Source organism: Chlorocebus sabaeus, chromosome 6, assembly GCF_047675955.1.
Source record: "Chlorocebus sabaeus isolate Y175 chromosome 6, mChlSab1.0.hap1, whole genome shotgun sequence".
NCBI classification, from domain to species: domain Eukaryota; kingdom Metazoa; phylum Chordata; class Mammalia; order Primates; family Cercopithecidae; genus Chlorocebus; species Chlorocebus sabaeus.
In genome coordinates this window covers 3,377,795-3,493,061 of record NC_132909.1, presented here as the reverse complement: position 1 = coordinate 3,493,061, position 115,267 = coordinate 3,377,795, and the positions used below count along the sequence as shown (strand labels likewise).

The following is a 115,267-nucleotide window of genomic DNA, read 5'->3' as shown; positions in this document are numbered from 1 at the left end:
CTTATGCAACTATGGAGACTGACAGGTCCCATGATCTGCCATCTGCAAGCTGGAGACCCAGGAAAGTCCATATGTCGTTCCAGTCTACATGCAGAAGTCTGAGAACCAGGAGAGTCAGCAGTGTACATAACAGTCCAAAAGCCGGCAGGCTCATTCCAGGCACGGTGGCTCATGTCTGTAATCCCAACACTTTGGAAGGCCAAGGCAGCAGGCACATCACCTGAGGTCAGAGCTCAAGACCAGCCTGGCCAACATGGCGAAATTCCATCTTTACTGAAAATACAAAAATTAGCCGGGTGTAGTGGCGCTCACTCGTAATCCCAGCTACTCAGAGGCTGAGGTACGAGAATTGCTTGAACCCAGGAGGTGAAGCTTACAGTGAGCCGAGATAGCGCCACAGCACTCCAGCCTGGGTGACAGAGTGAGACTCTATCTCAAAAAAAAAAAAAAAAGCTAGCAGGCGCAACATCTAAAGAGTCAATGCTTCAGTGAGAGTTCAAGGGCCAGAAAAGACTGATGTCCAGGCAAAAGGAACTTCATTTTACATTACCAGTTCAATTTTTTGTTCTGTTCAGGCCCCACCTGATTGAATGAGGCCAACTCACATTAGGGATTGCAATCTGCTTTATAAATTACACTAACTCCAATGATAATCTCATTCAGAAACACCCCCACAGACACACACAGAATAATGTTTAACCAAATATCTCGGCACCCCATGGCTACGTTACCATTCCTGTTCCACAGAAAGAGGAAACCACAGCAAACGTGGTGGTAAGTTGACGCAATCTGTTCCGGCCCACTAGTAAATGATGGCCACTGAGGTTCCTGAACTTCAACCAATTAGTATCTCTCTCCCAATAGAAAGCCGTATCATTTGTAAACCATAACAACCGTTTTCTTGTTTTTTTGCTTTTTTGAGACACAGTCTCGCTCTGTGTTGCCCAGGCTGGAGTGCAGTGATCTTGGCTCACTGCAACTTCTGCCTTCTGGGTTCAAGTGACTCTCCTGCCTCAGCCTTCCGAGTAGCTAGAATTACAGGCTCCCACCACCACACCCAGCTAATTTTTTGTATTTTTAGTAGGGACTGGGTTTCACCATATTGACCAGGCTGGTCTTAAATTCCTGACCTCAAGTGATTCACCCGCCTTGGCCTCCCAAAGTGCTGGGATTATAGGCGTGAGCTACCGCACCTAATCAACAATAGTATTTTTAATCAGGTCATCCTGCCTTTACAATCTATGAATTTTCCACTACTCCTCTCTGCATTTTAAATACTCAACTAAGAGTACAGCCATTACTTGTCTTTCACCCAAAGTCCCATTCATGTGAGAACAAAGGAATAAATAAACAAGGCATAAGTAACAACAACAACAATGACAAAAGAAAATTAGAATGTGGTCAATTTCATGCAATCATCAACACCAAATTTCCAGAATATAACATTTCCAAATTTCCTGAACGTAAATACGTATGTGGAAATTAACAAAATGTGGTGAAACAAAAGGTCACTTAAATTTGCACAAATGAAACAGCCAACGTGGAAGCGGATCTGTTTTCTGAAATATGGGACAAGCTCAGGACTTCAAACTACTTCGCGCGTTGGAAGGCCTAAGTGATGATGTATTAAAATGAAAATAAGATAGTAGAAGGTTTAATCTCGAATATTTCACTTTCCACACTTGAAGAGTTCATGCTAGCCAGGAGTCTACAATCAAAACAACATAAATAATAAGATTAAAAATAAAATTAATTTGAAGCCATATAAAAGAATGAGTTCATATCTTTTGTGGGAACATGGATGGAGCTGGAGGCCATTATCCTTAGCAAAGTATACAAGAACAGAAAACCAAATGTTCTCACCTATGAGTGGAAGCTAAATAATAGAACTCATGAACACGAAGAAGGGAACAACAGACAATGGGGTCTCCTTTAGGGTGGAGGATGGGAGGCGGGATAGGAGCAGGAAAAGCAACACTTCTTTACTAGGCTTGGTGCCTAGGTAATGAAATAATCTGTACAACAGACCCCCATGACACAAGTGTACCTGTATAACAAACCTTCACATGTACCCTTGAACCTAAAAGTTAAAAAAAAACTTAATGAGCGACAATGTACATTATTTGAGGATAATTACATTAAAAGCCCAGACTTCACCACCACACAAAATATCCATGTAACAAAATTTCACTTGTGCTCCTTAAATTTATACAAATAAAAAGAACAGTATAATAAAATAGTAGATTATTTCTTTAGAGATGACAAATAGCGCCAGAGAAAATGCCTCCACATTCTGGCATTGAGATCATCCCCAGCGTAAGGGTATACTGTATGCCCGATCAAGCCCAAGTAAATATACTCAGAACATGAATCCCAGAGATGAAACATAGGTTCAGAACAGACAAAGCCACAGAGCTTCTGACTGATGGCCCAGTGAAGACAATCTCTGCCTGAATGGTCTCCACCACCTTATATTCTGTCCCAAGCCCTTCCATTTGGATGTAGGATCTGGTTCAAAGATGGATTTGAACACCATTAGACACTGGCTTGATGAAAATTCACTTCTCATTCACTTCTCATCTGAAACATACATAGAAATATAGGTCTTCGGCAGGAGGATTTCCTGAGGCCAGGAGTTAGAGAGTACCCTGGCCAACATAGCAAGACCCCATCTCTATTAAAAAAAAATATATATATATATATGTCTTCTCTTGAGCTCCACCCAAGAGCAACCTGGAACTAAGTTCTTCAGGAACAAACTGTTCCACTTTGCTGTGAGGCAACAGATGTGGAAATTCGCTGACCAGGGGCTCTGTCCTCATACTTCCTCGTACTTCCTGTGGAGCTTATTGTCATAAGAGTATCTGTCATCCTGCTAATGTGAATCAAAAGGAGGCCAACAGGGCTGAGGCCGTGTCAGCGTGATGGACCCCAAAGAGACCACCCTCCTGTGTCTTGGTGAGTTTCAGAGTAAAAGTGGGTTAAAGGGGAAAATAGGGAAATCCCAAAATAATCCAGGTGTCTCTTGACAGTATGACTAGGAGATTTTAGTGGCTGCCGAGGAGATTCTGACCTCCTTAGTGGAAAGGTAGTCTTTATCAATATGTCTATAACTTTGTCTCTGCCCAAGTCCGAGCTAGCTTGTGGGACTCAAGGGTTAATATTTTTATTAAACCTATAGTGTGTTATCTGGGATTAATGATGGTTCCAAGGTTCCCATCAAAGGGAGACTTAGAGGCTGGAATCTGAAAGGTAAAAATAAAGAATGAGCCTCAAAACTGCGATTGTTGTGGAAGGAAAAAATATGATTGAACCCCATATAGAAATATGGTTACTAGTATTTTGTTGAAGATTTTTGCATTTATGTTCAACAAAGACATTATCCCGAAGTTTTCTGGTTTTGTTGTGTCTCTGCCACGTTTTGTTATCAGGATGATGCTGGCCTCATAGAATGAGTTGGGGAGGAGTCCCTCCTCCTGGATTTTTCCAATAGTTTCAGTAGGAATAATACTAGTTCTTCTTGGCCAGGCACGGTGGCTCACACCTGTAATCCCAGCACTTTGGGAGGCCAAGGCGGGAGGAACACACGGTCAGGAGATCACATCCTGCCTAACACGGTGAAACCCTGTCTCTACTAAAAATACAAAAAAAATTAGCCAGGTGTGGTGGCGGGCACCTGTAGTCCCAGCTACTTGGGAGGCTGAGGCAGGAGAATGGCATGAACCTGGGAGGCAGAGCTTGCAGTGAGCCGAGATCGCACCACTGCACTTCAGCCTGGGCAACAGAGCGAGACTCTGCCTCAAAAAAAAAAAAAAAATACTAGCTCTTCTTTATATATCTGGTGGGACTGAGCTGTGTCTCCATCTGGTACTGGTCTTTTCCTGGTCTATCATTACAGAGGGTGATTTGTCATTAAGGTTGGAAAGGGAAGCTTGATTTTTCATAAATCTCTCTCTTCCAGTGCTCTGTCTGGGCCAGAGGATTCAGGCACAGGAAGGTAAGTGTCCTGTAAATCTCTCCCAGCCCCTTTAGATCCTCTTGGAAGCTCTAGGATAAAGAAATTGAGGAAGAGCCTGAGGCACAGAGTCTTATTTTAGTCCCCATTCTAGTTGTTTCTGCTGTGCTTCTCTTGCATAATTTCTATCACACTTTGTTATAGCCAAATCCTCCGGACTCATTAATGCTCAGGCCTGGATTTATAGTTAGTCCCTGCCTGTGTTAGACTGCCCAGGAAGGATCTGTAACCTACTGAATGCTCAAAACTGCAAGATGAGGAAGTCAGGAGTCATTTGACCAACATCTTTCCTTATGCTTTGTTTAGCAACCTACTTCCTCCTGTCCCTTCATTTAAAGGGATGCTGCCATAGTCTAACCCTACTGAACATTCTAGTATTCTATAGTACTACTGCAGTACTAAGCATGCAGTAGTCTTAGAGTACTACTGAATATTCTGCCACCCCAACTACTACTGCCTTAGCCTCCTAATGGGTGTAAGCCCCATGTCCATCCATGTCTTCCAGCTCCTTCTAAAGCCTGAATTATTTGTGTGTTGAACAATACTCATTCTTCCTATCCACGAGCATGGAATGTTTTTCCATCTGTTTGTGTCATCTATGATTTCTTTGAGCAGCGTTTTGTAGTTCTCCTTGCAGATATCTTCCACCTCCCTGGTTAGCTGTATTCCTAGATATTTTATTCTTTTTGTGGTCATTGTGAATGGATTCTGTTCTTGATTTGGCTCTTAGCTGAGATGTTTTTGGTGCCTAGGAATGCTACAGATTTTTGTATATTGATTTTGTATCCTGGAACTTTGTCCGAGTTGTTTATCAGATTAAGAAGTGTTTGGGCAGAGACTGTGGTTTTTTAGGTATAGAATCATATCATCTGCAAACAGGGATAGTTTGACTTCCTTTCTTCCTATTTGGATGCCTTTCATTTCTTTTTTTTTTTTTTTTTTTTTTTTTTTTTTTTTTTTTTTTTGTTGTTGAGACAGAGTCTCGCTTTGTCGCCCAGACTGGAGTGCAGTGGCCGGATCTCAGCTCACTGCAAGCTCCGCCTCCCGGGTTCACGCCATTCTCCTGCCTCAGCCTCCCGAGTAGCTGGGACTACAGACGCCCGCCACCTCGCCCGACTAGGTTTTTGTATTTTTTTAGTAGAGACGGGGTTTCACCGTGTTAGCCAGGATGGTCTCAATCTCCCAACCTTGTGATCCGCCCGTCTCGGCCTCCCAAAGTGCTGGGATTACAGGCTTGAGCCACCGCGCCCGGCTGGATGCCTTTCATTTCTTTCTCGCCTGATTGCTCTGGCTAGGGCTTTCAGTACTATGTTGAATAGAAGTAGTGAGAGAGGGCATCCATGTCTTGCGCCAGTTTTCAAGGGGAATACTCCCAGCTTTTGCCCATTCAATATTATGTAGGCTGTGAGTTTGTCATAGATCTTTCTTATTATTTTGAAGTATGTTTCTTCAATGCCTAGTTTGTCGAGGTTTTTTAGCATAAAGGGATGTTGGATTTTATCAAAAGCTCTATTGAGATGATTATATGTGTGTGGCCGGGGGATTGTTCTATGAATCACATTTAAGATTTGTGTATATTGAATCAACCTTGCATCCCAGAAGTAAAGCCTACCTGATGGTGGTGGACTGGCTTTCTGATGTGCTGCTGGATTGTTTGCTAGTATTTTCTTGAGGATTTTTGCATTTATGTTCAACAAGGATATTGTCCTGAAGTTTTCTGGTTTTGTTGTGTCTCTGCCATGTTTTTGCATCAGGATGATGCTGGTCTCATAGAATGACTTGGGGAGGCATTCCTCCTCCTGAATTTTCTGGAAAGTTTCAGTAGATATAGTACCAGCTCTTCTCTATGTATCTGATGGGATTCAGCAGTGAGTTTGTCTGGTACTGGCCTTTTTCTGCTCCGTAGGCTTTTTATTACTGATTCAATTTTGGAGTTCATTATTGGTCTGTTCATGGATTCAATTTGTTCTTGGTTCAATCTCAGAAGGATGTACGTGTCCAGGAATTTCTCCATTTATTCTGGATTTTCTAGTTTGTGTGCACAGAGGTGTTCATAATATTCTCTGATGATTGTATTTCTGTGGGGTCAGTGGTAATATCCCCTTTGTTGTTTCTAATTGTGTTTATCTGGATCATCTCTCTTTTCTTCTTAATTAGTCTAACTAGTCACCTGTCTTACTAATTTTTTCAAAAATCCAACTCCTGGATTTGCTGATCTTCTGAATGGTTTTTTGCGTCTCAATCGCCTTCCGTTCAGTTCTGGTTTTGGTTATTTCTTGTTTTCTAAACAAGATGATAAAGTTTAATTTTTATATACATATATGAGACACAATTAAATTAGAGATGAACAACAATAACTAATCATAAAACAGGACAATGCTAACATTAAACGGTAATGAAACTGATAAGCATTGCTTGCTAGCTCGGCCTCCTTCTCTGCGGCTGCGCGGGAAGGCGCGGCCTCCTCTGCGACTGCGCGGGAAGGCGCGGGAAACCGGGCGGCTTCCCCTCTACGTGCTCCGCGGCGTCGCCATCGCGCGCTTTCCTCAGCCTCTGTTAACCCCGGGGTCTGAAGAAGCACTGGGAGGACCCCTCGGCCTGGTGAGTGGCCTGCAGAGAACAGCGCTCGCCCGGGGTGCCGGGCTTTGGGGTTGATTTCCTCTTGGTTCTCTCAGTTCCTCTCGTTGTGATGTTAGGTTGTTAATTTGAACTTTTTCTAACTTTTTGACGTGGGAGTTTAGTACTATAAACTTCCCCCTTAACACTGCCTTAGCTGTGTCCCGGAGATTCTGCTGCATTTACCCACAAATTCCAGAACAGACTGTTTAATTTCCATGCATTGTACAGTTTTGAGTGGTTTTCTTAGTATCTATTCCTATTTTTATTCCACTGTGCTCTGAGAATGTGCCTGGTATGATTTCACTATTCTGGATTTATTAAGGATTGTTGTATGTCTGATTGCATGATTGACTTTAGAGTATGTGCCACGGGGCAATGAAAACAATGTCGATTCTGTTGTTTTGGGGGTGGAGAGTTCTGTAGATGTCCATCAGGTCCCTTTGGTCCAGTGCTGAGTTCAGGTCCTGAATATCTTGTTTGCCTCAGTGATCTAACACTGTTGACGGGATGTTAAAGTCCCCCCCTATTATTGTGTGGTTGTCTAAGTCTCTTTGTTGGTCTCTCAGAACACGCTTTATGAATCTGGGTGCTTCTGTGTTAGATGCATAATATTTAGGATAGTTAGGTCTTCATGTTCTGTCTTTATTTTTTTCTTTTTCTTTTCCTTTTTTTTTTTTTTTTTTTGAGATGGAGTCTCACTCTGTTGCCCAGGCTAGAGTGCAGTGGTGCGATCTCGGCTCACTGCAAGCTTCACCTCCCGGGTTCACGCCATTCTCCTGCTTCAGCCTCCCGAGTAGCTGGGACTACAGGTGCCGCCACCTCGCCTGGCTAATTTTCCAACATGGAAAACTATGTTTCCATGTTGCTTGCTTTCTCCCCATCTCTTTCGGGGACCCCAATGGGTTGCCTATTTGGTCTCTTTACATAATCCCATGTTTCTTAGAGGTTTCAAATTTCATTCATTCTTTTGTATTCTTTTGTCTTCATTTTTGTCTGACTGAATTAGTTCAGAGAGCCGGTATTCATGCTCTGAGATTCCTTCCTCGTTTTGCTTTATTCTGCCATTAATACTTGTGATTGCATTATGAAATCTTGCAGTGTGTTTTTCAGCTCTATCAGATCCGTTCGGTTCTTTCAAAATGACCATTTCATAGATTAGCCCCTGTGTCATTTTATCGTAATCTTTCGATTCCTCGCATTGGGTTTCAACTTTCTCCTGAATTTGATGACCTTAATTTCTACTCATATTCTGAATTCTATTTCTGTCCTTTCAGCCACTTCCGCCTGGTAAAGAGCCCTTGCTGGGAAGCTCGTGTGAGAATTTGGAGAAAGGAAGACACTTGCTTTTTGAGTCTTGTGCTAATTCTTTCTCATCTGTGTGGGCTAATGTTCTTTTAAGTGTGGTGCAATTGGAGTGTTTTTCTTTTTTCTTTTAACTGTGATGTAATTTGAGTACAGTCAGTAGACTTCTTTTCTGGGTGGTTTCAGAGGGCTGGGGCTTCGCACAGGGTCTTTACTGATAGCTAAATTCTTGTCCTTTGTATAATGGGGGGTATATTAGCAAGTATTTTTGGTGTTGAAGTTTGGGCTGCAATCCAGTAAGTGATGCTTAAGCATAATGGCCAGCAGGTCATTCCTCATGACGGCCGCTGTGCTCCCTCTCATACTCTGAAAGTGTGGGCTCCTCTCCCACTCAAGCGCTGGCTGCAGATCTGGGCTCGGCACTCCCAGGCTGCCCATCACAGCGCCAGGGTGAGCTCAGGTTTTATGTTCCATCCGTGGCTTGGGGGCAGCAGGGGAAGGGACCTCAGCAGTGGCTGTGGCAGATGGCCTTTCACTTGTCCCTTGGGACTCCACCCCAGAGAGATGTGGAGCCACTATCAGTCAGTGCGATGAGCCAAGAGTGGGGCGACTGCGCTGTGGGCCCAAGCTAGGGGCCCTGCCTAGTGATGAGCAGCGGGGACAGGTGGGTCACAGGGGTGACAGACTGGCCTCTTCTCCTTAGGGCAGCTTGCAGGAGGTGTGGTTAAGGCACTCAGAGTCTTTGCTCCATCCCCAGTCTGAGGGCAGCAAGGCCAGAACCACCGCAGTGGCAGCCGCAGAGGGGCTGTGAGTTGCCTCTGGGAGCTCCGCCACCGAGAAATGCAGACCCACAGCTCCCAGGCACGCTCCGCAGAGGGTGGGGCTGCTGTGCTGCGGGCTCAGGCTGGGGCTTGGAGAAGAGCAGGGGGCTGAGGGCTCATAGGGAGAGGAGACTGAGCTCCTCTCTTACGGTGACTGTGGTGTGCTAGAGGCATGAATGAAGGCCGGGCGCGGCGGCTCACGCCTGTCATCCCAGCACTTTAGGAGGCCAAGGCGGGCGGATCACGAGGTCAGGAGATCGAGGCCATCCTGGCTAACATGGTGAAACCCCGTCTCTATTGAAAATACCAAAAATTAGGCCGGGCGCGGTGGCTCAAGCCTGTAATCCAGCACTTTGGGAGGCCGAAACGGGTGGATCACGAGGTCAGGAGATCGAGACCATCCTGGCTAACACGGTGAAACCCCGTCTCTACTAAAAAAATACAAAAAACTAGCCGGGTGAGGTGGCGGCGCCTGTAGTCCCAGCTCCTCGGGAGGCTGAGGCAGGAGAATGGCGGGAACCCAGGAGGCAGAGCTTGCAGTGAGCTGAGATCGCGCCACTGCACTCCAGCCTGGGGGACAGAGAGAGACTCCGTCTCAAAAAAAAAAAAAGATATATATATGTGTGTGTGTATATATATATGTGTGTGTGTGTATATATATGTGTATGTGTATATATATCACTTCTACAAATGCTCAGTAAAAAAACTACTACTAATAATAAAATAAAATAAAGCATGAATGAAGCTCCTAGGCTGCTTGTTCTTCCCCAGACCACAGGCAGCAGAGGCAGAATCCTTGCCATGGCGGTGGCAGAGGGGCCGTCAGTTGCCTCTGGGAGCCATTCCCCAGGGAAACACAGAGCCACCACCAGTGAGGATGCTGAGGGTAGGGCAGCTGCTCTGCAGTCCCAAGCCGGGGGCTCTGCCTGGTAAAGTGGGGGTGGGGGCTCACAGGGAAGAGAGACTAGACTCCTCTCTGTCTGATGGCTGTGGCATAATGACCAGTCCCCGACACATGAAAAAGAATTCTGGGAACTCAAAAACCCAGTTTGTCCCCACCATGGACTCCTTGCACTGCGTTTCAAATTTCTCCTCAATCTCGATGAGCTTCCCAGCCATCCAGATTCTGAATTCTACATCCCTCGTTTCATTCATCTCAATCTAGCTAAGAACCAGATTTCCAGGGGACTATCGAGTTGCCAGAGTTCTTGTGTTCCTTTTATTTTTTCCTTTTGTGTGACAAGAGTCTTACTCTGTTGCCCAGGCTGGGGTGCAGTGGTGGGATCTCGGCTCACGGCTACAACCTTCACCTTCTGGGTTCAAGCTATTCTCCTGTCTCAGCCTCCCGAGTAGCTGGGATTACAGGTGCGTGCCACCACACACAGCTGATTTTTGTATGTTTAGTAGAACCCAGGTTTTGTCAGGTTAGTCAGGCTGGTCTTGAACTCCTGACCTCTGGTGATCCGCCTGCCTCAGCCTCCCAAAGTGCTGGGATTACAGGTGTGAGCCACCGTGTCCAGCCTTGGTGTTGATTCTTTCTCTTGTGTGAGGGCTGGTGTTCCTTTAACTGTGATGTCAGTTGAGTACAGTCACTTAGCTTCATTTCTGGGTGTTTTCAGATGCCAAGACTCTGCACGGAATCTTTATTCGTGGCTGGATTTTTCACTTCGTTGTATACTGGCACAATATTTCAGTCTTGTATTTTGACATGTGATCCAGTAGGTGGCACTTAAAAGGGTTGGCCAGCATACAGGATCTTAGCCACAAGGCTGTTTTGTAGTTTTGTTTCGTTTTTCGTTTTGTTTTTTGACACTGGGTCTTGCTGTATCGCCCAGGCTGGAGCGCAGTGGCACAGTCTCGGCTCACTGCAGCCTCCATCTATCAGGCTAAGTGATCCTCCTGCCTCAGCCTCCTAAGTAGCTGGGACTACAAGCACACACCACCATACCAAGAAAATGTTTGTAATTTTTTTTTCTTTTTTTTTTTTTTTTTTGTAGAGATGGGGTTTCACCATGTTTGCCAGGCTGGTCTCAAACTCCTGGGTTTAAGTGATCTGTCTGCCTTGGCCCCCCAACTCTTGTATTTTGACAAAGTTAGCAGTAGTGCTCTGTGGTTGTGGGGAGGGGTGACTCCCTCACCTGGTCCATTCTTGGGCCTTGGAGGAGCCTCCTACAATCACTGGCTCTGCACCCACCGTTTCCTCTGTTAGGACTGTTCTGCCCACGGGGCTCCCTCAGGCAGTGCATGGTGGGAAGATAGGCTGTATCCTTTCCCGGCCAGCCCTATGGAGGGAGGAACACCCCACTCCTCACTCCTCTGCAGGCTGATGAGATCAGGCGTTTCACCCTTCTGAGTGTTCTGAGAATGAGGGCTCCTCACCGCTCAGTCGCCACCCAAGCTGGTGAGTCCTTCTCAGCAAGGGCGGTTGGAACCACCTGATCTGCCATCTCAGTGCTTCCCAGGGGAACCCAGAGCTGCTGGGGCCCGGCGGCTCATGCCTGTAATCCCAGTACTTTGGGAGACCAAGGCGGGCAGATCACGAAGTCAGGAGATCGGGACCATCCTGGATAACATGGTGAAACCCCATTTCTACTAAAAATACAAAAATTATCCAGGCGTGGTGGCGGGCACCTGTAATCCCAGCTACTCGGGAGGCTGAGGCAGGAGAATTGCTTGAACCCGAGAGGCAAAGGTTGCAGTGGGCCGAGATTGTGCCACTGCACTGCAGCCTGGGCGACAGAGCGAGATTCTGTCTCGAAAAATAATAACAATAAAAAGTAAAGATGGCAACCATAGACACTGGAGACAACTAGACGGGGAGGAAGAGAGGGGCTTGAAAAACTGCCTACTGGGTACTATGCTCAGTACCTAGGCGACAGGATCCATAGTACCCCAAACCTCAGCATCATAAATTATTTACATGTTTATTTTTATTTATTTATTTATTTATTTATTTATTTATTTTAATTGAGACAGAGTCTCACTCTGTGGCCCGGGCTGGAGTGCCATGGCAGGATCTCAGCTCACTGCAAGCTCCGCCTCCTGGGTTCACACCATTCTCCTGACTCATCCTCCCAAGTAGCTGGGACTACAGTCGCCCACCCCCACGCCTGGCTAATTTTTTGTATTTTTAGTAGAGACGGGGTTTCACCGTGTTAGCCAAGATGGTCTCGATCTCCTGACCTCGTGATCTGCCCGCCTTAGCCTCCCAAAGTGCTGGGATTACAGGCGTGAGCCACCGCACCTGGCCTAAATTTTTCTTTAAATAAAGAATGACAGGTTCTTCACACCCTAATGTATTTTTACTTTCCCCACAAAGAAGGAAAGGAATGGCTTCCCCACAGCGGACCACCTCAGTCTGGGCTTTATTTTCTTCCAGGGGACTTCCCCACGCCTTTCATATCTACCAGTTCAAGTCCTGTGGTTCCCTTGGGTGGGTCTGTGAGAATCCAGTGCCAGGCCATTCCTGACGCTTACCTGATCTGGCTGATGATGCTAAAAAACTCCACGTACGAGAAGAGAGACGAAAAACTGGGGTTTTGGAATGATACTACGCCGGAGTTCGTCATTGACCACATGGACGCAAACAAAGCAGGGCGCTATCGGTGCCGATATAGGATAGGGCACTCCAGGTTCTGGTACAGTGACACCCTGGAGCTGGTGGTGACAGGTAAGGAAACATCCAGGGTCCACAGCCCTGGTGTGATTTTTTTTCTTATTTTTAATAGAGTATTTTTCGATAAGTTTTAGATTTACAAAAAAAAAAAAATTGAGATGACTACTTCACAGAGTTCTCAGCTATCTGGCACCCACTTCACCCAGAGTTAACATCTGACATCACTGTGGCACATTTCTTACCATTAATGAACAAATAGTGACAGATTCTCAGCTAAAGTCTATCGTTTATTTACATTTTCTTAGTTTTTACCTGATAGTCTTTCTCTGTTCCAGGATCCCATTCAAGATTTCACATTGCGGCCGGGCGCAGTGGCTCAGGCCTGTAATCCCAGCACTTAGGGAGGCTGAGGTGGGTGGATCACCTGAGGTCAGGAGTTCGAGACCAGCCTGGCCAACACAGTGAAACCCCGTCTCTACTAAAAATGGAAAAAATTGCCGGGCGCGGTGGCTCACGCCTGTAATCCCAGCACTTTGGGAGGCCGAGGCGGGCGGATCACAAGGTCAGGAGATCGAGACCACGGTGAAACCCTGTCTCTACTAAAAATACAAAAAATTAGTTGGGCGCGGTGGCAGTCGCCTGTAGTCCCAGCTACTCAGGAGGCTGAGGCAGGAGAATGGTGTGAACCCAGGAGGCGGAGCTTGCAGTGAGCCGAGATCGCACCACTGCACTTCAGCCTGGGCTACAGAGCAAGACTCCGTCTCAAAAAAAAAAAAAAAAAAAGGAAAAAATTGGCCGGGCCTGGTGGCACGTGCCTGTAATCCCTGCTACTTGGGAGGCTGAAGCAGGAGAATTGCTTGAACCCGGGAGGCGGAGGTTGCAGTGAGCCGAGATCACGCCACTGCACTCCAGCCTGGGTGACAAAGCGAGACTCTGTCTCTCACACACACACACACACACACACATACACACACACACACGTATACACACACACACACATACACGCGCACACACACACACACACACATATACACACGTATACACACACACATATACAGACACACATACAGGTTTCACATTGCATTCAGGTGTCATGTATCTTTAGCTTTCTCCTGGCTGTCACAGCTTCTCAGATATTACTGGTTTGCCATGGCCTTGTCAGTTTTGAGAGTAGTGGTCCATTCTTTTCAAGGGTACTCCCACGATTGGAAATTGTCCAATGTGTTGCTCATGACTAGACTGAGTTATGGGTTATTGCAGGGAAGACCACAGAAGCAAAGTGCCATTTCATCTCTTCATAGCAAAAGTTTAAACTGTCCATGGGAATATGACTGTTGATGCTGAACTGGCTGTTGTTGAAAGCCTGGCTGAAGTACCGACTGTGGCCAGGCACTGAGGCTCATGCCTGTAATCCCAGCGCTTTGGGAGGCCGGGCGCCGTAGCTCACGCCTGTAATCCCAGCGCCTTGGGAGGCTGGGCGCCGTGGCTCATGCCTGTAATCCCAGTGCTTTGGGAGGCCAAGACAGGCGGATCACTTAAGCCCAGGAGACCAGCCGAGGCAACATAGTAAGACCCCATCTGTACAAAAAAATCAAAAAATTAGCTGGGCATGGTGGCATCCACCTGTAGTCTCAGCTACTTGAGAGGCTGAGATGGTAGGATCACTTGAGCCTGGGAGGTCGAGGCTGCAGTGAGCTGTGATTATGACACTGCCTTCAGCCTGGGCGACAGAGTGAGACCCTCTCTAAAATAAATAAATAAATAAATTTTTTAAAAGAATAAAGAGGCCGGGCATTGTGGTTCAGTCCTGTAATCCCAGCACTTTGGGAGGCTGAGGTGGGTGGGTCACCTGAGGTCAGGGATTCAAGACCAGCTTGACTAACACGGTGAAACCTCGTCTCTACTAAAAATACAAAAATTAGCTGGGCGTGGTGGCAGGTGCCTGTAATCCCAGCTACTCGGGAGGCTGAGGCAGGAGAATCACTTGAACCTCGGAGGTGGAGGTTGCGGTGAGCCAAGATTGTGCCACTGCACTGCAGCCTCGGTGACAGATCGAGACTCCATCTCAAAATACAATAATAGGCCGGGCGCGGTGGCTCACGCCTGTAATCCCAGCACTTTGGGAGGCCAAGGTGGGCAGATCACCTGAGGTCAGGAGTTCGAGACCAGCCTGACCAACATGGAGAAACCCCATCTCTACTAAAAATACAAAATTTGGCTGGGCGTGGTGGTGCGCACCTGTAATCCCAGCTTCTCAGGAGGCTGAGGCAGGAGAATCACTTGAACCCAGGAGGCGGAGGTTGCAGTGAGCCGAGATCACACAATTGCTCTCCAACTTGGGCAACAAGAGCAAAACTCCGTCTCAAAAAATATATATAATAATAGCAATAATCAGAAGAAGAAGAAAATAAAGGAGAAAAGGTCTTGCTAATAGCTCACTCTTTTCTCTCTTAGGCTTGTATGGCAAACCCTCCCTCTCTGCGGATCGGGGTCCGGTGTTGATGCCGGGAGAGAATATTTCCGTCACGTGCAGCTCAGCACACATCCCATTTGATAGATTTTCACTGGCCAAGGAGGGAGAACTTTCTCTGCCACAGCACCAAAGTGCGGAACACCCGGCCAACTTCACTCTGGGTCCTGTGGACCTCAATGTCTCAGGGAGCTACAGGTGCTACGGTTGGTACAACAGGAGCCCCTACCTGTGGTCCTTCCCCAGTAATGCCCTGGAGCTTGTGGTCACAGGTAGGTACCTCCCCATCCAGCCCTGTGTCCGGGTTGGCTGTCCAGGGCCTTGTCACTGGGCAGGAATAGGAATATGAAGAAGTGCACTGAGAATAATGCGAAGAGAGGCAAAGACTCACCCACTCCAGGAGAGTGGAGAGAGAAAGGCTTCCCCATCACACTTTCCACCTTCACTTCCTCGCTAGAGTTCTCCAGACAGTGTTCATTGAAAACTTGTGGTCTATGGAGAAAAGGACTAACTCATTTTATTTTATTTTATTTCCTGTGATGGAGTCTTGCTCTGTCGCCAAGGCTGGAGTGCAGTGGCACGATCTCGGCTCACTGCAACCTTCGCCTCCCGGGTTCAAGCAGTTCTCCTGCCTCAGCCTACTGAGTAGCTGGGACCATGCAGGCAGGGTTTCACCATGTTGGTCAGGCTGGTCTCGATCTCATGACCTTGTGATCCACCCACCTCAGCTTCCCAAAGTGCTGGAATTACAGGCGTGAGCCACCGTGCCCAGTCAAGAAGGGCTAACTTAGAGTCACATGTTTATGGACTGTGTTGAGACAGTAGATACCAGGCTCAACCTTGTCTAGCACACCTCTCCTTTCCAGGTGCAGCTGGAAATCCTCGAACTCGCCAACCGTACTAGAATCCACCATGAGTGATCAAATGGTCACTCATGGTGACCATTTAGTGACCAAATAGTGAGAGGTCAAATAGTGACCACATTTGGTGACCAAATAGTGAGTGAGAGGTCATAGGAAAGACTTTTAAAACCTCTATCATGAGCCCCATTTTTATTTTATTCATTTATTTATTTTGAGACAGAATCTCATTCTGTCGCCCAGGCTGGAGTGCAGTGGCGCAGTCTCTGTTCACACTACAACCTCCACCTCCCAGGTTGAAGCAATTCTCGTGCGTCGGCCTCCTAAGTAACTGGGACCACAGGCGTGCACCACCGCACCAGGCTACTTTTTGTATTTTTAGTACAGACGGGGTTTTGCCATGTCGCCCAGGCTAGTCTCAAACTCCTGGCCTCAAGTGATCTGTCTGCCTCGGCCTTGCAACGTGCTGGGATTACAGGTGTCAACCACCTCGCCCAGTGGTGAAGACTCTAAAGGCTCTTCTCAGACCAGCCTTTGTCCTGAGGGTCACATACCCGTGTCCAGTGACTTCCCCAGCATCTTTTCAGGAGTTCCACGGACTCGCCCCTTCATTATCCAGGGTTGAGCTACAGATATTCTGATTAGGATTCCACCTTGTTCTGGTGGTGGTGTAGAGATATGATTACATATTTAGTGAAATCACCAAGTGAGGAGAGAATGAAAAGAAAACATAACCTGGCCAGGCGAGGTGGCGTGAGCCTGTGGTCCCAGCTACTCAGGAGGCTGAGGCAGGAGAATCACTTGAACCCAGGAGGTGTTGGTTGCACTGAGCCAAGATCACGCCATTGCACTCCAGCCTGGGTGACAGAACGAGACTCCATCTCAAGAAAAAAAAAAAAACATGGCTGGGCACAGTGGCTCACGCCTGTAATCCCAGCACATTGGGAGGCCGAGGTGGGTGGATCACCTGAGGTCGGGAGTTCGAGACCAGCCTGGCCAACATGGTGAAACCCCATCTCTACTAAAAATACAAAAATTAGCCAGGCGTGGTGGCGGGCGCCTGTAATCCCAGCTGCTTGGGAGGCTGAGGCAGGAGAATTGTTTGACCGGGGAGGTGGAGGTAGTTGTGAGCTGAGATCGCGCCACTGCACTCCAGCCTGGGCGACAGAACAAGACTCCGTCTCAAAAAAAAAAAAAAAAAAAAAACCACAACCTGCCCGTAATCACCTCCTTCCCAGTTTATGGAACTTCCCTGCCCGTGGACACAGTCTTGCTGACTGATCAATGTGGTGCTTACAAAGTGTGAGCCCATCAAGGAGATGCCTGAGGGAGTCACATTTTGGCAAGCGAATAGGGAAATGGGCTCCCGTTTCAGGGCTCTGGGGTTGGGATGGAATGAAACACACCCGCCAACCATTCATCTCCCCGAATTGTGTCTCCAGACTCCATAAACCGAGACTACACGACGCAGAACTTGATCCGCATGGCCGTGGCAGGACTGGTCCTGGTGGCTCTCTTGGCCATACTGGTTGAAAATTGGCACAGCCATAAGGCGCTGAACAAGGAAGCCTCGGCAGATGTGGCTGAACCGAGCTGGAGCCAGCAGATGTGTCAGCCAGGATGGACCTTTGCACGAACACCAAGTGTCTGCAAGTAAACATCTGGAAGTGAAGGCAGAGATGAGCCAGGACTGTGAGTCCGACAAAGCTACCTGAAGGACACAAGAGAGAAAAGCGCGCTAACAAGCTTGAATCCATTTTCTTTTTCTTTTTTTTTTTTTTTTTGAGACAGAGTCTCGCTCTATCACCCAGGCTGGAGTGCAGTGGCATGATCTCGGCTCACTGCAAGCTCTGCCTCCTGGATTCAAGTGATTCTCGTGCCTCAGCCTCCCAAGTAGCTGGAACTGCAGGCACACACCAACGCACCCGGCTAATTTTTGTATTTTTAGTAGAGACAAGGTTTCACCGTGTTGACCAGGCTGGTCTCAAACTCCTGACCTCAAGTGATCTGCCCACCTCAGTCTCCCAAAGTGCTGGGATTACAGGCGTGAGACACCGCGCCTGGCCAGATGCATTTTCAAACCAATCAAATGGTGTTTTCTTATGCAGGACTGATCGATTTGCCCCCTACCTTTCTGAACATCAGTTATGGTTTTCCACCTTTATCTGTCTTCTGATTTTTTATATCCTGTTTAATTTCTTCCTTCATTGTTCTTTTTTTTAATTTATTTTATTTATTTTTATTTTTATTTTTATTTTTGAGACAGAGTCTCACTCTGTTGCCCAGGCCAGAGTGCAGTGGCACGATCTCAGCTCACTGCAACCTCTGCCTCCTGGGTTCAAGCAATTCTCCTGCCTCGGCTTCCCAAGTAGCTGGAATTACAGGCTCCCACCATCATGCCCAGCTAATTTTTGTGTATTTTTAGTAGAGACGGGCTTCATCATGTTGGCCAAGCTGATCTCAAACTCCTGACCTCATGATCCGCCCACCTCGGGCTCCCAAAGTGCTGGGATTACAGACGTGAGCCACTGCACCCGGCCTTCTTTTTATATTTTTAAATGTGTCTTCCCCAAATATAAATGGTTGGTAAGCACGCCAAATATATTCGGTAACCCCCCTCCTTTATTTTTTATTGTTGAGGTGAGGCTCTCCCTATATGTTGCCCGAGCTGGTCTTGAACTCCTGGTCTCAAGCAATCCTCCTACCTCAGCCTCCTGTTGTGTTTGTTCATCTACAAATTGATAAGGGTGAAAGTCATAATCCTACAGGGGGATTACCCTATTTATTTCCCAAACCCTATTTCTATGGGATTTTCTTTTTTTTTTTTTTTTTTTTTTTTTGAGACGGAGTCTCGCTCTGTCGCCCAGACTGGAGTGCAGTGGCCGGATCTCAGCTCACTGCAAGCTCCGCCTCCCAGGTTCACGCCATTCTCCTGCCTCAGCCTCCCGAGTAGCTGGGACTACAGGCGCCCGCCACCTTGCCCGGCTAGTTTTTTGTATTTTTTAGTAGAGACGGGGTTTCACTGTGTTAGCCAGGATGGTCTTGATCTCCTGACCTCGTGATCCGCCCATCTTGGCCTCCCAAAGTGCTGGGATTACAGGCTTGAGCCACCGCGCCCGGCCTCTATGGGATTTTCATACAGGGAACACAGGCATGTGTTTTGCCTCAACTCATTAATTTATTTTTTCACTTAGTTTTCATAATATTCATATATATTACCAAGTGTACAAACATTAAATTCTTGTGTACAAAACTCAAATAGTCTTCCATTCTTTTTTCTTATAAACTTTCACAGCTTTACCCTTGACAGACTTTACTCAAAGGAAATCGAAGCTGGTCATATGTAGCTCTTTCACTGATTACTATTTACTCCATCGTCCAGTAGTTTGTGTATGAAAATATAATTATAAAAATGTAAGGTCCTACTTCCAGTGAAACTGGAGGGCTTATGCCCACTTTTATCCTTTACTGAGAGCTTATCTCTACCTGATAAAATTTCTACTGTATTCTTGGCTTAACTCACGTCCTGTGATTAAAAAAAAAAAAAAAAAAAAAAAAAAGCTTTGCTTTTTTCTAATTCTCTTTATTGACTGCTTTTCATACCTTATACAAGTTCTGGCCCATATCTTCAGTTTGTTCTGATTTTTTTTTTGAGACGGAGTCTTGCTCTGTCACCCAGGCTGGAGTGCAGTGGCGCGATCTCAGCTCACTGCAACCTCCGCCTCCCAGGTTCAAGCGATTCTCCTGCCTCCGCCTCCTGAGTATCTGGGACTACAGGCGTGCACTGCCATGCCCAGCTAAGTTTTTGTATTTTAGTAGAGATGGGGTTTTGCCTTGTTAGCCAGGCTGGTCTCAAACTCCTGACCTTAAGTGATCCGCCCGTCTCGGCCTCCCAAAGTGCTGGGATTACAGGAGTGAGCCACCGCAACTAGCCTTAGAAAACTTTTTTTTTTTTGAGACAGAGTCTCTGTCACTAGGCTGGTGCGATCTCGGCTCACTGCAATCTCCGTCTCCCAGGTTCGAGTGATTCCCCTGCCTCAGCTTCCTGGGTAGCTGGGACTACAGGGGCCCTCCACCACGCCCAGCTAATTTCTTGTGTTTTAATGGAGACGGGGTTTCACCATGTTGGCCAGGCTGGTCTCTATCTCCTGACCTCGTGATCCGCCCACCTCAGCCTCCCAAAGTGCAGGGATTACAGGCGTGAGCCACCGCACCTGAACTTAGAAAACTTTATAAATATTAAAATTGATGTTATGTATATTTTGCCACAATTTTTGAGAAGTACCTTGTGGTCTTTAGAGAGAGTAGATGAGTGGTTGCCTAGGGCCGGGAAAGTGAGGGGATCATGGTGATGGGCAGCTGATGGGCCTGGGGTTCTGAAGGGCAGTGATGACAACATTCTAAAATTAGACTGTGTTGATGGTTGCACCAACTCTTTGAATACCACCAAATCTAAGTCATTCAATTATGCATTTTTAATGGGTAATTTTATGGCATGTAAATTATATCTCAATAAAGTTATATTTTTAAATACCAAAAAAAGGCCAGGTGCGGTGGCTCATGCCTGTAATCCCAGCACTTTGGGAGGCCAAGACGGGCGGATCACGAGGTCAGGAGATCAAGACCATCCTGGCTAACATGGTGAAATTCCATCTCTACTAAAGAAAAAATTACAAAAAAAAAAAAAAATTACCTGAGTGTGGTGGTGGATTCCTGTGGTCCCAGCTACTCAGGAGGCTGAGGCAGGAGAATGGTGTGAACCTGGGAGGCGGAGCTTGCAGCGAGCCGAGATCACGCCACTGCACTCCGGCCTGGGTGACAGAGCGAGACTCGTTCTCAAAAAAAAAAAAAAAAAAAAAAAGATTAGTAATATCCTCTGTGTCACTTACCGCTTAAGTGGTTGAGTCATGGCTTGAAATTCATCATCTCAAACATGGCTTAGAGTCTGTAGATAGGGACAGTACCAGGAATGTAGGTGTGGGCTTAAGGCTGAATTAAATAGATCCAGATGGCTCACACCTGTAATCCCAATACCTAGGGAGGCCGAGGCAGGTGGATCACTTGAGCTCCTGGAGCGAAGAAAGGATGTTAGTGGAAAAACCGGTGAAATCAGAATAAAGTCTATAGTTTTATTTTTTAAAAGAGGCCAGGTACAGTGACTCATGCCTGTAATCTCAGCACTTTGGGAGGCCGAGGTGGGTGGATAAACTGAGGTCAGGAGTTCAAAACCAGCCTGGCCAACATGATGAAACCCCATCTCTATTAGAAATACAAAAATCAGCTGGGCGCGGTTGTGGGCGCCTATAATCCCAGCTACTCAGGAAGCTGAGGCAGGAGAATCGCTTGAACGCAGGAGGCAGGTTGCAGTGAGCTGAGATTGCACCACTGCACTCCAGCCTGGGTGTGCAGAGCAAGACTCCATCTCACAAAAAAAAAAGAAAAAAAAAACATGACAATTAAATAAATTGTGTAATCTTGAATTAAATCCTAAACCAAATACATGTCACTGGTAAAACAAGTGGTGACATTTGAATAAAGTGGATAGATCAGACAATAGTGCCATATCAGTGATATTTCTTGACCTTGAACATCAGTAACAGAGCAGAATGTCCTTGGTTTTAGGAACTATAACCTGAAGTGATTAGAGGTTTAGGGCATCACATGCAAATCAGACACACTTTTTTGGGGGAGAGAGAGGGAGAAAGGCTGAATGATGCAGCAAATGGAGTAAAATGCTAACTTTGGGGAAATCTGGATGAAGAAATCACAGAATTTTTTTTTTTTTTTTTACAGACAGGGTCTCACTCTGTCACCCAGGCTAGAGTGCAGTGGCACGATCATGGCTGACTGCAGCTTCTACTTCCCTGGGCTCCGATGACCCTCTCACCTCAGCCTCCCAAGTAGCTGGGACTACAGGCACGCAGCACCACACCTGACTAATTTTTTGCATTTTTTTTTTCCCAGACTGGTCCCAAGCAATTCACCCACCTCAGCCTCCCAAAGTGCTAGGACTACAGGTGTGAGCCACTGTGCCTCGCCAGAAATTCTTTGAACTATTTTTGCCAGTTTTTTTGTAAGTCTGGAATTATGTCACAATTAAAAGCTCAAAATAATAATAAAAAAAGTATTCTTATATTTATTTGGTGAAGGTAACTATGTTATGGCCAAGAGGGGGGCCCAGGTGTGAGGACCTGGCTCACGCCTGTAATCCCAACACTTTGGGAGGCCAAGGTGAGCCGATCACTTGAGGTCAGGAGTTCAAGACAAGCCTGGCCAACATGGTGAAACCCTGTCTCTATTAAAAATACAAAAATTAGTCGGGTGTGGTGGCGGGTGCCTGTAATCCCAGCTACTCAGGAGGCTACGACAGGAGAATTCCTTAAACCCAGGAGGTAGAGGTTGCAGTGAGCCGAGATCACACCATTGCACCCCAGTTTGAGGGACAGAGCGAGACGCCATCTTAAAGAAAAAAAAAAAAGAATTAGCACATTTGTTTGCCCCAAGAAGATAAAACTAGTCTTGTACAGTAGCTACCTGTATCCACCAGGATACATTCCAAGGCCCCAGTGAATGCTGAAAACTATGCATAGTGTGTGTGTATATATATAATATATATAATATATATAAAACTATATATATCTAAAACGCATGGATTTCTTTTTTCTTCTTCACAATGTCACAGATAGAACATTTGTTCTTACTGTAGATCTTAACAACTTCTGCATAGAATTTTTTTTATTAAGTGGAGAGTTAGTTACTTACTTATTTAAAAGATATGTTTCTTGGCCGGGCATGGTGATTCACACCTGTAATCCCAGCACTTTGGGAGGCCAAGGCGGGAAGATTCACTTGAGGTCAGGAAATCAAGACCAGCCTGGCCAACGTGGTGAAACCCCGTCTCTACTAAAAGTACAAAAATGAGCCGGGCGTGGTGTTGGTTGTCTGTAGTCCCAGCTACTCGGGAGGCTGAGGCAAGAGAATCGCTTGAACCTGGGAGACGGAGGTTGCAGTGAACAAAGATCGCATCACTGCACTACAGCCTGGGGGACAGAGCAAGACTCTTGTCTCAAAAAAAAAAAAAAGAAAAAGAAAAAGAAACGAAGTGTTTCTTTTCTTACGAAGTTCTTTGAATGAAAAGCTTTTCGGGCCGGGCGCGGTGGCTCACGCCTGTAATCCCAGCACTTTGGGAGGCCGAGGCGGGCGGATTACAAGGTCAGGAGATCGAGACCACGGTGAAACCCCGTCTCTACTAAAAAAATAGAAAAAATTAGCCGGGCGCAGTGGCGGGCGCCTGTAGTCCCAGCTACTCGGGAGGCTGAGGCAGGAGAATGGCGTGAACCCGGGAGGCGGAGCTTGCAGTGAGCTGAGATTGCGCCACTGCACTCCAGCCTGGGCGACAGAGCGAGACTCCGTCTCAAAAAAAAAAAAAAAAAAAAGAAAAGCTTTTCTTTTCACATTTATTTTATTGAAACATTATAGCACTATCTTTGAAGAAGACTGTTATCATTCCATTCTGATTAAACCAATTAACTTATCCAAGCATATGTATGCTGTACACGGAGGAGCCAGCGTTAAAACCCCTATTTTTATCTTTTTAGATTCAGCAGATCCATGTGCAGTTTTTTAATGAGTATGTTGCATGATGTTGAGGCTTGCACTAGTGATCCAGCCACCCAAGCAGTGAGCATATTACCAAATAGGTAAATTTTCAAGCCTCGCTCCCCTCCTTACCCAACGTTTAGCTCTCACTTATAAGTGAGAACATGTGGATGTGGTTTTCTTTTTTAGATAGAGTTTCACTCTTGTTGCCCGGGTTGGAGTGCAATGGCGCCATCTCGGCTCACTGCAACCTCCACCTCCCAGATTCAAGACATTCTCCTACCTCAGCCTCCTGAGTAGCTGTGATTACAGGAATGCGCCACCACGCCCAGCTAATTTTGTATTTTTAGTAGAGACAGGGTTTCCACATGTTAGTCAGGCTGGTCTCAAGCTCCCGACCTCAGGCAATCCACCTGCCTCAGCCTCCCAAAGTACTGGAATGACAGGCGTGAGCCACTGTGTCTGGCCAGTATTTGGTTTTCTGTTTCTGTGTTAACTCATTTAGGATAATGGCCTCCAGCTGCATCCATGTTGCTGCAAAGGACATAACCTTGTGATTTTTCAAGGCCGTATAGCTTTCTGTGGTGTATACATAACGCATTGTCTTTATCCAATCCACCTCTGATGGGCACCGAGTTGATTCCATGTCTTTCCTATTGTGACTCCTGCTGTAACAAGCATACAAGTGCATATGTCTTTTTGGTAGAATGATTTATTTTCTTTTGGATATATACCCAGTAATGGGATGGCTGGGCTGAACGGTAACTCTGTTTATAGTGCTCTGAAACATCTCTTAACTGCTTTCCACAGTGGCTGAACTAATTTACACGCCCACCAACAGTGTATCAGTGTCCCCTTTGGGGCCGGGTGCAGTGGCTCACGCCTGTAATCCCAGCACTTTGGGAGGCCGAGGCGGGCAGATTACCTGAGGTCAGGAGTTTGAGACCAGCCTGACCAACATGGAGAAACCCCATCTCTACTAAAAATACAAAATTAGCCAGGCGTGGTGGGGCATGCCTGTAATCCCAGCTACTAGGGAGGCTGAGGCAGGAGAATCGCTTGAACCTGGGAGGCGGAGGTTGCGGTGAGCCGAGATTGTGCCACTGCACTCCAGCCTGGGCAACAAGAGCAAGACACGGTCTCAGAAAACAAAAAAATAAAAAAATAAAAAGTAAGTGTCCCCTTTGCTCCACAATCTCACCAGCATCTGTTAATTTCTGACTTTTCAGTAATGGTCATTCTGACTGGTGTGAGATGGTATCGTTGCGGGATAATTTAGGAATCAGAGAGACCGAGGGGTTGAGGAGGATGTATTATTATTATCATTTAGGTGTGTAGCGGGACGAGCGGCAGACAAAACTCCTCAGACACCGAGTTAAAGAAGGAAGGGGTTTATTCGGCTGGGGGGCATTGGCAAGACTCCTGTCTCAAGAGCCGAGCTCCCCGAGTGAGCAATTCCTGTCCTTTTAAGGGCTCACAACCCTAAGGGGGTGCATATGAGAGGGTCCTGATCGATTGAGCAAGCAGGGGGTACGTGACCGGGTATCTACCCACCAGTATGTAGGCCCCACCATGCCTGGCTAATTTTGTATTTTTAGTAGAGACGGGTTTCTCCATGTTGGTCAGGCTGGTCTCAAACTCCTGCACCAGTAATTAGATCAATTAGATTGGAACAAAACAAGATAGGGATTTTCTTTTTTTTTTCTTTTTTTTTTTTTTGAGACAGAGTCTTGCTCTGTCGCCCAGGCTGGAGTGCAGTAGCGCAATCTCGGCTCACTGCAAGCTCCGCCTCCCGGGTTCACGCCATTCTCCTGCCTCAGCCTCCCGTGTAACTGGGACTACAGGCTCCCGCCACCGCATCCGGCTAATTTTTTGTATTTTTTTTTAGTAGAGATGGGGTTTCATCGTGTTAGCCAGGATGGTCTCGATCTCCTGACCTCGTGATCTGCCTGTCTCAGCCTCCCAAAGTGCTGGGATTACAGGCGTGAGTCACCGCACCCAGCCCAAGATAGGGATTTTCACAGTGCATTTCTCTACAATGTCTGTAATCTACAGATAACAGAATCAATTAGGTCAGGGGTCGATCTTTAACTACCAGGCCCAGGGTGCGGCGCTGGGCTGGCTGCCTGTGGATTTCATTTCTGCCTTTTAGTTTTTACTTCTTTCTTTGGAAGCAGAAATTGGTCATAAGACAATGTGAGGGGTGGTCTCCTCCCTTAGGTGCACCAGCCCAGTCAGATCAACATCCGAAAAGACTGAGCCCCAAAGAGTCTGGTTACCTTTTAAGCATTTAATGGGGCCGGGGGAGATCCGTGCAGGGGGAAGCATATTACAGAAGCGAGAAACAAAGACAGTTATTCCATTGAGACATGCGTTACATTCTTTCGTACTTTTCAAGGAAAAACATGTTTTGCGACTTGAGTTTATCTGCCTAGTGACCTTGTGGCTGCACAGCTGGAGAAACAGGGCCTTCACAATGCCTTGGAAAGGAGGAGAGATAAGGCTCACTTGCCACAGAAAAACAGGCAGATAATTTTTAAAGGATTCCACCTCTTTCTCTTCCTCAGGGGGAATTGGGTTTCTTACATACAACTGAACTTTTGCTATTAAGGGAGGAGGCCACTACTCCTCCTGCTGCCCTCCTCCCCCAACCTTGCCTAGTTCACAAGACAGGAGGAGACAGAAAGCAAAAAGTTAGAAAGAAGCAAAAGTAAGATAAATAGCCAGACAACCTTGGCACCACCATCCGGCCCTAGGAGTTAAAAAAAGGAATAATAACAACATCAATCCCTGACCTAAACTACTTGTGTTATCTGTAAACTCCAGACACTGTATGAAAAAAGCATTGTAAAACTTTTTGTTCTGTTACCTGATGCATGTAGTCCCCAGTCACGTTTCCCACGCTCGCTCGATTTATCACGACCCTTTCACGTGGACCCCTTAAAGTTGTAAGCCTTTAAAAAGGCCAAGAATTTATTTTTTTGAGGAGCTCGGCTCTTAAGACGCGAGTCTGCCGACGCTCCTGGCCGAATAAAAAACTTCTTCCTTCTTTAATCCGGTGTCTGAGGAGATTTGTCTGCGGTTCGTCCTGCGACACTTCTTTAATTTCTTTTCATTCCTGTTCCAGTATCTCACTGTGAAATTCCCTGTGTTTTTATATGATTCTCAGGGGGTTTCCTCTGAGCGTCATTAGGCCTGACTTCTCACGGTCAGCTCTGGGTACCACCTTCACATTGCAGAATTGAGAAGCTGACCCACAAATGCATTTCGGGCTGAGCAGACAAGTGTCAGAGGAGCTGGCTAGACCGCAGACGTGTCAGAGGGACCATGGCCTTTCCGTAGGCTCATGGTCAGAGGTGGAGGGGGAGTGGTGAACGTTCTAATGAAAAAAGTCAACATGAAAGCTTCCTGGTGATGGGCGCTGGGGCTCACCCACCACTTCCTGTGCATCTCCCTGGCCCGCTGGGCTCAGTCCCCACCCCGCTGCTCAGCACTCGGCCGGTAGAATCTGAGCGATGCCTTCCACGCTCTGTGCCCTGCTCTGCCTCGGTGAGTTCTTGCATGGAAGGGGAATGGGATCAGGGTGTGCCTGGGAGGCAACAGGTCTCATTATTCCCGTCTTCCAGGGCTGTGTTTGAGCCAGAGAATCAGCACCCCGAAGCGTGAGTCCTTCCTTCAAAGCCCAGGGTCACTCTTTCGGGTTCAGGCCAAGCACCCTCCACCCAAGCACGGCTGGGGAGAGGGGGCGGGGTGCTGGCTTTCCAGGAAGGCCTGGGGCCAGCAGCAGGGTGGAGCCTACGGTTGGGGGGACGGGGCTCAGCTGGAACTCCAGCCTCTGATTCCCTTCCAGAGACTCTCCCAAAACCGATCATCAGGGCCGAATCCACTTACATGGTTCCAAAGGAAAAGCAAGCAACCCTCTGTTGCCAGGGAAGTTATGGAGCTGTTGAATACCAGCTGCATTTTGAAGGAAGCCTTTTTGCCGTGGAGAGGCCAAAACCGCCTGAACGGATTAATGGAGTCAAATTCCACATCCCGGACATGAACTCCCGCAAGGCAGGGCGATACAGCTGCATCTATCGGGTTGGGGAGCTCTGGTCAGAGCGCAGCGACTTGCTGGATCTGGTGGTAACAGGTAACTAACTGTCCGGTTCTCTAACTGGAGAGTGAGCTCAGTCTGCATCTGGGATGGAGCATCACCTATGAACTCTTCCAAGCCCCACTCAGACACTGCTTGTCTCAGTAGGAGGTTGGAGGAGGGGTGATCCCATCACAATCTCAGCCTACAAGGCGTTGTCTGCAAACAGTGTCTCTGTGTCCTACGAGCAGATGTGTCCTCGGTCAAGTTCTCCAAGACACAGATTCTGAGATAGATATTTGTGTGCAGGGGTGTGACTGAGGAACGTCCTCAAAAACGCCTGTGGGCCAGGCGCAGTGGCTGACACTTTGCTTCCCTCACCCATCACAGGTGGTGGGGGTTTTTGTGTTTGTTTTGAGAGGAGTTTCACTCTTGTCACCCAGGTTGGAGTGCAGTGGTGCAGTCTCCCGTCACTGCAACCTCCACCTCCTGGGTTCAAGTGATTCTCCAGCCTCAGCTTCCCAAGTGGCTGGGATGACAGGCGCCCACCACCACGCCAATTTTTGTATTTTTGGTAGAGACAGGGTTTCACTATGTTGACCAGGGTGGTCTCAAACTCCTGACCTCAGGTGATCCGCCCGCCTCAGCCTCCCAAAGTGCTGGGATTACAGGTGTGAGTCATCGCGCCTGGCCAGGTGGTGTTTTTCTAAAAAACAAAATTTAGCTTTTTTTTTTTTTAAGACAGTCTCGCTGCAGTGCAGTGGTACAATCTCAGCTCACTGCAACCTCTGCCTCCCGGATTCAAGCAATTCTCCTGCCTCAGCCTCCCAAGCAGTTGGGTTTACAGGCATAGGCCACCACGCCTGGCTAATTTTTGCATTTTTAGTAGAGATGGGGTTTCACCATGTTGGCCAGGCTGGTCTCAAACTCCTGACCCAGGAGGTCGAGGCTTCAGTGAGCCAAGATAGTGCCATGGCACTCCAGCCTGGGGAACAGAGCGAGGCCCTGTACCATTTTAAAAAATGGTTTAGATGGTAAGTATTCTATTGTGTGTATTTGACCAAAATAATAATAATTTTAAAAAATTTTTTAAAAAGCTGGCTGCCAGGCATGGTGGCGGGCCGCTGCAGTTCCAGCTACTTGGGAGGCTGAGGCAGGAGACCCGCTTGAACCCGGGAGGTGGAGGTTGCAGTGAGCCAAGATCGCGTCTCTGCACTTCAGCTTGGGTGACAGAGCGAGACTCCTTCTCAAAAAAAAAAAAAAAAAAAAAAAAAAAAAAAAAAAAAAAAAAACAAGAAAAGAAAAGAAAGGAGAAAATATACAAATAGCTGGCTGCCCATCTCTGAGTTTCTGGTGCGGTGGCCCCACCTTCTCTCATAGAAATGTATGACACACCCACCCTCTCGGTTCATCCTGGACCCGAAGTGACCTCGGGTGAGAAGGTGACCTTCTACTGCCGTCTAGACACAGCAACAAGCATGTTCCTACTGCTCAAGGAGGGAAGATCCAGAGACGTGCAGCGCAGCTATGGGAAGGTCCAGGCGGAGTTCCCCATGGGCCCTGTGACCACAGCCCACAGAGGGACATACCGATGTTTTGGCTCCTATAACAACTATGCCTGGTCTTTCCCCAGTGAGCCAGTGAAGCTCCTGGTCACAGGTGAGGAAATGCTCAATTCCCCACAGCCCCCGCCGCCGCCATGTCCTACCCGGAGCCCTAAGGGATGCCCAGAGAGTGATGGGGAGGGTGTCCAAGGGACGTCCACTTCCCGGGAGCCCAGTTGGTCATGTGAGGAAGAACACCAGAAGCAGGAAGGAGGAGGGAGCAGAGAAAGGAATGGTAAGGCGGGCGGATCACGAGGTCAGGAGTTCGAGACCAGCCTGGCCAAGACGGTGAAACCCTGTCTCTACTAAAAATACAAAAATTAACCAGACGGAGTGGCGGACACCTGTAGTCCCAGCTACTCAGGAGGCTGAGGCAGGAGAATCGCTTGAACCCAGGAGGTAGAGGTTGCAGTGAGCCGAGATCATACCACTGCACTACAACCTGGGCAACACAGCAAGATTCCATCTCAAAAAAAAAAAAAAAAGAATGGCAAGACTGGAGGAAACCCAAAATCCTTACTTTTTTTCTTTATCTCCTTTTCCAGACGACATTGAGAACACCAGCCTTGCACCTACAGACCCCACCTTTCCCGGTGAGTAACTAGTCCTTCTAAGCTCAGAGGAGAGATCAGAGCCTCCCAGGGACACTAAAAACATGGCATTCATTCAAAATATTCATCGAGGCCAGGCGCGGTGGCTCACGCCTGTAATCCCAACACTTTGGGAGGCCGGGATGGTGCATCACTTGAGGTCAGGAGTTCAAGACCAGCCTGGCCAGCATGGCAAAAACCCATCTCTACTAAAAATACAAAAATTAGGCTGGGCACCATGGCTCACTCCTGTAATCCCAGCACTTTGGGAGGCTGAGGCAGGCAGATCACAAGGTCAGGAATTCGAGACCAGCCTGGCCAACATGGTGAAACCCCATCTCTACTAAAAATACAAAAATTAGCCAGGCGTGGTGGTACTCACCTGTAATCCCAGCTACTTAGGAGGCTGAGGCAGAAGAATCGTTTGAACCAGGGAGGCAGAGGTTGCAGTGAGCTGAGATTGCGCCATTGCACTCCAGCCTGGGCAGTAGAGACAGATTCTGTCTCCAAAAAAAAAAAAAAGAAAGAAAACTAAAACGAAGAACAGCCGGGCGTGGTGGTGGTGTGCACCTATAATCCCAGCTACTCAGGAGAATCACTTGATCCTGGGAGGCGGAGGTTGCAGTGAGCCGAGATCGGGCCACTGCACTCCAGCCTGGGTGACAGAGCGAGACTCCATCTCACAAAAAAACAAAAAAAAAACAAAACAAAATATAAAATATACACTGTATATTATATATATTATATATAATACAGTGTATATTATATATATTATATATAATACAGTGTATATTATGTATATAATAATTATATATATATAGTGCATAGTATATACGGTGAACTACACTGTAACAGTCAGCCAGGCAAATATCTTGACTTTGTGGCACTTAGATTCTAGCAGGAGACAGACCATGGATCAGTGTCAGGATAGCACATAGGAGGAAATGACGCTACGGAAGGAAAAGACAAGGTAGAACAGACTTACAGGGATTGAAATGGCAGGTAACAGTATTAAATAGGGTTGTCCAGATGGACCTCATAGAGAAGAAGGCATCTGAACAAATGCGTTCAGACTTGAGTTAGTCACGTGGCTCTCAGGAGAAAGGAGGCTCCAGAGCGAGGAAACGGCCTCTGCCTGTGCCCTGGGGCAGGATGATGACTGGGGTAATAAAATAATAACTATGAGGCCAGGAGGGTTGAAAATGATGTTTGGAAATGACAGTGGGGATGGGATGGGGCTGGGGCTGCACGATTAGGACATTGAAAAAAAATTGTGAGACTTTGAATTTGACTACGTGTGAGGGGAAAGAGGTAATGATGACTTAATGAGGAAAATGAGGCTTACACAGAAGACAGGGGCTGCGTGTGGTTCCCGCGTGTAATCCCAGCACTTAGGAAGGCAGAGGCGGGTGGATCACTTGAGGTCAGGAGATCGAGACCAGCCTGGCCAACACAGTGAAACCCCATCTCTACTAAACATACAAACATTAGGTGGGCGTGGTGGCACACGCTGTAATTACAGCTACTCGGGGCTGAGGCAAGAGGATCGCTTAAACTCGGCAGGCTGAGGTTGCAGCAAGCTGAGATCGCACCACTGCGCTCCGGCCTGGAAGGCCTGTAATCCCAGCCCTTTGGGAGGCCGAAGCAGGCAGGTCATCTGAGATTGGGAGTTCGAGACCAGCCTGGCTGGCAAAACGCCGTCTCTACTAAAAATATGAAAAAAATTAGCCAGGTGTGGTGGCGTGTGCCTGTAGTCCCAGCTATTCGGGAGGCTGGAACAGAGCGAGACTCTATCTCAAAAAAAAAACCAAACAAACAAAAATAGAAGACATGATTGGTGCAAAGATACATGCTTATGAGTTCTAGACTGGAATTCCTCCTCAGGTTTGTCCATCTGTGGACCCTTCCGCTTTACCTGCTGGATGAAGCTCCTGGGACCTGCAGGGTAGGGTAGGACCTTGCAAAGCTGCAGAACGTCATGGGGTGGATCCAAGGGAAGGAGCATGGGGGCAGAAGACGTCAACATCATTCTCTTTTCTTCACTTCCCTTATTATCAGCAGACTCTTGGGACACCTGCCTTTTAACCACAGAGACGGGACTCCAGAAAAGTAAGTAGACACCTGGGGCCATAGGCTCTGAAGGAAGGAGCTGGGCATAGAGTAATGACCTGGGAAAGAGATCGGGATGAACGGAACAAGAGGGTGTCCTTGGCCAGGTGCAGTGGCTCACGCTTGTAATCCCAGCCCTTTGGGAGGCCAAGGCGGGCAGATTATCTGAGGTCAGGAGTTCGAGACTGGTCTGGCCAATATGGTGAAACCCCATCTCTACTAAAAATAGAAAAAAATTATCCGGGCATGGTGGTGCATGCCTGTAGTCCCAGCTACTTGGGTGGCTGAGGCAGGAGAATCACTTGAACCCGGGAAGTGGAGGTTGCAGTGAGCCGAGATCGTGCCACTGTACTCCAGCCTGGGCAACAAGACTGAGGCTCTGTGTACGAAAAAAAAAAAAGAGCGTGTCCTTACATCCCTGTCAGCGATCACCCTGTTCTCCTGCTGCCCACAGACCTTGCCCTCTGGGACCACACTGCCCAGAATCTCCTTCGGATGGGCCTGGCCTTCCTGGTCCTGGTGGCTCTAGTGTGTCTCCTGGTTGAAGACTGGCTCAGCAGGAAGAGGACTAGAGAGCAAGCCAGCAGAGCTTCCACTTGGGAAGGCAGGAGAAGGTTGAACACAAAGACTCTTTGAAGAATGACCACGAGACGCAGTGGCCATGGGTGGAACTGAAAGCTGGTGTTGAGCCTGGGTGGCATGAGCTCTGTGTCAGACCCACGGAGGAGGGAGTCACTGCAGGGAACAGGGGACACTGGCATTCCGTTTGTCAGAGCATCCTGGACGATGCAGAGGGTGGGAGAACTACATGCTAAATTTCTGTTTGTTTTTTTTTTTGAGACAGAGTTTTGCTCTTGTTGCCCAGGCTGGAGTGCAGTGATTTTGGCTCACTGCAACCTCTACCTCTCCATCCCTTGGGCTCAAGCGATTCTCCTGCCTCAGCCTCCCGAGTAGCTGGGATTACAGGCATGCGCCACCATGCCTGGCTAATTTTGTATTTTTAGTAGAGACGAGGTTTCTCCCTGTTGGTCAGGTTGGTCTTGAACTCCTGATCTCAAGAGATCCCCCCCGCCTCGGCCTCCCAAAGGGCTGGGATTACAGGCATGAGCTGCCGCGCCCAGCCGCTGAATTTCTTTTGTAGACAAGTCCTATGGTCTCTTCTAGGTTCTAAGTATTTTTGTGCCACTTACTGCAAACCATACTTTTAACCACTCTGGTCTTTTCTGAAAAGATCTCTTCTTTAACAGGATGGCCATGGAAATATTTTTTTTTCTACTTTGGTCTTTCTTTCCTTTCTCTGCAGGAAGCCATTCAAAATAGTTAATGACCAATATAGAATAGGTCTGTATCGAATGGTTCAGGAGGCATTGTGGCAACAACCAGTCGTAGAGAAATAGCTTTGTAAGTGAATCCTGCCGGGGGCGGTGGCTCATGCCCATAATCCCAACACTTTGGGAGACTGAGGTGGGCAGATCACCTGAGGTCAGGAGTTCGAGACCAGCCTGGCCAACACGATGAACCCTTATCTCTACTAAAAATACAAAAATTAGCCAGGTATGGTGGCATGTGCCTGTAATCCCAGCTACTCGTGAGACTGAGGCAGGAGAATCACTTGAACCCAGAAAGCAGACACTGCAGTGAGCCGAGATCACACCACTGCACTCCATCCTGGGTGATAGAGCAAGACTCTGTCTCAAAAAAAAGAAAAGAAAAAAGTAATAATAATGAGTCCTGGCTGCATCCCAACCACGCCCCAATTCCTCCTACCCCAAAGCACCACAGAATTCCATCTTCTATTTTTTGTTTTTGTTTTGTTGGGATGGAGTTTCACTGTTGTTGCCCAGGATGGAGTGCAGTGGCGCGATCTCAGCTCACTGCCACCTCCACCTCCAGGGTTCAAGGGATTCGCCTGCCTCAGCCTCCTGAATAGCTGGGACTACAGGCATGCACCACCACGCCTGGTTAATTTTTGTATTTTTAGTAGAAATGGGGTTTCGTCATGTTGGCCAGGCTGGTCTTGAACTCCTGACTTCAGGTGATCCACCAGCCTCGGCCTCCCAAAGTGCGGGAATTACAGGTGTGAGCCACCGCGCCTGGCCACCGTTCTCTCTCCTTTATCCATACCTTGCCCTGTTCTTCAGGGCTCTGCATAGATACCATTTCCTCCAAGGGAGATACCATTTCCTCCATAACTCTGACTTCACACAAAGACAGCACTTTTTTTTGTTTTGTTTTTTTTTTGAGACAGAGTCTCACTGTGTAGCCCAAGCTGGAGTGCAGTGGTTCAATCTCAGCTCACTGCAACCTTCGCCTCTGGGGCTCAAGCGATTCTCTTTCCTCAGCCTCCCAAGTAGCTGGGACTAGAGGCACGCGCCACCACACTCAGTTAATTTTTTGTGTGTTTTTAGAAGAGATTGGGTTTCATCATGTTGCCCTGGGTGGTCTTGAACTCCTGAGGTCAGGTGATCGCCCTGCCTTGGCCTCCCAAAGTGCTGGGATTACAGGTGTAAGCCACCATGCCTGGCCAAGACACTTTCCTCATCCCAGAGCACCTGCTAATTCCTTGTAACAGCACCTGAACCCTGATTCGGCATGCATGTCCATTTTCCTGTCCCCGCTGTGAACTCATGTGAATTGATCTATGTCAGATTTAGTGGCTGCGTTCACAGCTCTGGCAACTCTAAAGGGGTTCTCAGGAAATATATGTCAAATGAAGGAATGTATATACGGGGGCTGTGGCACAGCCTGCAACTTGAGACTTCTCACTAGGGGCCTTTAAATGCTGTCTGGACACCACCATCACTTTCCTCCCTGAGAACTTCTACTTATCAACCCATTTACATACTCATCACATGGGCCCCACACCCTCCCACTATTCTGGTGCCTCATGCCAGTCAAATTTATTCTCTAAATCTGATTTTTCCGTTAAATATCAACCTGGCAACACAATGAAACCCCGTCTCTACTAAAAATACAACATATTAGCCGGGCGCAGTGTCTCGCACCCATAATCTCAGCAACTAAGGAGGCTGAGGCAGGAGAACCGCTTGAACCCGGGAGGTGGAGGTTGCGGTGAGCCAAGATCACGCCACTGCACTCCAGCCTGGTAACAGAGCGAGACTCCGTCTCTAAATAAACAGACAAACTGCTGACTTGCATATTTTTTCTTTACCCCAACTCATTCCTTACATGTAGACACCTGTCATCCCAGCTACTCAGAAGGCTGAGGCAGGAGAATCACTTGCACCTGGGAGGCGGAGGTCGCAGTAAGCTGAGATCGCGCCACTGCACTCCGGCCTGGTGACAAAGCGAGACTCTATCTCAAAAAAAAAAAAAAAGTATAGGCTCAATCTTTTCAGTATTTGCTTTACTGGTTCAGCAAAAGCCAGGAAACACAACTTTGTGGTAATTGTGTTTTTCAACCGTGAGTGTTGTAAGTGGTAAGTGTTATTCAACTGTATATTGTTTACTTTATTGTAAATACTGGTGAACAGTGGTCAATAAATGGTTGTATATCCCTAATTAGAAAAAAAAGACCCGAAGTATAGCAAACTGACGCCGATCTCATTTTGCAGAGGTCCACCTGCTCTCCCCTCTCTGAGAGTGTAATCCTGTGCTTAATAAACTTCTGCTGCTTTGCTAGGTGTGTGTATCACGACCCATGCTTTGTTCACACCACCAAGGACCCAGGACTTCACAGCTTCAGCTGGTAACAGGGGAAGCAGGGGTAAGGACATTTAAAACCTGCTTGTGTGTTAACCGTAATCGCCATTGTGTAACATTGGGTCCCCAGAAGTAACTCATCTTATAACTGAATACTTTTTTTTTTGAGACGATGTCTCTCTCACTCAGGCTGGAGCTCTGTGGCGCGATCTCAGCTCACTGCAACCTCTGCCTCCTGGGTTCCAGCAGTTCTCCTGCCTCGGCCTCCTCAGTAGCTGGGATTACAAGTGCAAGCCACCACGCCCAGCTAATTTTTGTATTTTTAGTAGAGACAGGGTTTCTCCATGTTGGTCTCGAACTCCCGACCTCAGGTGATCCACCCACCTCGGCCTCCTAAAGTGCCGGGATGACAGACAGGAGCCACCACGCCCAGCTACTTGTGCCTTTTGACCAACATCTTCCTCTCCTGCCACGCCCAGCCCCTGGTAACCGCCACCTAGTCTTGCTTCTAGATCAACCATTCTTTTTTTTTTTTGAGATGGAGTCTCGCTCTGCACGCCCAGGCTGGAGTGCAGTGCTGCAATCTCAGATCACTGCAACCTCTGCTTCCCGGGTTCAAGCAATTCTCCTGCCTCAGCCTCCAGAGTAGCTGGGATTACTGAGCCACCGTGCCCAGCCAGGAGACCCACTCCCACTGACCCTCACTAGTCACGTTCTGGGTCCACGTTCCCTAAGACATAACCCACACTGGCAGCCTTTGTTCTGACCTCTCACATGTGGTCCCCACCCGATGGAAACCGGCTTCTCTGCCCACACTTCCTCTGAAGCTGTGTGTGTGACCAACCCTGATGAGCTTCCTGGAACACAGTGACCCTGCTCAGTCCTTCTCATTATTGCTTCTCCATTGTCGTATTTCACACGTTGACCACTTCCTCCTCAAAGGTGTCACCTCGCTGGCCTTCTCGGACACTTCTTGCGACTCGTTTTCTGACAGTTTTACCAGCACCAACAGGTTTACCGGCACCCCCACCGCCAGAGCCAGTCCCAGCTACACGGGAGGCTGAGGCAAGAGAATCGCTGGAACCCGGGAGGCAGAGGTTGCAATGAACCGAGATCGTGCCACTACTCTCCAGACTGGGTGACAGACTGAGAGTCCTCCTCAAAAATAAAAAACTAAATAAATTACAGTCTCGCTGTGTCGCCCAGGGTGGAATGCATGCAGCGGTGAGAACTTACGGATTTTGGTTTTCTACTCCTGGGTGACTTCACTTAGAATAATGGCCTCCAGCTCCATCCCAGTTGCTGCAAATGACATTATTTCCTTCCTTCTAATGGCCGAATAGTATTCCACGATGTATAGATACCACATTTTACCTGCTTGTCAACGGGCACTTTCGTTGGTTCCACATCTTTGCAATCGTGAATTGTTGAGTCAGCCTTTTTTTTTTTTTTTTTTTTTTTGAGATGGAGTCTCGCTCTGTTGCCCAGGCTGGAGTGCAGTGGTGCCATCTCGGCTCACTGCAAGCTCCGCCTCCCAAGTAGCTGGGACCACAGGCGCCCACCACCGCACCCGGCTAATTTTTTGTATTTTTAGTAGAGACGGGGTTTCACCGTGTTAGCCAGGATGGTCTCGATCTCCTGACCTCTTGACCCTCCCGCCTCAGCCTCCCAAAGGAGCCAGCCATTCTTAACTTGGGGTGATTTTATCCCCATGGGGACATCTGGCCACATCCCAAGAGCTTTTCAGTTGTCACGAGTTGCAGTGGGGGCAGGCTCAGGCTCACGGTGTCTGCTGGGCAAAGTCCAGGTGTGCTGCTCTGCACCATGTGGCACACAGGACAGTCCTTGTCACGGTCTCAATTGGTCCCGCCAAACTTCACGTACAAGCCCTAGCCCCAGGTGTGACTATTTGGACACAGGGCTTTTCAGAGGTAATTAATGCTGGCCAGGCACCGTGGCTCACGCCTGTAATCACAGCACTTTAGGAGTTCTGTGTTTATTACTTATAAGTGGGTAAGAGCCCAGTGTGGCAGCTCACACGTGTAATCCCAGCACTTTGGGAGGCTGAGGCAAGGGGATAACTTGAGATCAGGAGTTCAAGACCAGCCTGGTCAATACAGCAAAGCCCCATCTCTATTATAAACATTTTAAAGTTAGCCAGGCATGTTTGGCACGCACCTGTAATCCCAGCTACTTACTCAGGAGTCTCAGGTGGGAGGATCGCTTGACCCGGGAGTTCAAGGCTGCCATGAGCTAAGATTGCACCATTGCACTCCAACCTGGCTGTGAGCAACAGAGCAACACCACTATCTTGACTGGGCACAGTGGCTCACGCCTGTAATCCCAACACTTTGGGAGGCCGAGGCAGGTGGGTCACCTGAGGTCAGGAGTTTGAGACCAACCTGGCCAACATGGTGAAACCCCATCTCTACCAAAAACATAAAAATTAACCGGCAGTGGTGGCAGGCACCCGTAATCCCAGATACTTGGGAGGCTGAGGCATGAGAATCGCTTGAACTTGGGAGATGGAGGTTGCAGTGAGCTGAGATCACACCATTGCACTCCAGCCTGGGCAACTGAGTGAGACCCTGTCCACCCCACCACCCCACCAAAAAAAAAAAACCTACTATCTTAAATAAAATCAAAATTTTAAGTAGATAAAATATTTAGGGGAAAAAAACTTCAATATGCAGCAATCTGACCCAGATGTTTTCACTCCCAGCCTCTACCTACTATCTTTATGTCTTTATTTTTAGCAAATTCTACACAGGAACCTCATGCCCATGTAGAACTGTAAATGTTGACTCAGCCCCACCTGTCATGACCGGACCACTTCCTTTATTCACGCTCAGTGTCTCCACCACACTTCCCACTGATGTGAACTGTATCCCACTAAACAGTTACCCAAAGTCGGCATCACTACCAGCTGACTGTAGCCCTAAACACCATGGCGATCTCGAGCGTTTGAGAAGATCTATCTTGACAAGGGCTCACGAAAGACAGCAATGCTCAACAGCAAGATAAATGACAGCCTTCATGGTGCCATTCAGTGCTGAAGCCACTCAACCTCCAGGCTTGGGTTAGTAAAAAGAACCGTCAGCCCAGACACAGTGGCTCACGGCTGTCGTCCCAGCACTTTGGGAGGCCAAGGCAGGCAGGTCACCTGAGGTCAGCAGTTCAAAACCAGCCTGGTTGACACGGGGAAACCCTGTCTCTACTAAAAATACAAAAAATTAGCCAGGCATGGTGGCATACACCTCTAGTCCCAGCTACTCAGGAGGCTGGGACAGAAGACTCACTTGAACCCAGGAGGTGGAGGTTGCAGTGAGCCAAGATCACACCACTGCGCTCCAGCCTAGGAAACAGCGAGACAAAACTGTCATCTTAGCTTTCAACCTAAAGCATTAGCCATATGCCCTTGTTTTTGTGCCTGGAACCATGGCAACTTCCCCCATATCCAATTTTTTTTTTTTTTTTTTTGAGACAGAGTTTTGCTCTTGTTGCCCAGGCTAGAGTGCAATGGTGTGATCTCAGCTCACCACAACCTCCACCTCCCGGATTCTCCTGCCTCAGCCTCGAGTACCTGGGATTACAGGCATGCACCACCACGCCCAGCTAATTTTGTATTGTTAGTAGAGACGGGGTTTCTTCATGTTCAGGCTGGTCTCGAACTCCCAACCTCAGGTGATCCACCCGCCTCGGCCTGCCAAAGTGCTGGGATCACAGGCGTGAGCCACCGCGCCCGGCCTGACAACTTTTCATTCTTAAGGAAAATTGTGGAGTGGCTTCTATGCATTTTATATGAACGACCAAATACAGGGTGTGGAAAAGCTATGTTTGCCATGGCAATGGGAAGCAGAGAGAACTGGGGAGGCGAGAGACAGAGACATACACAGAGACTCCCAGAGACAGCCACACAGACTCACACAGAAACAGACAGGCTGGGCGCGGCGACTCACACCTGTAATCCCAGCGCTCTGGGAGGCCGAGGCGGGTGGATCACCTGAGGTCAGGAGTCTGAGAACAGCCTGCCCAACGTGAAACCCTCTAGAAAGAATACAAAAAATTAGCCCGGCATGGTCACGCCATTGCACTCCAGCCTGGGCAACAGAGAGAAACTCCGTCTCAAAAAAAAAAGAGAAACAGAGACAGCCAGAGAGACACAAAGACAGAGACAGAGATACAGAAACGCCCAGAGACAGATACACAGAGACACACAAAGAGACAGAGACACACACACAGAAACAGCGATAGAGACACAGAGACAGAGAAAGAGAGACAAAAAGAGATACAGAGGAACAGAGAGACACACACAGAAAGTAGGAGCCGGCCCGTAGGAGCCAGGCAGAGCCAGTGTGAGGCAAGGCCATCTTCTGAATTAAAGGCAACAGTGCCTGTAAGCTTGTTTCGTGGGTAACAGGATGGATGAGAACAGGGTTGGCTGTCCGTGGCCCTCAAGCTGTTTCTGGGAAGCCTCCACAGGTGCGAGCCAGGCCCTTGGCACAGATCATCTGCACTGCTTCCGTGTACAAAGGCACAGCTCAGAGCTGATGAGAGACCACGGGGCCCACAGTGCCAAGCATATTAACTATCTGGCCCGTTTGTCAACACGGGGGTTAGGATACGATCAAATAAGTCACAAAGACACACCAATCACATAGATGCACCAGGCAGTTAGTAAACTAGACCAAGGGGTGCCTGAGTTAGAGAAGAAAATAGAAGAATCAACAGAATCGTGCCTGAACTTCTCAGCAATACTTCTTCCTAGACTAAGCACAGAGTAGCATGTTTATGGCAGGTTTACCCTTGAGCATGTCAATAAACGCAGCTGCAACGAGAGTGCTCACTTTATTATCCCCGTGAGAAGGTGCATAGTATGATGTGAAGGGGGTGTGTGACTTGTGCAGAATCTCCCACAAACAGCGAGAAAACCAGTGTCGAATTCGACATCTTGACACAGACTCTAGTGTTAACACGTGACCCTCTGACCTTCATTCACAAAATATCTTAGGGACCAGATTCCCGCTTCCTGTGTAATTCGTAGAGCGATCCCAGGCTGCTCAGCAAAAAAAGTCACAGCACGCAGGTGCCGTTGCCCCGGAAGCACTGCAATCAATTGTCAGCTTAGGATTCTTTTCTTTCACTTCCTCCAACAGCTTCTTGATTTCCAAATTAGTTTCATAGGTCTTCAACCTGCAGGGATCAGAGAACACAAATGTTCCCAGGGTGCCTGTAGTTTCATTGTCCCAAGAAATTCACTCTCAACTACCCAGGATGCCTGAACACCTGTTTTCAAACACTCAAAGCAGGAAACGTTTTTGGGATTTTGGGGAGGACAGGGTCTGGCTCTGCTCTGTTGCCCAGGCTGGGGTGCAGTGGTGCCATCTTGGCTCTCTGCAACCTCCAGGTCCCAGGTTCAAGCGATTCTCATGTCTTAGCCTCCTGAGTAACAGGGATTACAGGTGTGCGCCACCACGCTTGGCTAAGTTTTGTATTTATAGTAGAGGCGGCGTTTCGACATGTTAGCCAGGCTGGTCTCGAACTTCTGGCCTCGAGTGATCCGTCCACCTCGGCCTCCCAAAGCCATGGGATTACAGATGTGAGCCACAGCACCCAGCCAGAAACGTTTTCTAAAAAGAAATTTAGACACACACAATGGGGATCCTTATAAGTCTAAGAAAAAACAGCTTATGGCCAGGCACGGTGTCTCACACCTGTAGTCCCAGCACTTTGGGAGGCCAAGGCCGGCAGATTGCTTGAGCTCAGCAGTTCAAGACAAGCCTGGGCAACACAGCGAAACCCTGTCTCTAAAAATACAAAAAGTTAGCCAGGAATGGTGGTGCATGCCTATAGTCCCAGCTACTCGGGAGGCTGAGGCAGGAGGATCACTTGAGCCCAGGAGGTGGAGGTTGCAACAAGATGGAGATTGCCCTACTGCACTCCAGCCTGGGTAACACAGTAAAACATGTCTTTAAAAAATAAATTCGAAAACTAGATAATCAGGCCGGGGCATGGTGGCTCATGCCTATAATCCCAGCACTTTGGGAGACTGAGGCGGGCAGATCACCTGAGGTCAGGAGTTCAAGACCAGCCTGGCCAACATTGTGAAAACCTGTCTCTACTAAAAATACAAAAATTAGCTGGTTGTGGTGGCAGACACCTGAAATACCAGCTACTCAGGAGGCTGAGACATGAGAATCACTTTGAACCTGGGAGGCAGACGTTACAGTGAGCCAATATCGTGCCACTGTACTGCAACCTGGGTGACAGAGCAAGACTCTGTCTCCTTGGCCGGGCGCAGTGGCTCATGCCTGTAATCCTAGCACTTTGGGATGCCAAGGCAGGCAGATCACGAGGTCAGGAGTTTGAGACCAGCCTGGCCAACATGGCAAAACCCTATCTCTACTAAAAAATACAAAAACTGGCCAAGCATGATGGCTCACGCCTGTAATCCCAGCACTTTGGGAGGCCAAGGCGGGCAGATCACCTGAGATTGGGAGTTCAAGACCAGCCTGACCAACATGGAGAAATACCATCTCTACTAACAATACAAAAAAATTAGCCAGGCATGGCGGCCCATGCTTGCAATCCCAGCTACTCAGGAGGCTGAGGCAGAAGAATCGCTTGAACCTGGGAGGCTGAGGTTGCAGTGAGCAGGGATCGCACCGTTGCCCTCCAGCCTGGGCAACAAGAGTGAAACTCCGTCTCAAAAAAGTAAAATAAAATAAATACAAAAATTAGCCAGGCATGCTGGCACGCGCCTGTAATCCCAGCTACTCAGGAGGCTGAGGCAGGAGAATTGCTTGAACCCGGGAGGCAGAGGTTGCAGTGAGCTGAGATTGCACCACTGCACTCCAGCCTGGGCAACAGAGCGAGACTCTGTCTCAAACAAACAAACAAGAAAAAGACTCTGTCTCCAAATAGATAAATAAAAACTAGTGGCAAATCAAACCTTCAGTAGAACTAAGAGATTGCCAGAGTGAACCCCAGGGTTAATCATAGCAAACATGGCTCTAACATGACAGCAGCATGCAACCCTGTGCATGTGAACATGAGGGGTGGTCATTGTAGAGGCACTGGCTTGCTATGTTGCCCAGGCTGGTCTCAAACTCCTGGCCTCAAACGATCCTCCCACCTTGGCCTCCCAGAGGAGGAACTGAGGAATGATAACAGAAATACGTCCAAAACATATGACACAAGAGACCTCAGGGTTGGAGATTTGTCACCAATAGTCCTTGGTGGCATTATAGACCATAGTCCCACTAGCAAGAGAAGCATGACACTGTATAGCTCAACTTTCATGATATACCCCTAAAATCTTAACCCATTTATGCCAGAGGTTACAATTATTTGAACTGCAGACATGTGTGAAAAATCGTACCTTGTTAATGACCTTGAGCAGGATATAAATAACTCCCACATGCTTAGCGTTCCAATAACGGAACACTAGACATCGTTAAGCAGTTTAAATGTGTATCATCTCTATAAACTCTTGAACAAGACAAGTGGGCTGTGCACAGTGGCTCACGCCTATAATCCTAGTACTTTGCGAGGCCAACGCAGGAGGATCGCTTGAAGCCAGGAGTTTGAGAACAGCCTTGGCAACATAGCTACATAGTACAGCAGAGCAAAACATTGTCTCAGGAAAAGGAAAGGAGAGGGAAAAGGGTAAGGGGAAAGGGGAAAGGGAAAAAGAAAAAAGGCAAGAAGAAACTGAGGTGGACTATGTTAAAATAAGTTATTGATGCAGTGGCTCAAGCCTGTAATTCCAGCACTCTGGGAGGCCGAGACGGGCAGATCGCGAGGTCAGGAGATCAAGACCATCCTGGCTAACACGGTGAAACCCCGTCTCTACTAAAAAATACAAAAAACTAGCTGGGCGAGGTGGCGGGCGCCTGTAGTCCCAGCTACTCGGGAGTAGTCCCAGCTACTCAGGAGGCTGAGGCAGGAGAATGGCGTGAACCCGGGAGGCGGAGCTTGCAGTGAGCTGAGATGCGGCCACTGCACTCCAGCGCGGGCGACAGAGCAAGACTCCATCTCAAAAAAAATAATAATTAAATTAAATTAAATTAAAATAAGTCATTTAAAAGATATACATGGTTCACAATTACGGGAACATCTGTGGGATGATCTTCTGAAAAGCTAAGACCCAGGACAACTCTGGGAACTACCTATTTTTGGATGTAGTGATGAGGGGGCTGTGTGTGCATGTGTGCGTGTGTACGCTCATGCACACACATACACACAAGCTTCCAGTCTATACTCCAGGATGATCTAAACTGTCAGTAAGCCAAGTACTAAGTGTTGGGGGGAACGTTGGACAATATTCAATTCACAGAGCATTTTAGAGAAATATCTAATTTTTAAATTATCTCCTAAGCTAGGAGTGTGCTACAGAAAGATGCCTTGATTCCTACAAACAGTGCACCCACTCCCAAAAAAAATACTCTTCTCTGCATGAGAAATTCACCATGTGGAACAGCCATCCCAGGGCCGGGTGTGTTGGCTCACACCTGTAATCCCAGCACTTTGAGGGGCTGAGGCAGGTGGATCACCTGAGGTTGGGAGTTTGAGACCAACCTGACCAACATAGTGAAACCCTGTCTCTACTAAAAACTACAAAAATTGACCAGGTGCAGTGGCTCATGCCTGTAATCCCAGCACTTTAGAAGGCCAAGGCAGGCAGATCACCTGAGGTCAGGAGCTCAAGACCAGCCTGGCCAATATGGTGAAATCCCGTCTCTACTAAAAATACAAAAATTAGCCAGGCGTGGTGGCAAGCGACTGTAATCCCAGCTACTCAGGAGGCTGAGGCAAGAAAATCGCTTGAACCCAGGGGGTGGAGCTTGCAGTGAGCCGAGATCGTACCACTGCACTACAGCCTGGGCTACAAGAGCGAAACTCCATCTCAAAAAAAAAAAAAAAGAAAGAAAAAAATACAAAAATTAGCTGGACATGCTGGCATGCCTGTAGGCCCAGCTACTCAGGAGGCTGAGGCAGGAGAATTGCTTGAACTTGGGAGGCGGAGGTTGCGGTGAGCCAAGATCGCGCCACTGCACTCCGGCCTGGGTGACAGAGCAAGACTCCATGTCAAAAAAAAAAAAAGCCATACCTGAGTGTCTTCAAGGATCCAGTTCTTTGTCTTAGAACCCTAAAGAGCTGAATTATGCCACTCTTCCACAAATGATTCTGGCCCAGGTCCAGAGTTTCAAGCTTCTGATTGCTGATGAGAGCAGATCCAAGATGCTGACAATAGAAAGGCATGAGGGAGCAGCTCCAGAGGCTGTTGAGGAAGAACATGGAAACCCATGCATTCACTGAGCAGGTAGTGGCCAGATGCCATGGCTCATGTCTGTAATCCCAACACTTCAAGAGGCCAAGGCAGGTGGATCACTTGAGGCCAGGAGCTCGAAACCAGCCTTGCCAACATGGTCAAACCCCATCTTTATTAAAAATGCAAAGATGAGGCAGGGTGTGGAGGCAGGCACCTGTAATCCCAGCACCTTGGGAGGCTAAGGAAGGTGGATCACCTGAGTTCAGGAGTTTGAGACCAGCCAGGCCAACATAGTGAAACCCCATCTCTACAAAAAATTAGCCACGCATGGTGGTGAGTGCCTTTAATGCCAGCTACTTGGGAAGGTGAGGCACAAGAATCGCTTGAGCCTGGGAGGCAGAGGTTGCAGTGAGCCAGGATCGTGCCACTGCACTCCAGCCTGGGCAACAGAGTGAAACTCCATCTCATAAATAAATCCATAAAATGAAAATACAAAAATTAGCCAGGTATGGTGTTGCCACCTGTCATTCCAACTACTCGAGAGGCTGAGGCAGGAGAATTGCTTGAACCCAGGAGGCAGAGGTTGTAGTCAGCCAACATATCACCACTGCACTGCAGCTTGGGTGGAAGAGTGAGACTCGGTCTCAAAAAAAAAAAAAAAAGAACATTTGTGCTGGGGATCCAGTACTGAGGAAATGCAGAGAGGAGTGAGATGAAGAAATCCTCACAGAGTTTATTTTAGTGACAGCAGACATCCGGATGTGTTCTATTGAAGACAATGGATGATGGTATTAAAATAAACAGGGTAGAGGTAAGTCAACCAGAGAGGCACTGGCTAGATTTATGCCGCTGATTTAAGTTCTCTCTGGGAAAGTGATATGAGGGAAAAAACTGAAGGATGTTAGATCGTGAACCAGCTTGCTAATTGGGGGAAGGAATCTTGTAAATAAAATACTGAGCTAGTGAGAAAGTAGAATGATTTTGGCTCATAACTGATAAGACAAGACCACTGTAGGCCACTGTAAAAGCCTTTGATTTTTTTTTTTTTTTTTTTAAGACAGTTTCGCTCTTGTTGCCCAGGCTGGAGTGCAATGACGTGATCTCGGCTCACTGCAACTTCCGCCTCCCAGGTTCAAGTGATTCTCCTGCCCCAGCCTCCGGAAAATCTAGGATTACAGGCACAAGCCACCAGGTGATCCACTCCTTTATTTGCACTGAGCTTTTGAGTCTTTGGAAATAGTAAGGTGTCACGGTCTGGCTTGCAGCTTGAAATGTTCCTCAGGGCGATGAGTTAAGAAACTTCAGGAGGACAGGAACAGTGGCTCTTGCCTGTAATCCCAGCACTTTGGGAGGCTGAGGCAGGTGGATCACTTGAGGTCAGGAGTTGGAGACCAGCCCAGCCAACATGGTGAAACCTGGTCTCTACTAAAAATACAAAAATTAGCTGGGCATGGTGGTGCACCCCTGTAATCCTAGCTACTTAGCTGAGGCAGGAGAATCGCTTGAACCTTGGAGGCTGAGGTTGCAGTGAGCCAAGATGGCACCACTGCACTCCAGTCTGGGTGACAGAGTGAGACTCCGTCTCAAAAAAGAAAACAAGTACCCTGTGTTCTCGTGTTTTTTTCTTATCTCTACAGCAAAGCTAAGTAGTAATGTCATGATGCAGATTCTCTTCTCATTAGGATTGCAGATTGTAGTTGGAAAATAGGTTGCATCCAAGGATGCAACTTACAAACTTCGGAGAGAGAAGTCATAAACAGCTCATTATTCCATTTGTGGAGGCTTTGCATTTCCTGGGGTGGTATCCTATCTCCAGTTCCCTGGGTTTATGAGCTGGGGCAGGCTCACAGCTTCCTGATTACTGGATCCCAGGAGAAGCAGCAATGTTCCTGAAGTCCAGGTCACTGGGGGCCATTCTCACCTATATTTCACTTCTCCAGGCCCTCTACATGACTTTGGAAGTGCCCACCCACCTATATTCAGTTTCTGGAGGGGTTTGCTCTTAAAACTGGATCCAAAGTGATGCAGTCTGAGATAGTGAAAACATAGAAATTGACCGGGCGCGGTGGCTCACGCCTGTAATCCCAGCACTTTGGGAGGCTGAGACAGGTGGATCATGAGGTCAGGAGATCGAGACCATCCTGGCTAACACAGTGAAACCCCATCTCTACTAAAAATACAAAAAATTAACTGGGTGTGGTGGCGGGCATCTATAGTCCCAGCTACCCAGGAGGCTGAGGCAGGAGAATCACTTGAACCTGGGAGGTGGAGGTTGCAGTGAGCCAAGATCACGCCATTGCACTCCAGCCTGGGCAACTAGAGCGAGACTCTGTGTCAAAAAAAAAAAAGAAAACAAAAATTAAGGATTTCCAGATTTCAAAAAACTTTAAAAACGAGGCCAGGCATGATGGCTCATGCCTGTAATCCTAGCACATTGGGAGGCCGAAGTGGGAGGATTCCTTGAGTCTCCGAGTTCAAAACCAGCCTGGAAAAGATTAGCTGGCCATGGTAATACATGCCTGTAGTCCCAGCTACTCAGGAGGCTGAGGTGGGAGGACCGATCAAGCCTGGAAGACTGAAGCCACAGTGAGCCGTGATCACACCACTGCACCACTGCACTCCAGCCTGGGGGACAGAGCAAGATCCTGTCTCAAAAAAAAAAAAAAAAAAAAAAAGAAAGAAAAAAGAAAAAGAAAATCACCTACCGTAGGTGTTTTAGGTTACAGTTTGGATTCTCTAACGCCTGACAGAGAATCCACAATCCACGAGCTATCTGGTTGAGACTCAAGTCCAGGTTTGTGAGGCTGCACGCTTCTTGGAGTGCCTCTGAGAGATATCTACAGCCACGCTTGGTTATGCTGCATTGCTGTAACCTGCAGGATAATCAAAGGAAGAGAAGCCTGTTATCCGTCTGCCTAATGCCCTGTGACGTTATTTCCAGCACTGTATACCTTCCACCTTGAGCTATCTACTTCCAGGTGGGCTTGTACATAAAAGCATGCAAATGGGCCCAGCACAGTGGCTCATGCCTATAATCCCAGCAGTGGGAGGCCGAGGTCAGATCACTTGAGGTCAGGAGTTCAAGACCAGCCTGGCCAACATGGTGAAATCCCATTTCTACTTAAAAAAAAAAAAAAAATACAAACATTGGTCCAGACACAGTGGCTCAAGCCTGTAATCCCAGCACTTTGGGAGGCTGAGGCAGGCAGATCACCTGAGGTCGGGAGTTCGAGACCAGCCTGACCGACATGGAGAAATTCCGTCTCTACTAAAAATACAAAATTAGCTGGGTGTGGTGGCACGTTCCTGTAATCCCAGCTACTCGGGGGTCTGAGGCAGGAGAATTGCTTGAACTTGGGAGACGAAGGTTGCGGTAAGCAGAGATCACGGCATTGCACTCCAGCCTGGGCAACAAGAGTGAAACTCTGTCTCAAAAAAATATATAGATACACACACACACACACACACACAGAGACACACATATACATATACACAAAAATTAGCCGGGTGTGGTGGTGCACGCCTGTAATCCTAGCTACTCAGGAGGCTGAGGTAGGAGAATTACTTGAACCCAGGAACCAGAGGTTGCAGTGAGCCAAGATCACACCACTGCATTCCAGCCTGGGTGACAGAGTGAGACTCCACGCAAAAAAAAAAAAAAAAATCTCAGAAATGAACACTAGCTAGAATTTCCAAACAGGAATAGGTCTTCAACCCTATGCAATCTCTTGAATATTGTTCTAACCACGATCTTAATGTGAACAGGTACCTCAGGCTGGGCTTCTTCCCACGTAACAAGATTCAGCCAACTACAGTTCGTGGGTCAATTCCAACCTGCCACCTAGGTTTTTATAAATAAGGTTTTTTGGTTGCGTTTTTTTTATTTTTTTCTTGAGACAGAGTCTCGCTCTATTGCCCAGGTTGGAGTGCGGTGGCGCGATCTCAGCTCACTGCAGCCTCTGCCTCCGGATTCAAGCGATTCTCCTACCTCAGCCTTCTGAGTAGCTGGTACTACAGGCACGCACCACCAAGCCTGGTTAATTTTTGTATTTTTTAGTAGAGACGGGTTTTCACCATGTTGGCTGGGTTGGTCTCGAACCCTAGGTGATTTACCAGCCATTCACCACCTGTTTCCCAATAACCTATGGAAATAAAAATTTTACAAAAGGTGTCACTAGCCCCACCCTATAACTCAATCTACCTCCAATAGCAGGCAGTGCTATGTCATATGAATTTGAAAGAACACACACAAAGCATCAGATCCAAGAACCAATTGCCCATTTCAAATCTTCCTTCATAACAGGAAGAGGTTCTGCAGACATGCAAATATTAGCATGCTTCTACCTGTATCTGCCTGTTTTTGTTGTTGTTTTTGAGACGGAGTCTCGCTCTGTCACCCAGGCTGGAGTGCAGTGGTGAGATCTTGGCTCACTGCACCCTCCGCCTTCTGGGTTCACGCCATTCTCCTGCCTCAGCCTCTCAAGTAGCTGGGACTACAGGTACCCACCACCATGCCCAGGTAATTTTTGGTATTTTTAGTGGATACGGGGTTTCACCATGTTAGCCAGGATGGTCTCGATCTCCTGACCTCATGATCCACCCGCCTCGGCCTCCCAAAGTGCTGGGATTACAGGCATGAGCCACCGTGCCCGGCCTCTGCCTATTCTTCAATTCTTATCAAGTTCTTAAAAGTTACATTTGAAATGAATTAACCAGTACTTTCTTCTCTCTCCTCCTTGAATTCACTTGCATGCACACGTGCGCGCACACGCACACACACACACGCACACACAGAGCCAGCAGAGACTTACACCAAGGCCTGCAGTTTACACTCAGGGTAACTCAAGCCCTCACACAGAAACTTCACCCCTGTATCCCCGATGGGGTTCTTGGCCAAGCACAGGTGTGTCAGCTGCTGGCTGACAACCAAGACAGCAGCAAGGTCCTTGCAACTGGCTTCTGTAAGACGACAGTTTTCTAACCTGCGAAAGTATGAAACAAATGGTAAAAGGATGAGAACATTTCCACAACTCCAACCTGCTTGGCGATGTCTACATGCCAGGGTCCTCAGCTTCAGCCCTCCCTGTTCATCCCCTGTCCTCTGTCCTGTGCAAGTCATCATGGCCACAAAAGACCAGAAATGCGAGAAGGCCAAGATGTAGCGGTCCACCTGGAGCCGTCACAGGACACAGGTGTTCTTTTGTTTGTTTTTGAGATGGAGTCTCTCGCTCTGTCACCCAGGCTGGAGTGCAATGGCACGATCTCAACTCACTCCAACTTCCACCTCCCAGTTTCAGGCAATTCTCCTGGCTCAGTCTCCTGAGTAGCTGGGATTACAGATGTGCACCATCACGCCTGGCTGGTTTTTGTTGTTTTGTTTTGTTTTGAGACGGGAGTCTCGCTCTGTCGCCCAGGCTGGAATGCATTGGCGCTATCTCGGCTCACTGCCAAGCTCCGCCTCCTGGGTTCACGCCATTCTCCTGCCTTAGTCTCCCGAGTAGCTGGGACTACAGGCGCCCACCACCGCACCCGGCTAATTTTCTGTATTTTTTAGTAGAGACGGGGTTTCACTGTGTTAGCCAGCATGGTCTCGATCTCTTGACCTTGTGATCCGCCCGCCTTCTGCTGGGATTACAGGCGTGAGCCACCGCACCCACCCTGTTTTTTTATATTTTTAATAGAGACAGGGTTTCACCATGTTGGCCAGGTTGGTCTCGAACTCCTGAACTCAGATGATCCGCCCACCTCAGCCTCCCAAAGTGCTGAGATTACAGGCAGAGCCACCATGCCCAGCCTGAAGCAGGTGTTTATGTCAGCGAGAGGTGCCATGTGGGTGGCCCAGCAAGTCAGGTGTTACCCTTTCTCTTCTATGGCCCCAGAGCTAAACCGGAACTGCCCGTGGGAAGAGGAGACTTACGACAACATCTGTAGGAAGTGTTTTGGGTGTGTCATGGTCTTGTACAGCAACTTGGCACCCTCGTCCAGGAGCACACTGGCTGAGAGGTGCAGGTGCCTCAGGGACTGGTTGGCTTTGAGGACATAAGAGAAATCAGCCCACTGCTCCGAGGTGGCACAGTGACCTCCCAACCTGTGAAAAGCATAGGAAAAGTCATTCTTCTGGGAGGACAGAGTATAACCTATCAGTTTTTTTGTTTTTTTGTTTTTTTGTTTTTTTTTGAGACGGAGTCTCGCTTTGTCGCCCAGGCTGGAGTGCAGTGGCGCGATCTCGGCTCACTGCAAGCTCCACCTCCCGGGTTCACGCCATTCTCCTGCCTCAGCCTCCGAGTAGCTGGGACTACAGGCGCCCGCCACCTCGCCCGGCTAATTTTTTGTATTTTTAGTAGAGACGGGGTTTCACTGTGTTAGCCAGGTTGGTCTCGATCTCCCGACCTCGTGATCCACCCGCCTCGGCCTCCCAAAGTGCTGGGATTACAGGCATGAGCCACCGCGCCCGGCCTTTTTTTTTTTTTTTTTTTGAGACAGTTTCACTCTGTCACCCAGGCTGGAGTGCAATGGCGTGATCTCACCTCACTGCAGCCTCCGCCTCCCGGGTTCAAGCGATTCTCCTGCCTCAGCCTCCCAAGCAGCTGGGATTACAGGCACACGCCAATTTTTATATTTTTAGTAGAGATGGGATTTCACCATGTTGACCATGCTGGTCTTGAACTCCCGACCTCAGGTAATCCACCCACCTCAGCCTCCCAAAGTGCTGGGATTACAGGTGTGAGCCACCACGCCTGGCTCAGATCAGCTTCTTCTGCTTCACTTCCCAAAACGTTACGTCTTTGGTTTATCTCATTCTACTCATGTCTCCAACCCTGGCCTGAATTATTGGAGAGATCTAATCTTTCCTCTGCTCCTTCAAGTATCCCCATGGCCATTAGAGTAACATCCAGCCACATCTCCAAGAGACTGTAATACAATTCTGTGCAATGTTTCGCCAAAATGGCCTGTGTGGATGATTTTGTAGGGGGGAAAACATTTTTTTTTTGAGACAGGATTTCGCTCTGTTGCCCAAGCTGGAGTGCAGTGGCATGATCACAGCTCACCACAACCTCTGTCTCCTGAGCTCAAATGATCCTCACACCTCAGCCTCCAGTGTAGCTGGGACTAGAAGGGGCAAATTGATGCTTAATACTCAAAATAAAAATTTTATCCTGGCCAGGTGCAGTGGTCCATGCCTACAATCCTAGCACTTTGGGAGGCCGAGGCAGGTGGATCACTTGAGGTCAGAAGTTCAAGACCAGCCTGGCCAGCGTGGTGAAACCCCGTCTCTACTAAAAATACAAACATTTGCCGGGCATAGTGGTGCATGCCTGTAATCCCAGCTACTCGAGAGGCTGAGGCAGGAGAATCGCTTGAACCCAGGAGGCATAGGTTGCTGTGAGCCGAGATCGCAACACTGCACTCCAGCAAGAGTAAAACTCTCTCCCCTCTCAAAAAAAAGAAAAAAAAAAACAAGATTCTCATAGGAGTGCAGAGAAGGTTGCACGCTCCATGTGAGTACCTAACTCCTGATGATCTGAGATTGATGATCCGTTTACCTCAGACTCCCAAAGTGCTGGGATCATAGCACTGCATAGGGATCAGGCAGCAACAATTAGCTTCAGTGCCCGATGATCTGAGATTGAACAGTTTCATCCCAAAACTACCCCCGAACCTCTGTCTATGGAATAATTCTCTTGCACAAAATCGGCCCCCATTGCAGAAAAGGCTGGGGACCGCTGCTCTCCATCCCAACATGTAGGCAAGCTGCAGTCAGGAATAGCACGTCCCTAAAGCCGGAACACAGTACAGAATTCGGGGTGTTTCTTTGCATCGAGAGCTGGTTATGCGACCCAGAAGTCAAGCTGGCGGGGGAAAGAGGAGAGGCTGACTCCCCACACAGGCCTGTTTGAGGAATACATTCCCTGTCTGGGACAGCATCCAAAGTGGTTACCCTTTTCCCTAGATCCCCTGGCAACGTGGTGCAGCGGACTCTGGGTACTGGGGAGAGCGGAGACCGTGAGACCCACCTCAGGTACTGCAGGTTGCATTTGTGATTTCTGACCAGATCACACAGCAGCAGCAGCATCGTGCGTTCCCACTCGATGTGCCCTTCCAGGGTCAGGTGCGTGAGGGTCTTCTTCCCAATGAAAGCAAGACAGAAGTCCCGGTAAGCAGTGTCAGGGGTGACATTTTTAATCCTAGGGAAAAGCAGAAGAGATTCCACTTTGAGCGAACAATCCTCACATTGTGTAGAGACATGTATAAACAAAAAGCTGTTCCACATTTAGAAACTATTAGAAGTTCTTGGCCAGGCACGGCGGCTCGTGTCTGTAATCCCAGCACTTTGGGAGGCCGAGGCAGGAGGATCACCCGAGGTCAGGAGTTCGAGACCAGCCTGGGCAACATGGTGAAACCCCATCTCTACAAAAATACAAAAATGAAGGCCAGGCGCAGTGGCTCATGTCTGTAATCCCGGCACTTTGGGAGTCCGAGGCAAGAGAATCACCTGAGGTCAGGAGTTCGAGACCAGCCTGGGCAACATGGTGAAATCCCAACTCTACAAAAAATACAAAAATTAAGGCCAGGTGCATTGGCTCACGTCTGTAAATCCAAGCACTTTGGGAGGCTGAGGTGGGCGGATCACAAGGTCAGGAGATCGAGACCATCCTGGCTAACACATTGAAATCCCATCTCTACTAAAAATACAAAAAATTAGCCTGGCAAGGTGGCGGGCGCCTGTAGTCCCAGCTACTCGGGAGGCTGAGGTGGGAGAATGGCGTGAACCTGGGAGGCAGAGGTTGCAGCGAGCCTGAGATTGCGCCACTGCACTCCAGCCTGGGCGACAAAGCGAGACTCCGTCTCAACAACAACAACAACAACAAAAAAAATGCAAAAATTAGCTGGGGCCGAGGCGGGCAGATCGCCTGAGGTCAGGAGTTTGAGGCCAGTCTGACCAACATGGTGAAGCTCTGTCTCTACTAAAAATACAAAAAATTAGCCAGGTGTGATGGCGGGCGCTTGTAGTCCCAGCTACTCGGGAGGCTGAAGCAGGAGAACGGTGGGAACCCAGAAGGCGGAGCTTGCAGTGAGCTGAGATCGCGCCACTGCCCTCCAGCCTGGGTGACAGAGCACGACTCTGTTTAAAAAGGAAAAAAACATTCAAGAAGCAGAGGATCAGGATAAACAACTAATGGGTACTAGGCTCAATACCTGAGTGATAAAATCTGTACAACAAACTTCCATGACACACGTTTACCTGTGTAACTAACCTGCACTTGTACCTACTTTTTGGTTTGCTTTGGTAACAAACGAAAAAAAAAAAAAAAAAGATAGCTGGGCCAGCCACAGTGGCTAATGCCTGTAATCCCAGCACTTTTGAAAGCCAAGGCGGGTGCATCACCTTAGGTCAGAAGTTTGAGACCAGCCTGGTCAACATGGAGAAACTCCAGCTCTACTAAAAACACAAGATTGCACCACTGTACTCCAGCCTGGGTGACAGAGTGAAATTCTGTCTCAAAAAAAAAAAAAGAAAGAAAAGAAGAAAAGATAGCTGGAAAATCCCCAAATCCATGGAGATGAAACAACACATTTCTAAATTTAAAAAAAAAAAAAAAAAAAAGTGCAAGAAGCTGAGTCATGGTTCAGGGTCTCCCTTGCAAGATGAGTTTCTGCTTACTCCACTTTCTGCAGATGACAGGTGCTACGGGTTATGTGGTCACAAAGAATCCGCACAGAAGAGTCACTCAGGAAGCTTTGTTTCACTTCTAGAAACTTCAGATTGCTGTTTGAGCTGAAGAGAGAGCAGAAATCCGTCCAGAGGCGAAGAGAGCGAAGATCCTGCTGAGCCCAGCTGGGAAGGGTTACGTAGGTGCACCTGCGGGAGAACACACGTTCGTCTCCTATGCCTAGTACCTGCGTCAGGGGACGGGTGTCTGCAAACCACATTTCAATGGCAAAAACCACAATTACTTTTGCACCAACCTAAAACAGTGTCTATAGTAAACAATATGGAATCACATACTTTGCTAGGAGTATAGATCTTAAGTTTTACAAAAAAAATAAAATAGCCAGGTGTGGTGGCTCACGCCCTCCTCGGCCTCCCAGCACTTTGGGAGGCCAAGGTGGGCAGATCACGAGGTCAGGAGATCGAGACCATCCTGGCTAACACAGTGAAACCATCTCTACTAAAAATACAAGAAAATTAGCCGGGCGTGGTGGCAGGCGCCTGTAGTCCCAGCTACTCGCGAGAGAGCTTGCAGTGAGCAGAGATTGCGCCACCGCACTCCAGCCTGGGTGACAGAGTGAGACTCCGTCTCAAAAAAAAAAAAAAAATTACCTCCCTGCCATTGTTATATACGTAACGGCTCAAGTGTTTGGGGGTATTCAGCACCATTCCCACCTGAAAACTAAACACTTAAAAGTCTGTCTTTTAAGCCTCAATTCCTGGCCGGGCTGAGTGAGTGAAGACAGGTGAGGGGGAAGGAGGTGGTGCAGCAGACCAAACAGTGCAGACAGGCCGGGTGCAGTGGCTCAGGTCTGTAATTCCAGCACTTTGGGAAGCCGAGGCGGGCAGATCATCTGAGGTCAGGGTTTCAAGACCAGCCTGGCCAATGTGATGAAACCCCGTCTCTACTAAAACTACAAAAATTAGCTGGGCATGGTGGCAGGCGGCTGTAGTCCAAGCTACTGGAGAGGCTGAGGCAGGAGAATCGCCTGAACCTACGAGGCAGAGGTTGCAGTGAGCCATTGCACTCCAGCCTGGGTAACAAGAGCAAAACTCTGTCTTTAAAAAAAAAAAAAAAAAAAAAAGCCCCAATTCCTAATTGTCAAATCGCGTCTCCGTGTTGAACTGTGAAGCTGGAAGAAAGTCCAGCCAGAGGGAAATTCTGACCGTCAGCCACAGGAGACGCTGGCCTCTTCCTAGTGGAGCGTGGGATGGGAAAACAGTTCTTACCTCTCAAATTCAATGTCTGGTTCGATATCCACGTAATTCTCCAGGAACACCCCCTTTGCTACCTGCAGTGAGACTTTCTCCAAGTCTGGACACTGCTTCAGGCTGAAGGAACAGTGCATGATTTCAGAAGTATTTGCCAACTTAATAGAAATTTTCTTGAGCGGGGCCACCACCACCTTCGCCAGCTCCTCCTCCTGAGACTCGTACAGGCAGCACAAGACCTCCTTCAGGTCTGTCATGGATAAGGGCTTATTGGCATGAAGATTGGCTTTGCATCGCAGTAATTCCTGTTTGATCTCCGGTGACATCCGGCAGCCAAAGGTGGCCTCCAACTCCTTCACTCTCTTCTCATTAGCCAGGCCGAATAAGAAGTGCCCTACTTGGATCAGGTCGGGGTTCTTGAGTCTTTCTTCTTCGGAAAGCAGCTTCTGCACGTCCCCAATGTCCCAGGCATGGCCGTCCCTGTCCTCCTCCTCCTCCTTCTCCAGGGCGTAGAACAGCGCAGTGAGAAACTGCTGGAAGCTGAGGTGGATGAAGGAGTAGCAGCTTTTGGAGACTCTGTCCTGGTGGAGGATGTCTCTGTCCAGGAACGGACGGAGGTCGGACTCCTGCACCCCAGCGCTTTCCAGGTCCTCTCTGTGGAGCACGGACATCTGCGCCCACAAACTCTGCGCGGCCAGGAGGCTCAGCGCCCGCAGAGCGCCCCGGAGCTGTGCGCCCTGCGGGAACTGGCTGCAGAGGAAACGCAGGAACAGCTCCGTGCTGGTGAGGCAGGTGGGGGCCGGGTCCTCCCCATTCTCCATCTGCAGCTTCAGAGTCGTGCACACGATCCAGCATACCGCGGGCGCCGAGCCCAGCTGGAACAGGGCCGCGTTGCTCCTCATCAACTCAAAGGCACGCATGGCTTGGTCCTCCTCTCCAAAGTGTCTCAGGAAATAGGCCCTCCTGTCCTCCTCCAGGAACCCTTCCACCCTTATGTAGATGGGCTGCTGCACCAGGAGCTGGAGGTCCCTCAGGGCCCTGGGCCGCGTGGTGACCAGCAGGGTTGCCTTGGGTAACATCTTCCTCTTCAGCAAACTCCCCAAGAGGACCGGCACCGGCTTCTGCTGCTTCCAGTCCCCGCATATGTCCTGGATCAGCGCCCCAGGTGGGACTTTCAGCTCATCAAGGCCGTCGACCACGAACAAGATTCTCTGTGCTTGGGCTAGGATGCTTGGAATGTCATCCTGCAATTCAGGCCAGTCTTTGGAGATCAGCTCTGCAAAACTGCACGGGCGCATGCGGCTGAGCTCCTTGCAGCTGAGGTAGAAAGCGTATCTGACCGTCGGGCTGAGGTTGCAGTCTGACCAGTCCAGCATACACTTTTTGGCCAGTGTGGTTTTCCCCACGCCCGCGGGGCCGTGCAGCACCACGGTGTAAGGTGTTAGCTTCCCGGGTGTTCTGGCATTCAAGAATGGAATGAACCGTTGGTTTCTCCGAATGACGTCGTCATGGAAACTGTCAGTGTCTCCTTGCCAAAAGGTGTTCTTCCAGACCAAAGATTGTTTCTGCATTGAGTTTCTCCGTCCCTCCTTTTCACCTGCAGTGACAGCCCATAGGACAGTTGAGGTTGATGATTACACTCTTCTGAAAATTACTTTGCCAAGTACCAGAAATGAGGGCCGGGTACGGTGGCTCACGCCTGTAATCCCAGCACTTTGGGAGGCCCAGGTGGGTGGATCACTTGAGGTCAGGAGTTCAAGACCAACCTGGCCAAGATAGTGAAACCCCGTCTCTACTAAAAATACAAAACATTAGCTGGGGGTAGTGGCGGGCGCCTGTAATGCCAGCTACTCAAGAGGCTGAGGCAGAGAATTGCTTGAACCCGGGAGGCAGAGGTTGCAATAAGCAGAGATGGAACCACTGCACTCCAGCCTGGGGGACACAGCAAGATTCTGTCTCAAAAAAAGAAAAAAAAAAAAAGGTACCAGAAATGAAGAAAACCAGGAAGAAGTGATGCACCTTGCACGCTCTCAAACACCACACTCATGACCACACGACCGTATTTACCCACCTGGCTTCGCTAACTCTGAGTCGTCTTCTGCATCTCCCAGCTGAGGGTTATCTATTTCTTGCACCTGTCCGGCCTCTGTAAAATACTTAGATGTAAGCCTGACACAGCAATTTGCACTGCGTAAATCAGACATTATTATACATAAAGTGTCAGCCGGGCACGGCGGCTCACGCCTGTAATCCCAGCACTTCGGGAGGCCCAGGTGGGTGGATCACTTGAGGTCAGGAGTTCAAGACCAACCTGGCCAAGATAGTGAAACCCCGTCTCTACTAAAAATACAAAACATTAGCTGGGGGTAGTGGCGGGCACCTGTAATGCCAGCTACTCAAGAGGCTGAGGCAGAGAATTGCTTGAAGCCGGGAGGTAGAGGTTGCAATAAGCAGAGATGGAACCACTGCACTCCAGCCTGGGAGACAGAGCAAGATTCTGTCTCAAAAAAAGAAAAAAAAAAAAAAAAAAGTACCAGAAATGAAGAAAACCAGGAAGAAGTGATGCACCTTGCACGCTCTCAAACACCACACTCATGACCACACGACCATATTTACCCACCTGGCTTCACTAACTCTGAGTAGTCTTCTGCATCTCCCAGCTGAGGGTTATCTATTTCTTGCACCTGTCCGGCCTCTGTAAAATACTTAGATGTAAGCCTGACACAGCAATTTGCACTGCGTAAATCAGACATTATTATACATAAAGTGTCAGCCAGGCGCGGCGGCTCATGCCTGTAATCCCAGCACTTTGGGAGGCTGAGGTGGGCAAATCACAAGGTCAGGAGCTCAAGACCAGCCTGGCCAATGTGGCAAAACCCCATCTCTACTAAAAATACCAAAAAAAAAAAAATTAGCCAGGTATGATGGCACAGGCCTGTAATCCCAGCTACTCGGGAGGCTGAGATAGAAGAATCACTTGAACCTGGAGGCGGAGGTTGCAGTGAGCCAAGATCTCACCACTGCACTCCAGCCTGAGCAGCAGAGTGAGACTCTGTCTCAAAAAAAAAAAAAAAAGTGTCAAATATATACACATATATTTACAGATGGGGTCTTGATATGTTCCCCAGACTGGATTCAAACTCCTGGATTCAAGCAATCCTCCCACCTCAAGACTCCTGAGTAGCTGGGACTACAGGAACACATCACTGCCTTTGGCTCAAATATTCTTTTTTTTTTTTTTTTGTCCTATTGGCCCCACCCTTATAACCTCATTTCATCTTTACTCCTGAAGCCCTATCTCCAAATACATAGTCACATGGCAGGTGGGGAGGCGGTTAGAGCTTCAGTATAAGTTTTCTGGACACAATTCAGTACCTGGTTTAGAGATTGTCTGGTTTTTTTTTTCTCTCTAGAATAACTAGCATGTTATTTCCTGACAAATAGAAACTCGAATCTTTCCCACATTTAAAAATAGAACAACTTGCTTCTTCAAAAACACAGAATTACCATATGACCTAGCAATTTTGCCCCCACAGAACAGAGTCAATAGGTATCCTTCCAGACCAAAGATCGTTTCTCCATAATGTTTCCGGAGGAGGCAGAGGTTGCAGTGAGATTGCGTCACTGCACTCCAGCCTGGCGACAAAGCAAAACTCCATCTCAAAAAAGCATAAAATAATAAAAAATTATTCTAGAACAGTGTTTAAAAGCATGCTGCCAGACATGGTGGCTCACACCTGTAATCTCAGCCTCTTGGGAGACTGAGGCAAGAGGCCCAGAAGTTCGAAACCAGACTCATCAACATTGCAAGACCCCCTCTCTACAAAAGAGAAGAAAAAATGAGCTTAGAAGGCTGAGATGGGATGATAGCATGAGCACAGGAGTTGGAGGCTGCAGTGAACCATGATCACACCACTGCACTCCAGCCTGGGCAACAGATTGAAATCCTGTCTCGAAGGAAAAAGAAAAAAATGCTGAGCCAAGCACAGGACAGGTACCTGTATCTCCAGCTACTCAACAGGCTGAGGCAGAAGATTGCTTAAGGCAAGGTGTTTGAGGTTGTAGTGTACTGTGATTATGGCTGTGAAGAGCCTGGGCAATGTAGCAAGACCACATCTCTTAAAATATGCTAAAAATGCAAAACAGGTAATAGAAAAGTTAAGAAAATGAGTATATGTACAAATCTATCTAATTTTTTTGAGATAGAGTCTCACTCCGTTGTCCAGGCTGGAGTGCAATGGCACTATCTCGGCTCACAGCAACCTCCACCTCCCAGGTTCAAAGGATTCTCCTGCCTCTGCCTCCTGAATCGCAGGGATTACACACACCCACTACCCTACCACACCCAGCTAATTTTTGTATTTTTAGTAGAGACGGGTTTTACCATGTTGGTCAGGCAGGTCTCAAACTCCTGACCTCAGGTGATTCCCACCCCCCACTCAGCTTCCCAAATCGCTACGGTTACAGGCATGAGCCACCGCACCCGGCCAGGGTTCCTTCTTTGTTACAAATGACCAGGACACCCCAGGTTCTACTTACCCAGCATCTCAGACTTTGCCATCTTACACAATTCCATGAGGTTCATCTCTTCCAAGACAGTCACAGTTGCACTCCTTATCCAATTTTCTGAGGATGTGTTGATTAGAATTTCTGCCAGCTTCTTGCCATCAGCCTCTTCCACCTCAGACCACGGGGTCTTCTGCAGCACGTCTTCGAGGGGAAGAGCCCTTAAGAGCGATTTGAAACTCTTTAATTCATCCTCGTTCAGCTGCTCCAGAAGGGTCTGCAGCGTCCACTCGAGCTGTGGCGATGTCATAGTGCTCCACGTATGAGACCTTAGGTTAAGGCTGAAGAACTGGGAGAAAAAAGAAACAACAGTTCATGGCCGGGCGCGGTGGCTCACGTCTGTCATCCCAGCACTTTGGGAGGCCGAGGCGGGCAGATCATGAGGTCAGGAGATGGAGACCATCCTGGCTAACATGGTGAAACCCCATCTCTACTAAAAATACAAAAAAAAAAATTAGCCGGGAATGGTGGCGGGCGCCTGTAGTCCCAGCTACTCAGGAGACTGAGGCAGGAGAATGGCATGAAACCTGGGAGGCGGAGCTTGCAGTGAGCTGAGATCGCGCCACTGCACTCCAGCCTGGGTGACAGAGCGAGACTCCGTCTCAAAACAAAAAAAAAAGAAAAAACAGTTCATGAGTTACCATCATTAAATGAAACAACAGCTGCCTGTGTGCCGAGAATGAGACTGTTACCGCTGCACCAGAAGTGCTAAAATATTACATAGACTGAATTAAGAGACGGAAAATCTGGCCCAGCACAGTGGCTCATGCCTGCAATCTCAGCACTCTGGGAGGCCGAGGTGGGCGGATCGCCTGAGGTCAGGAGTTCGAGACCAGCCTGGCTAACGTGGTAAAAAGAATGAACCAAAAAAGAAAAAAAAATAATACAAAGAAAGAAGAGTCAGTGGCATGCTAGGGCCAGCCTGTGCTGGCTAATGGGGGCTTCCTACATGTACCTATACCAAGTCTGTGGGTCGTGATTTCACACTGATAGTACAAAATCACAAGGGGAGTGTTTATGCCACAGAAATCAGCAACATAGCTGGGCACAGTGGCTCACGCCTGTAATCCCAGCACTTTGGGAGGCCAAGGCAGGCAGATCACCTGAGGTCGGGAGCATTAGACCAGCCTGACCAACATGGTGAAACCCCATCTCTACTGAAAATACAAAAATTAGCCAGGCGTGGAGGCCGGTGCCTGTAATTCCAGCTACTCGGGAGGCTGAGACAGGAGAATCACTTGAACCTGGGAGGTGGAGGCTGCATAATCTGAGATCTCACCATTGCACTCGAGCCTGGGCAACAAGAACAAAACTCTGTCTCAAACAAACAAAAAAAGAAATCAGCAAACACTACAAACCAAGACTTCCTCGCCACCAATCGCCGGGGCCACGTGTTTAACATTTCAGCCCTCCACTGAATGAGACACATTGAAAACAAATAGCAAGAGGTCAGATGTAAATGTAACTGTACTGGCCAGTGCGGTGGCTCAGGCCTGGAATCCCAGCACTTTGGGAGGCAGGTGGATCACCTGATGTCAGCCCTTTGAGACCAGCCTGGCCCACGTGGAGAAACGCCCATCTCTACTAAAAATATAGAAGCCAGCCAGGCGTAGTGGCAGGAACCTGTAATCCCAGTGGGAGGCTGAGGCAAGAGAATCGCTTGAACCCAGGAGGCAGAGGTTTCAGTGAGCCGAGATGGTGCCATTGTACTCCAGCCTGGGCAACAAGAGCGAAACTCCGTTTAAAAACATAAATAAATAAATAAATAAATAAATAAATAAGGCCAGGTGCAGTGGCTCACGCCTGTAATCCCAGTACTTTGGGAGACGGAGGCAGCAGGATCACCTGATGTCAGACGTTTGAGACCAGCCTGGCCCACGTGGAGAAACCCCCGTCTCTGCTAAAAATATAGAAGCCAGCCAGGTGTAGTGGCAGGAACCTGTAATCCCAGGTACTTGGGAGGCTGAGGCAGGAGAATCGCTTGAACCCAGGAGGTGGAGGTTGCAGTGAGCCAAGATGGCGTCATTGTACTCCAGCATGGGCAGCAAGAGCGAAACTCGGCCTCAAAAAAAAAAAAAAAATCTTAGCCAGGCCTGGTGGTGGTACATGCCTGTAGTCGCAGATACTTGGGAGGCTGACTCAGGAGGATCGTCTGAGCCTCCGATTTGGAGGTTGCAGTGAGCCACTGCACTCCTGCCTAGGTGACAGAGTGAGGCCCTGTCTCAAAAGTAACTAACTAATGGCTGGGCGCGGTAGTTCACACCTGTAATCCCAACACTTTGGGAGGCTGAGGCAGCAGGATCGCTTGAGTCTGGGGAGTTGGAGACCAGCCTGAGCAGCAAGGCCAAAACCTATCTCTACTCTAGCTACTTGGGGGGCTGAGGCAGGAGAATTTCTTAAGCCCGGAAAAAGTTGAGGCTGCAGTGAGTCAAGATCGCACTACTGCATTCTAGCCTGGGTGACAAAGTGAGACCTTGCCTCAAAAAAAAAAAAAAAAAAGAAAAGGGAGGCAGCCTGGAAAATAACAGAAAATGACCTGCCAAGCCCAGGTGGTGATAGAGGTGGACAGCTTTACCCTTGGAGGGAACAGCAACTTTTTCCCCAGCTGTGAAGTATAATTACATATATACAATTTTAGGACAGAGTGGGAACAGCATGTGAGCCCAGGAGTTCCCAGCCAGCCTGGGCAATGCAACAATGGAGGCCTTGTCTCTATTTTTTAAGTATTTTTAAAGTCATATATACAATGTTTACTTGTGTACAGCATGGAGCGATGTTACATATACAGTGACATGATTACCACAATCAAGCTAATTAACATATCCACTGCCTCATATAGTTGCCTTTCCTTTTTGCAGAGAGAACATTTGATCTGCTTAGAAAAATTCAGGGCTTTTTTTTTCCCCCCCAAAAAGTCTTGCTCTGTTGCCCAGGCTGGAGTGCAATGGCGCAAGGCTCACTGCAATCTCCGCCTCCAGGGTTCAAGTGATTCTCCTGCCTCAGCCTCCCAAGTAGCTGGGATCACAAGCATGTGCCACCGCACCCTGCTAATTTTTTTTGTATTTTTAGTAGAGATGGGGTTTCACCATGTTGGCCAGGCTGGTCTTGAACTCCTGACCTCAGGTGATCCATCCACCTCGGCCTCCCAAAGTGCAGGGTATGAGCCACTGGGCCTGGCCAAGTACTTTTTTTTTAAGATGGAGTCTCACTCTGTTACCCAGGCTGGAGCACAGTGGCATGATCTTGACTCACAGCAACCTCTGACTCCCAGGTTCAAGCAATTCTCATACCTCAGCCTCCCGAGAAGCTGGGATTACAGGCGCAATAAAAATACAATTTTTGTATTTTTAGTACAGATGGGTTTCTCCATGTTGGCCAGGTTGGTCTTGAACTACTGACCTCAGGTGATCCACCCGCCGCGGCCTCCCAAAGTGCTGGGATTACAGGTGTGAGCCATGGCATCCAGAAATCTTTTTTGAGACAATTTCACTCTCATTGCCCAGGCTGGAGTGCAACGGCGTGATCTCAGCTCACTGCAACCTCCGCCTCCTGGGTTCAAGTGATTCTCTTGCCTCAGCCTTCCAAGTAGCTGGGATTACAGGCGCGCACCACCACACCTGGCTGATTTTGTATTTTTAGTAGAGACAGGGTTTCTCCATGTTGGTCAGGCTGGTCTCAGACTTCCAACCTCAGGTGATCTGAAAGTGCTGGGATTACAGGAGTGAGTCGCCACGCCCGGCTTACTTTTTTTTTTTTTTTTAAAAAAAAAACAGGGTCACAGGCCGGGCGCAGTGGCTCAAGCCTGTAATCCCAGCACTTTGGGAGGCCGAGACGGGTGGATCACGAGGTCAGGAGATCGCATCCCGGCTAACCCGGTGAAACCCCGTCTCTACTAAAAAATACAAAAAACTAGCCGGGCGAGGTGGCGGGCGCCTGTAGTCCCAGCTATTCGGGAGGCTGAGGCAGGAGAATGGCATAAACCTGGGAGGCGGAGCTTGCAGTGAGCTGAGATCTGGCCACTGCACTCCAGCCTGGGCAACAGAGTGAGACTCCGTCTCAAAAAAAAAAAAAAAGCAGGGTCACCATCTCATCAGGCTGGAGTGCAGTGGCACAATCACACCTCATTGCAGCCCCCACCTCCCGGCTCAGGTGATCCTCCTACCTCACCCCACAAGTAGCCTGGACACAGCATGAGGTCCGGCCTTCTTTGTTTTGAGACGGAGTCTCCCTCTGTGTCCCAGACTGGAGTGCAGTGGCGCGATCTCAGTTCACTGCAACCTCCCCCTCCCAGGTTTAAGCCATTCTCCTGCCTCAACCTTCCAACTAACTGGGATTATAGGCATGCACCACCACACCTGGCTGATTTTTGTGTTTTTAGTAGAGACGGGGTTTCACCATTTTGGGCAAGCTGGTCTCGAACTCCTGGCCTCAAATGATTTGCCCACCTCGGCCTCCCAAAGTGTTGGGATAACAGGCATGAGCCACTGTGACTGGCCTTGTCTTTTTTGGAGAGACAGCTTTACCATGTTACCCAGACTAGTCTCAAACTCCTGAGCTCCTCTAAACTATATTTGAATAGAAGTCCTTAAGACAACATTAGGCCAGGCGCGGTGGCTCACGCCTGGAATCCCAGCACTTTGGGAGGCCGAGGCAGACGGATAGCCTAAAGTCAGGAGTTCAAGACCAGCCTGGCCAACATGGTGAAACCCTGTGTCTACTAAAAATACAAAAATTAGCTGGGCGTGGTGGCGGGTGCCTGTAATCCCAGCTACTCAGGAGACTGAGGCAAGAAAAATCACTTGATCCCAGGAGGCGGAGGTTGCAGTGAGCAGAGATCATGCCACTGCACTCCAGCCTGGGCAAGAGTAAGACTCTGTCTTAAAAAAAAAAAAAAAGAAAAGAAAAGAAAAGAAAAGAAAAGAAAGAAAAAGATCCTTCCAGCATCCTCACACCAACCATTAAGGCTTGGGAAGGGCTATGGTGGAAACTCAACCAATAGTGTCTTCTCCCTTAAACGAGGAGAAAAATCAATGTAAGAACCAGCACTCACCTCCCTTAGGTCAGGTCTTGGTTCCAGCCTGTATTTTCTGCAAAGGAACTGGATATAAAACTCAACCACTAATTACTTCTCCCTTGAAGAGACAAATGAATTGATTCAAGAACCAGCACTCACCTCCCTTAGGTCTGGAGTTGCTTCCAGCCTGTATTTTCTGCAAAGGAACTGGATAAAAAGGGGAGGTCTCTGATTGGCCCTCAGTACGCAGGGTGGAGACCTTTCCTGCCCAGGGTGGAGCCACCCCACTGAGATTAACATTGGGCGATTCCCAACCGCTGACCTCAGACTCACCTTGACATCACCTGGGCCCCATCCTCAGGGATTCAGCTGTAATTGGGCTGCAGTGCGCTTTGGGGAAGCACGGCTTGTTGAATCTCCCCAGGTGAGGTTAATGTGCAATTCCCTTCCTAGACCACCAGGGTCAGGTGTGATAGGTGACGGAACAGGAAATACACATTGTGGATTTTGCAGGGTACCTGGCTCCCAGCTCTAAAAACGCTTGCAGAGAAAAAAAATTAAACAAAAATAAATAAATTAAAATTTTTAAAAAAAGAGGATAAAAACTTTTGTGACTTCCTAAGTTACAAATAAAGTAAGTCTACTTTGTGGCCAACTGTGGTGGCTCCTGCCTATAGATCCCAGGAGGCCGAGAGGCCTAGGCCAGCGGATCCCTAGGGGCCAGGAGTTTGAGACCAGCCTAGGCAACATAGCAAGATGCATTCTCTACAAAAATATTTAATAATTAGCCATGCATAGGCTGGGCGTGGTAGCTCATGCCTGTATTCCCAGCACTTTGGGAGGCCGAGGTGGGTGGATCACCTGAGATCAGGAGTTCAAGACCAGCCTGGCCAACATGGTGAAACCCTGTCTCTACTAAAAATACAAAAATTAGCCAGGCGTGGTAGCGGGTGCCTCTAATCCCGGCTACTCGGGAGGCTGAGACAGGAGAATCACTTGAACCCAGGAGGCAGAGGTTGCAGTGAGATGAGATCACGCCATTGCACTCCAGTCTGGGTGACAAGAGCAAGACTGTCTCAAACAAAAACAAAAACAAAAAAATTATCCATACATGATGGCCTGCACCTGTAATCCCAGCTATTCAAGAGGCTGAGGTGGGAGGATGACCTGAGCCCAGGAGTTTGAGGCTGCAGTGAGCTGTGATTGTGCCACCTCACTTCAGCCTGGGCCACAAAGGAGACCCTGTCTCAAAAAAATAAATAACTGATATTTAATTTTTTTTTTTTTGAGATGGAGTCTCGCTCTGTGGTCTAGGCTGGAGTGCAGTAGTGCAGTCTCAGTTCACTGCAACCTCCGCTTCCCAGGTTCAAGCAATTCTCATGCCTCAGCCTCCCGAGTAGCTGGGACTGCAGGCACATGCCACCATGCCTGACTAATTTTTTGTATTTTTAGTAGAGACGGGGTTTCACCATATTGGCCAGGCTGGTCTCAAACTCCTGATGTCAGGCGATCCACCCACCTCGGCCTCCCGAAGTGCTGGGATTACAGGCATGAGCCACCACACCTGGCCTAAAATTGTTTTTAAATAAAACAGTGTATGTTGTGGAAAGCATTCAGCACAGAATTTTGGTAAACTGTTAATTTAATGGAAGCAAATGGTCCCACAAATGGAGACGGATATATCAGCGGCAGCATGCCAGCTGTAGAGACAGGCACTGTGGAGGCCGGGCACGGCCTGAGCATCTGAGGTCAGGAGTTCGAGACCAACCTGGGCAACATGACAAAACACCCCCTCCTCGCTACTAAAAATGAAAAAATTAGCCAGGCATGGTGCTATGCACCTGTAATCCCAGCTACTCAGGAGGCTGAGGCATGAGAATTGATTGAACCTGGAAGGCGGAGGTTGCAGTGAGCCCAGATTGCACCACTGCACTCCAGCCTGGGCGACAGAGACTCCATCTTAAAAAAAAAAAAAAAAAAAAAGAGAGAGAGAGAGAGATGGCCAGTCGCAGTGATTCACAAATGTAATCCCAGCATTTTGGGAAGCTGAGGCACGAGGATGGCCTGAGTCCAGGAGTTCAAGACCAGCCTGAGCAACATGGTGAGACTCCCTCTCTGAAAAAAAAGAAAATAAAAACAATGATAATAAATTCTATTCTAGCTGACCAAAAAAAAAGAGAGAGAGAGAGTATATCTTGTTAAAGCATTTGACCTTTAGTCCTAGAGCAGCTATGGAGAGAGAAAAGTGAAAGAGGTATCTCTTGTTATGCATGGCCAGGCCCTACAACCACACCTGAGTTTATGTTAACGAGGTGATTTTTGGAAAGCCCCTAGATAACCCCACAATCGCGGGGGACTGGCTGCCGATGACAGCGATTAGACATTAGGAACTTTCAGCCCCAGGCTCCAAGTGGCCTCCAGGAAGGGGAGAGGCGCTGAAGGTTGAATTGATTATGAACCGCCAGCTATGTGATCATCAGCATAGCCCACCTAAGGAATCCTCCATAAACTCCAAAAGGAAAAGGTTTGGGCCGGGCGTCATGTGGCTCATGCCTGTAATCCCAACACTTTGGGAGGCCTAGATGGGAGGATTGCTTGAGCCCAAGAATTCTAGACCAGTCTGGACAAAATAGCAAGACCCTGGCTCTACAAAAAAAAATGAAAAATTAGCCAGGCGTGGTGGAGTGCACCTGTGGACCCAGCTACTCAGGAGGCTGAGGCGTGAGAATCACTTGAATGCAGGAGGCACAGGCTGCAGTGAGTTGAGATCACGCCACTGCACTCCAGCCTGGGTGACGGAGTGAGACTGTCTCAAAAAAAAAAAAAAAAAAAAAAAACATGAAAGAGTTCAGAAGAGCTTCCTGGTTGGTGAACCGGGGTGCACCCATGTGCCAGGACTGTGGTGCACCCCAGGTCCACAGGGACAGAAACTCCTGCACTCGGGACTCCTCTAAACCTCCCCCAATGCATCTCCTCCTTCGCTGTTCATTTATTTACTTTAAAACATCCTTTGTAGGCCAGGCACAGTGGCTCAGGCCTGTAATCCCAGCACCAGCCCCGGCCAACACGGTGAAACTGCGTCTCTATAAAAATATAAAAATCAGCTGGACATGGTAGCTCACGCCTGTAATCCCAGCTACTCGAGAGGCTGAGGCAAGAGAATTGTTTGAACCCGGGAGGCAGAGGTTGCAGTGAGCCGAGATCGCACCACGGCACTCCAGCCTGGATGCGACAGAGTGAGACTCTATCTCACCAAAAAAAAAAAAAAAAAAAAAAAAAAAAAAAAAGAAGAAGAAGAAGAAGAAAAAAGAAAACCCTCTTTTATTAAACAAAAAAAAACAAAAATGAAAAAGTGTGAATCAGCCTGCACTCTGGCCCGCGTCCAGGCTGCAGAGTGTCACGTGGCTCTAGACAAGGCACGTTTGCCTCCTCATTGTTCCTGTAGATAGAATTTCTGACAGGAGGGTCATCAAACGAATTTGCATCTGCATGATTCCTATAGATAAAACTCTGAGACATTAGAATTACAAGGCTTTTGTTTAAGGATGGTTTCAGATGTTTTTCAGACCCTGAATTCCAGCCAAACTAACCAGCGTGAAGACCCCACTGAGGAACGGGGTCAGCACGAGAACACTGCGTCTTCAGGTCCCCGTCTCCACCAGCACTCAGCATGGCCACACTCTGGCCCAGACCAAAACACTTAAAAACCCTAGCCACGGCCTGGCGCGGACGCTCACACCTGTAACTCCAGCACTTTGGGAGGCCACGGCAGGTGAATCACCTGAGGTCAAGAGTTCAAGACCAGCCTGGCCAACATAGTGAAACCCCCGTCTCTACTAAAAATACGAAAATTAGTCGGGTGTGGTGGCGGGCGCCTGTAGTCCCAGCTCCTCAGGAGACTGAGGCACGAGAATCGCTTGAACCCAGGAGGTGTAGGTTGCAGTGAGCTGACATCGTACTACTGCACTCCAGTCTGAGTGACAGAGTGGGACTCCATCTCAAAAAAAAAAAGAAAAAAAAAAAAAACTCCAGCCCTGGCCAGGCACAGTGGCTCACATCTGTAACCCCAGGACTTTGGGAGGCCAAGGCAGATGAATCACCTGAGGTTAAGAGTTCAAGACCGGCCTGGCCAACATAGTGAAATCCCGTCTCTCCTGAAATCACAAAAAATTAGTCGGGCATGGTAGCGGATGCCCGTAACTCCAACTACTCAGAAGGCTGAGGCAAGAGAATTACTTGAACCTGGGAGGCGGAGGTTGCAGTGAGCAAAGATCCTGCCACTGCACTCCAGCCTGGGTGACAGAGCAAAACTCCATCTAAAAAAAAAAAACCCCAGACCCAAACTTCTGGGGGAGATGGATTGGAGGTTTCCTCCCATCTCCTCATTCCTCAGCCCTACGATTAAACTTCCTTCTCTTCTGCAACCCAGTGAGGCGGAAAATGGACTCACAGCGTGCTCTGGGCAGCGCACCTACTGTCAAAGGCGTGTGAACCAGGGCAACTCCATCTTGAATAGGAGCTGAGTAAAATAAGGCTGAGACTACCGGGCTGCTTTCCCAGACAGTTAAGGCATTCTCCAAAAAAAAAGAGAAAAAATGCCAGGCACGGTGGCCCAGCACTTTGTGAGGCCAGGGCGAGTGGAGGTCGAGTGTTCGAGACCAGCCTGGCCAACATGGTGAAACCCCGTCTCTACTGAAAACACAAAAATTAATCGGGCGTGATGGTGCGTGCCTGTAATCCCAGCTACTTGCGAGGCTGAGGCAGGAGAATCGCTTGAGCCGGGGAGGCGGAGGTTGCAGTAAAAAGAAGGGAAAAACAAAAGCATTCTAAGTCACAGGATGAGATGGGAAGTCAGCACAAGATAACAGGTGGTAAGGACCTTGCTGGTAAGACAGGTTGCAAAGTAGCAGGACAAGCCGCAGACGAAACTCCTCAGACACCGAGTTAAAGAAGGAAGGGCTTTATTCAGCCAGGGACATGGGCAAGGCTCCTGTCTCAAGAGCCGAGCTCCCCAAGTGAACAATTCCTGTCCTTTTAAGGGCTCACACCTCTAAGGGGGTGCGTATGAGAGGGTCGTGATCGATTGAGCAAGCAGGGGGTACGTGACTGAGGCCTGCATGCACCGGTAATCAGATCGGAACAAAACAAGATAGGGATTTTCCCAGTGCATTCCTATAGAATGCCTGTAATCTACAGATAACTGAACCGATTAGGTCAGGGGTCGATCTTTAACTACCAGGCCCAGGGTGTGGCGCCGGGCTGTCTGCCTGTGGATTTCATTTCTGCCTTTTAGTTTTTACTTCTTCTTTCTTTGGAAGTGGAAATTGGGCATAAGACAATGTGAGGGGTGGTCTCCTCCCTTAGCAATAAAGAAGCCAACCAAACTCCACCAAAACCAAGATTGTGACGAGAGTGACCTCTGGTTGCCCGGGTGCAGTGGCTCACGCCCGTAATCCCAGCACTTTGGGAGGCCCAGGCGGGCGGATCACGAGGTCAGGAGATCGAGACCATCCTGGCTAACACGGTGAAACTCCATCTCTACTAAAAACACAAAAAATTAGCCGGGCGTGGTGGCGGGCACCTGTAGTCCCAGCTACTCAGGAGGCTGAGGCAGGAGAATGGCAGGAACCCGGGAGGCGGAGCTTGCAGTGAGCCGAGATCACGCCACTGCACTCCAGCCTGGGCAACAAAGGGAGACTCCGTCTCAAAAAACAAAACAAAAAAAAGAGTGACCTCTGGTTGTCCTCACTGCTACACTCTCCACCAGCCCCAGGATAGTTTACAAATATCATGGCAAAGTCAGGAAGTTACCTAATCTAAAAAGGGGAAGCATGAATAATCCACCCCTTGTTTAGCATATCCACAGAAATTACCATCAAAATGGGCAACCAAGACCGGGTGTGGTGGCTCATGCCTGGAATCCCAACACTTTCAGAGGCCTATGCAGGCAGATCACCTGAGGTCAGGAGGTGGACATCAGCCTGGCCAACATGGTGAAACCTCATCTCTTACTAAAAATACAAAAATTAGTGATGGCAGGCGCCTGTAATCCCAGCTACTCGGGAGGCTGAGGCAGGAGAATCGCTTGAACCCAGGAGGCGGAGGTTGCAGTGATCTGAGATCACGCCATTGCACTCCAGCCTGGGCAACAAAAGCAAAACTCCATCTCCAAAAAAAAATAAAGGCAACTAGCAGCCCGTCTGTGGAGTAGCTATTCTTTTATTCCTTCACTTTCCTAATAAGCTTGCTTTCACTATACTCCATGGACCTGCCCCGAATTCTTTCCGGCGTGAGATTCAAGAACCCACTATGCCCAGCCCATCCTTACTTACTTTTAAAAAGTATCATTGGTGGCCGGACACAGTGGCTCACGCCTGTAATCCCAGCACTTTCGGAGGCCAAGGCGGGCGGATCACCTGAGGTCAGACGTTCGAGACCAGCCTGACCAACATGGAGAAACCCCATCTGTACTAAAATACAAAAAAAATTAGCTGGGTGTGGTGGTGGATGCCTGTAATTCCAGCTACTCGGGAGGCTGAGGCAGGAGAATCACTTGAACCTGGGAGGCGGAGGTGGCAGTGAGCCGAGAGCGCACCACTGCACTCCAGCCTGGGCAACAAGAGTTAACTCCATCTCAAAAATAAATAAATAAATAAATAAATAAAATCAGTGGAATAATTTTCTTTAGGAAGAGCAGAACTTTGGGAAGCCCAGACTGAGCCTGGTGGCTGTAATCCCAGCATGTTGGGAAGCCGAGGTGGGCGAATCATTTGAAGTCAGACCAGCCTAACATGGTGAAACCCCATGTCTACTAAAAATACAAAAATTAGCCAGGCATGGGGGTGAACGTCCATAATCTCAGCTACTCGGGAGGCTGAGGCATGACAATCACTTGAACCCCGGAGACTGAGGTTGCGGTGAACTGTGATCCTCAACACAATTGCAAAAATTGCAATACAAAAATGCACTCCAGCCTAGATGACAGGACTGCACTCCAGCCTGGATGACAGAGCAAGACTGTGTCTCAAAAAATAAATAAATAAATAGCCAACTGTGATGGTGCATGCCTGTAGTACCAGCTACTCAGGAGGCCAAAGCAGAAGGATCATTTGAGACTGGGAGGTAAAGGCTGCAGTGAGCCGTGATCTCACAACTGCACTCCAGCCTGGGCAACAGAAGGAGAGAAAGAAAAGAAGAGAAGAGAAGAGAAAAGAGAAGAGAAGAGAAGAGAAGAGAAAAGAGAGGAGAGGAGAGGAGAGGAGAGGAGAGAGGAGAGAAGAGAGGAGAGAAGAGAGGAGAGAAGAGAGAGAAAGAGAGAGGAAGGAAGGAAGGAAGGAAGGAAGGAAGGAAGGAAGGAAGGAAGGAAGGAAGGAAGGAAGGAAGGAAGGAGAGAGAGGGCAGTCTTGTGGGACTCAGCCCTGAACCTGTGTGATCTGATGCTGTCCCCAGGTAGAGAGTGTCAGAACTGAACCAAAGGAGAGGACACCCAGCTGGTCTCTGCTGGAGAACTGGTTGTTGGTGGGGAGAAACAAACATTTTTGGTGAAGTATTCTGTGTTGAGTGTGAAAGTAGGAAAAACAGGGCCGGGTGCCGTGGCTCATGCCTGTCATCCCAGGATTATGGGTAGCCAGGGCAGGCGGATCACTTGAGGTCAGGACTTTGAGACTACCCTGATGAACATGGCGAAATCCCATCTCTACTAAAAAAAATACAAAAATTAGCTGGGCGCAGTGGCGCGCGTCTGTAATACCAGCTACTCCGGAGGCTGAGGCAGGAGAATCACTTGAATCTGGGAGGCGGAGGTTACAGTGAGCCAAGATTGTGCCACTGCACTCCAGCCTGGGAGACAGAGCAAGACTCCATCTCAAAAACAAACAGGTCGGGCGCGGTGGCTCAAACCTGTAATCCCAGCACTTTGGGAGGCTGAGACGGGCGGATCACGAGGTCAGGAGATCGAGGCCATCCTGGCTAACACGGTGAAACCCCGTCTCTACTAAAAAATACTAAAAACTAGCTGGGCGAGGTGGCGGGCGCCTGTAGTCCCAGCTACTCAGGAGGCTGAGGCAGGAGAATGGCGTAATCCCGGGAGGGAGAGCTTGCAGTGAACTGAGATCCGGCCACTGCACTCCAGCCCAAGGGACAGAGCGAGACTCAGTCTCAAATAATAATAATAGTGGCCAGACGCAGTGGCCCATGCCTGTAATCCCAGCACTTTATGAGGCTGAGGCGGGCAGATTACGAGGTCGGATCAACACTTCTGGAGGTTGAAGTGGGAGGATCCCTTGAGCCTAGGAGCTCAAGTCCAACCTGGGCAACATAGCAAGACCCCCATTTCCGATTTTAGTGTATGTGCTGCCAAAGCAAGTACTGTGAGACCCTGTTTCTACAAAAAAAGTAAAAAATAAAAATTAGTGTGTCTGTAGAAAATAAATGGAGACAGCTTCATTTTACCCAACTGCTGCGTTTTAGGTCTTCCCTTGAGCTTCTGTTGTTCCCAGCCATGCAACCCTGAGAGCCGACTCCTGGCTGCAGAGCCTTGTAAGAAGCGGGCAATGTACACAGAGACCCAAGGCCTGGTTTAGACAGGCTTTCACAGACCGGGGCATTTTGTTGAATTGTTTTTGAATTGTGGTTTCTTATCAGTTCATCCAATACTCTGTTCTGGCCACGTAGTTCCTCTTTTGGATCTCCAAACCCCTTTGCAGGCTCCATCTACCCGAACCAAACTCACTTATTCCAACAGAAGTCTGGGTTTTGTTTTGTTTTGTTTTGAGACCTTGTCTCCCTCTGTTGCCCAGGCTGGAGTGCAGTGGCGAGATCTCGGTTTATTGTGACCTCCCCTTCCTGGGTTCAAGCAATTCTCCTCCCTCAGCCTCCTGAATAGCTGGGATTACAGGCACCTGCCGCCACACCCAGCTAACTTTTGTATTTTTAGTACAGACGGGATTTCACCATGTTGACCAGGCTGATCTTGAGCTCCTGACCTCAAGTGATCCACCCACCTCGGCCCCCCAAAGTGCTGGGATTATAGCCGTGAGCCACCACGCTCAGCCAGAAGTCTGTTTAAATCCATCCTTCTCCCTAGCCACCCATGAGTTATGTGATCTTGGGGTTGCTACTTACCATTTCAGTCTCAATTTCCTCAATAGAACATAAGTTAGCAAGAATAACAAAAGATAATTTCTTAGTCCCATGTGTTTGAGTCTTAAAAAGAATTCTATATAATTCATAGGTCAAAGAAGAAATAACAAAGGGTATTTTTTAAAATGTTAGAACTGAGTGGTGGTGAAATGGCTGTTGAAATGTGTGTGTTGCACTGATGGAAACTTATAAATGTAAATATTTATATTAAAATATAAAAAATGGGCCAGGCATAGTGGTTCACACCTGTAATCTCAGTACTTTGGGAGGTCAAGGCAGGAGGGCCATGGAGCCCAGGAGTTCAAGACCAGCCTGGTGTACAAACGGAGACCCAGTCTCTATTTAAAAAAGAGGGGGCGGGGGCCGGGCACGGTGTCTCACGCCTGTAATTCCATCACTTTGGGACGCCCAGGTGGGTGGATCATCTGAGGTCAGGAGTCCGAGACCAGCCTGGCCAAGGTGGTGAAACACTGTCTCTACTAAAAGTACAAAATTAGCTTGGTATGGTGGCGGGAGCCTGTAATCCCACCTGCTTGGAAGGCTAGGGCGGGAGAATCACTTGAACCTGGGAGGCAGAGGTTGCAGTGAGCCAAGATCATGCCACTGCACTCCAGCCTATGCAACAACAGTGAGACTCTGTCTCAAAATAAATAAATAAAAGAAAATACAAAATTTTTTTTAAAAGGCATTGTGACTGGGCATGGTGGTTCACACCTGTAATCCCAGCACTTTGGGAAGCCGAGGCAGGTGGATCTGAGATCAGGAGTTCAAGAAGAGCCTGGCCAACATGGTGAAATACCGTCTCTGCTAAAAATTAGCCTGGCATGGTGGCAGGCACCTGTAATCCCAGCTACCCAGGAGGCTGAGGCCGGAGAATTGCTTGAACCCAGGAGGCAGAGATTGCAGTGAGCCGAGATCACGCCACTGCACTCCAGCCTGGGCAACAGAGCTAGACTCTGTCTCAAAAAGGAAAAAAAAAAGGTATCTCCAAATTATGGTAGGGTGTCCATATTAAGAAGGTAGAAAAAGGTAGGGGGAAGTGGCTCATGCCTGTAATCCCAGCACTTTGGGAGGCTAAGGCAGGTGGATCACCTGAGGTCAGGAGTTCAAGAACAGCGTGGCCAATACGGTATGGTGAAACCCTGTCTCTACTAAAAATACAAAATTAGCCGGCTGTGGTGATGCCTGCCTGTAATCCCAGCTACACAGGAGTCTGAGGCAGGAGAATTACAAGAACCTGGCAGGCAGAGGTTGCAGTGAGCCGAGATCACGCCATTGCACTCCAGCCTGGGTGACAGGAGCGAAACTCCATCTCAAAAAAAAAAAAAAAGAAAAATAATTCACTGAAATGTGGTCTGAAAACTGCTCCTGGCACATTTTCATTCATCCTTCCTATTCCCTCCATCCCTTCCTTTTTTTTTTTTTTTGAGACAGTTTTGCTCTTGTTGTCCAGGCTGGAATGCAATGGCGCAATCTCAGCTCACGGCGCAATCTCAGCTCACAGCAACCTCTGCCTCCCAGGTTCAAGCGATTTTCCTGCTTCAGCCTCCAGAATAGCTGGAATTACAGGCACCTGCCACCACGCCCAGTCAATGTTTTGTGTATTTTTAGTACACACGGGGTTTCACCATGTTGGTCAGGCTGGTCTCAAACTGCCCGACCTCAGGTGATCCACCTGCCTCGGCTTCCCAATGTGCTGGGATTACAGGCATGAACCACCACACCTGGCCCCTCACTTTCTTATTCTTCCTAGGATTGGCAACTGAGCGCAGTAGTGAAGAGCTGGGCTTCCAGAAGCTGACAGCTGTTCGTGATCTTCAAGATCTCAGGCAGGTTTTCTAAATATAGCTTGCCTTCATTTTCTCAAAGAATGTGAAAAATGGGTAGGGTCATGGCAATCACTACTGTGTAGCGAAGTTTAGAGGACCTAATAAGTAAATACAGGGTCAAGCATGGTGGTTCACGCTGGAAATCCCAGCACTTCGGGAGGCCGTGGTAGGAAGATTGCTTAAGCCCATGGGGTTGAGACCAGCCTGGGCAACATAGTGAGACCCCCGTCTCTACAAAAAATACAAAAATCTAGTAAGACATGATGCCGTATGCCTGTAGCCTTCAGTGAGCTATGATTGTGCCACTGCACACCAGCCTAGGTGACAGTGAGACCCTATCTCAAAAAGAAAAAAACAAAAAGGAAAGAAATATAGATGTACATATACATATATTGGTTCTAAAACATGAAAAAGGCCGGGCGCGGTGGCTCCTGCCTGCAATCCAAACACTTCGGGAGGCTGAGGCGGGCGGATCACGAGGTCAGGAGTTTGAGACCAGCCCGGCCAACATAGTGAAACCTCGTCTCTACAAAAAATACAAAAAATAAAAATAAAAAGGCTAGGCACAGTGGCTCATGCCTGTAATCCTAGCACTTTGGGAAGCCGAGGTGGGCAGATTACCTGAGGTTGGGAGTTCCAGACCAACCTGGCCAAACATGGTCAAACCCCATCTCTACTAAAAATACAAAAATTAGCCCGGTGCAGTGGCACGTGCCTGTAATCCCAGCTACTCAGGAGGCTGAGGCAGGAGAATCGCTTGAACTCTGAAGGAGGAGGTTGCAGTGAGCTGAGATGGTGCCACTGCACTCCAGCCCGGGCGACAGTGAGACTCTGTCTCCAAAAAAACAAAGCAAAACAAAAAAAACATGAAAAAAAGCTATAAAATTCAACTTTTTAGTCTTATTTATATGTTTACAAAATTAATACTGCCAGCCAGGCACGGTGGGTCACACCTGTAATCCCAGCACTTTAAGAGGCTGAGACTGGTGGATCACCTGAGGTCAGGAGTTTGAGATCAGCCTGGGCAGCATGGCAAAACTCCGTCTCTACTAAAAAAAAATTCGGCCCGGCGCGGTGGCTCACGCCTGTAATCCCAGCACTTTGGGAAGCCGAGGAGGGTGGATCACGAGGTCAGGAGATCGAGACCATCCTGGCTAACACGGTGAAACCCCGTCTCTACAAAAAATAGAAAAAAAGAAATTAGCCGGGCGTGGTGGGGGCGCCTGTAGTCCCAGCTACTGGGGAGGCTGAGGCAGGAGAATGGCGGGAACCCGGGAGGCGGAGCTTGCAGTGAGCCGAGATCGCGCCATTGCACTCCAGCCTGGATGACAGAGCGAGACTCCGTTTAAAAAAACAAAAAATTCAAAAATTAGCCAGGTGTTGCGGCGCATGCCTGTAATCCCAGCTACTCGGGTGGCTGAGGCAGGAGAATCGCTCGAACCCGGGAGGCGGAGGCTGCAAGCAGCCGAGATCACGCCATTGCACTCCAGCCTGGACAACTAAACAAGACTCCATTAAAAATAATAATAATACTGTGAGTGTAAAACCGATGAACTTGGTGCTTTTCATGTGTCTCGTAGTTGACATGTCATTGATATTTCACTTGAAATGCGGTTGGATTGTTATTAATAATATACTTAGGGTGGTGGGAGAAGGTAGCCAGTCACAGCTGAGGCTTCTAAGCAGTGATTCTCAGCGGCAATCACAATTATCTGTGACTCTTTAAAGAACTCCAGGGTCTGGGCAGCCGCAGTTTAACTCATCAACCGGCATCTCTGGGCGTTCGTGCTTTGAAATGAGGCCCCAGATGGGTGAGTTTAACAGGCAGCCTAGATTGGGAACCACAGGTGCAGATCCGGAAGCTCAGGTCAGGCATTGACCCCCGCCCCCCGACCTTTCAGTAATTCCGGCGGATACAGGAAGTGCTCAGCAGGAATTACGCCCCGAGGGCCAATCACAGGGCTGCGGCCGAGAGAAGCCTTTTTATTAGAACTTTCTCGGCCTACGTCGCTCAGTGCCGCCGGGGAGTGGGGCCAGGTGTTAGGAGGTGAGTAGCTCTCCGGCAGCTCTGCAATTTCATTTCTTTATTTCTGCATTCCACAGTTGGTAAAATTTCTCCTTTTTTTTTTTTTTTTTTTTTAAATTGAGACAGAGTCTCGCTGTGTCGCCCAGGCTGGAGTGCAGTGGGGAGATTTCAGCTCACTGCAAGCTCCGCCTCCCGGGTTCCCGCCATTCTCCTGCCTCAGCCTCCCGAGTAGCTGGGACTACAGGCGCCGCCACCACGCCCGGCTAATTTTTTGCATTTTTTAGTAGAGACTGGGTTTCACCGCGTTAGCCAGGATGGTCTCGATCTCCTGACCTTGTGAGCCGCCCGCCTCGACCTCCCAAAGTGCTGGGATTTCAGGCGTGAGCCACCGCGCCCGGTCCTTTTTTTTTTTCTTTCTTTCTTTTTTATTTTGGCGGGGAGAGGGTCTTGCTCTGTCGGCCAGACTGGAGCGCAGTGGTGCAATCAGGTTGAAGCTTGAACACTTCCCAGGTTCAAGCGATTTTTTCATGCCTTAACCTCCTGAGTAGCTGGGACTACAGGCGTGAGCCACCATGCCTGGAAAACATTGAATAGCTTTTCTTCTCTTGCTGGAACCTGGAGTTGTCTTTTTTCGGGTTTTTTTTTTTTTGGTTTGTTTTTTGTTTTTCTTTTTTGAGGGTCTTACTCTGTTTCCCAGGCTGGAGCATTGTGGCAGGATCTCAGCTCACCGGAGCCTTGACCTCTTGGGCGCAAGCAATCCTCGCACCTGAGCCTCTGAAGTAGCTGGGACCGTGGGAGGGTGCCACCACATCTCTCATGGCTAAATAATATTATCACTCTTTGTAGGGACTCACTAGATGTAGGGTGTTAGTATGTTGCCCAAGCTGGTCTCTAACTCCCGGGCTCCAGAGATCTTACTGCCTCAGACTCCCAAAATGGCTAGAATTACAGGCAAGAGCCACCGTTCCCGGCCTAAATCTTGTCTTCTGTTAGAAGTTCAGTGGTTCTGCCGGTCTCGGTGGCTCACACCTGTAATACCAGCGCTGTGGGAGGGCAAGGCGGGCAGATCACCTGAGGTGATGACCAACATGTAGAAACCCCGTCTCCACTAAAAGTATAAAATGAGGTGGGCATGGTGGAGCATGCCTGTAATCCCAGCTCCTGGGGAGGCTTATAGCAGGACGAACCACAGACCAAACCTCTCAGACACCGAGTTGTAAAAGGAAGGGATTTACTCAGCTGGGAGCATTGGCCAGCTACTGCCTTAAAATCCGAGCTCTCCGAGTGCACAATTTCTGTCCCTTTGAAGGGCTCACAACACTGAAGATTTCATATGACAGGGTTGTGGTTAAGCAATCTGGGGGATACGGGACGGGGGTTTCATGCACTGGTAGTCAGAGAAACAACAGGGCAGGGAGGAGTATCACAATGTTCTTCTATACAACGTCAGGAACATCGGTTTCTAAGTCATGAGTTGATTTTTAACTACTGGGTTTAGGCCAGGCAGACCCAGGCCTGGTTCTGGGCTTGGTGCGGGGCTGCCTGTCTTTGGTTTTACCTCCCGATTTTTTTTCTTAAAACAAGTACTGAGTATAAAACAATGAGAGGTTCTCTCTCTTTCCTCAGGCTGAGGCAGGAGAATCCCTTGAACCCGGGAGGCGGAGGTTGCGGGGATCCGAGGTCGTGCCACTGCACTCCAGCCTGGGCAGCAAGCGAGAAACTGTCTCAAAAAAAAAAAATTCAGCGGTTCTGACTTGGGAAAGAGTAGCAGATGCTTAGATCTAGAGTGTCTCTAGTTTACATTGGTTCATAAGAGGATAAGTTTGTGTGCTTTTATTTCTGTTCTCTTGGGGGATTTAGAATAGAGCTCAAAAAAAAAAAAAATGGAACAGGTCAGATGCTGTGGTTGCTGTGTGTGGAGTCCTGGGCGGTGCTGAGGTTGTGTCTAATGAGTCCTCTTAAGAGAAGGTATTGTCTTTTATTCATTGAGGTGGTGGAGCCTCTTATCCTCATTCTATTCCAGCTTCTGGACCTGAGTCTTATGCAAATACCTATGCTAGTTGTCATTCTCAGCAGCTAGCATATAGAGAAGTGTTACACCCTTTCTGTAAAGTTTTTGTTGCTACTGGTATATATATATATAATTTTGTTGTTGTTGAGACAAAGTAGCTCTGTTTCCCAGGCTGGAGTGCAATGGCGCTACCTCAGCTCACTGCAACCTCCACCTCCCAGGTTCAAGCAATTCTCGTACCTCAGCCTCCTAAGTAGCTGGGCCTACAGCCGCCTGTCACCATGTCCAGCTAGTTTTCATATTTTTAGTCGATAGAGGGTTTCACTATGTTGGCCAGGCTGGTCTCAAGCTCCAGACCTCAGGTGATCCTCCTGCTTCGGCCTCCCTAAGTGCTGGTATTACAGGCATGAGCCACCCCAGCTTCCCAAAGTGCGGGGATTACAAGCCTCAGCCACCACCCCCAGTGTTGTGTTTTTGTTTTACCAGGCTGGAGTGCAGTGGTGCGATCACAGCTCACTGCAGCCTTAACTTCCCTAGCTCAGTTGATCCTCCCACCTCAGCGTCCTGAGTAGCTGGGACTACAGGTGAATGCCACTATGCCCAGCACTTTTTTGTTTGCTTTTTTTGTAGAGACAGAGTTTTGCCATGTTGGCCAGGCTGGTCTGAAACTCCAAGCAATCCTTCCGCCTTGGCTTCCCAAAGTGCTGGGGTTACAGGTGTGAGCCATGGCCCCCAGCCAGCTTCAGTAAAGTAAAAGCCACACACCTGTGTCCTGAGACCAGGCTCCACCTCTAACTCATCCTCAAGCCTTTTTTTTTTTTTTTTTTTTTTTTTTTTGGAGACAGTTTCACTCTTGTTGCCCCAGGCTGGAGTTCAATGGCTCACCACAGCCCTCAGCGTCCCAGGTAGCCGGACTACAGGCATGCGTCACCACACACGACTAATTTTTGTACTTTTAGTAGAGATGGGGTTTCATCATATTGGCCAGGCTGGCCTCCATGTGAAGAGAACACCAGACAGGCTTTGTGTGAGCAATAAAGCTTTTTAATCACCTGGGTGCAGGCGGGCTGAGTCTGAAAAGAGTCTGTCAGTGAAGGGAGATAGGGGTGGGGCCGTTTTCTAGGATTTGGGTGGGTAAAGGAAAATTCCAGTCAAAGGCGGGTTGTTCTCTGGTGGGCAGGAGTAGGAGTCATAAGGTGCTCAGTGGGGGAGCTTTCTGAGCCAGGATGAGCCAGGAGAAGGAATTTCACAAGGTAATGTCATCAGTTAAGGCAGGGACTGGCCATTTTCACTTCTTTTGTGGTGGAATGTCATCAGTTAAGGCAAGGACTGGCTATTTACACTTCTTTTGTGGTGGAATGTCATCAGTTAAGGCAAGGACTGGCTATTTGCACTTCTTTTGTGGTGGAATGTCATCAGTTAAGGCAGGGACAGGGCATTTTCACTTTAGTGATTGTTCAGTTACTTCAGGCCATCCCGGTGGGCGTATATATGCACAAGTCACAGGGGATGTGATGGCTCGGCTTGGACTCAGAGGCAGAGGCCTGACAGTCTCGAGCTCCTGACCTCTGGCGATCTACCCACCTCAGCCTCCCAAAGTGCTGGGATTACAGGCATGAGCCACCAGGCCCAGCCTCAAGACTGTTTTAATTAAACTTGCCATTTTACTTCCATTTAAGTAACCTCCATTCACTAGCTCTTTGTTTTCCATTTATTCTGTGTGAATCCAACCCACCTGGGGAGTGGCCAGAGCCAAAAAGAGTGGTTAAGTAATAAACAGTGTTGGCCAGATGCGGTGGCTCATGCCTGTGATCCCAACACCTTGCGGGGCTGCGGTGGTTCAGATCTCTTGAGGTCAGGAGTTCGAGACCAGCCTGGCCAACATGGCAAAACCCCATCTCTACTAAAATTACAGAAATTAGCCTAGTGTGGTGGCCGATACCTGCAATCCTAGCTATTCAAGAGGCTGAGGCAGGAGAGTCACTTGAACCTGGGACACGGAGGTTACAGAGAGCCAAGACTGCACCATTATACTCGAGCCTGGGGAGTTTATTGAATTCCGTCTCAAAAAAGCAAACCTTAGCACACTGGCACAGTGAATTGCTGAGACCTCTCTGCCCCAGCTTCGCTGCCCTGCCCTAGCCTGGGGCTGCTGCTCCACAAATGCTTGACAATCCATTGTCTTTGCCATTGCAAGACCAGAGGGCGAAGTGAAGTCCTGGGTCACTCCTGAGAGGTCTCCATGTGTATGCATTTTCTTTTTTTTTTTTTTTTTTTTTTTTGTTTTGAGACAAAGTCTCACTCTGTGGCTCAGGCTGGAGTGCAGTGGCGCCATCTCAGCTCACTGCAAGCTCTGCCTCCCGGGTTCATGCCATTCTGCCTCAGCCTCCCGAGTAGCTGGGACTACAGGTGCCCACCACCACGCCCGGCTAATGTTTTGTATTTTTAGTAGAGACGGGGTTTCACTGTTTTAGCCAGAATGGTCTTGATCTCCTGACCTCGTGATCCACCTGCCTCAGCTCCCAAAGTGCTGGGATTATAGGCGTGAGCCACCGTGCCTGGCTGTGTGTTTGCATTTTCACATTCACCCCAGTTTTCATGAAGTGTCTTATCTCCTGGGTGATCCACATAGCTTTCCACTTCCTCATCCGATCTATGCTTGTCCTTTCATTGTTGTGTTACTACTTGGTTGTAATGAGAGAGAGTTTTTACTTCATAGGCTAACTTTTAGAGCCTGAGCAGTCCCTCAGGGAAAACCCTAACAGTAGCTGGTTATTTTGCAATTAGAAAAACTAGCTGGGCATCGAGAGGGGCGAATCAGGAGGTCAGGAGTTCGAGACCAACCTGGCCAACTTGGTGAAACCCCATCTCTACTAAAAATACAAAAATTAGCTGGGCATAGTGGTGAACACCTGTGATCCCAGCTACACGGGCAGCTGAGGCAGGAGAATTGCTTGAATCCGGGAGGTGGAGGTCGCAGCGAGCTGAGATTGTAGCAGTGCACTCCAGCCAGGGTGACAGTGACACTCCGTCTCAAAAAAAAAATAAATAAAGTAGCTGAGTGTGGTGGTGGGTGCCCATAATCCCAGCTACTCGGAAGACTGAGGTAGGAGAATTGTTTGAACCTGGGAGGCGGAGGTTGCAGTGAGCTGAGATCATACCACTGTACTCCAGCCAGGGCAGCAGAGTGAAACTATCTCAAAAATAAGTAAATAAAAGTAAAACGAGATGAGGTTTCACTCTGTTGCCCAGATGGGAGTGCAGTGGCACCACCAGGCCTCACTGCAGTTTCAGTCTCCCAGGCTCAAGCGATCCTCCCACCTCGGCCTCCTGAGTTGCTGGGGCTACAGGCACGTACCACCACCCACTGCTAACTTATTTTTTGTGGAGATGGGGGTCTCACTGTGTTGCCCAGGCTGGGAGTTTGTTCTTGAAGAAGCAGGGTAATGTGAGAGTGCCCTTGTTCATGGCACTGAGGGGACTGGCATTGAGACAGGAGTGCTGATCACCATCCCTCTCCATTCCTCCCTTAATTCTCATCAGAACTCCCACGTGGGACAAGATGGTGTCTTCGACCCAGGTGAACTTCAACCTGCAGGCTCTCCTGGAGCAGCTCAGCCAGGATGAGCTGAGCAAGTTCAAGTCTCTGCTCAGGACAGTCTCCCTGGGAAATGAGGTCCAGAAGATCCCCCAGAAGGAGGTAGACGAGGCGGATGGGAAGCAACTGGCGGAAATCCTCATCAGCCATTGTCACAGCTACTGGACGGAGTTGGCGACCATCCAGGTCTTTGAAAAGATGCACCGAGTGGATCTGTCTGAGAGAGCAAAGGATGAACTCAGAGGTGAGCAGAAATCGGTCCACACTGTGTCCTAGGAGGAAGCAGACGACCTCTCCAGGACTTTCAGAAGGCCAGGCGCACTGGCTCACGCCTGTCATCCCAGCACTTTGGGAGGCCGACTTGGGTGGATCACCTGAGGTCAGGAGTTTGAAACCAGCCTGACCAACATGGTGAAACCGCATCTCTACTAAAAATATAAAAATTAGCCGGGCGTGGTGGCAGACACCTGTAATCCCAGCTACTCAGGAGGCTGAGGCAGGAGAATCCCTTGAACCCAGGAGATGGAGGTTGCTGTGAGCTGAGATCACGCCACTGTACTCTAGCCTGGGCAACGAGCAAAACTTGGTCTCAAAAAAGAAATGGCATTGAGGCTTAGAGAGGGACTGCTTGTTCGTAACACAGGTGCTAGATCTTCATCAACTCTGGTGTCTGTCCTGGTCCTTATTTTCGATCTGTTTCTGTCCCTTTCAGGGATCATACCATTGGCCTGATATATCTGGATTTCACCAATCCCAGATCAAAAATAATGGGGGCAAAGACAGTTAAAAATTACAATAAAATGCACATGAACTGTGGTTATTTCTCTCTTGAGAGAGGATCTCGCTCTGTCACCCAGTGCAACCTCTGCCTCCTGGGTTCAAGCGATTCTCCTGCCTTAGCCTCCCGAGTAGCCAGAATTACAGGCACGTCCCACCATGCCTGGCTGATTTTATTTGTGTTTTTTGTTTTTTGTTTTTGTTTTTTTTTTTTTTTTTTTTTTGAGACAGAGTCTCGCGCTGTCGCCCAGGCTGGAGTGGAGTGCAGTGGCCGGATCTCAGCTCACTGCAATCTCTGCCTCCCGGGTTTGCGCCATTCTCCTGGCTCAGCCTCCCGAGTCGCAGGGACTACAGGCGCCTGCCACTTCGCCCAGCTATTTTTTGTATTTTTTTAGTAGAGACGGGGTTTCACTGTGTTAGCCAGGATGGTCTCGATCTCCTGACCTCGTGATCCGCCCGTCTCGGCCTCCCAAAGTGCTGGGATTACAGGCTTGAGCCACCGCGCCCGGCCTTATTTGTGTTTTAAATAGAGATTGAGTTTCACCATGTTAGCCAGGATAGTCTCTATCCTGACCTCGTGATCTGCCCGCTTTGGCCTCCCAAAATGTTGAGATGACAGGCGTGAGCCACCGCGCCCAGCCAGCTAGTGCGTTTAAAACAACTCTACTTTGTACCCCACAACTTTATTTCACACTTTGGTTTGTTGGAGACGAGTCTCACTCTGTCAAGCAGGATGGAGTGCAGTGGCGCAATCTCAGTTCGTTGCATCCTCCGCCCCCCGGGTTCAAGTGATTCTCCTGCATCAGCCTCCTGAGTAGCTGGGATTATACAGGCACCTGCCACTGTGCCTGGCTAAGTTTTGTATTTTAATAGAGACGGGATTTCACTATGTTGGACAGGCTGGTCTTGAACTCCTGATTGCGTGATCAAACCGCCTCAGTCTCCCAGTGTGTTGGAATTACAGGCGTGAGCCACCACCTGGCTATACTGTTTTTTGAAACGGGGTCTCGCTTTGTGGCTCAGGCTGGAGTACAGTGGGGCAATCACAGCTCACTGCAGCCTCGACCTCCCAGACTCGAGCAATCCTGCCACTATAGCCTCCCACCACACCTCGCTGATCTTTGTATTTTTTTTGTAGAGACAGGGTTTCACCATGTTGCCGAGGCTGGTCTGAAACTCCTGTGGGCTCAGCTGATCCTCCTGACTTGGCTTCCCAAAGTCCTGGGATCAGAAACATGAGCCACAGTGCCTGGCCAGTGCAGCTTTATTTACAGTTACCAAGATACAGAGTCAGTCTAAGTAACCATCACTGGATGAATGGAAAATGTGGTGCCTGTTGGGTACACTGCCTACTGCCTGGGTTATGAGATTATTGGGACCCACCCCAAGCCTCAAAAAGGAAACATGGTAGGCTGGCCACGGTGGCTCAAGCCTGCAATCCCATCACTTCAGGAGACCAAGGCGGGTGGATCACTTGAGGCCAGGAGTTTGAGACCAGCCTGGCCAACGTGGGGAAACCCTGTCTCTACTAAAAATACAAAAAAATTAGCCAGGCATGGTGGTGGGCACCTGTAGTCCCAGCTACTTGGGAGGCTGAGGCAGGAGGATCGCTGGAACCAGGGAGTTGGAGGTTGCAGTGAGCTGAGATTGCACCGTTTCACTCCAGCCTGGGAGACAGAGCGAGACTCCCTCTCAAAAAAAAAAAAAAAAAAATTGGTATTAATTACACAATGGGAATACTCTTCAACCTTAAGGAAATCCTGTCTTCTGTAAAAATTGACAGTTTTATTTCAGTTGGAGATCACCTCTTAGCATAGTATTTTCTATCTTTAATGGATGGGTGAGGGTTTTTGGTTTTTTTTTTTGAGACGAAGTTTCACTCTTGTCACCCAGGCTAGAGTAGAATGGCATGGTCTCGGCTCACTGCAACCTCTGCCTCCCGGGAGGGAGTGATTCTCTTGCCTCAGCCTCCCAAGCAGCTGGGATTACAGGCGCCTACCACCATGCTCGCTAATTTTTGTATTTTAGTAGAGATGGGGCTTCACCATGTGGGCCAGACTGATCTCAAACTCCCAATCTCGGGTGATCTGCTCACCTCGATCTGCCCACCTCAGCCTCCCAGTGTTGGGATTACAGGCGTGAGCAACCATGCCCAGCCGAGGGTTTTTACCTCTAGCTGGCCTCCAGAGGTTACAAGTTTGAAAATAGGAGGAGGAAACCCAGAGAGTTGGAAACTTACGAGGGTCTGGGCTCTGAAAAAGATGCAGAGTTTCTTTCTGTGCCGATCGCGCTCACACAAACGTGGTGAATGTTCCTAAACCCCGCCGGACTTTCTGTAAGAAGTGTGGCAAGCGCCATCCCCACAGAGTGACACAGGGCAAGGATTTTGGTATGCCCAGGGGAAGCAGTGTTAGGGCAGGAAGCAGAGTGACTACGGTGGGCAGACTAAGCCAGTTTTCTGGAAAAAGGCTAAAACTACAAAGATTGTGCTAAGGCTCGTGCGTTGAGCCTATCTGCAGATCTAAGGATGCTGGCTAAAAGATACAAGCGGCCAGGCGCAGTGGCTCACGCCTGTAATCCTAGCACTTTGGGAGGCCGAGGTGGACGGATCACGAGGTCAGGAGTTTGAGACCAGCCTGGCCAAAACGGTGAAACCCCATCTGTACTAAAAATACAAAACTTAGCCACGCATGGTGGTGCATGCCTGTAGTCCCAGCTACTCAGGAGGCTGAGGCAGCAGAATCGCTTGAACCTGGGAGACGGAGGTTGCAGTGAGCCAAGATCTTGCCACTCTAGCCTGGGTGACAGAGACTGTCTCAAAAAAAAAAAAAAAAGATGCAAGCATTTTAAAATGGGAGGAGATAAAAGACCAAGTGATCCAGTTCTAAGTGTTGTCTTTTATGAAGGCAATAAAATCTTGAGTTTATATTAAAATGCAAATCCCCCCCCCCCCATTTTCCTTTTTCAGAAGCAGCTTTGAAATCATTTAATAAAAACAAGCCTTTATCATTAGGTAAGTTACTCATTTACGACTTTTATTCTTCATGTGAGATTTGGGGAGTTGGGGCTTTGTTTTAAGAAGAGACAGTGCTGTCTACTAAGAATGTAAAGAAATGCCGGACTTCTCATCCCTGCTCCCAGGATGGAGCCGGTCACACAGGTGGGTAGCAGTAAGCCCTGGGAAGCTGAAACACGATAGTATTTGTTGGAAATCTATAAATACATACAAAGTGGGGAAGGGTAAGCTTGGCCTTTGAAACTGGATAAGCTAGAGACTTTTCTTTTTTGAGATGGAGTCTTGCTCTGTCACCTAGGCTAAAGTGCAGTGGCACAATCTCGGCTCACTGCAACCTCCGCCTCCCGGGTTCAAGCAGTTCTCCTGCCTCAGCCTCTGGAGTAGCTGGGATTACAGGCACCCACCACCAGGCCTGGCTAGATTTTTGTGGTTTTTATAGAGATGAGGTTTCACTATGTTGGCCAGGCTGGTCTTGAACTCCTAACCTCAAGTGATCTGCCCACCTCAGCCTCCCAAAATGTTGGAATTGCAGGGATGAGTCACCACACCTGGTTGTTTTTTTTTTGTTTTTTTTTTTTTTTTTTTGAAACAGGACTTCGCTCTGTCACTTAGGCTGGAGTGCAGTGGTGCAATCATGGCTCACTGCAGCCTTGACCACCCAGGCTTAAGCGATCCTCCTGCCTCAGCCTCCTGAGTAGCTGGGACCACAGGCACTTGCCACCTGGCCTGGCTAATTTTTTTCACTTTTTGTAGAGACAGGGTCTTGCTATGTTGCCCAGGCTGGTCTCGAATTACTAAACTTAATCAGTCCTCCCACCTCATCCTCCCAAAGTGCTGGGGTACAGGTGTGAGCCATGACCCCTGGCTCTTACCAGCTATTTACATCCTGAAGATTTTTTTTTTGAGATGGGATCTTGCTCTGTTGCCCTGGCTTGATTGCGGTGGCACAATCATAGTTCATTGCAGCCTCAACCTTCCAGGCTCCAGAGATCCTCTTACCTCAGACTCCTGAGTAGCTGGAACTACAGGTGTGCTCTGCCACACCCGACTAATACGTGTATTTTTGGTGGGGACAGTTTCACTCTGTTGCCAGATACAGTGTCAAACTCTTGGTCTCAAGTGATCCTCCCACCTTGGCCTCCCAGAGTGCTGGGGTTACAGACATGATTCACCACACCTGGCCATGAAGACTTTTTATTTTATTATTATTATTATTTTTATTTTTATTTTTTTTGACAAAGTCTCTTTTGCCCAGGATGGAATGCAGTGGCATGATCTTGGCTCACTGTAACCTCTGACCTCCGCCTCCTGGGTTCAAGCGATTCTCTTGCCGCAGCCTCCGGAGTAGCTGGGATTACAGGCACCCACCACCACACCCGGCTAATTTTTGTAATTTTAGTAGAGACAGGAGTTCACCATGTTCGTCAGGCTGGTCTTGAACTCCTGACCTCATGATCCACCTGCCTCAGCCTCCCAAAGTGCTGGGATTATAGGTGTGAGCCACTGTGCCCAGCCTCATGAAGACCTTTTTTGAGACAGTCTTGCTCTGTCACCCAGGCTAGAGTACAGTGGTACAATCTCACTGCAGCCTCCGCCTCCCAGGTTCAAGAGATTTCTCCTGCCTCATCTCCCTAGTAGCTGGGATTACAGGTGCCTACCACCACGCCTGGCTAATTTTTGTATTTTTAGTAGAGACAGGGTTTCACCATGTTGGCCAGGCTGGTCTCAAACTCCTGACCTCAAGTGATCTGTCTGCCTCAGCCTCACAAAGTGCTGGGATTACAGGCATGAGCCACCTCGCCTGGTGGTGAAGACTCTAAAGGCTCTTCTCAGACCAGCCTTTGTCCTGAGGTTCACATGCCCGTGTCCAGTTACCTCCCCAGCATCTTTTCAGGAGTTCCATGGACTCGCCCCTTCATTATCCAGGGTTAAACTGCAAATGTTAGGATTCCACCTTGTTTTTTTTTTGTTTTTTTTTTTTTTGAGATGGAGTCTCGCTTTGTTGCCAGGCTGGAGCTCAGTGGCGCAATCTTGGCTCACTGCAGTCTCCGCCTCCTGGGTTCAAGCAATTCCCCTGCCTCAGCCTCCCAAGTACCTGGGACTACAGTTGCTCACCACCATGCCCGGCTAATTTTTTGTGTTTTAGTAGAGATAGGGCATCACCCTATTGGCCAGGATGGTCTCAATCTCCTGACACTAATGATCCACCTGCCTCGGCCTCCCAAAGTGTTGGGATTACAGGCGTGAGCCACCCCACCCAACCGATTCCACCTTGTACTTATATTCTTTCCCAGTTCATTTTAAATGTATCTACCTCATCAGAAACTAGGGAGTTAGGCCCCGCAGGCAGATAACCTGAGGTTGGGAGCTCGAGACCAGCCTGACAAACATGGAGAAACCCTGTCTGTACTAAAAATACAAAATTAGCCGGACATGGTGGCGCATGCCCGTCGTCCCAGCTACTCAGGAGACTGAGGCAGGAGAATCACTTGAACCCAGGAGGCAGAGGTTGCAGTGAGCCGAGATTGCGCCACTGCACTCCAGCCCGGGCAACAAGAGCGAAACTCTGTCTCAAGAAAAATTAGGCAGTTAATCCTCAAAGCCTTTCCAGTGACCTTATGCGTGAGTACTGTGTGTGTGTCTGTGTGTCTGTTTTTCACACCTTGAGTTCTGAACTTTTAGAATTCGTACCAGAAAGGCACCTAAACCTGGGATCATGGCCTAATGTACTTGCACTTTTACATCCAGTACCTCGTCAACATCCTTTTTAGTAATCTAGTAAATTACCTAATCTAGGCTTAACTACTGAGACTCAGTGGTCGCACTTGAGCCATCTTGGAGGCCCACTGCCAGCACAGCAACAGGCCAGTAACGCCCCTCCTTTTTCTTCAGGGATAACACGGAAAGAAAGACAACCTATAGACGTGGAGGAAATGCTGGAGCGTTTCAAAGCAGGAACACTAGGTGGGTGACAGGACCTCCGATGCTGGAGTCAGCTGAGGGAAGCTGCCCCTTCTTGCTGCTTTCTCCTGTTCCTTTTAAGAACCCCGTCTCTTTCCAATCTTTTTCTCCACTATTCTTAATCTGCCTACTGTCTCCTGGAGAATTCCAACCTCCCTTCCGTAAGAATGGCGGGAAGAACAAATGTTGTGGAGAATTAGAACCAGTCTGTAGAAAGTTAGGAGCATGGTGCAGTTTTGTTTTTGTTTTGAGATGGAGTTTCTCTGTTGCCCAGGCTGGAATACAGTGGTGCGATCTCTGCTCACTGCAACCTCCACCTCCCAGGTTCAAGCGATTCTCCTGACTCTCCTGCCTCAGCCTCCTGAGTAGCTGGGATTGCAGGTGCCTGCCACCACACCCAGCTAATTTTTTTTTTTTTTGAGATGAAGTCTTGTTCTTGTCATCCAGGCTGGAGTTCAGTGGTATCATCCCTCTTCACTGCAGCCTCCGCCTCCCAGGTTCAAGTGATTCTCCTACCTCAACCTCCCAAGTAGCTGGGATTACAGGTGCATGCCACCAAGCCCAGCTAATTTTTTCTTTTTTTGTATTTTTAGTAGAGACAGGTTTCACCATCTCAGTCAGGCTGGTCTCGAACTCCTGACCTCAAGAGATCTGCCCCCTTCAGCCTCCCAAAGTGCTGGGATCACAGGCATGAGCCACAGCACGCGGCCTTCTTTAAATTCTTTACAAGTTGACAGGTGGCCAGGCACGGTAGCTCACGCCTGTAATCTCCCAGCACTTTGGGAGGCTGAGGCGGGTGGATCGTGAGTTCGAGATTGAGACTATCCTGGCCAACATGGTGAAACCCTGTCTCTACTAAAAATACAAAAATTAGCTGGGTGTGGTGGCGCGTACCGGTAGTCCCAGCTACTCAGAAGGCTGAGGCAGGAGAATCCCCTGAACCTGGGAGGCAGAGGTTGTAGTGAGCTGAGATCGTGCCGCTGTACTCCAGCCTGGCAATAGAGCGAGACTCTGTCTCAAAAAAAATTGACAGGTGTAAATGTATTTATGGTACATTGTTCAGACAACTTTAAACAACTCAGAGAAAATTGAGTCTTATGGGTAGGTGACTTGTCTGAGCTGACTTTGTGATCAGGTTTTTTCTGTTTTTTTTTTTTTTTTTTTTCTCAAAACGGAGTCTCACTGTGTCACGCAGGCTGGAGTCCAGTAGCTTGATCTCGGCTCACTGCAATCTCTGCCTGCTAGGTTCTAAGGGATGTTTCTGCCGCAGCCTCCCCAGGTACGGGAACTACTAGGTGCCCACCACTATGCCTGGCTAACTTTTGTGTTTTTAGTACAGATAGTCTCCCCAGGGTAGCCAGGTTGGTCTGGAACTCCTAACCTCAAGTAATCTGCCTACCTGGGTCTCCCAAAGTGCTAGGATTACAGGTGTGAGCTACCACACCCAGCCTGTGATCAGTTTAAGATCAGCCTTGCTTACTCTCATGTTCCCTTTTATCTTCCTGGTAGCATTTTTGTTTTGTCTTCAGAGTTTCTCCCTTGTCACCCAGGCTGGAGTGCAATGGCGTGATCTTGGCTCACCACAATCTCCACCTCCCAGGTTCAAGCGATTCTCCTGCCTCAGCCTCCCAAGTAGCTGGGATTATAGGCGCCCACCACCACATCTGGCTAATTTTTTTTTTTCTTTTTTTTTTTTTTTTTAGTAGACATAGGGTCTCGCCATGTTTGTCAGGCTGGTCTCAAACTCCTGACCTCAGGTGATCCACCTGCCTCGGCCTCCCAAAGTGCTAGGATTACAGGTGTAAGCCACTGTACCTAGCCCACATTGACTTTTGATAGAGCAAGTATTTCTTGTTACGGCTCTGTAGAATAGAGGTGAGTAACTTGGTTGAAGGAATCGTTTGCCCTGTTCATCTCTCTAGACATGGCCAATGTCATTCCCAGCACACAATCTTGACAAAGAATTCCAGTGAGACTGGGGGCACTGTGGAGCCTGCTGTCTGTCATGCTTCAGCAGGAAATGGGGGTGAACAGTGCTTGGTGGCACGACGGGTAAAGAAATTTATCAAGACAATCGTAGGTAAAGAAAGGCAGATTTATTGGAGAAAGTAGGAGAAGACATTGGCAGACCACAGCAGGCAGGCTGTCACGAGAGGAGCTCACTGCCAGGAGACCACAGCTTCCTGCAGATTTTATAGAATAGGGCTTGGGCTGATCGATAACGTCAAGTCAACAGGCGGTTTAACTTGCCATCTTCCTTCAGCAGGCGTGTTTGATAAACTGAGGCCTTTCATGGCAAGCAGGGAGTTTGTGAGCAGCTCTGTGTGTGATCTGGTCAGGAAGGCTAAACATCTTGGACCATATCTCCTGGACCATAAAAGCAGACCTGGCCCGGCGCAGTGGTTCACACCTGTAATCCCAGCACTTTGGGAGGCTGAGGTGGGTGGATCACCTGAGGTCAGTAGTTCTAGACTGGCCTGGCCAACATGACAAAACCCCGTCTCTACTAAAAATACAAAAATTAGCCAGACGCAGTGGCGCATGTCTGTAATTCCAGCTACTCGGGAAGCTGAGGCAGGAGAATCACTTGAACCCGGGAGCGGAGGTTGCAGTGAGCCAAGATTGCGCCACTGCACTCCAGCCTGGGTGACAGTGAGACTGTCTCAAAAAAAAAAAAAAAAAAAAAAAACCCTATAGCTGACCTGTTTCCTCTTGTTTGTATGTTCTAAACCATGGAAGAAAGCTTGTTTTATTGAGATATGGAGTATTGCTCTGTTGCCCAGGCTGGAGCGCTGGATCTCTTACTGCAACCTCCACCTCCCAGGTTCAAGCAATTCTCGCACCTCTCAGCCTCCCAAGTAGCTGTGCACCACTACGCCTGGCTACTTTTTGCATTTTTAGTAAAGACGGGGTTTCTCTGTGTTGGCCAGGCTGGTCTGGAACTCCCGAGCTCAAGTGATCCGCCCACCTCAGCTTCCCAAAGTGCTGGGATTAGAGACATGAGCACTTTAGTCACACCTGGCTGGAAAACATATTTGTAGCTCACTTGCTTTATCTGTTTCTCCAGCTGGTCCTGTCAGCTTCACTCCTTTTCCCTCACTGGGACTCCACAGGAAATACACCTGATTTTGTGTCACGTTCACATGAGTTTGTATTTTGTAGAGTGCACAGAAACAGAGGAAGACGCCACCGTCCTGACTGAAGTCTTCAAAGTCAAAGGAGAAAAGTCAGGTCTGTACTATATCTTCCTGCAGTGAGGCTGGGATCAGGTTTCTCTTTATAAACTTGAAGTCCTCTTAACTTTCCTATGTAACACAAAGCGTGTATGTATGTATGTATGTATATATGTATGTATTGAGACACAGTTTCACTCTTGTTGCCCAGGCTGGAGTGCCATGGCATGATCTCTGCTCACTGCAACCTCCGTCTCCCAGGTTCAAGCAATTGTGCCTCAGCCTCCCGAGTAGCTGGGAATACAGGCGTGCTCCACCACACCCAGCTAACTTATTTTTTAGTAGAGACAAGGTTTCTTCATGTTGGTCAGGCTGGTCTTGAACTCCCAACCTCAGGTGATCTGCCTGCCTCGGCCTCCCAAAGGGCTGGGATTACAAGTGTGAGCCACCGCGCCCAGCCAACACAAGGCATTTTGTTGTTCTGGTTTTCCCTATGGATAACTGATTACATCCTCTCTCCCTTCCCTCCTCACCAAAGATAACGAGAATAGGTACAGGCTTATACTGAAGACGAAGTTCCGGGAGATGTGGCAGAGCTGGCCTGGAGACAGCAAAGAGGTCCATGTTATGGCTGAGAGATACAGGATGCTGATCCCATTCAGCAACCCCAGGGTGCTTCCCGGGCCCTTCTCACACACCGTGGTGCTGCACAGTCCTGCAGGCCTTGGGAAAACCACGCTGGCCAATAAACTAATGCTGGACTGGACAGAGGACAACCTCATCCAGAAATTCAAATACGCTTTCTACCTCAGCTGCAGGGAGCTCAGCCGCCTGGGCCCGTGCAGTTTTGCAGAGATGGTCTTCAGGGACTGGCCGGAACTGCAGGATGACATTCCACACATCCTAGCCCAAGCACAGAAAATCCTGTTCGTGATTGACGGTTTCGATGAGCTGGGAGCCCCACCTGGGGCGCTGATCCAGGACATCTGCGGGGACTGGGAGCAGCAGAAGCCGGTGCCGGTCCTCCTGGGGAGTTTGCTGAAGAGGAAGATGTTACCCAAGGCAAACCTGCTGGTCACCACGCGGCCCAGGGCCCTGAGGGACCTCCGGTTCCTGGCAGAGCAGCCAATCTACATAAGGGTGGAGGGGTTCCTGGAGTCGGACAGGAGGGCCTATTTCCTGAGACACTTTGGAGAGGAGGACCAAGCCATGCGTGCCTTTGAGTTGATGAGGAGCAACGCGGCCCTGTTCCAGCTGGGCTCGGCGCCCGCGGTGTGCTGGATCGTGTGCACGACTCTGAAGCTGCAGATGGAGAAGGGGGAGGACCCGGCCCCCACCTGCCTCACCAGCACGGAGCTGTTCCTGCGTTTCCTCTGCAGCCAGTTCCCGCAGGGCGCACAGCTCTGGGGTGCGCTGCGGGCGCTGAGCCTCCTGGCCGCACAGAGTTTGTGGGCGCAGATGTCCGTGCTCCATGGAGAGGACCTGGAAAGCGCTGGGGTGCAGGAGTCCGACCTCCGCCTGTTCCTGGACAGAGACATCCTCCGCCAGGACAGAGTCTCCAAAGGCTGCTACTCCTTCATCCACCTCAGCTTCCAGCAGTTTCTCACTGCGCTGTTCTACGCCCTGGAGAAGGAGGAGGAGGAGGACAGGGACGGCCATGCCTGGGACATTGGGGACGTGCAGAAGCTGCTTTCCAGAGAAGAAAGACTCAAGAACCCCGACCTGATCCAGGCAGGACGCTTCTTATTCGGCCTGGCTAATGAGAAGAGAGTCAAGGAGTTGGAGGCCACCTTTGGCTGCCGGATGTCACCAGAGATCAAACAGGAATTGCTACAATGCGACATAAGCCGTAAGAATGGACATTCCACGGTGGCAGACCTGAAGGAGCTCCTCTGCTGTCTGTACGAGTCTCAGGAGGACGAGCTGGTGAAGGAGGTGATGGCTCAGTTCAAAGAAATATCCCTGCACTTAAATGCAGTAGACATTGCGCCATCTTCATTCTGCTTCAAGCACTGTCCAAACTTGCAGAAAATGTCACTGCAGGTGATAAAAAAGGAGACGCTCCCGGAGAATGTCGCTGCATCTGAATCCAACACTGAGGCTGAGAGGTAGGAACCTTTCACTCGACTGGTCGTTTAGCCTCATCCCATGCGCCCTTGGGAAGAGGCCAGAGCCTCCTATGTGCTGTGGCTTAGGGTCAGGAATTCCCTCTTTTTGGACTCTTTTTTTTTTTTTTTTTGAGACGGAGTCTTACTCTGTCACCTAGGCTGGAGCACAGTGGCACGATCTTGGCTCACTGCAACCTCTGCCTCCTGGGTTCAAGCGATTCTCCTGCCTCAGCCTCCTGAGTCACTGGGACTATAGGTACCTGTCACCATGCCCGGCTAGTTTTTGTATTTTTGGTAGAGACAGAGTCTCGCCATGTTGGCCAGTCTGGTCTTGAACTCCTCCTGACCTCAGGTGATCCACCTGCCTCAGCCTCCCAGAGTGGGAATACAGGCATGATTCACCGTGCCCGGCCCAAATATCTATTTTTTAAGGCAGGGTCTTGCTCTGTTGCTCAGGCTGGAGTACAATGGTGCAATCATAGCTGACTGCAGCTTCAAACTTCTGGGCTCAAGTGATGCTCCTGAGTACCTGGGATGACAGGTATTAGGTGTGCACCATCGTGCTCAGCTAACTTAAGTGACTTTTTTTTTTTTTAAAGAGAATCTCACCATGTTGCCCAGGCTGGTCTTGAACTCTCAAAGCACTGGGATCACAGACATGAGGTACCATACACCCTGCCTAAATATTTCTTATTGACATGTATAGTCACAGTCTTTTTCTTTTTTTTTGAGACAGCGTTTCACTCTTGCCCAGGTTGGAGTGAAGTGGCTCGATCTCAGCTCACTACAACCTCCACCCCACCAGGTTCAATGATTCTCCTGCCTCAGCCTCACAAGTAGCTGGGATTACCTCCACCCACAACCACGCCCAGCTAATTTTTGTACTTTTAGTAGAGACAAGGTTTCACCGTGCTGGCCAGGCTGGTCTCGAACTCCTGACCTCAGGCGATCCCGCCGCCTCAGCCTCACAAAGCACTAGGATTACAGGCGTGAGCCACCGTGCCTGGCCTGTGTTCTTTTATCAATGATGTGCGTAGCATTTTAACTCATTTTTAGACTCTGTGGGATTTTTTTGTAAGAATAGGTTCGTTCTTCTGTGATGCTGCTTAGGTGTTGAGTTGTGTGATGGTAGTGCCAAATGATTAAATGGTCCAGCTTTCAGTTATACTTATTTCTACTTATTTGTTAGGGGTATATGCCCAGAGAAACCCTAAATACTTCAGCCATGATGAACCTACATTGATGTAACCCCTTTCTCTTCCCTGTAGATCCCAGGATGACCAGGACATGCTTCCTTTCTGGACGGACCTTTGTTCCATATTTGGCTCAAATAAGGATCTGATGGGTCTAGAAATCAATAACAGCTTTCTGAGTGCCTCCCTAGTGAGGATCCTGTGTGAACAGATAGCCTCTGACAGTTGTCATCTCCAGAGAGTGGTGTAAGCAGACACTAATTCATGAACTAAAATCCTAAGGCTGTGAAAATGTTACAATTTTAATATTGGAACAGTATTCAAATTCCTGTCATAGACTTTTTTTTTTTTTTTTTTTTTTTTTTTGAGATGGAGTCTCACTTGACGCCCAGGCTGGAGCGCTGGAGTGCAGTGGCACGATCTCGGCTCACTTGCAAGTTCCACGTCCCAGGTTCATGCCATTCTCCTGGTTCAGCCTCCCAAGTAGCTTGGGACTACAGGCGCCCACCACCACGCCTGGCTAATTTTTTGTGTTTTTAGTAGAGACGGGGTTTCACCATGTCAGCCAGGATGGTCTCAATCTCCTGACCTCGTGATCTGCCCGTCTCTGCCTCCAAAAGTGCTGGGATTACAGGCGTGAGCCATCGCACCCGGCCGATAGACTCTTAAGTACTCAAGACACAGGGAATTGAGAGTCCTGTCCTTAAATTTGTCTCATGGGATAATCGTATAAAGTAATTTTTAGGGGCCGGGCACGGTGGCTCACACCTGTAATTCCAGCACTTTGGGAGGCCAAGGCAGACAGATCACTTGAAGTCAGGAGTTCCAGACCAGCCTAGCCAAGATGGCAAAACCCCGCCTCTACTAAAAATACAAAATTATCCGGGCGTGGTGGCGGGCGCCTGTAATACCAGCTACTCTGGAGGCTGAGGTAAGAGTCGCTTGAGTCCGGGAGGTGGAGTTTGCATGCAGTGAGCTGAGATCGCGCCACTGCACTCCAGCCTGGGCGACACAGTGAGACTCCATCTCAAAAAAAAAAAAAAACAATCTATATAAAGATTAAAATAAAAAAATTAAGCATGGAAAAAATAGTCTAAATATATTGAGCCCCTAGTTTCTATTTAAGTACAACATAGGTATAGACACTCAAGATTTCACTTTTGTTTTCCCTAGGTTCAAAAACATTTCCCCAGCTGATGCTCCTCGGAACCTCTGCCTAGCTCTTCGAGGTCACAAGACTGTAACACATCTGACCCTTCAAGGCACTGACCAGAAGGATATGCTTCCCGCATTGTGTGAAGTCTTGAGACACCCAGAATGTAACCTGCGATATCTTGGGTATATCTCTTCATCATTAAAATCCTTCGTCATACAAACAGCTACCACAAGCTTCTGTGGCAATTTTGTGTAAATGAAAAAAAGTTCGTTATTCTGACTAGAAACAGTACTAAAGGCAGATGATCCAGGAGACAGCATGGGCTGAACTTGAGTTTCTACTTGCCTTGAGCAGTAAATAACCTGGGCAACCATACATGAGGACCCTGAATCCGAGGAAATTCCCAGAATCTTTTGCTTTTTTTTTTTTTTTTTTTTTTTTTTAGATGAAGTCTTGCCCTGTTGCCCAGGCCAAAGTGCAATGGCATGATCTTGACTCACTGCAACCTCTGCCTCCAGGGTTCAAGTAATTCTGCCTCAGCCTCCCAAGTAGCTGGGATTACAGGCACCCACCACGCCCGGCTAACTTCTGTGCTTTTAGTAGAGACTTGTCGGCACATTTGCCAGGCTGGTATTGAACTCATGACCTCAGGTGACCTGCCCCCTCTCAGCCTCCCAAAGTGCTGGGATTATAGGTGTGAGCCACCGTGCCCAGCCAGAATCCTTATGTTCCCTTTTTTTTTTTGTTTTTTTTGTTTTTTTTTTGAGATGGAGTCTTGCTCTGTCTCCCAGGCTGGAGTGCAATGGTATGATCTCCGCTCATTGCAACCTCTACCTCCTGGGTTCAAGTGATTCTCCTGCCTCAGCCTCCTGAGTAGCTGGGATTACAAGCACGCGCCACCATACCTAGTTAATTTTTGTATTCTTAGTAGAAATGGGGTTTTATCACATTGGCCAGGCTGGTCTCGAACTCATGACCTCAGGTGATCCATCCTCCTCGGCCTCCCAAAGTGGGGCGTGAGCCACCGTGCCCGGCCCAGAATCTTTAGCTTCTGTCAGAGATCATTCACCATGGTTCATGCTTCTCCTGTATGATGATTCAGAATACCGGCTATTGACATTTTTCAAGCAAGATCCCTTCAGGAACAGCGAGTTGCCCCTTTTCTGTTAGTCCTCTGGTTTGAGAGCTCTCCCCTTGGGAAGCTCTCCACGTGGCTGCCCAGGTGATGGAACCATCATGTGTCATGGGGTTCCATGGAGCCTCACTTGGCCACACTGGCATAGTAGGTGGTCACTGGCCTCAAATTGTTCCCCTGGGCCAGGCACAGTAGGTCACGCCTGTGATGCCAGCACTTGGGGAGGCTGAGGCAGTGAATCACTTGAAGTCAGGAGTTAGAAACCATCCTGGTTAACATGGTGAAACCCCGTCTCTACTAATAATACAAAAATTAGCGGGGCGTGTTGGCACACGCCTGTAGTCCCAGTTATTCAGGAGGCAGAGGCAGGAGAATCATTTAAACCTGAGAGGCGGAGGTTGCAGTGAGCTGAGATCACACCACTGCACTCCAGCCTGGTCAACAGTGCGAGACTATCTCAAAAAAAAAAAAAAAAAATCTTGGCCGGGTGCGGTGGCTCATGCCTATAATCCCAGCATTTCAGGAGGCCAAGGTGGGTGGATCACTTGAGGTCAGGAGTTCAAGACCAGTCTGGCCAACATGGTGAAACCCCATCTCTACTAAAAATACAAAAATATTAGCTGGGCATGGTGGCGGGTGCCTGTAATCCTAGCTACTCGTGGGGGTTGAGGCAGGAGAATTGCTTGAACCCAGGAGGCAGAGGTTGGAGTGAGCCAAGATCACGCCATTGTACTCCAGCCTGGGCAACAGAGCAAAACTCCATCTCGAGGGTAAAAAAAATTGCTCTGGCTCTACTGATAACGATCCTAGGCTGCTTAATGGGATCTTCTTGTCAGTTGAGTGGGATACTGTACATCTCACAGGTATTTGAAGGTTGAAATGAAACCAGATCCAAGCCCACGTATTCAATAGTGGCTGCCGTCATCACTAACCACTACAATTACCCTCTTTTCTTTGTTACATGAGAATAATGGGGTACAGGGTGAGGGGGAACATCGAGTAAATTACAGATGTGCGTCACTAATCTATCTCTTTTTTCTTGAGATAGTCTTGCTCTGTCTCCCAGGCTGGAGTGCAGTGCCACAATCTTGGTTCACTGCAACCTCGGCCTCCCAGGTTCAAGTGATTCTCCTGCCTCAACTTCCTGAGTAGCTGGGATTACAGGCACCCAGCTGTATTTTTGTATTTTTAGTAGAGACAGGGTTACACCATGCTGGTGGCCAGGGTAGTCTCAAACTCCTGACCTCGGGAATCCCCCACGCCCAGCTAATTTTTTATGTCTTTAGTAGAGACGGGGTTTCACCATGTTGGCCAGGCTGGTCTCGAACTCCTGACCTCAAGTGATCCACCTGCCTTCCAAAATGCTGGGATTACAGCCACGTGCCACCCTGCCCAGCTAATTCTTGTATTTTTAGGAGAAACGGGGTTTCATCATGTTGTCCTGGCTGGTCTTAAACTCCTCGCCTCATGATCTACCTGCCTTGGCCTGCCAAAGTACTGGGATCACAGGCATGAGCCACCATGCCCAGCCACTCATTTCTTACGAATTTATTCTAACACATTTTCCAGATGAACACAGAGCACCTTGAAACATAGGTTAGTGGACTGGGCATGGTGCCTCCTACCTGTAATCCCAGTACTTTGGGAGGCCTAGGCTGGTGTATCACTTGAAGTCAGGAGTTTTTGTTTGTTTTGAGATGGAGTCTTGCTCTGTCGCCCAGGCTGGAGTGCAGTGGAGTGATCTTGGCTCACTGCAACCTCCACCTCCTGGGTTCAATTCTCTTGCCTCAGCCTCCTGAGTAGCTGGGACTACAGGCATGTGCCACCACGCCCAGCTAATTTTCGTATGTTTAGTAGAGCTGGGGTTTCTCGAACTCCTGACCTCATGATCTGCCCGCCTCGGCCTCCCAAAGTGTTGGGATTACAGGTGTGCGCCATTGCCCTGGCCAAAGTTAGGAGTTTAAGACCAGGCTGGCCAACATGGTGAAAACCCGTCTCTACTAAAAATACAAAACTTAGCCAGGCAAGATGGCACGCGCCTGTAATCCCAGCTACTCGGGAGGCTGAGACAGGAGAATTGCTTGAATCCAGGAGGCGGAGGTTGCTGTGAGCTGAGATTATGCCACTACACTCCAGCCTGGGTGACACAGCATAATTCCCTTTCAAAAAACCAAACAATGAAACATAGGTTAGTGGACTCTGCATCCAACATTTGAGTCAGGTTGACTGAGGTTCATGTATTTCCAGCTGATTCCTGGACAATGCTGATGCCACTGGTCTGGGGACCATCCTTTGACAATCACTGCTCCGGATAATTCAAGTCGGGGTGCAACATAACCAGTGAGCTATAAATCAAAGATCATTCCGTGGTTAGATTCTCAAGAATAACGTATTCCGCTGGGCACGCTGGCTAACGCCTGTAATCCCAGCACGATGGGAGACCAAGGCAGGTGGATCGCCTGAGGTCAGGAGTTTGAGACCAGCCTGACCAACGTGGAGAAACCCCGTCTCTACTAAAAATACAAAATCAGCCGGGCGTGGTGGTGCATGCCTGCAATCCCAGCTACTCGGGAGGCTGAGGCAGGAGAATCACTTGAACCCGGGTGGCGGAGGTTGCTGTGAGCCGAGACTGTGCCATTGCACTCCAGCCTGGGCAACAAGACTGAGACTCCGTCACAAAAAAAAAACTTGTTCCCATTTCTCCCACAGGCTGGTGTCTTGTTCTGCTACCACTCAGCAGTGGGCTGATCTCTCCTTGGCCCTTGAAGCCAACCGGTCCCTGATGTGCGTAAACCTCTCCGACAATGAGCTCCTGGATGAGGGTGCCAAGTTGCTGTACACAACTTTGAGGCACCCAAAGTGCTTCCTGCAGAGGTTGTCGTAAGTCTCTCCTTTTCTTCCAGAGCAGCTGTGGTTTCGATCTGGGGCCATAGACAGGGAGTGGTCACGCCTGACTTGGCTGTTTGGAACCTCTCGCTGATGTGAACACCTGTTCCCATGTTTAGATCCAGGCCGATGGCTTGTGAATCTTGTTCTCTCATGCCTGTTCCTTCATAGGATCACCAGCGTGTGACAGAGGGTGGGGCGTTCACAAGAAGGGGCTTTCGGATGCCGGCATTTGGAGATAGCCGAGAGGGTTGAAGTTGGAAATGTCCACCGTGTTGCCATTTGTGATTCTTTTGCAGGTTGGAAAACTGTCACCTGACAGAAGCCAATTGCAAGGACCTTGCTGCTGTTTTGGTGGTCAGCCGGGAGCTGACACACCTGTGCTTGGCCAAGAATTCCCTCAAGGATACAGGGGTGAAGTTTCTGTGTGAGGGCCTGAGCTACCCCGAGTGTAAACTGCAGGCCTTGGTGTAAGTCCGTGCTGGCTGCCTGTGTGTGTGTGTATGTACATAGCTCCCCACCTCCGGGTTCTAGTAGGGTGGTTATGAGAACACTTAATTCCTCTACATGCCCCAAGCATGATGCTAATGGTTAGTAGTAGTAGTAGTAGTAGTAGTAGTAGTAGTAGTAGTAGTAGTAATATTCTATAGGGATTTGGTTTTTTTTTTTTTCCTCCTCTTTATGCATGTATTTTAGAGATGGGGTCTCGCTCCTCTTTATGCATGTATTTTAGAGGTGGGGTCTCGCTCTGTTGTCTAGGCTGGTTTCAAACTCCTGAGCGCAAGAGATCTGCCTGCCTTGGCCTCCCAAAGTGCTAGGATTACAGGCATGAGCCATCTCGCCCCACGCTGTGTTTTCTCTTAATCTGTGTTCTTAGACCTATAGTTGTGTAACATAAATTGCATGCAATTGGTTGTAAATGGAATTCATTTATTTAATGATTTGCAAATCAGGTAGTCTTCTGGGCCATCGTAGGCTCAGACTCCCAATGGAAGCTATTGGAAGCTACATGCTCAATATGATCTTCCTGTTAATACTAAAATCACAGGACAGGTGGCCTGGCACAGTGGCTCACACCTGTAATCCCAGCACCTTGGGAGGCCGAGGCAGGAAGATCCCTTGAGGCCAGGAGTTCAAGACCAGCCTGGCCAATATGGTGAAACATCGTCTCTCTACTAAAAATACGAAAATTAGCTGGGGATGGTGGGACATGCCTGTAATCCCAGTTACTCAGGAGGCTAAGGCAGGAGAATCACTTGAACCTGGGAGGTGGAGGTTGCAGTGAGCTGAGATTGTACCACTTCTCTACAGTCTGGGCAATAGAACACTCTCTCCAAGAAAAATTACAGGACACATCTTTAGAAAGGAATTGAGTTCTGGCACGGTGGCTCATGCCTGTAGTCTCAGCACTTTGGGAGGCCGGGGTGGGCAGATCACCTGAGGTCAGGAGCTTGAGACCAACCCGGCCAACGTGGTGAAACCCTGTCTCTACTAAAAATACAAAAATTAGCCAGGCGTGTGGTGTGGTCCTGTAATCCCAGCTACTTGGGAGGCTGAAGCAGGAGAATCACTTGAAGCCAGGAGGCAGAGCTTGCAGGGAGCCAAGATCGTGCCAGCCTGGGCAACAGAACGAGATTGTCTCAAAAAATAAAAAATAAAAAATAAAATTGTCTGCACTGATGGTTTCCGTTCAGAGATTCGATTTTGTGTAAACATCTCTGGTATTTTTTTTTCTTTTTTAAGATGGAGTCTAGCTCTGTTGCCCAGGCTGGAGTGCAATGGCGTGATCTTGGCTCCTTGCAACTTCCGGCTTCAAGCGATTCTCCTGCCTCAGCCTCCTGAGTAGCTGGGACTACAGGCACCCACCACCACATCTGGCTAATTTTTGTATTTTTAGTAGAGATGGGTTTCACCACGTTGGCCAGGCTGGTCTCGAACTCTTGACCTCATGATCTGCCCACCTCAGTCTTCCAAAGTGCTGGAATTACAGGCATGAGCCACCGCACCTGGCCATGTATACATCTCTGGTATTCTTTGTCTCTAACATCACCTCCAACAGTTGGGAACTGTCATCTTCCTATAAAGTAGCTTTAATGTAGGGTATGCACCTGGCATCTGAAAACTACCCACTTTAATGACATACTGAGTTCGTGGCTGGAGATGGGTAGAAGGGATTCTTCCTACACCCACTATATTTAGGCCCTGAAACACTAAAACCGAAGTCCCACAGGCAGTGAGATGTCACTCACTTGCTATCTTCAAATTAATGTCTAGTTTTCTTGGTTTTGTGGTGGTTTTTGTTTTTGTTTTTTTTGAGACAGACTCTCGCTATCTCCCAAGCTGGAGTGCAGTGGCTGGATCTCGGCTCACTGCAAGCTCTGCCTCCCGGGTTCCCGCCATTCTCCTGCCTCAGCCTTCCGAGTAGCTGGGACTACAGGTGCCTGCCAGCATGCCCGGCTAATTTTTTGGATTTTTAGTAGAGATGGGGTTTCGCCGTGTTAGCCAGGGTCACCGTGTTAGCCAGGATGGTCTCGATCTCCTGACCTCGTGATCCACCCGCCTCGGCCTCCCCAAGTGTTGGGATTACAGGCGTGATCTGCCGCGCCCAGCCTTTTTGTTGGTTTTTGGGTTTTTTTGGAGATAGTCTTACTCAGTCATCCAGGCTGGAGTGCAGTGGTGCCATCTCAGCTCACTGCAACCTCCGCCTCCTGAGTTCAAGCGATTCTCCTGCCTCAGCCTCCCAGGGATTAAGGTGCACGCCACCACACCCAGCTAACTTCTGTGTTTTTAGTAGAGACGAAGTTTCACCACATTGGTCAGGCTGGTCTCGAACTGCTGACCTCAGGTGATCCGCCCACCTCAGCCTCCCACAGTGCTGGGATTACAGGCGTGAGCCATCGTGCTGGTCCCCTCAATTGAACTTTTTGATCCATGCCCCTATTTTGCTAAGTTGTCAACTTCCCTTTAGTCTTATGTGGGTTTTCCTCCATCACACAGTCATGGAAGTTTCTAGAAGGCTAGGTACGGTGGCTCACGCCTGTAATCCCAGCACTTTGGGAGGCTGAAGCAGGTGGATCATGAGGTCAGGAGTTCAAGACCAGCCTGGCTAATACGTGAAACCCCATCTTTACTAAAAATACAAAATTAGCCAGGCGTGGTGTCAGATGTCTGTAATCCCAGCTACTTGGGAGGGTGAGGCAGAGAATTGCTTGAACCCAGGAGGCGGAGGTCGCAGTGAGCCAAGACTGTGCTCCTGTACTCCAACCTGGGCGTCAGAGCGAGACTGTCTCAGAAAAAAGAAGTTTCTGTACATTCACAGACCTTTAAGATTTGGGGGTATGTTTTCACTCCTCTGTCATCATGGGCTCCAATCTGCCCTCTTTTGCCATGGCCCTTCCAGGTCCTGTGTCCCTCAGCTAGTGGTATACTTTGCTTGGGACCCAAAGATATCTGGGCATTATAGTTCAAATTATAGTTAAGGTTAGAACTCTATTGAGACAGAAGAAAGAAAACGGAACTTAAGGTGAAATCTGTCTGATAAGCTGTGTTGGTTGGTATCTCAGATCTTACTACCAGATACGTTGGAGTCTGAGCTGGCAGCTTTTGCCTGTAAGACACTACCTCTCTAGCAACTGAATTTAGGAAATAGAATTGTAATCCCAGCACATTAGGGAGGCCAGGATGGGCAGATCATCTGAGGCCGGGAGTTCGAGACCAGCCTGGCCAACATGGTGAAACCCTGTCTGTACTAAAAATACAGAACTTAGCCGGGTGTGGTGGTACACACACACACAACACGTGTGCATGTGCCGGTAATCCCAGATATTCGGAACACTGGGGCATGAGAATCGCGTGAACCCGGGAAGCGGAGGTTGAAGTGAGCCACCGTGCCCGCTAAGGATCCTTTTTACTTCTCCAGCTTCTGTTGGCCACCTGCATTCCTTGGCTTGTGGCCCTTCCTCCAGCTTCAGCAGAGCATCTTCAAACATTGCTCTGGCTCCCTTATCACATCACCTCCTGCTGGCTTTGACTCTCAGCTCCCTCTTACGAGGATCCCTGTGATTTCTGGACCTACCCAAATAAACCAGGATATAAAGCATCTTAAGAAGCTCAGTCACATCTAAGATGCAAGGTCCCTTTTGCTCACAGGTGCCAGGAGTTGGGACTTGGACATCTTGGGGAGGCCATTCTTCTGTCCACCGCGCCACCCCATGATTCCATTTCCAGGTCACCATTGTCTCTAAGCGTGTCTAAAACCCACGGCTCAGAGTCGAAGGTGCCTCACACCAGTGAGAACTCACAGGTTTGGGCTTGCTTTCTTCCTGTGGTTGATTTCTAGGCTGTGGAACTGCGACATCACAAGCGATGGCTGCTGCAGTCTCGCAAAGCTCCTCCAAGAAAAATCAAGCCTGTCGTGTTTGGATCTTGGACTGAATCACATAGGAGTTACCGGAGTGAAGGTCCTGTGCGAGGCTTTGAGCAAACCACTGTGCAACTTGAGATGTCTGTGGTGAGTTAACTTATAACTTCAACTTCCTCTACTTAGACCTTATCGAATCTGTGGCTAATGTAAAGCAATCAGTGAAACCGGTAATTGAGAGGACTTGGATAGAGTCAACCGAGCTTTCACTGAGATAGTTAAAGGAATAGTTCTAGTCTATGTCTAAGTCTCTTTTTTTTTTTTTTTTTTGGGACAGAGTCTTTTTTGAGACGGAGTCGCCCAGGCTGGAGTGCAGTGGCCGGTGCCCGCCACCTCGCCCGGCTAGTTTTTTGTATTTTTTAGTAGAGACGGGGTTTCACCAGGTTAGCTAGGATGGTCTCGATCTCCTGACCGCGTGATCCACCCGTCTTGGCCTCCCAAAGTGCTGGGATTACAGGCGTGAGCCACCGCGCCCGGCCTGAGACTTGTGTTGTTGGTCATGCAGGTCCCCAAGCCCCGAGGCTGTGCTTGGCTTATGGGAGGGCATCGATCGGCACCAGCTGAATCAGCGTGCTCATTTCTGTGTTTCCTCAGGCTGTGGGGATGTTCTATCCCTCCCTTCAGTTGTGAAGACCTCTGCTCTGCCCTCAGCTGCAACCAGAGCCTCATCACTCTGGACCTGGGCCAGAATCCCTTGGGGTCTAGTGGAGTGAAGATGCTGTTTAAAACCTTGACACGTCCTGGCACCCTCCAGACACTCCGGTATGATCTATTTACTTCCCCATCAGGCTTTCTCCGGGGTGGTAGGTTTAGGGGAAACATAATGACGTGGACCTGCTGTAGGAGACTGATCCGGTAGCTGGAATTACAGGTTCCCGCCACCACACCCAGCTAATTCTGTATTTTTAGTAGAGACGGGCTTTCACCATGTTGGCCAGGCTGGTCTCGAACTCCTGACCTCAGGTGATCCACCCGCCTCGGTCTCCCAAAGTGCTGGGATTACAGGCGTGAACCGCTGTACCCAGCCCTTTTTTTTCCTTGGAGGCAAGAACTCACTGTGTTCCCCAGGCTGGAGTCCAGCAGAACAATGATGGCTCACTCCAGTTCCTGGGCTCAAGCAATCCTCCTACCTCAGCTCCTGAGTAGCTAGGCTTGTAAGCATGAGCCATTGGACCCAGCCATGGCTGCTTGTCTACCTGCTCACGAGAGCCAGTTGTCATTGGATTGTGTTTTGTTTGCTGGGTTTTGTTGGGGTTTTGGGTTTTGTTTTGTTTTGTTTTCTGAGATGGAGTCTCGCTCTGTTGCCCGGGCTGGGGTATAGTGGTGTAGTATCTCAGCTAACTGCAACCTCCGCCTCCCAGGTTCAGGCTATTCTCATGCCTCAGCCTCCCATGTAGCTGGGATTACAGGCATACACCACCACACATAGCTAATTTTTGTATCTTTAGTAGAGACAGGTTTTGCCGTGTTGGCCAGGGTGGTCTCGAACTCCTGACCTTGGTGGTTCACCCACCTCAGCATCCCAAAGTGCTAGGATTACAGGCGTGAGCCACTGCACCCAGCCTGAGCTGTATTTCAATACCATGGCGTCAAAGAACCAAGATCCCCTTCCTAGAAGTTTGGGAACTTCCAGAAATTCTCACAAGCAATACAATCTACTGCTGGCTTAAAATAATCTTTATGTAGAAGAAACATAGATTACTTGTTTACTTAACACGAATCTCAGCCTAAGATACTTTGCAAGTCAAAAGACATCTGGACGTTAAGGGCTTTTTAAGCTTTGAGTTTATTTTTTGGAGATGGAGTTTTGCTCCTGTTGCCCAGCCTGGAGTGCAATGGTGCTATCTCAGCTCACTGCAACCTCCGCCTCCCGGGTTCAAGCAGTTCTCCTCCCTCAGCCTCCCAAGTAGCTGGGATCACACGCATGTGTACCATGTCTGGCTCATTTTGTATTTTTAGTAGAGACAGGGTTGCTCCATGTTGGTCAGGCTGGTCTTGAACTCCTGACTTCAGGTGACCCGCCTGCCTCGGCCTCCCAAAGGTGCTGGGATTACAGGCATGAGCCACCGTGCCTGGCCTGCATCTCCTCTGTTTAACTTGGTATTCTTGGGTCCACTGACTAGAAGTTGCCAAAGTGGGTGATGGAGCAGGTAGGCAGGTATTAGAGCTACAGCCCAGCCGCACTCAGCAATTCATTTTCTGTGCGTGATAAACAAGAATCTAAAAATACACAGTGGCTTGATACCACTACAAGGTTAACCTGATGTTATGTTTTTCTCTATCAGATCAACATGGTTGAGAATAAGAGGAATGAAAAAAAAGGATTAAAAGAGAAATGAAAGTCTTTAATTTTGCATTTTATTATTTTTGAGACAAAAATCTCACTCTGTTGCTCAGGCTGGAGTGCAGTAGCCCGATCTCGGCTCACTGTAACATCCACTTCCCAGGTTCAGGTGATTCTCCTGTCTCAGCCTCCTGAGTAGCTGGGACTATAGGCACGTACCATCACACCCAGCTAACTTATATTTTTAGTAGAGATGGACATTCACCATCTTGCCTAGGCTGGTCTCAAACTCCTGACCTCAAGTGATCTGCCCACCTCACTCTCTCAAAGTGCTCGCATTATAGGCACCCACCACATCTGGCCTCATTTTATATTTAAAAATAAATAAGCAATCAGGCCAGGTGCGGTCTGGGCAACATGGTAAAACCCCAACTCTATTAAAAATACAAAATTAGCTGAGCATGGTGGCAGGCGCCTGTAGTCCCAGCTACTCAGGAGGCAGAGGATAGGATGGCTTGAACCCTAGAGGCACAGGTTGCAGTGAGCTGAGATGGTGCCACTGCACTCTATCCTGGGCAACAGACTGTCTCAAAGAAAAAAAGAAAATCAATATGGAACACTCCTTTGCCACCTAGAATAATCAGGAAAGGTGACCTCAACAGAATTTCAGGTACTTGGGAATTTGAAAAATCTTCTTGATACACAAAGTAACCTTTTCCTCCCGCATTGTACCCCAGGTTGAAAATAGATGACTTTAATGATGAACTCCATAAGCTGCTGGAAGAAATAGAAGAAAACAACCCACAACTGATTATTGATACTGAGAAACATGATCCCTGGAAAAAAAGACCTTCTTCTCATGACTTCATGATCTGAATCCCCCCAGAGTCATTCATTCTCCATGAAGTTGATTTTCCAGGTGTTGGTGAACTGCCTGTGACTCCTCTTCTCCCCCACCCCCACTCCTCAGGGATAATGAGTTCACTGCTAGGCTAGATGTTTCAGCCATGGTTCTGCCTCTGTTTTACACGTGCACACGTCCTTAACTTTGTTACATATGAAATATCTGTATCACGGGTACATTGAGAGAAATAAAGGTGAGAGCATTCACAAATGAAGCTGTTACTTAATAATGGGTTTTCACAAGTTAGAGAAAAGACATATCTTGGCCAGGCGTGGTGGCTCACACCTGTAACCCCAGCACTTTGGGAGGCCGAGACGGGCAGATCACGAGGTCAGGAGATCTAGACCATCCCGGCTAACCTGGTGAAACCCCGTCTCTACTAAAAAATACAAAAAACTAGCCGGGCGAGGTGGCGGGCGCCTGTAGTCCCAGCTACTCGGGAGACTGAGGCAGGAGAATGGTATAAACCCAGGAGGCGGAGCTTCTTGCAGTGAGCTGAGATCCAGCCACTGCACTCCAGCCTGGGCGACACAGCGAGACTCCATCTCAAAAAAAAAAAAATTCTGCCCCAGACTCCCGGCAAATTTTTGCATTTTTAGTAGACAGGGGTTTCACCATGTTGGCCAGGCTGGTCTTGAACTCCTGACGTCAAGTGATCCACCTGCCTCAGTCTCCGAAAGTGCTGGGATTACAGAAATAAACTACTGTGCCCAGGCTCCAGAGCATCTTTATTCTCAGGTTCACCGGGAGGAAGGGGGGAAGTTGGTAAAAGAGAGGCACAGAGTTTTAAAAGGACACTAAAGGTTTCTCCTTCTCCACACTATTGACATTTGGGGTCAGATCACTACTTGTTAGGAAACATGGTCCTCTACATTTACAGGGTGTTTGGCAGCATCCCTAGCCTCTACCCACTAGATACCAGCATCCTCACAGTTACGACGATCAAAAATGTCTGGGCATTAGAAAATATTCACTGAAAGGCAAAATTTTCTTAGGTTGAGAACCATTGTAATCTAGCCCCATCTTTCCAGAAGAAATTGAGTAATGTATCTACATCCGTTTAGGAACGGTATTGATACCCCAGGGGCCCATAAAATGTAAACTTGCACTCGTAATTAACCATCTTTCTCCAACGTGTGTACTTCATCTAGCCATGCTCTTAGATGCCTACCCTCACGACCTACAAGTACGTGAAATCTGTGGCACATGGGTTCGTTCATGTGTGTCTGAATCTATGTCCAGAGATGAACAAGTACCGCTGTCCCTGTTTTCTTGCACCTCACCTGTGACCACTCGCCTCTGCCCATCACTGAATTCTGGATCTCATCACATTGATGATCAAGAACGAAGTTCACTGGGTTCTCTAAGGATACAGAAAAAAATCATTCCACAATTCCATGGCCATGTTTGCACCCGCGAACCACGAGGGCTGGGTTAGCCCAGATGGTGGGTTTGGGAAGTGTTCCTGGAGCAAAAAAAAAAGAGCCAGAGGTCATGAGAGCCTGATCCCCTCCCTCAACACACACACACACCACTCTACATCCAAGTCTCATTTTCAGGCTTCTCAAAGCTAAGGTCACTCCCATGAGCTACGCCGGGCCTCTCAATTCTCAGCTCTTCCATGAGAATAGGAAGAACTCTCTGCTGTTCGAGATCCTCTGGCTCAGCCGCAGCTCTGGAAGAAAGACCTCGGTGAGGGTCTTTTCACAATCCCCAATCACAGATCACATCCTGTGCCCGAAAACAACTTCCATGGTCACCACATCCTTTCCTCTCTTGCTCATTCCCTGAGCCCTGACCCAGGCTTCTCCAAGGCTCCTCTACTCACCCAGACACAGCAGTGTAGATCATGTAAATGTGCTCTGTGCAAGTAAAGTCGGAAGACGGAGTGGGCTGGGCATGGTGAATCGCACCTGTAATCCCAGCACTTCGGGAGGTGGAGGTGGGTGTATCACATGAGGTCAGGAGTTCAAGACCAGCCTGGCCAACATAATCAAACCCTGTCTCTACTAAAAATACAAAAATCAGCCGGGCGTAGTGACACACGCCTGTAGTCCCAGCTACTCTGGAGGCTGAGGCAGGAGAATCGCCTAAACCCCGGAGGTGGAGGTTGCAGTGAGCCATTGCACTTCAGCCTGGGGGACAGAATGAGACTCCATCTCAAAAAGAAAAAGAAAAAAAAAAATGTAGCTGAGCATGGTATTGCACGTCTGTAATCTCAGCTACTTGGGAGTCTGAGGCAGGAGAATCGCTTGAACCCAGGAGGTGGAGGTTGCCGTGAGCCAAGATTGTAATCACCCAAGGTGTTCACCTTGCCCACTGCCTAGACAGAGCTGATTCCTCAGGACAGGGGAGTTGCATTAGAAAATCATGCAGAGCTGGCTCTACGAGAGACCAGAGTTACTCAAATCAGTGTCTCCCAGCATTCAGGGAGAAGAGTTTTTTTTTAGGGATAACTTGGTGGGTGGGAAGCCCGTGGGCTAGGAGTGCTGATTGGTCAGGGATGAAATAATGGGAGTCAAAGCTATCCTCTCGAACTCAGTCAGTTCCTGAGTGGAGGCCAAAAGATAAGATGGGCCAGTTTATTGAGATGGGTGGTGCCAGCTGATCCATCCAGTGCAGGTTCTGCAAATTATCTCAAGCACTTACCTTAGAAGCAGTTTAGGGAGGGTCACAATCTTGTAGCCTCCAGCTGCATGTCCTAAATCATAATTTCTAATCTCGTGGCTAATGTTAGTCCTACAGAGCCAATCTAGTCCCCAGGCAACAAACAGGTCTGCTTTGGGAAAGGGCTATCGTCTTTGTTTAAACCATAAACTAAGTTTCTCCCAAAGTTCAGCCTACACCCAGGAATGAAAAAGGACAGCTTGGAGGTTACAAGCAAAATGGAGTCAGTTAAGTTAAATCTCTTTCACTGTCTCAGTCATAATTTTGCAAAGGTGGTTTCAAGCTGACACAACTGCACTCCACCCTGGGCGACACAGTGAGACCCTGTCAAGAAAAACAAAACAAAACAAAAAAAAACAAAAACAAGCGGTGAAGTCAAGATAGGAAGTAAAGTCGGAAGACACCAAGTGGCGGTAGAAGACTGGAAATGAGGTCATGCAGGAAGTAAAGTCAGAAGACAGGAAGTGAAGGTAGAAGACAGGAAGTAAGGTCATACAGGAGGCAAAGTCAGAAGACAGGAAGTGATGTCAATCCAGGAAGTGCAGTCGAAGGTAGGCAAGAAGTGAAGTCAGGAGACAGAAAGTGGCCCGGAGGAACTTGTCTTTCCCCTCTCCTCTGAAGCCCCAAGTGAACAGGTAGCGTCAGGTGTGCCCTTTGAGTAACTGGGCACAGCTCAGGCACCCACATCTCCCTCCAGCGCCTATTCTTTGAGCACCAGAGACCTCTGCACTATTTTCTGTTGCTTTTTTCCTTCATTTTCCGAGATGAGGTCCTGGATTGAATGGCTTGAATTACTATGGAAAGTGATTGACCAAGGTAAGTCACAACTATCTTGTTCTTTAATTCCGTTGTTGTTTGTTATGACTAATTGAATGTTAGCCTTCTAGCACACATAGCTTTGCATTTCCACTCTGCACTACTTGTATTTTTATTATTTTGTAGTATTTGTAATAATTTGTTATTTTAAAACTGTGTTATTAGTTTGGATATTTTGAAGTTGAAATGCGATTTTTTTAACTAAGCAGCTGTGGGGAAAAGAAAGATCAGACTGTTACTGTGTCTATATAGAAAGAAGTAGACATAAGAGACTCCATTTTGTTCTGTATTTGAGATGCTGTTAATCTGTGACCCTACCCCCAACCTTGTCCTTGCAAGAGACGTGTGCTATGGTGACTCAAGGTTTAGAGGATTTTGGGCTGTGCAGGGTGTGCTTTGTTAAACAAGTGCCTGAAGGCAGCTTGCTGGTTAAAAGTCATGACCATTGTCTTAATCTCAAGTACCCAGGGACACACACACTGCCAAAGGTCGCAGGGACCTCTGCCTAGGAAAGCTAGGTATTGTCCATGGTTTCTCCCCATGTGATAGTCGGAAATATGGCCTCGTGGGATGGGAGAGACCTGATTGTCCCCCAGCCTGACACCTGTGAAGGGTCTGTGCTGAGGAGGACTAGTACAAGAGGAAAGAAGGCCTCTTGGTGGTTGTTGGCAATTGAGATAGAGAAAAGCATCTGTCTCCTGCCCGTCCCTGGGCAATGGAACATCTCGGTGTAAAACCCGATTGTATGTTCTGTTTACTGAGAAAGGAGAAAACCGCCTTAGGGCGAAAGGTGGACTTGCTAGGGCAATGCTGCTCTTTATGCACTAAAAAGGTTTATGGAGATGTTTACATATGCATATCAAGGCACAGCACTTTTCCTTAAACTTATTCATGTCACAGAGAACTTTATTCATAAGTCTTACTGCTGACTTTCTCCCTACAATGATCCTATTATCCTGCCACGTCCTTTTCTTTAAGATGGTAAAGATAATGATCAATAAATACTAAGGGAACTCAGAGACCGGTGCCTGCGTGGGTCCTCTGTACGCTGAGCGCCGGTCCCCTGGGCCCACTTTTTCTTAATACTGTGTCTCTGTGTCTCATTTCTTTTCTCAAGTCTCTCGTTCCACCTAATGAGAAACGCCCACAGGTGTGGAGGGGCAGGCCACCCCTTCAAGCAGCAGTATGCAAAGCAGGTGTTTCAGAACTCTCTCCCATCAGTAAGTCTTCTCTCCTGAAGGAAACAATTTTGAGACTGCCTGTTCTTAATTCTGTTTAACAGCATACGTCTTAAAGAAAAGATGTATACTGTTATTATTTATTGTGTTACAAAAATATACACGCACCTGCTTAAAAAATTCCAATAGCACTAAAAGGGTGTGTACAAAATGCAATGGCTAACCAACCGTCTCTTCCATTGCTCCGCCTAAGAGACACCCACTTTTAGCTGTTTTCTTTTTTCTTTTTTCTTTTTTTTTTTTTTTTGAGACGGAGTCTTGCTCTGTCGACCAGGCTGGAGTGCAGTGGCGCAATCCTGGCTCACTGCAAGTTCCGTCGCCTCCCGGATTCAAGCCATTCTCCTGCCTCAGCCTCCCTAGAAGCTGGGACTACAGGCGCCCGCCACCACACCCGGCTAATTTTTTTGTATTTTTAGTAGAGATGGGGGTTCACCGTGTTCACCAGGATGGTCTTGATCTCCTGACCTCGTGATCCGCCCACCTCGGCCTCCCAAAGTGCTGGGATTACAGGCTTGAGCCACCGCGCCCGGCCTAGCTGTTTTCTTGAGGAACTTGTTAATATTAGATTTCTAAAACTGTGTAACCGTGTGAATGAGCTTACACTTACTGGATTCCTATCATAATAGGCAGGGACTTAGTTCTTCTACAGTGTTGTTCTTACTGTTTTTTCTTTTCCAATGTTTCTGTCTACGTCTGCACGTCAATATTCAGTATCACTTTTTTTTTTTCTTTTTTGAGACAGAGTCTTACTCTGTCATCCAGACTGAAGTGCAGCAGCACAATCTCAGCTCACTGCAGCCTCCA

The 115,267-nt window shown here is 48.6% G+C and overlaps 4 protein-coding genes and 1 long non-coding RNA gene across 13 annotated transcripts; 3 read left to right on the top strand and 2 right to left on the bottom strand.

Moving 5' to 3' along the window:
• Nucleotides 1–2,761: 2,761 nt before the first annotated feature.
• On the top strand, nt 2,762–17,487 carry FCAR (Fc alpha receptor). Of its 3 annotated transcripts, XM_007998088.3 has the most exons (5): nt 2,762–2,958; nt 3,962–3,997; nt 12,137–12,427; nt 14,828–15,115; nt 17,146–17,487. In XM_007998088.3, the coding sequence occupies exons 1-5, from the start codon at nt 2,925–2,927 to the stop codon at nt 17,358–17,360; spliced, it is 864 nt and encodes a 287-aa protein (XP_007996279.3). In that variant the 5' UTR covers nt 2,762–2,924; the 3' UTR covers nt 17,361–17,487. The 3 variants fall into 3 exon arrangements, with proteins under 3 accessions (XP_007996279.3, XP_007996280.3, XP_007996289.3); XM_007998089.3 differs by lacking the exon at nt 3,962–3,997; XM_007998098.3 differs by lacking the exon at nt 3,962–3,997 and having other exon boundaries at nt 14,828–15,041; nt 17,146–17,335.
• LOC140711802 (uncharacterized) lies at nt 17,318–26,533 on the bottom strand. Its single transcript, XR_012093086.1, has 3 exons — nt 26,172–26,533; nt 20,397–20,538; nt 17,318–17,414 (listed from the first exon to the last, which is right to left on the bottom strand). It is a non-coding gene; the product is annotated as an uncharacterized lncRNA (long non-coding RNA).
• A 132-nt stretch (nt 26,534–26,665) lies between these two features.
• On the top strand, nt 26,666–35,323 carry NCR1 (natural cytotoxicity triggering receptor 1). Of its 4 annotated transcripts, none has more exons than XM_007998099.3 (7): nt 26,668–26,851; nt 26,929–26,964; nt 27,153–27,437; nt 28,761–29,039; nt 29,530–29,577; nt 31,633–31,683; nt 32,138–35,323. In XM_007998099.3, exons 1-7 carry the CDS (start codon nt 26,818–26,820, stop codon nt 32,317–32,319), a joined length of 915 nt encoding a protein of 304 aa, XP_007996290.1. In that variant the 5' UTR covers nt 26,668–26,817; the 3' UTR covers nt 32,320–35,323. The 4 variants fall into 4 exon arrangements, with proteins under 4 accessions (XP_007996294.1, XP_007996290.1, XP_007996295.1 ...); XM_007998100.3 differs by having other exon boundaries at nt 26,674–26,851; nt 31,636–31,683; XM_007998103.3 differs by lacking the exon at nt 26,929–26,964 and having other exon boundaries at nt 26,666–26,851.
• Nucleotides 35,324–40,181: 4,858 nt separating this feature from the next.
• On the bottom strand, nt 40,182–77,966 carry NLRP7 (NLR family pyrin domain containing 7). 4 transcript variants are annotated; one of them, XM_073017232.1, is made up of 13 exons: nt 77,732–77,966; nt 65,458–65,664; nt 65,161–65,197; nt 60,084–60,399; nt 57,616–57,690; nt 55,563–57,141; nt 54,285–54,482; nt 52,636–52,806; nt 50,538–50,708; nt 49,432–49,602; nt 47,326–47,493; nt 44,459–44,629; nt 40,182–40,539 (listed from the first exon to the last, which is right to left on the bottom strand). In XM_073017232.1, exons 2-13 carry the CDS (start codon nt 65,463–65,465, stop codon nt 40,407–40,409), a joined length of 3,198 nt encoding a protein of 1,065 aa, XP_072873333.1. In that variant the 5' UTR covers nt 65,466–65,664; nt 77,732–77,966; the 3' UTR covers nt 40,182–40,406. The 4 variants fall into 4 exon arrangements, with proteins under 4 accessions (XP_072873333.1, XP_072873334.1, XP_072873335.1 ...); XM_073017233.1 differs by lacking the exons at nt 65,161–65,197; nt 65,458–65,664; nt 77,732–77,966 and adding an exon at nt 65,284–65,345; XM_073017234.1 differs by lacking the exons at nt 65,161–65,197; nt 65,458–65,664; nt 77,732–77,966 and adding an exon at nt 65,284–65,345 and having other exon boundaries at nt 54,285–54,398.
• Nucleotides 77,967–78,074: 108 nt separating this feature from the next.
• On the top strand, nt 78,075–109,714 carry NLRP2 (NLR family pyrin domain containing 2). The gene is made up of 13 exons (XM_007998107.3): nt 78,075–78,141; nt 83,675–83,973; nt 87,475–87,519; nt 90,415–90,486; nt 93,646–93,714; nt 94,195–95,764; nt 97,033–97,203; nt 98,131–98,295; nt 101,958–102,128; nt 102,434–102,604; nt 106,474–106,644; nt 107,149–107,316; nt 109,576–109,714. Exons 2-13 carry the CDS (start codon nt 83,694–83,696, stop codon nt 109,712–109,714), a joined length of 3,192 nt encoding a protein of 1,063 aa, XP_007996298.3. The 5' UTR covers nt 78,075–78,141; nt 83,675–83,693.
• Nucleotides 109,715–115,267: the final 5,553 nt, after the last annotated feature.

Bases quoted from the DNA above. Each gene is read 5' to 3' on its own strand.
- NCR1 (XM_007998099.3), top strand. From the start codon at position 26,818: ATGCCTTCCACGCTCTGTGCCCTGCTCTGCCTCG. The intron at 27,438-28,760 runs GTAACTAACTGT...CTTCTCTCATAG, and splicing joins GCTGGATCTGGTGGTAACAG to AAATGTATGACACACCCACC. The intron at 29,578-31,632 runs GTGAGTAACTAG...CCTTATTATCAG, and splicing joins TACAGACCCCACCTTTCCCG to CAGACTCTTGGGACACCTGC.
- FCAR (XM_007998088.3), top strand. From the start codon at position 2,925: ATGGACCCCAAAGAGACCACCCTCCTGTGTCTTG. The intron at 2,959-3,961 runs GTGAGTTTCAGA...TCTCTCTTCCAG, and splicing joins GACCACCCTCCTGTGTCTTG to TGCTCTGTCTGGGCCAGAGG. The intron at 3,998-12,136 runs GTAAGTGTCCTG...ATTTTCTTCCAG, and splicing joins GAGGATTCAGGCACAGGAAG to GGGACTTCCCCACGCCTTTC.
- NLRP2 (XM_007998107.3), top strand. From the start codon at position 83,694: ATGGTGTCTTCGACCCAGGTGAACTTCAACCTGCAGGCTCTCCTGGAG. The intron at 87,520-90,414 runs GTAAGTTACTCA...CTTTTTCTTCAG, and splicing joins AAACAAGCCTTTATCATTAG to GGATAACACGGAAAGAAAGA. The intron at 98,296-101,957 runs GTATATCTCTTC...TTTCTCCCACAG, and splicing joins TGTAACCTGCGATATCTTGG to GCTGGTGTCTTGTTCTGCTA.
- NLRP7 (XM_073017232.1), bottom strand. The intron at 54,483-55,562 runs GTAAGAACTGTT...GTTCTCCCGCAG, and splicing joins CCAGACATTGAATTTGAGAG to GTGCACCTACGTAACCCTTC. The intron at 49,603-50,537 runs GTAAGTCTCCTC...ATACTTTCGCAG, and splicing joins CACTTCCTACAGATGTTGTC to GTTAGAAAACTGTCGTCTTA.